This window comes from Calypte anna, chromosome 15, assembly GCF_003957555.1.
Source record: "Calypte anna isolate BGI_N300 chromosome 15, bCalAnn1_v1.p, whole genome shotgun sequence".
Taxonomy (NCBI): domain Eukaryota; kingdom Metazoa; phylum Chordata; class Aves; order Apodiformes; family Trochilidae; genus Calypte; species Calypte anna.
The window spans coordinates 9,592,635-9,713,847 of NC_044261.1; the positions used below are offsets into that span (position 1 = coordinate 9,592,635).

Genomic DNA, 121,213 nt, shown 5'->3' on the forward strand with positions numbered 1-121,213 from the left:
GAAGAAAACTCAGGTTGCAGGACATTCCAACCCCAGTGGGGCTTGAGCCAGAACAGTTTCAGTGATGGGATAAAAGGCTCCCAGTCACAAAGGGATGTAGATGCCTGCATCCTTAACAGGCACTGACCAGAAACACTCACTGCATATTTTGTTTACAAAATACTGATAAACAAATCCTTTCACTAATCAGGCAATCACTTTGTATATTTACAGTACTTTCATCTTAAATCCAATGAAAGTGAAAGGCAAAGAATACAACTTTATCATACCCAACCTTCAGATTTTGTTACATATTCCAGAAAAGCCTCATTCTACCAGAGTTCACCTCACTCACAGATGTTTGCACAATGCCTTGGTTTTCACACAATCACTGTTCTTTACCACACAAAATGTAGTTTTATTTTTTTATCAAGAAGATACATGAATGTCTCTCTGTGGAACAAGGAATAAATCCTTGGAAACATGGAAACATGGAAGAACTGTCTGCCTCCCCATAAAAATAAAATTGTACTAGGCTTCAGCAGGGACTGAAGGTGAGAAATGATGTTGAAAAGGTCACCTTTTGTTTTTTGGTTGGTTTTTTTTTTTTGGTCATGTCCCTGGAAATAAGTAAATGCAATGAACACCATATAAATTCCAGTCTTTGTAATACTATGAAAAACAGCAACAGGTAAAAGGGGGTGGAACACTGAGCATCCAACACAAAGTGCCAGATAATTAGCTTGTTTATACTCTTACACTGTCATTCACAGTATATGAGTACAACCACATGATCAGTAAGCACCTTAAAACACTAATGGACAAGTAATCCACATGTGCTCAGAGCTCAAGGAAGCTGAGAGCCTTTGGCATCAGCAGCAAAGAGCTCTGCAAAGTTAGAGCTAGCTTCTGGCTTCTGCATTCTGCATCTTCACTGACAGCTTCAGACACAATATCAAGACCTTATTAACTAAGGTGAAATTAAGTGTGACTTAACAGTCAGCTTGTACAGACTCTTGTGCTGCTGAGTCTGGTTGTGAGTCAGGAACAGATGAGAGACACAGAAGTGTGCTAAAGAGCTGCTCCATGGAAACATGAGAGTGAGGCTTATTGTACAGGTGTGGACTCTAGAGCTTCTGTGGAAAAGAAACAGATGACATTTTCAGTGCCAAGAGGTGCTCCAAAATCTACACTGTGAGGAGGGAAACAATGATGCAGTTCTGGAGACGTCCAGTTACACAACATAGAGAGACTTGGTGACATAAAAAGAAATTTCCTTTCCTGCTTTGGAAGTTAGTTTTGGTGCTGCAAAACTCTAGAGAGTAAAAGAGGTTCTCTGGATGATGCTGAACACATCTCACTGTTTTTGGAATGTTCCTCAGAGAGCACACCACAGATCCTTCCTTTCCCCTCACCATCTTATCTCTTGGTCTTTGATTTATGTGCCAGGAAGAGAAACTCACCTCTTGTCATTGTTACAATTGGCATTTATCTGTTTGGCTTGTTTATCTAATGCAACTGGAGACTTCAGGAAGGAACAATTCCAAACATATAAAAGAGGTGCTCAGTTGTTCAGTCTGAACCAAGAAACACAATGAAAAGACTATTAATCACATGGATGCAAGATCTGGTAGATAGGAAGGAAAAAAGAAGGTGTAAGCAGCCACAAAATATACAGTGGAACAATTAGTACAAGAGACATCTCTGCAAATCATATTGAACAAAAGTGAAGTTAGTAAATAAGGTGTGCACTAAGCACCACAGGTGGCACAGGGAGGACAGCAAAATTGCTCCATCAGGCAAGCTTCTGTAAACAGAGAACCCTGCTTCATTTCTCTTCTTTGTCCACTCACATCACACCAGGATAGATCACTGTGATCAGGACTCCCCAGCTACTATGGTACCAAGGTGAGCATAACTGACCACAAGGAATGTTAAAATGAAATTGACTGTGCTTCTGACTTCACAAGGTGTAATAGATTGGTACTGAAAACCAACATCAACCCTGTACAAAGGAGCATCACAAAAGTGTAGAGAAGGCAACTTCATAAAGAGTGACTAGTGGTGCACCACTCACAGTTCTACCAGGGAATGTTGCTGTCACTGCATCATCCAACCATTGGAAATAAATCCTTATTTCCAGTTGAACAAAGCAGCCAATACAGAGTAACTTTCTGCTTCAGAACAGAATTGCTCTCTGGTCCATCAGTGACACAAAGGTAGAAAGTATGATGCAGTCATGAATAACCAGTTCCAGTGCTCATTCTCCTGGAACTGAAAAGTAAATTGATTTCCACATGACTCAACTGCTCAAATCAGTACCTTCCCTACCTTCCTCCTGCACACACACAGACACTTTTCTTCCTTAAAAAAAATTATATTATATTCAAATTTAGGGAGGATCATACTGCGATTGCCATGGAATAAATAATATTTTTTTAAAGGAAAACTACCCTGAAACATTTTCTGCCTGTTTCAGCCTGCTAGGGCTCTAGATGATATGTAAGCCATAAAGATACTGACAGCCAGAACACTCTGAGGATGAAAGCACACACATCAGCAGTGGAATGTGCTCCTGCACAGTCATTCAGAGAAAAGCACTTCTTTCACCTTCATGTGACTATATGATATGATGTACTGATAGCTTGTTATTTTTTTTATACCTCCAAGAAAATCCTATGTACTAAATGCCTACCAACAGCAGCTTCAGATGTTGCTGCCCCTACAAATCAAGGAACAACACAAGGAAAATGAGATAAATGCCTCTGATATTGCCTCTAGGCTCCAGGTAATTTCTTAAGCTGCATGTTTGGCTCAGTTAATCCTACTCAAAGTCAGCTTCTGGTGGCTGCTAAGGCAAACAGTAATTAGTTATTTGTCCACATAATTTATGAATTCTGGACATAGGCTCTAGTGTTCCTGCTTTTTAAAAAATTTTTTCCCCACATTCTCAGCACTCAGGGCAGAATATATGCTGCTTAGAAGTACTGAGCTGTTTATTTTCAAGGAAGCAGAGAAATGTCCACACATAGGATCAGTTTGCTGTCAAACATACTGTATAATCAATAGAAGATACCTTGAACTATGCAAATCCAAAGTCTGTACTTCCTACCATTCTCATAATTTAAAAATGATAAATCCCTAAAATTCAGTCCTGTGCCTTGGTTTTTTAACTACTTTCTAACTCCCTGCCCTAAGCCAAAGAGCACTTGGTGTGGTTACTGTATAATTAAGCTAAATACCCAAACACCAGAGCACCTTATCCCTTATCAAGCACAGGTATTTCAAGAAGCTTAATAGTAACATAAAATTCAAAAGTCAATGTATTCTACAGATTTAGTTATTGAAGGCTGACATGAGGAGCATGTCAAGCTTTCACGTGAACAGCAGAAGATTCTTATCTCAGGGTAATAATGATCCCAAAGGGCACAGGATTGCACAGATTGCAGGTAGGCAGGGACAAGGTGATCTGATATTATGTCCTTTTGACAAAGGCACTGTGCTAAGTATTGCTTATTTATGCAAATATAAATATATTTAATAAATATATCTATTTTAAAATAAATATAGCTAAGTATGTTATATTCATACAGGATCTTATTGTATACAAACATTTATATAGTTTGCATACATTTCTGTAAAATCATTTCTTTAGCTAGTTTGTACAGTCCTTTGAATAAGTCAAGGAATTTTATCTATACTCTATAATTCCCTTTATGTATAAACTTATCATTTTAATATAAGCATGTTGTACTCATTTATAATGTATCAAGTCCAAAGGCATTCTGATAGTATTACTTTTAACAACACTGTCATAAATAATAGTAACAGAGAACAAAACCTATTTATTTTCTGTACATGTTATGGGGGGCTTGTGGGCTTTAATTATTATTTTTATTTTTACACTTTTCCTATAAACCCTAAAAATAAAAATAAGGAACAAAAGGACAGAGCAGCCATTCTATCATGTCCTTTCAACAAACAAATGGATTTGCAGTAAGGAATTAGAAGAATCACTCATTAAAGACAGAAAGGCAGGCTAGAAAGTACCCATTAGCTGGGCTACAGGTACATAGCTCTGGAAACAAGAATATACCAAAATTCTCTAATCAAACACTTAAACGTGCTCAAAGATCAGTATAATGCTAACAAGAAAAAATAAAGCCACTATGTGTTCAGTTTCTTCTTAGCCACCAGGGGAGCCTCTCATGCCACTAAAAGCTTTTGGGGTTTTAATAACAGCACTGTGAACCTTAGAGTACAGTACAGAAAGCAAACTGTCAGAACAAAGTCCTCCAGCAGATGGAAGCATCAGCCAGCAGAAGCTGAGCTCCCTGCAGCACTGCCTGCTGCCTTCCATACTTGACACAGAATTGTACCATGTAGTGTCAACCCCAGTGGCACTGATGGACAACAAATCTCTAACTCTTTATCAGTATGAGATGTCCAGTATTGCTAAGTCACAGCATACAATTATTATTCCAGTAGATTCAAAAAACTGATGAAAGATCAGAGGCAGGTAGCTCTGAATATTCATCGTGAACCTACCTGACTCTGGATTCCAGGTAAAGCTTACAAAACAGCTCAGAAGCTCTAGCAAACTTTTCCCACATTTCCCTGGCAGTTAAACAAACACAGCTTCACGTTTTCTTTCTCATATTTACCAGTAAATGTGATCCAAATGTGTTTAAAATGTATTTAAATATGATAAACTCAGGTTGCCAGGTGTAGTGCTAAAATGAACCCAATTTCAGGAATCACTCTGAAGCTCAGTTAAGAGGAAAAGTAATACAAGTGGTAATAGTAAGATCAAATATCCTTTCAACTACAGATGGAACAGTATCCCATACTAGAAACTGTAAGTTTGTTGTAGCCCATTGGAGGCCAGGAAAGCTGCACAATTACTGACAGGTTTCACAGTGAGCAAGACCCTTAGCTCAAAATGCACAATGCAGCTTGATGAGCAAACACCACTGCTGCATGTTGATTAACTAAACACTGAGTTAGAATTTAAGAGTTTACAGCCAGGTCTGAAACACAGGCCAAGAATGATTTACAACTCTCATCTGTCTGTTAAGAACCTCTCAACAATCCCTCAATCCCTGCTGCTTTCCACCTCCATCAGCTGTTCTGCCCCACTTCTATCTGTGTTTCCCACAGCCTTACCCAGTTACAGATGTGAAACACAATTTGCTTTTACAGTTACTTTGGCACAGAGGCCAAGATCACTTTGTGCAGTGCACTGGCCAAATACAGAGTTACACAAATAGTATTTTTAAAATATGAGAAAGGGAATACAAAATAAAACTCTAATTAAAGGTTTTTACTCCCCAAACATAAAAAAGTTCACCTCTACTCCTTTGTTTCCCCCCATAACTAAGTCTCAAAATTCCACTACCCCCTCAATGAGGTTACATTCTCTCTTCCCAGCTCTTCACCTCGTTCTGCAAAAATCCTAATACACAAAATTTCAGGAGGCCTGAATTTCAAACACTAGTTCAGACACTTCCAGACTCCTTAGTTATCTGGCCTGCCACCAGCAGTCTCTGTATCTCCTTTGATAATGTCCTTGTTTTCATCTCCACAGTAACTGCAAGGGTTTAACCCATCTTGAAGATCAACACAGAGAGGAGAGGCAGAGAAGGCCTCATTTCATGGTTAACTAATGGGAAGTTTGTCACTACAGTTTGTAGTGAACTGCTGAGCATCTGCATGTGTACTGAGTAAAGCCACTTCATTTGATGCATGGGGAAAGCCCCACTTACACATGTATCATTTGAGTCACATCCCTTAGACATGTAACTCACTCAAATTGCATTACATCTGGAAAAGCCATTTTCATAGAAGCTTATTTATCCATACAGCAACTATATGTATGTTTATATACATACACAACCTCTGCTAGAGCTACTCATCTGCAACATCACATGCAGACATTATTCACACAGTTGTAACCACTGCTTACATTCCCACATCCTTACACAAACCACAATCAACATCATCCATGTGCTTACACATTGCTCTACACACTCTAATGAATTAGTTCTTGCATAACTTCCTTGGTCTATAATACCTTTTATTTAGACACCTCTATTTAACATCTGCTTCACCCTTCCTATTGGGCATTCCTTGGAAGCCCTGGAATTATTAAAACAAGATAGACAAACCTAATGAAGGCTGAAATAGAAATGGAGAAAGGCAGGAAAGAAGCAGAATGCACATTACAGACAGACAGAGCCTGGTGCAGAGGAAGCAGACTCAAGCATATGACACTCACTGCTAGTGTATCACCTCTGACATCTCCTGGGGTAATAACTGGGATGGGATATTAATCACAGAAACAAAAAGAACCAAACAGGAAAAATCAAACAGCAACAGAAGGCCACTTCTGGGCTGTGTAAGGAGCCCATCTTACATAGCAGCCCAGGACAATGTAGCTTTTCCCCATTTTATTGTGGTGATAGCATTCAACAGTAGAAACGGGTGAGCAAGACCACACAGACCAACAGAAAGCAACCCAAATGGAACACCTGGAATCAGAAAAAGAAATGGGGTCTTGGAACCACAGGCAGCCCTCCTTGGAACATAAAAATATAACTAAAAGCCTCCTTTTTTTTCCCATTAATGGGAACATTTCCTGGCATTTCCTGGCATAAGTCCTAAAGGACTTAGATGACAAGTCCTTTTTTCCTAGTTACCTCAGACAACTCGGTAACCATGGCAACTGTCTCCAGTGCAATGACATCATATGGTTTCCTGGGCAACTGTTCCCAGTGCAATGACATCATGTGGTAACCATGGCAATGCTCCATGAGGCCAGGAAGAAAGTATTTTAAGTGGGAAGATGGGTCAGGGAGGACAAAAGAGGACTCAGGGAGGAGCAGGATAAAAGATAACAGATAAAAATATGAGCTTTGTAAGAAGGACAAAGGTGAGGGGGAGAGGAAAAGTTGGAGAGAGTATAAGGACAGATAAGAAACTGAAAATAAGTGGAGGGGGGGCAAAGAAATCTTGAGATATGTAAACTACTATTTGTTTCCATACATAGAAAGATGCAGATATTAATTTCATTATTGACTTTGATTACATTATTTAGGTCAGAGCTGCTGACCCACAGCATGCATGATAACAGGAAGTTTAGGCACAGCTTCAATGCTGATTGAAAAGTGGGCCAACTTTAGACAATCTATAAAAAACCTTCAGAAATCTCCAGAGAAACACCACCACCAAGCTAAATTACACTATATAGAATATACTAGGTACTTTTTCAAGTGCAATGTACATTTCCTAATATATTTCCATTCTCTGACTGGCTGCAGGGGTTCTGTCACAGCAACACCAGTAACACCAGTAACCAGATGTTACTGTCACACCTGTACAGGACTTCACAAGATTCCCTTGCTGTGCTCTTTCTGTTATTTGTACTTGAAGACAAGATAACAAGAACCTGGCCAGCTGGCCAAATGAAAATGAGTTTTTCCATTGATTGAAAGGTCCTTCAGACCCTCACCTAGATGGAAGAATGTAGAACTTCTTCCAATTCTTTTATTCTTTCAAATATTTCCATTTGCTGAAGGTAAAGATGCATTCTGAATTTGATTGAATTTTAATTCTGTGCAGTCTCAGCCAGAGGACAATGTTACTACCATCTCTATGTTAAACTGCTATAAAACTCTAGCGGAAAAACCTTCTTGGCAATGAAACTCTGGGATTATTGATACACAGTGTTTTACCAGTGTACACAGCTCTGTTGTAAAAAAATGCAAAGCTTTTGAGGACAGCTTGCAGGCTAAAAGCTTAGGATAATGTTTTTTAGGAAGCTTCCAAGTCTACCTATCACACAGTATTTTTCTATCCAGCAGGGCATAAGGGGGGGAAAGGACATCTATGAGATGCTTTAAACTCTGTTCCCTTAAGTTGTAAAGAATAATATGTACAAATGCCTAATTACTTCATTGGCACAGTAAGTGGCTTTCCAGGTGTTCTGCATTCATTAAGAACACAAACCAAAAAGACAACAGATTCTACTCTAATTAACACAAGACAATAAAACCTATAGGTAATAGAAGAAAGGGTAAAATACAGCTCACCACCACAGGCAAAGTAATACAGTGAGAGATAAAAAAACCTTGCAGACAGCCTTCCCAAAAGCTGTCAAATTGTTCAGCTCTGAGCACAGTTTAACTCTAAAAAAATACTTGATTCTTGAAAAAAATTGTTGAAATAATAGAAAGGACCCCAAAATAAGATTTGTTTCTATTTAATAAGAAATAAATTATAAGAGTAGAAAATATCTTTATCAGCTGGAAATTGAATAACTGTTGAGCAAAAGATCTCCTGGGTATTCCTGACTTCATGTTAGCCCATCCACCTGCTAATTAGCACCAAGACATTGTTGTGATTGCACAGGGATAACAGGATGAATAATTCATAATACCTTACCCAGAGTCGTGGCACATTAGTGGTTCTTAATCAGTTCCCAGCCACAGGATTCAGCATAACTCTTATAGAAGAATTAACAACACACTTTAGTAAAAATTTGAAACTATTGTTTTAAACACAATTAACACCAAGCTACTGAGCTCAGCTAAGGTGGGGCTTTACTAAGCTAAAAAACATAGTAAATTCTGTCCACTCTTAGACTAGTCAAAAGTGACACATCATGGCACTAATACTGTGTTGGGACTCTCAGCTGTTGAGTTTTTCATCCTCAGTAAGATGTCAATGTACAGTTTAGTGTAAATACCAAAATTCCTACTCGTCTTCTGAGGACAACCCTGTGCAGGAAAAGCTTATGGGACAAACCAGTTGATGACAGAGTATTGAAGATGAAATTATAACTCTACTTACTGTAAATTAGAGTTTATCCACAAAGACAGATAATTTTTATCAAAATGGATGCTTTGGAATAACTGTTGATTCCATTCACAAGATGGACTATACTACCTTACTCTGGATAATAAGTACACTGAGTAATGTTACCACACATTTCCAAGCATAGAGAAGTTCTCTTAACCTGACTCCATTTACCATCAGAGCTGGCAAACTGGACATCAATGATACAATTGGGCCAGAAACACAAGTTTCTCATTGCAGAGAAACATTCTCCATTTTATTCAGCATGGGAGCCATTACTCAATTACTGTGTTACCACACAGATGACAAGTCTCTGCCCTCTGCAAGTGTCAGATGTCCTTCCATGATGCTGAGGACACCACAAGAGTCAGAAAGCCTGTTAGTAAAATGCTTTTCTTGCCAAGCCCCTACAATTCTTCCTTCCAATGTGTGCAGTACATGCTTGAGAAATAAATCAATGCTTTACTGCAATCCCTCCTTCTTGAGAAAACTGAATAAAGGTCATTCCTCAGACATTCAAATGAGGATGCAGTTCTTCAAATCCCACAGATTTTATATATAATTACTATGAAGACACCTGGGTTTCCAGCACTATGTCACTGGCAGCCATGTGGGCAGAGTGTTTCAACCTGTGTCTTCCCTTAGACATCTTGTTGAACCAGATAATTCCTCAGAGATGGAAGAGTTCAACAGCTAATAGATTAAATCCTAAAATGGAATCAATCACATTGTCAAACTATGTGAAAACAGCTCATACTAATTTAAGTACATAATTATACATAAGTGATTTCTTAATTATTACCTCCACAGAAATGTATTCACTGCTGCAATACTCACAGTGCTTTGCTTTAATGAGCTCTGGGCTCTACAGAAAATACCCAACCAAATGACAGTAATTCATCTGGCTGCTTGAGTTGGGACAGACCAAAGTGATTTGTAATCATTAGTTAAAATAATTTAGAATAAAATATAATGCAGCATGTAAGACTGAAGATTCAGGGAAAAATATGCATATTTGAATTACATATTAAAAGTATTATGTATACTAAATATATATAGTTATATAAGATTAGATCACAGTTGGCATATAGGAGTTACAATAAATGTATTTAATGTTATGATTAATGACAAAATGGAAAAAGGACTTGTAATTACAATACACAGGAAGTTGCCCAGCTCCCTCACAAAGCTTTAGTCTTCACTGCCTGCATTTTAGAATCACAGAAATACAAATTCTAGTGATAAAAAAGAATTATGCTGGCAATAGGCACTAAATACAGATATCCACACTTACCTTAAATTTTAAAAGAGGAAGGTATTGCTTCATTATTCACATATTCTCAGTCCCCAATCATCTTTACTCTACAAGAACAGTGAAAAGCATCCTTTTCCTGCAGTATTTTCAAAAAAATGCTACCTGTTTCTCTCAATCTTCAGTCCTTTTCATCCCACATCTTTTTCTCAACTGATCTGTACAGCTACTGTCCCACAAATTCTTCTCAATGCTTTTATCTGTGGTATAAGAAAAAAACTGATAGCATATACCCCAACTGGGCAGCAACTGCAGAAAAGATCCAGAACACACATAAATAAAAAACACACACACAGTACGTATTTTTTAATACCTAAGTATAAACACTTCATTTCCCCAGGCTATAAATTCTAGGGGGTATATGCTTTACAGTCTAATAAATATTATAGTTTAAAAATGTGCTCACTCTAACAGTACCTTCATGCCACAGAACATTTTTATGAAATGTTTTGTGTTTATCACAGCAGACATGCTGTACTAGATTGCTCCCACCAACTTAAAATATATAGTATAATAACTCTACTTAATTCTATTGCTTCTGGTATGAAGCTTTTATATTTCTAGGAAATATGTAAGCATAGAGTGATCACTGGAAACTCCTGCTGGCCCTCACCCTCCCATGGGACCCTATCCACAGCACCACCAAAACTTGGGCTCCAGCCTCATTTTACCACCTAAAACCTCAAAGCTCATCCCCTGGGTTGCTCTCCCATTCTGGCCAAGTTCAGCTCCAAAATGTCAAACCTCCTGACCTAGTTTCCAAACAGTGCATAACTGCATGATGGAATTGATTTATACTGTACTACCTTGAAGTCAATTTGTACAAAATCCATGTGTAGGAAATATATCACAAACATTCCTGTGTGCATGTCATGCTTTCTAATTGTCTCTATCTGAAGTTTTATTAACAAAAACTAGCAGAAAAAAGAAGCTTCTATGTACTGCCTGATAGGATGGGTTCTGCCAAAAAAAAAAGAAAATCTTAATGATCTCCAGAGACAAAATATTAGCAGATTTACAGAATTTTATTTCAATTATTATAAAAGTATGCTGTCTTCTGCCTCAGCATACAGCAACCAGCTCCAGCAGTTGTGTGACACTAATGATTGGCAATCCCTTTCAACAGCCACAGAGAGCATGTATTTTATAAATTGCCTTATTCACCACCTTTATTACACTAGAGTGGAGCAACAAATACATCACTTGAGGGTATGGGAGGTCAGTGTAGCCAGAAGCCTGGCTTACTTTATTTCTAACAGATAGCTCAAGTGCTGATACATGTAAAAAATCTACCTTGTCTGACCTCAGTATTTGGAATACATCTTTATTTATCTCAGAAATCATTAACACTCAGGAACTAAACTATCTGCATCTAGTAATCCCTACAAAAATATTACTTACCAAAGCACCTGAGGTTCTTCTATGCGTGTTATCCACCAAGATTTCAAACTCATCACTCTTCTGAAGGTTGCTGCTTTCCTAAAAAGTCAAGTTTTCTTCAGTGCTATCCACTTACATCGTGTAATAAGATCCTTACTACATACAGCTTATGCAATTTAGCTTCCCATTTTTGTTTAGTGGGGTTCTAAAGAGGGGGTGTGCATACTCTTAAGAGAGGAATACAAACATTTATATAAAAACTTAACATTTGGGGGCAGATTAGGACATAGACTAGAAGTATCTGTACCTGTAAAGTTCACAATTTAAGGCTATTCCTTAGCTTTTAAGCTCACATAAAACACTGCTTTACTGTTAGCAGTAAATTAAAGCTAACTAAAGATTGGTAAAAATTCAGGGCTACCTCATATACCTTGCTAATGGTGTATCAACAGAGTGACAACCTTTCAAGATTTTGCCTGTGACAGGCATGGAAATCTGCATCAGCAATGCTTAGGTGGATCCTTAAGCAACCAATGTAAATCTCATCATGTCAAGGTTATGCCTGAAATGGAGCAATGTAAAGGGAGTGCTGGTGGGGAAGTGGGGGAAGTCTAAATTTCTGTCTCCATTGGAATTACTCCTGCTTCAAAGAATGCTGTGAGCTTCAACTTAGCACTTCTGGTGAATACATCTAGTTTCTTTAAATAATAAATTTGATTTAGCCTGATTTTATTTGTTTTAGAGAGTGAGGGACAGAAGACATGACTTGAAAGTCATGTAAGAGAAATACCAACTCCAAAAAATCTTTTGAATAAACAAAAATATAAACAGGAAGAAACAGTGATTGCCAGTAATATCAACTAGCCAGAGTGTTTCAACATAAAAAGGCAGCTTTATGCCAAATTCTACCTTGGTTCCATAGATGCAGTTAAGCACATCTGAGGGAAGCAAGCTAGGAACCTAGGAGATAGGTAAATTGCAAACAGATACTACTGGCCAGAAGACTCCTGCAAGGTTTACTTGCAAAAAGGACAGAAAAATAGGGACTTACATTGTTTGATGGCACAGGACCAAGTAAGAAAAAGTGACTTCCCAAATTAACCTGGGCAGACAGCAGTCATCTATATTAAGTACACACTTCCAATTACTTTAGGAGGTCGAGCACCTCAAGAGTTTACAATAACAAAACATCAAGTATCAGTGTTTTAATTTTTTTCAGATGTTGCATTAGTCTTTCAATTGCTGCAAACTTTATTACTAAAGTTACTATTACCTAGATGATAGAATATAAAAATACACATCTACCACTAAAAACTAAAACTCCAGATATTTAAAAAAAATAACCAGTACCACTTTTTTAAAAAGTATGGCAAGCAGTTCTTTTGGGTAGTCAAACCAGTAATACCTATTGTCCAAATAATAAAAAATTTAGATAAATAAGAACTTACATGGCCTTTGAGCTAGCTCAGGTCTGGATTCAGCAACATGTAACAGCTAACTTTTCCTGATTCTGCATCATACCCTTACAGAAGTACAGATGGAACCAATCAATATACACATATACTAACTGTTGGAAGAAAAAAAAAAAACAAACAACTTAGATTAGCTAAAACAGAGAGGCTGTATTTAAGAACACTGCTTCTGTTTGAAGCAGGTTAGTATGAAATAAAGTTACTGAGATTTTCATGTGTAAAGCTAATTTCTTGGTTAGCACTTCAGGGAAAAAAGTTTAGGTGTTAAAGTGGGTGGGAGCAAATACAAGTCTCTATACTGGTATAACAAGTAATGTTACTTCCAACTCTTTAGATTCTGAGCAGAATTGCATTACAACCACTCCACTAAGCAAATAACTAAATATACTGCCTTTGGAAACTCCACTTTAACACAGCTGAGCAGTACCACCTTCTAGATGGATGCAGGTGTCTTTAAGTCTTCGTGGGGTTTAGCTTGTTTGTTTCCTTTCGGCACACTGGTGTGTTTCCCTTTAGGTAACTTTTGATTAAATATGCTTGTAAGAAATCAGTGATGTGTTAGGTAATTCAACCTTCACTCTGAACAAAAGACAGGACAGCTTATGTAGAGATAACACCCCCGAAGCAGCATTTTATTTTATTCATTTAATTCCAAAACATTTAATTTAGAAGTCTGGCATCTCAGTCATCCATCTTAACATGGGCTAATATTGACATAGTGTTGTCAGAATACACAGACAACTAAACAGCCAAAGAGTTTACAAAAAATAAATCCATGATTCTTCAAAACAACTGCAAAAGTTTACAAGTATCAAAACTCTTAGGTAGATGCACTGCATGAAAAGAAACTGTGCACATAAGTTAGAGGCAAAAAAAAATTGCTACTGAAACCTCACATTTCAAACAGTTTATTGTAAACTGATGACCAGGGTTGTCATTTCACATCAGCTTAACTGTTTTCATTGACTGAAAAAAATTTGGGGTGGATAATTTACTTTGCATGCACAAAAAGTACTGCTTAACAGAACTGTCAGCTCGTTTCAAATGGAAAAAAAAATAAACTGGAATCTAATTATCTTCAATCTCTTTCCATTATTCTTTCCCATATTTTCCAATCAACAGGCAAACTGAAAATGCCTCATTTACTGTGCATCTTCCTGCACTGCTCAAGTGCAACTAAGATAACAGGGCAAATAAACCAACTGATCCATCAATGCCCATGAAGACTCACCCAGAACTGCTTCTCGATACAGTGGACAGCAGATCTGAACAGCTGTACAATACAGATATGCTTAGCACTAGATATTTAGTGTGACTGTGGCAAGGAAATATTGGTGATGATGGGGATGGTGAAGTGGATGAAAGGGGGATGAGAGGAAAGCTTTTTAATTATTGCCCTCTCCTGCTTCTTCATCTTGCTGATCACTCGTCCACAGAGTGAGGTTATCTCGGAGTAACTGCATGATGAGAGTGGAGTCCTTATAGGAATCCTCATTTAGTGTGTCCAGCTCTGCTATGGCATCATCAAAGGCTTGTTTGGCTAAAAGGCAGGCCTGCTCAGGAGCATTCTGGATTTCGTAGTAGAACACTGAGAAATTGAGTGCCAGCCCAAGCCTAATTGGGTGAGTGGGCTGCATGTGCTCTTTGCTGATCTCGAAAGCCTCTTTATAGGCAGCTTCTGAGGCTTCCACAACACTGTTCTTCTTCTCTCCAGCAGCAACTTCTGCCAAATAGCGGTAGTAATCCCCTTTCATTTTCAGATAAAAGACCTTACTCTCATACTGGAAGTCATTGCAGTTCTTGATCAGGTATTTATCTAGGAGAGCCAAAACATCATTGCAGACTGTCTCGAGCTCCTTTTCTATCTTCTCCCTATAGGCTTTAACCTTCTCCAGCTTCTTCTCATTCCCATCTGCCATAGTCTTCTGCTCTATGCTACTGATCACACGCCAGGAAGACCGTCTAGCTCCAACTACATTCTTGTAGGCTACAGACAGGAGGTTTCTATCCTCATTTGAGAGAGGCTCATTCAGCTCAGTTACCTGAAAATACAAAGACAAAATTTAAAGGGTTTGTCTTTAAGAAGAGAGTGCAAACTTCCCCCAATACTTGCATCGCGAAGTACAAGCTTCAAAATGCTTTCTAGACAGGAGCCAATTTTTAATTTTGAAAGTTTAAAACAGTTTCTGCAACAAGATTTAAATGAGTGAAAACCCCACTGTTCTGTTGTAATAGAACAGGTATTTAGAAGCCACTGCAATGTACATTCCACTGAATCAAAGTGAGTCAGGCTCTCTCAATGGAGAAGCACTCACAGAAGTAAGGCTCAGATTTTTTAGGAAGTCTGCTATAATTATGCAGACTACACACTTAGTGATAAAATTAACTGTACCTAGAATACCAATTTTAGGAATCTGGAACACAGCACAGACACAGGAAACTGGTGCAGTTCTTGCATTTCTTTCCCCTGCTGCTTTCTTTCATTGGACAGCAGAGATGGAAGCACTGCAGTCATTATGATTAAGCTCTGCATAGTACAACTGGAATTAGTGTTTCACAGTATCTTTTAATCTTAGTGAGCAATTACACAATGTAATACAAAAGTTACCCTGCTTTCTGCTAACTGGTGGCTGCGGAGAGATTTCAGGGATAGAATATAAAGGAAACTATAGAAGTAGAACAGGAGAAAAAAAAAGAAAAAAAGCCAGCTTCAAGCTTCATGATCAGCTTCAAGTTCCTACTACAAAAAGCCAATTTAGAGGAAGGATAACACTTCTAATAATTTATTCAGGCCTACTTCAGCTGCTGTGTTAATTTAGGGAATAAAGTCTACCAAATTTACAGTCACTTCAAGTTGTTCTTTTGCAGATTCACAAACAAGATGAAAAACCCCACTACTTTAAGCATACAGCATTAAAAGACATCAAGAATCAAAAGGATATGGTTCTGTGATGTGAAGGTAAACTTGTCCTTGCTCAGACACTGCTAAAATTACTCTTTACTTAAAAATACATTTATTTATACTGCTTTACAGGCCACAAAATGTTACAACCAAATACCTGTAACAAGTAAGTCACAGATACTTTCAGTTCTAAGACTGATGTAGCCAGCTAACCACCAAAAAAAGTGCATATTACCAAGTTTAAAAAATAATGAGCTATAACTGCTAAAGTCAGACAAAGCTTGCTTTCAAATTTAGGTTTTGTTCTTAACATATTTTATGTCAATTAGTTTTACCTTCAAAAATGCCTTCTACACACAGCTCAGAAATGGAACTTCCAAAAGATACTGCTCTGCCTGGCCTAATGCTATTAAGAAACAACCTGCAGAAGATGAAATCTACAGCAATAAACTTTGCTTCCTAACCACTTCCCCTCAGCATCCTCCCAACAACTCCTCCTTCAACAGTCTCTACTTTGACCCATCTATATCATCTTCTCCAGTAAAGAAATAAACTTCCTTTAAGATGTAAAGGCTCAGCTAAGAGCCTCTTATTCCCTAAAGATTATTAGGAAAGCACTTTTGGAAAAATGAAATCAAGAAATCCAGAGATTTATAATCACTTGGTTATTCCTGCACTGTTGGGACTCTACTTCAAAGTTCATTGCAAGTTCTCAAACACAGTGGGTGATCTAAAGGAGCAAGTAATGTTCTGCTAAAACCTAACCAACTAATTATCTTTACAATATCAAAAAAAACCCTGAAAAAACTAATAATGATCTCTTAATATACTAATGAGCTATATTGCTCTCAAAAATAAGAAACTACACAAGACAGTGGTGTAGTTTATAACTGAGGGTACATCTTAGTAGGACAGGACAACAGTAACAGAAACACCACCTCTTGGTTTTGCAGTACAAACTACACGTGTAAGAATTCAAGCTACAAATAAACTGCAACCACACACCTCTCCTAATTGTTCACCTGATAAATCCTCACCTTTGTTTTTCACCTCATCCTCCACTTAACACATCTGTTCTGTAATCTCAGCTGCTGCTACTTTCATGTTCAACTCTTTCCCTGTGTTGCAAACTAAAATCCTGTTAAATGCTGGTATTTAAGTATTCAGTAACTAATATATATATGTATATACATATATGCACATTCATCCTACACCTTGTTATAAATATTTCTTCTACCCCTTAATTTTCTACACATTAGAATCCAAAATACTATAACTCTTCCCCCAAAAATTTAACAGCAACAATATGTTACATTACTGAGCAGTAGTATCCTGATTTAAGCCACAACTGCTAGTTTCTTATACAAGAAGGAACTGACAGGAAAAATAAAAACTGAAAGAAACATGACTGAAAAATAAGGACTGAATACCAACAGCTGAAAAGGCAGTCCTGTCATTCTTTTTCTTCCCTCAAAGAGTCTTAAAAATCATGCAAATAGTTTTGGTAAAAGTCTGTTTATGTTTTAGAGTAACTATCAGTCTGTTTGTTGTATTGCACGTCATTAAAGTGTGGAGATCAATATCTAGAGCTGAAATAATAGATTTATAGCTACACTTAAACCACAATACACTTTTAAAAACCATCAGATATGCTATATTTAAAGATACAAATTTTTTAAAGTTTTCAGATCATGATACCCTGCATTGAGAATGGATACCCAAGTTGAACACCGACTTCCTGTTGCAGGAAATCTAACACTTCTGGAGTACAAGATTATCTGAATATTTTTCTATAGGACTAAAAAGTTATCTTAATAGTTGTTACTTACAAACACTAAAATAGAAAGAAATTATTAGCTTTGTAAGGACAGCCTATATAATGACATTTTATAGAAGCTTGTGCTTAGACCTACAAAATCAACTTCTAACACTGAAGAGCTTTCTGGAAATTAGAGTGACCACCTGTGAAATCCAAGTAACCAATAGGTGCTACACAACAGACATGTACCTTAACAGCTTAAAATACAGAAATTGTTCTTTTATATTCAGCTTTACTTTCTGTATTTAAAAAAATATCTATAATGTAACATGTCAAATTCTCTAGACTGAGCTCAGCTACAATTGTTCTCAAGCTCCCAATTACAGAAGCTAACAACACACAACTTATTTAAGAGTAGCATTACAGACTAGTGTGACTCAGACTGAATAAAAAATGTATAGTAATGGGACAGTTTAAAGAGAACTATCCATACACACTAGTTATATTTACATTGTTTACACTTTTCCTGAAGCACAGCAACAGTATTCTGTTTGTTTCATGTAGTCCAGTTATGTTTGAAAAAATAAATAAGGCTAGAAACAGCCTTCTACAGCAGCAGTGGATTTTAGTGGTTTATCCATTTCAATCTTTTCAAATTAGCAACTGAAAGACTTGATATACAGAGCTGTTACTACATTACATGTACCAAGAACTCTAGGAATATCATTAAAATACAGCTTATTTTACTGCCTAGTGCCTCTGATATCAAGATATTAAGGACTGCTGCTTTACAGAGAACAAAATATTTATTAAGACACAATTGCAAAAGTGAACATGAGCAGAAAAACAAGTGTCTTTTTACTGTTCTCATTTAAGGGACTCAACATACATAACAGCCCCTGAATGAGACTAAAATGATTCTTGCAACAAAAATATGAGCACTATTTGAAGGTGCTCTTTCAAACTGAAATCATTTGGTGTCTTTGAACAGCAGTATTCTCAAGGGAAATTATTCCTCTTGGGGCCTTTGGTGTTCTAAGAGGACAGATCAGCAAGAACAAACCAATTATAATCAGATACAGCAAAGACAAAGCATTTACTGGCAATTAGAATTACCCTTAAAATTCACATCGTGTGGTTATTTTGCTTTTAAAAAAGGAACCAGACATAGTAAGTTTGAGCATTCTGCAATTTTATTATGTTTCAGTACAGACAGGTCAGTACAAGTGTATTTCATTGCTTGGTTCTGAAAGGAGCAGTTGCAACTGTAACTTATTGTTTAAACACGTCAGTATTCAACTGGGTACGGAATGCACCCTACAAAGAAGAGGCAAAAAAGCAACGTTAAAGTTTGGGATACGCTCTCTTCGTAGTTGAATTTTCATACCCAGATACAACTACTATCTTTGAGTCAGAGCGCTGTTTGTGGGTGAAACCTCTATTGGTGCTTTCTATATCAAGGCAAAAGAAACGTCTAGAAAAGGGGCTCCTCTTGCCGTGCGTGGCCTTCCCAGGCACCCCCCGCCGCAGCACCCACCCAACTGCACCCCCCAGACTCCCCTAGAAGGGAAGACGCACCCCAAGGTCAAACCCGTCATCCCCAAGGTTTGGGGGGAAAGGGGAAAGCAGTATACGAGGATAGACCTCATTTTGAATAGGGGTCAGAGAAAGAATCCACTGCCGTCCCGCCGCGGCGAGGAGAGGCGGGCAGTATTCAAACCGCTGCACAGAGCGCCAGATTGGCGGGGGTGAGGGAGAGAGGCGAGAGGAGGGCATGGGGACAGCCACACCCCCAGGGCAGGGACAGCCAAGGGAGCGGGAGGGCTGCAAGGGGGGTGGCATTAAGAGGGAATAAAGAAAATACATTTTAAAATAAAAGGAAGAGGTCTAGGTGCAGTTATGACTGGTTACGGCTTCTCTCGTCTCCCCTGCGGCAGGTACTAACGGGCACCGCCCACACGGCAGCGAGTCCCAGCGGGATGGTCTGGGTCTGGCTCTTGCTCCCGCCCTTCTTTCTTCACCGCGACGGGTGGGATCTGGCGGCTCGCATCCTCTCCGGGACCCAGCTCCGCCTCGGACCAGCCCGAACTTCCTTTCCCTCCCTCCCCCGCCACTGCCCACCCCACACATACACACACACTCCTCCCCGAGTATGACCCACAGCCGCCACGCTACCAGCCCCACTCACCGACTTCATGGCCGAAGCCATGTCGTCGTATCTCTCCGCCTGCTCGGCCAGGCGGGCTCGCTGCAGCAACTGCTCTCGGTCCCCCATGGCTGCTTCCGTGGTGGCTGCTGGGCTGGGCACTGCGCGCCCCTCAGAGAGAGAGGAAAGGGGGACCGGGGGTCTGCGCCTGGAGACGCGCGGGTGGTGGGAGCAGGAAGCCCGAACGGAGCCGCCGCCGCCTCACGCCCGCCCGCCCGCTCAGCGACCGCCTGGGATCGCCTCAGCCGCCGCTCGCGCCACGCGACGGTTGGCGCCTCGCGCTCCCGGACGGCGGCAAGGCGGGCAGCCCGCGCGCTCCCTGCGTCCCCGCCGAGGCGTGTGCAGCTCGCGCCTCTCCGCCCGGCTCGGAGCCTCGCGCTGCTGCCGGCGGCTGCGCCTGCGCGCTGGGAAGGCAAGGAGGGGGCGGAGCCGAGGGGACTGCAAGGGAGGGGAGGGGGCGCCGCTCCCCCGCGCTCTATTTCTAGGTGACGTCACTTGCTATAAATAGCCATCCCGGGGCGCCGGCCGGGGAAGGCGCCTGCGCCCTGCGAGTGCTGCAGTTCCTGCTGCAAAGGTGGAGGTGGGCGGTGGGCATTGCGGAGCCGGCCCGGGCGGGCAGCGCCTCCATAACACGGCGGCAAGCCGCGTTGGCTGGCAGACCCCCCGAGGGGAGTGCCTCGCCCTGGGGAAGCCGCGGGTCACGGCTGCCGTTTGGCCTGCCCTCGGTGTGGAAGGACAGTGTCCGACCCTGCCCCTGCGCCATCACTCCTTTGTGAGACCACCTGGCCTTCCAGTGCCAGCTCCCTCCAGCAGTCACACAGCCGGGCTTCACTGCGGTGAAATAATGCCAGATGCTTTGAAACATTCCTAATAGTGGGGGTGGTAGGCACGGGCCAGTTCTGCTACCTTGCCTAGGAGATGCAACTACATTCAATTTGTCTAGCTATTTTAATCTGTAATAGTCGAGCTCCTATTTCATAAATTGACAGCCTGCTGGCCTGACATAAAAATCATCTCAAAGGAGAAGCACTGCACAAATGACACTGCTGCTGGTGGTGTCCACGAAAACCCAAACATCCACATTTATTCACCATAAATCACAAGATCAACTTTTCTATTCAGCCCACAGCCAGCATTTCTACATCACTGCACCACTGTACATAAGAGGAGTTGCTGTGCATCCCCGTGGCAGCTTTGCTCACCACCAGACAGCTCAGAACCAGAGCCCGCTATCAGCTTAAGCTCACATCTGTTCTCACCCCCAAAAAGGAGAAACACCCATTGGCACCAGAGACAGGGAACCATATCTGATCTCTCATGACACTACTCTCCCATTGTCCTCAGAACTCCTGCACTTTTATCCTTAACCCTAACACTGCTGGCTTTCGTGCATTAAGCCCTAATGTAATTTAAAATAAATGCTGCAGTTTGGTTTAAAAGTTACTAGGTTATTATTGCTGTTTTTAAAATGACATAAATCTTACAACAAATTTGAATAAATGGTATTTATGTGTAATAAAGCATGAAAGGTAAAAACTACACATAGGCAAGTTATAAACAGATTGCCAGAACATTCAGGAAATAGCTGTCTGCAGCACTGTGAAGCACCCCCTTTTATGTACATATTGGCAAGGTCCATGGGGCCTTCTTCCTAACAGGATTTTATTCTCACTGTTTCTGAGTTGGCAGTGCCATACAAAATCATAGAGTATTGATCCCAAGCATCAGTATAATTCATTAATGCAAATTCCAGTACTTCATTAATGCAAAACTTGTATTGATTTTGCCTAAGGATAAAGTTATAACTATGGACAACAGTACACATTTTTGAAAAGGTGTGATTGAATGTAGAAATACAGATTTTAATGTATCTAACACTTGTGCAAGAATAGTGAGAAATGGGCCAATCCAGAATGACCAGTACACTCCCTTAGTTTGGAAACTTGGTTGTTATAACAGCTTGCTAATAGAGATTAGCAGTGTGTTCCAACAGTTCTGAAAATTTGTCTACCAAAGGCTTTCTAGTCTTGTAGAACAGTTTCAGATTCCCAAGGGAAACAGATTACCAATAATTTTTAAAACAAATTTTTCACCCACTGAACCAGACAATCTGCATCAATCTGCCAAATACATGTGGATATATCTGTACCTGCACAAAAACAGTTCTATAAGATGCCTTTTTTTTAATTAAAGCATCTGTGTAACATCTATTTCTCAGTCTAAAGCATGTCTAACATTCTTAACCTTGAATCCACAAGGTAATGATATGTAACCTCATTGCTCTAAATCCAGATAAATGTCAAAATCCAACAGCTCCAAGGAAAAATGTTGAAATAAGACAACCTTGTATTAGTACAGTCTAAATTTCTACAGTCTGACTGTAACCTAAAGGAAGTTAAGTGACTGCATTTCACATATACAAGGTCTGAGGGAAGGTACCTGTGCATACAGTGGTCAGTGAGTAGCACTCTGGATCTTCAGCCATAACTATGGCTCCAAGGATCTAGGGGTACAAACGAAAACAAATTAGAGCCAGCAATAAGTTTTCACCTGCTACAATATTTATGAGATGAGTTACAATGTCTTAAAACAGAAAGGAAATGGAAATGACAGCAAACTTTGCTGGAGTGCAGGAAGGGTTTCAAAGCACTACCTAAGTGTGGTTGTTCCCTGCCCAGCTCAGATGCCAGGCACCCCACATGACGCTGCAAGAGCTCTGCAATTCCCAGCAAAGCTCAGGCAGGAGCTCAGGAATACTGCTCTCATGAGGCAGAGTTGAGACTTGTTGGCAAAGTGACCACACTCAGCAAGAATTTGTAAATGGAGAAACTTATAGTACTGAAAACTGCACTATGACCTAAGGCAGTGGCTCTGCTCCACACATATCTGATTATTGGGCAGCACCAATGTTTCCACAAATAGCTCCCTTTTTGAAATGCCATTCTAGTTCTCTGTGTGGCTCCACACAGGGGCACTGGGGACACCGGAGCAGCCTCAGAGGGAGTCTCCCTGGAGCTGAAGTTTAGCTGAGGGGACAGAGCTACAAGTTACAGTGGTGAAGAGGAAACAGAATGAGAAAACTATGCCATGCCATTCCCAGCGTTTCCCCACGGTGGACAGCCTGCACCTTTCTGGTAGCAGTGAGGGAGTACACTTCTGCTGAGACACTCAAGACTCACAGAACTAAAGACTACACAGACTACTTCAAAGTCCCTGCCATAAATATCCTCCTCATCCCTGGAGCAAATGACCTTTCCTCTGAAGAAAGGAAATGTTTTATTATAGAATTGTTAAATGACAAAAGTCTTAAGGACAAAGCACAAAAAAAAAAAAAAAAAAAAAAAAAAAAGAGAGAGAGAGAGAAAACAAGCAACTTCTACTTGGAGGGGGTTAATTAACTTCAATATCACAGCAAAGGAAGCAGAGATGGAGAGATGGGTATGGTAGAGAAAGAGGGATGGAGAGTTTGTCAGAAATCTGATCTTGGAAATACTGTGACTGGCACTCTGGCACTTACCTGGGGTATGATGTTAAGATAGTGCTGTAAGGACAGATTGTTTCACAGGTTTAGGACTATCTATACTTTTTACTGTTAGAATTCTAGCAGCACATCCCCCCTAATAACATGACCTATGTGCACATCAGGAAGGAAAGGTGGTATAACCAAAGACAAGATCAGAACATGAGGTAGGAGTGGGTGTAGCTGAAATGTAATGATTCTTTCTCAAACTACAAGGGACTATAGTGTCAACAATATATTTCTAGACAAACCATACACCAGTTTAATGAGCAACAGAATCCTCTAGGTTGTCACAGTGTATGTGAAAATATTCTACTATTTGTCATATATCAATTTCATATTAATATTGAATCATTCTCACAGAACCTCTGTCATAGCTCAAAGGTAAAGCCTAGAATGATGGAAGAAAGATCATGCTTCCTGAGTGCTGCTCAGAAGCAGCAAGGCTTATGTTGTGAACTGTGGTAAAGTCCATTGTGCATCCATTTATACACCAACACGGGAAAATCCTTAAAACAAAACGGGAGTGGTTTGTACAAAACCTACCAAACTCTTGTTCCCTCACAGGAAAGGTTCTGTACACTGAAACCTATTTAGGTTGCGTGTTCAGACACGAGTTGATAAACCCTCAAAACTCTATGGCAAAATGTGCTATTTTCTAAAGCTTGCTCATTTCAGAGTCCAGTAAAGAATAAGCACTATGTCTCAATAAAAGATTATGGCAGTCTTTTTATTGCCAGAATGATTCAGGGATATGCACAGGAGGCTGTGAAGCACACTCAGTTGTGGGGGTTTCTTTAAGTGGCAAGAACACAGTAGCTAATTGAAAGCAGCTTTAACTCTTCACCAGCTGCTTCAGGAGCACAGTGTTTGCTAGTCCTGCCCAGATACAAGAATGTGTTGTTATTCCTTATGTAATCAAGGGAAAGTAAACAGAATTCATAAGCATAAACAGGAAAATATGAAAAAGCCTGCTTATCAGAAGCTGTCATGGGAGTATCATATTGAAAAAGCTCTACATGTAAAAGGGGAAAAAGCCTCTAAGTAAATACTGAAAGTAAAAAACACCAAAACAAAACAAAACCCAAAACAACCAGGCCTAATAAATCATCAGAGGTGCTAAGCATTTGCAGCCTCCAGATAAGATGAGAATTCAGATGCCCAGCATTTCTGGAACCACCCAAAAGACACCTCATGCTGTGTGTACACAAGTAAGGACTCAGCACCAGTAGCCACACTGAAAAAAATAAGCCCAAGTATGTCTTAATTTTACTGCCCTTCAAAGCAAAGTGGATTAGTTTGATTTAGAACTGGATTAAATCCCAGTGAAAATGACTGATCTAAAACAATAACCTTTTACTGTAGAACATAACACGAAAGACCTGGGGATAAGACTAATGAGGTGCAGAGATAAAACAAAATGCCTTTGCCAACATTTTCAAAAGTGGCCTCTTATTCTGGGTGCCCTACTTGAGTTGCTGCATAAGTGTTCATTTCCTCTGAAAATGAGGCCCCAAGCAAGTTGCACCAGGCACCCAGAACAAGAGACTGCCTGAAAATACTGGCCTTGAAGTTTTATCTCCTGACATTTGTCCCTAGTGTGCCTCAGATGTGCCCGTTCAGTAACTGTGATAGCAGGAACTGTCAATGGGACTGAAAGCAGGGGAAGCTGCCTCTCATGTCATTAATCCTCTCTAGCACTTAGTTCAGAGGTTTTTTTCACCAGCAGCTGCCGTTCAGGTCTTTCATACAGCCATTTCTACACCACACTTCTTACTCAGAACTACTGACAGGCAAACCTTGCCAGTCTTGGGAGTAGCTACTGAACTCCCAAGAACGCTGCCTCTCAGAGCAGTGCTGGAAAATATGGATGCCTGCTCATTAAGAAAGTGTCCTTCACCTCAGGGACAGCCAAGTAACAACTTCTGAAAGTACTCCTAGGTTGCCATCTCATTTTTGTGATCCATTAATATATGTAAGTATGTTATTTGGGCCCTTATACGCACAGTAAAATAAAAATGGCTTTATTATCTAGGGCAAGCTCTTTCCTTTGACAGGCCATGTCATGGTGTGGAGGAGGAATGACAACAGCAGGTACAGCCCATTCAGCTCAGGGTAGGTCAGCCACGTGCTCAGAGTGCTTCTAATTACAGCTCCAAGGAAGAACAACAGAAACACATCCAGATTCCTACATATGTTAGGACAAGGAAACCAGAGACACAAATCACATTTAGGAAACAAGAAGGTATGACACAAGCAGACAACTCAAATATTAGTCCAATATGACTACAATGTACAGAACTCCACTGTCCTTCAAAGACCAATTCCACCCAGCAGCACCAGCAGCCAAATGGTATCCATCACTGGCATTCAGCAGGTTCATCTGATCTCTGCTGCATGGCTATGTATCCCATACATCCTAACTCATGTATGGGGAAGTAGCAGCCTACCTCTGAACTGCTCAGCTACCTGTAAGTCAGCATGGTTAAGTCCTTTTGCAGCACACCTTGCAAATTCTTGTCCAAATGCAATTGGTTCCTCTGAAGTGTTTTGTGAAGATTAAACATTCAGGTGGCACAGGACAAAGACACTAGATATACTTGCCTTAACCTCTCTTAAATAATTTTAATTTGCTCAATTTCACACATCATGCTTTGAATCATTTAACATAAATTTCCAGTCATTTCACCTGAAAAATGACCTAGAAAATTAAATTGTCCTCCAGAGGACAATTGTGCCAAATTCGGAAATGAAATTGATCAAGTGAAGCATAAGAGAAAAAAAACTTTAATTCCGCTTTAGCTACAAAGTGTTTTCCAGATTTAAGTTAGAAGAGACTATCACTCCTTAGGAATTCTGGTGAATTGACCCTTTCCTTTTTAATTAAAAAGTAAAAACTTAATTTTTTAACTATTTAAGGAACTCAGAAGGCCTTAGGACACCAGTATTGTTAAGATGGTAGAACAAAGGTCAGTTATTTCCAAGACCAAAATACATGCATTCAGTGGCATGGGCTGTTTTCCTATAAAATAATTTTTAATGACACATACCTCATATTTCTGTACACGTGTAGTAGTCTTAATATAATCTCTATTATCTTCCCTGACACGGAACAGCACTAAATATTTGAAATAAACTTAAAATATGACTGATGGCAAGTGAGGCACCGTTTCTTTTTAATCCAATGCATCAATCTTTAAACAGCAGGGAAATAAAACTACTCTGGTTTTCACCCACACATATTACACACCACTGATTAGCTTAATCATAGTAGTTGTAGAAACATAACATTAGGGGCGAGAATTAAAGTACCTTATTTGGGATCTCATAGGAAAACCTATCAAGATCCAGTGTTAACTTTGCTACCGGGCTGCTGCTTCAGTATGAAAGCCGTTCCACCAGCTGGTGCACGACAGCATCTTGTTTTCTTTTCACCACAGGCCGCGGAGCAGAGCCGCCTCATCACCACCACCGCGCTAATGCCTTCTAAATGGATTTTACGCATCGTGGTGTAACCGCGGTACCTTTCGCCTACGGTCAGCAGCCGCAGTACCGGGAGCAGCCGGCTCCTGCCTCAGGGGACACTTCTTCCCCTCGCAGACCTCCGCGGCTCCCTCAGCCGTGGCGGACGCGCTCCCGCCCCGGCTAACGCCGCGCGAGCCACCAACGGCCGCCCCGCGAGCCACTCCGCTGTTGCTATGGCTCGGCGGGAGGCGGCAGCCAATCAGGAGGCGGCAGGATATATTTGTCGCTGTTGCTACGGGCGCGACGGAGCGGCTGACCAATGGGGGGCGAGCAGGGCGGCGGCCGCAGGTGTCATGGCGGAGGGGACGGAGGGGGAACGCCTCCTGCACGGGTTTCAGGGAGGGCCGCGGTTGCCCGGCACTATAAGTCACTGTGTGGCAGCAGGGGTTCGTCCAAGTTCCCACTGCTGAAGGAAATAAAGCATAAATGTGTGCTCAACGCTCGTGAACACACCACTGGTTTGAACAGAACAAGAAAATGGCATTCCACGTGACAGCCACTAAAAGAAGTATCAGGGGTTAACACACACAAGGGTACCCAGGGCAGCTGGTGCAAGGGCCGTAATATCTAATTAAATCATGTGTGAATAATTATAATCTTGCCTTGAAAAATGAACTCATTGATAACCTTTTATTTGCTAACTTCATTACAAAAGGTACTGGAGGCACGTACACTTTGCATTTCAGGGCTGGCATTTGTCAAGGATTATCTCTTTTGCAATAGAGATTTACAAAATAGCAGTAATACTTTGAAAAAATACCCCAAAGACTGCCCAATGACTTGCAGCATTAATTTTAAGTGTGCATCAAGGTTCTGCTTTGCTGCTCATGCCCTAAGCCTCTATTCACAATTCTGCCTTTCAGACTCCAAGGGAAGGAAAGGAAAGAAGGCTCCTGATCCGTAAGCAGCAGCAGATGGAGTGTAACAAGCTGGGTTAAGGAAAAATACTGGGCAAAAGGGGCAGAGATGCACCCCCAGAGCATGAGCAGCCTTCAGCCAGGTGCAGTGTTACCCCACTTACTACAGTGTGTAGGAAATGGGGTTTGTACAACTCGTGCTGCTCTGCAGGGCACTTGTGCTCTCCTGCTGCTGACCAGCTAAAAGGGTTTCACAATTGCATTGGCAGCTTCAGTCCATCCAGATCTAGGGATTGAAAGTGGATCAAGAATGTTTAGCATCTCCCACCATCTCCATTCATCCTTCTTTCTTGAGCACTCCAAGATACAGGTAGTATTAAATACTGACAACACTGATATGCCTGCCCCCAGTACTGCAAGAAACTTGACTTTAGTACTGAAAATTCTGCCATGGTCCAATTTATGTCATCTGGGGCACTATAGAGTAGGAGACGCTCTAGGACTAATACCCAGCAGTACAAGAGAAATGCAGGGATGAGAAATAGCAGTATTTTACTAGCACTTAACTGAGACCTTATTTTTCAGGCCCGAGAAAAAAGTTATCCAAAAGCTACTGCTGGGTAATGTGAATAAATTTTACTTTTTGCATACAGAGGCTTCACGATGTAATGAAGGATTTGGATCTGACTAGGGCTATGGGTAGAAATATGTAGCTGCCACAAAACCAATAACTTGATATTTTTAGCATATACACTGCAGCCTCAGACTGCTCCAGTAAAAAACTACAATCCACAACACACCTTTGGTTTCTTCTTTCCTTTGCAAAGTTCTTAGTAAAACTGTAACGAGAACAAACTATGTAACCACTAGAAAAAGCTTTCATCCTTCCACCTCACTCTCTCTATTCATACCCATGGCAAACCCCTCATTAATTTGAAAAAACAGAAAAGGATGGGGTGTTCCCTGGCTAAGTGCAGACCATGTTGAGCATCTCTGCAGGCAGGTCACATTCGTCCCCCTGATGAGAACTCAACGAGGAGCCATGCTGCCCAGAATGTGTCACTGGTTAGTGGGTCACCAACTGGATCCTCCAGGACCTGAAACAGACAGGAAGGGATCAAAGCTTCACCACATACCAACATGATGTTGCTCATGATGGAAGAGCTCCTTTGGGCAGACAGAGTAGCACAAGACTGTGCTGTGGGAGGGAATAGCTGTGGTGGGGGCTGTGAGCATGAAGTGACAAACTCCTCTACCCCCTCTAAGTTCAGGATGTGGGTGTAAAAATGACAAGCACCATCAGTTCACAACTAAACTCTTAGTAATCCTGAGAAGAGCAATTCCCTTCCCTTTGCCCAAGGCATTGACTGCTATAAAATGCAAGTAAATGACTGAGGGTAAGATCAGGATGAAATAATTAAGAAGGAAAGGATCACCTGAACAAGAAAGCTCTGTTCAGGGAGGGAGAGCAATCACTCCAGAATTAACTTTTTGCTTGCTTGCTTGTTTTGTTTTACTCTCATTTTGGCTGTCATGGGGTGACTTACAAAAAGCAAACTCAAAGTCACGTGTAGGCAAAAGGAAATGTACATCTGCACCCCTGTAGTTCAGGCACAGCAACCAAATGTGCACAATCCTGCAACAACCCCAGGGCAAGTGGATTCAGCAAGAAACAGTTCCCAGGAAGTCTATAGAATGCTGTAAAATCATTTACCCATTCAAGCTCTTCCTTTTCCTAGAGCACACATTAATATATGCAAAACTTCCTTTTCTGAATTCTAAACTGAGTAATTGTTACAAAGATTTGAAGATGTCCCCCCTCTTGACATCTGCAGGCATCACACAGTATCTTGCTCCCCAGCCCACGCTGCACTGAGTATCATCTTTCTATACCCTTGCAAAATCAGTGCAAGAACACAAAATACCAAGATGAAAACTCTAGCTACAGAGACTGCATGTTCTGGAAATCTTAGAAAAGGCTCATTAATTATTAATGCCCAAAGCTTTCCAACTCATCTGGCTCAAATTATGGCTGGTAAAAAGGCCACTTTCCAAGATACAGATCTTTATATTGATGCTTTCAAAGGCTCAAAAGAGGGTCTATTACTCCCTTAGAGCTACAGCCACTTCCTATAATGAGGCCAGAAGATATGCTCTCCTGCCTTTCAAAATCTCTTTTTAAAAGGTTTTCTCCAGCAGCTTACACTGCAAGAGAAACTGAAATGGATGCTAACTGATCAGTAGACCAACACAAAGACAAAAAATAGCTCAAGGTGCAGTTTAGTTAGGGCTTTCTTGGGTCCTATTTTTAGGTAGTACTTAATTCTGGAGCCCTCATCCCCTGGAAAGCAACAGATATCCAACTTCTATTCTCTACTGCTTGAGCATCACCCTAAGAAAGGATGCAGACTGCATCCAGATCATGGAATTAACTTATTTTATCATGCCCTATAATAATACTTCTCTGTACAATGCTATCAGCCATCTCAGAAATGTACAAAATCCCTTTTCCTCCTCAACCATACAGACTTGGAAATGAAAGTTTCATCAACGACTTTAAGAGGTATAACAAAGCAGAGTAAAATTCTGCAGAGTGCTTCAGAGGAGAGGCCCCTCAGGCAGTTACCTTCCTGTCATGTTCTTTACACAGTGATAGGTGAGCTCTCCATTGCTCAAAACTTAAATGACACTTTGGATCTTCACAGGTTGCTTTGGCCATCATTTCTATAGCACATTTAGTAAAATGAGTGTATGATAAGCAATCCCAGTGGAAAAAACAACCAAAACACCTCTCCTTTCAGTTTCTGATGGATGTTACTGGGAATTCCCAGCTTGCTCTGAACTGGATTCCAGAAGGTATACTTAGATCAATCATGTTTCACACTAAATACAATGTGAGATTCCGCAACTCATGTGTGAGAGCTACAGCTGGAGAGTGTGTACAGGGCTAAGCTCCTTCCTCTGAGCATTGGGTGTGTTCTCTTACCTGGCTTTGTCCCAGGGTTTGGCTTTCTTCCATGCAGGGTGCAGAAACGGGTGGGCACTGAGGCTTGCCAAACACTGTCTGACAGGAACTAGGAGAAAATACAACAGACAAAAGTATTTGTATTTATGAGCAGGACAAGAGGGTTTCAGGCAAGATTATTCACTCAACAGAGTTCTGTTAAGTTCTCCACAAATATGCCTCATTTCTCCACATTATGGCATAAAAATACAGATTCTGCACTGGAGGAACAAGCCTCACCAGAAGCAGGATACGGGAGTGACATCTCCATTTGCAACTCTCCTTATATCCCCAGAACACTCTCCATATACAAGGAAATTGCTACAAAAATGTGTCTCTCCTGGAATGTATTTTAAAAATACAGATCTTAAGAGTCAAAACAGATAAACATGTGGCTTTAGGCATAGTCATAACACTGGCTACCATTCCACTACACCTTTTCAAGGCCAGTCTGGGGACATGGCTTCCCTTGGGGGCTCTGCCAACCCTTTGAAAGAGGTCAAAGTCTGCAGACACCCAGTCCTTGAGGATGGGATGTTCTCTCCCTTCATCACCAACTGAGGAGTACCTGGAGTCCAACAACGTGGCCTGTACCACTCCCAGTAACAGCCTGGGGCATGAGTGGCCATGCAGGCCCAGACCAAAGGTGACAACTAACAGAGAATAGAAAAAAAGCAGAAGAAACAAGGCAAGTGTCAAGTTGCCTTTCCTTGGAATGCCCCCCAGGTTCCAGCAATTAGTCTTGGGACTCCTCTGCTGGAGGCTGCATTCAGGCAATTACATGCACTAATGACAAATGTATTCAACCTTCTGCCCTCCCAGGAATTTGCCTCATCCCTTTTCATAGCCCACTTACACTGACATGCACAATGCCCTAAGCAACAAATTTTGCAATTTAAATACACAACATGCCAAAAAGCAGCCTCCTTTCCTGCATTTTGAACTTGCCACCTGCCAGTTTTGGGGTACTGGATTATACACAGGGGAGAACCTGACAGCAGGAGGATTCCCAGCACTCTAAGCTGGAATCCCAGAAATGCAGGCAAAAGTGGTAAGCTGCAATGAACATCTCAGCATTTATGCTTTCTAAATCAATAAACTGGCTTATAATGCAGTCTGTCTTGCTCCATAGAGATCATCGTAGTCCTATTTGAAATGGGAGGCATGAGGGAGTTATATTCTGCACGAACCATTAGCTGGGCTACGTTCCCCCTCTGTCCCAACTCAGAGTGAAGAGGCTACAACACCACTATCTGTAAAGGCATCTGTCTGATGTCCCACAGGACCTTCCAGTTCAAATGGATTCCTGGATCAAACTCTCCTGTCATGCAGCAGGAGCAGATGGAGACAGTCAGCTTCCAGCCTGGTTCCCCCTCACACTCCCACCTCACAGCCCTGTAGATCATAAGAGGTTTGGATACAGCCCAAGTGTGTAGGACTGACTGTAAAAAGCCCAAGGAAAAAATTGAGAAGAATTTTTCTAATCAGCTTTCAGGCCAAGTCTTTTCCAGGTGAGCACCTTCAAAAATGACACAAGCAGATTAAGGGTCCTTTGGCTGACTTGTAGCTCTACCCCTGCACTTAGAAATCTGGGAGCCATGTTTGCTGCAAGGCAGCAAGAGCATAACCCTAAATCCACTCCAGGTGGGTGACCTTGGCTAAATAATCCCTCCTTTGTGCTTCATCTTATCTGTGCAGAAGGGATAACTTCACTGTCCTGTCTTTCCAGGAGAACAACACATTTGCCTTACATTTTAAGCTGTTGACTCCTTCGTGAGTCCCCATATGAGTACTGCTCATTGCAACAGGATTGCTGAAGATGACTCTGGTGACACAGTACTTGTCCCTCATCCAGTAACTGTTAAGAGGGCTCTGCCTGATAACAGGGTTGATCCTCATTCATTGCCATTCACTGAGCAGTGATCTCCCTCAAGACTACTCATGTGAGGTCTCCTGACTGTAGAGGGAAGTGGCAAATGGGACCAGGTGAAATGAAGCCTCATTTCTAAGGAGATTGATGCTCCATGGCATTAATAGTATTTTGGGGAGTTCAAGGTTTTTGGGGGAGCTGGACCAGGCCATTAAATAGGGTTTATGAATAGAGTTCAAATAACTATATCCTCACCAGAAGGTGTCAATGAAGCAGCAATTCCTGCCTCTGCCAGGAATATGATAAAGGGTGTGTGGATTCCTGGCACAACTGACATACCCCACAAGGAGACATTCACCATAGATTTCTTCTACTGGTGGAACATATTTTAAAAATAAACATGAGCTCACTCTAGAGTCAGAACATGCAATTTTAAATCCAGCCAAAATTATTGCCAGCAAGCCTCACTGATCTTTCATGAGCTTTAGCCACTGTTTAAAACTGCAAATCCTAAACCACAGTCTGAGGAGGGTTTACAATTCCCAGATCTGTGTTCTCCCCAGCATTTCAGAGTGAGGAGTCTGATATGAGTGTGAACAACTGTAGGCAGCAAGTCAGCTGGGAAACAGAGGTAACAAGGCACAAATATTTTTAACAGGGAACCAGAAAGCAAAAAATCAGCGATCTTTATCTCCAGTGAATCACTGCCTGCTCTTGCTGCTTGACAAGCCACAAAGCTGCTCCATGCCTCTGCTTCCTCATCTAAAAGTGGGAATAAAGCTTTCTGCCTACTTCTTTGACATATTATTGACAGTGTCATGCTAGCACAAATGCTGGACAGTGTCAAGCAGAAGGGTTATGAAATGAGGCTACTGTTCCTGCTGTTTTGCAGATCAGTAAGTTAAAGGAACCTTGTAATGTCTGCTTGGCACTGTTTATTTTTATGTAACATTATGGAAGTTGTATAACATGTGGGACATGGCACAGATTTTCATTGTTTTGCATTTTATGAATTTATCTCAAGTCCCAGAGAAAACCTGCAGTCTGAAACATTTGCTACAGGTGGAAAACAAAGACAGAACATTGTCTATCTTTCTGTCTTCCAATTTGGAGAGCTTGCACTATGGAATAATTTTGTCATGAGATTATGAAGCTGCAAACTATTTTAGGATTAAGTTCGGGCCCTACCAACCCAGCCCACTGGATCAGCATAGATTATGATTTATCTGCCAAAAAGAAAAACAGGAAAATAGCTTAGAAGCTAAACCTGCTTTAAAGAAAGGGGTTCATGTTTTTTCTGATGAGGCTGGTTCTGAAACTTCTTTGTGCTACACTGCAGAATACAGATACTTATACAGCATTTCCCATTTCCAGTGCATAGATATAAATATCTGCAAAGTATTATGGACAGAAGGAGACAACAGTCAGGCTCCTGGAACAAGGTGCATCACCACACTTCTTCTACAGCCCTCTTCAACAAGAGGATCAAGACAAGGCTAATTCTACAGCACCATTGTTACTCCTGCCTTTAAGAGTGCTTTCCACTCCCTTTACCTGTGGGGAGGATCAGATCCCAGGGTCCCTAGCTGTCCTTCACTAAAGATGAAGCTTTCAACATCTAAATCTGACTGCTGAATGATTCTTCCTGAACTGGCCCCAATACAGCCACCTTGAGGGACTCTCACCAAGGGAGCTCTGAGACCTGCTGAAATAAATACTCGTTAAAGACAATTACAGATAACATGACCCAAACCTCTGACCCACCTATTCCTCCCCTCCTTGCTCAACAACCACCAAAGGCTGGGTAAGTGGCAGTCACACCACTTTCTACTCTAGAAGTACAGCAAAAGCAGGGGATATCACTTATGTATCCCATCATGGCTATTCTGAAGAACAGATTGAAGAAAAGAGATGGTGGAAATACAAAAATGCTGAACATAAGTGGACAGGAAGGAAGCAGAGGAAGAAAGAAAGAATAGCAGGAAAGAGAAGGGAAGTGAGAACCATGTCACAGTTAAGAAGAAGTTACAGTCACAGTCACAGAAGTTACAGTCACAGAACCATGTCACAGTTAAGAAGTTCCCAGACTGTGTTGAGGCAATCTATTAAGAACAACAAGCATTTAAAAACCCAGAAGCTTGCAAACTGACAGGTGAGCAGACAACACCTGAAGGGGCTTTTGCAATGGAAAAGCTAAAAAGAATCCACACTGCTGGCAAAGTACTCTTACGGAAGGAGTTACATTTTATGCAAAAGAGTAGGCAAAAATGTCTTAGTCCACACCTTAAATCAACAGGTTTTCTCACTGAGCTTACTATGGAGAACAGAACTCCAGAACTCAAGTTAAGTCCTGCTTCCATTTGTCATGACATCAAAAAGCCACATAAGTGAGCAAGAGTGTTTACAGCACAGGGGAAAGAAGCCTGAATACTCTTAAAGTCAACAACTGGGGTGCAGTTTTACTAACCTTCTACACTTGGAGTCCACATGGAACCAGACGGTCCCCTGAGGATAGAAGGGGCATGCCACATGGCCAGCTGTTCATCTGGGATGGTAAAGGACCCACAAGAGCACAGGACAAAGTTATCCAGCTGGGGGCTGGCATCAGAGCTGCTTGTTCCTGCCCAGGGCTGCAGGACAGCAGGGTTAAAGCAGGTTCTTGGTTCCAGCATAGCCTCAGTGCAAAAAGCTACAGGTTGGTTGGTGTTGTGAGGGGTGAACAAAGCCTTGCTTGTCCTCACTTCATACAGCTCACTGCTCTGCATAAAGCTGTAATGATGGAGAAAATGTATTTGCCAGACATATTGCTTTGCAAAGAGGGGGGACTCCCCAGCTGAACTTTTGAATCCTGCCCTTGACAGCTGGGAGATTTTCATGCTCTGATTGCATGATGATGCCAGGCATGGGTCATTCCCATCTATGGAGTCATGACTCCTAATTGATATCCCCTGGGAACTGACATGAAAATCAGTTCCATTAATTAAATGTAAAGGTTGCTCCATCTCTGAACTGTCACTGTAAAGACTTCTTCCTACATCACCTGGATTCCAACATCTTTAAATAAGTTCCTTCAGGAGTCTTATCCAGATCTGCAGCTGACTGCTCCCATCCTGGGTCACAGGGCAGGTGGGTTATCTCCATCTGCTCAGAGCTGATGCCTACACAAAATCCATCTGAAAGGTGCAGTCCAGGCAGGTGAATGAAGACTAATAGTTAGTCCAAAAAGCAATGAAACAAATCTACTTTGCCAAATGCAGCAAGTCCCTCAGATTCCCTGTGACTAAAGCTAGAACAAACAAGACACTATGAAGGAGCATGGAAATACTGGGGTTTACTGGAGTATTGTCCCGATCTCAGATTCTGAGAGCTAAAACATGATGCCTCCCATGTATTTGCTTTCATTTGTGCTCCTTCTGAGGCATCTCTTTTCACGTGTCCTTGCACAGGCTTATGTGCTCCTTATACAGTGACAGCCTCTAGCAAAACAAAGAGGCACTATACTGAAGTGGAGTCCTCCAGTGTTCATTTGATCTATCAGCACATAGAAGCTCTTCTAGAGAAGGAATATCCTTTCCTTCCAAAACGAATTTTAAATTGGATTTCAGCTTTCTCAACCACATCTTAAGCCCATTAGGAAGAGACAAACCTGCAGTTTGTGGAGTGTAGGATCCCTTCTCCTGCTGCACCTGTGTGTGGTAAGTCAAATCCCTCTCAGGACAGGAGTTGCTGAGCTTCTTCGTATGAGCAAGGCAGGATTTGTGACGTCGCCGATAATTTGCAAACCAGTTATAGACCTGAGTTGGCTGCAGGTTCAAGTTCCTGGCCAATCCCTCCTGCAAACCCAGGTGTAGGGAGAGGATCAAGGAAAAAAAAATACAAAACCAAACACATCCAAATAACCAAGTTTTTTTCCTTGAGTTCCAAAATCAGCCCAGCAAAGGAGCTTTCAAAACAGAGCTTTCTTCCCACAGAGTGACAGCTTCACATCACTGACAGGATAAACAGTAATGTGTTTACCACATTAGAAAGTTTTCACAGACTGTAAACAGTATAAACATTTTTATCACGTTCACAGAAAAATTTCTGCTGTATTAAAAAACGAGATCACATAAGTGAAGAATGTACTGGGAAATTAATGCATAAGTAATCCTCGTATCCTGACCTTTTAGGACTTAAGTAGGCAATTTCATTATGGTCCCAATTCAGATTGGGTTTTTTAAATGAATATTTGGAAGTCGTTGTTGCTTTGTGATAAGGGTAAAGAAATAAACCATCACATTGCAGAACTATTCACCAGGCCTGCCTCATATGTGAAAGATGGTGGAAAAATTGAGCACAACAGAGGCAGACTTTAGAGGCAGACACAAAACCTTCACTTTGCAAGGTGGTAATCAACAAGGATTATGGAGTTAATTCACATGTCACTTTCCTTGCAAATTTGTCCCTGTCCAAATAAGGCAGACACATGCATACATCAACACAGCCTATTCATGTTTTTAAATTCTGACTTTAATGTGACAAATCAGTACAAAATATATTCTGGTAAGCAAAATGCAATTTTATATAGGCCATAACTCAGTCAAGTGAGACCTACTTATCACTGCAATATAGCTCCTGTGAGTGATGGCTGCTTTGCTGCCTATGTTTAATCACTACAAAATCAGAACTGTTAAAAGCCCCACGAGGAACTTGTTTTCCTTGATATTTTCGTCCAAAGTAAGTGAAATTATTTAGCATAACCTTGATGATTTTTTTTTAAGGAAACCTTTAGGAAAAGATTGAATATGTGGAATCCCAGCCCCACTGGGGCTTCTGAAACAAAGATTTCTAATTAAATGAGTTATAGACTCCTGATTGCAGGGTTCTGCTTTTCCACGACCAGGAGACTTGATTGGAAGTAGCATATCCCTACCCTCTGCTCCTTATTGGGATTTGCTGTCACCTCTGCAGCAAACCTGTGCAGTTGCTGTCGGACTTCATCCGAATAGTTCCGACTCTTCAAACCTTCAGGGCAAAGGGAATTAGGTGGTGGATTCCTGTACACAGGCCAAGACAGGATTAAAAAGGACCCAAAAAAGAGTTATTCACATTCACTGGAATTTTCTCACATTGCCACAAGTGGTTGAAACACTACGAAAAATCTAGCTCCAAGCAGCAGCCATCCTGAGATGCCCCTGCATCTTTATCCTGCATCTTTATCCCCCTGCACCTGATAACTCCAACAGAGAAAAATAAAAATTCTTCCCCACACCATGGTACCTCTTCCTGCAACGGAATTTCTGCAGAGGTGTCAGAAAATCTGTGTGGTGTTCCTCCATAAACCTCTGGTAGTGAATCTCATGCCAAAGTTGCACCAGCTCCTCCTTCTCTTTTGCCTCACAACACTATAAGAAAACAATATGTGAGCAAATCCTTTCCAGTTAGTCAGACAAGCTTCTTATAAAGGAGAAAATCCTCAATAACTAGAAACTTATTCAGAGATTTCTACTAGTCTGATGAAGCTGATAGCATTATTCAAATACACATCTTGCTGTACCTTCCTCTAATAAACACTGAGCTGTCTGCCTAATTCCTTCTTTTCCTCTAGTGAGGAGGGTTACATTTCCAGATCTAGAGACCAAAATCCCTCACCTTGAGCGCTGCCATCCAGACTTCCTCATGTCTTTCCATCCTGACAAGCCCTCTAAAGTTGACATCCCCAAGGCTTCTATGTCCTGAGCCCCAAGTTTGTGAAAAGCTCCAAGAACCACCACACTAAACAAAAACCTTGCCTTCCCAAATTACAATCAACCCCATAATCACTCAATTACCTTCTTCCCCTGTGCTGATTAACAATAACTGCAAATGCTTTACCCTGTGTTTCAGGTCAAATAACACACACATATCACTTTCCACTGCTGTGCACCAGCTGGAAGCACTCCATGTGCTGCAGTTTGGGTGCCTCTGCACTAACAGCTCTGACTACTACTACTACTACTACTGCTGCTTTTTGCATCCACTGAGAAACAAAGAACACATCCCTACCTCCAGGAGTCTGCAGGCTGTGTCATACTGCCCATTATGGGTATGAACAAACACACAAGCTCGAACAACGTGGATGTTAGTGAGAAAATACATCTTGTGTTTGCATCCCATCATGGCCCCAACCAGCTTCTCCAGACTAGGAGATGAGTTTTGGAGGTCTTGGCAAAGCTGTTCTGCAAATTCCAGCAGTTTGGTGGGTGGGGGATCCTTGGTTTTATTCCTGTTTAACATGGCCATGAACCACTTCATCCTTATGTCATGTTGGAAGCCCTTCTATGCAATGCACAAAGTTGTGGTTAGATAAAAACTATTATCTCCTATTTTTAGCTTCTATGGTATGCTTTTCTTTTTTTTTTTTTTCTTTTTTTTTCCTTTTAAAGGAAATAAACTCTTTATTCTGTTAAAAGCAGCTTGAAGACCTCAAAAAATTTAAAATAAAAGTAGACCTAAAGCTGTCCTGAAAGGCTAAAGCCACAGCAGGTTTATAGCTGAGAAAGTAAATCTCACAAAGACTGATTAAACTCGCCCCAAAACTCAAGAGGCTGAAGGAGGAGGCCAAACCAGGAGGGGTGCTGTGGGAAGCCATATGCTGGGCTAGTCCCAGTCTTCCCCAGTTCAGTCTGTGCATATCTGGGGACACTGGGGTACAGCAGGGCTGCCAGCACCCCTCAGCCACATGCCTCCAGACCCTCCTCTCATTTTCAGATCAGGTACCCGGCCATACAAATCCAAATATGAAGCTTTCATTCACTTCTTACAGTTTAAAAAACGATCAGAAAAATTAAGCCCAGACACAGGCGAAATTCATGAGGTTTTTTTCTCGAATATGGCATGGGTGAGGCAAGGGACAGACAGCAGTTACACCGAAGTCTAACTCAAATGACCACCGGGGATAGGTTTTGCCCCTTTTGCCAGGGAAAGGAGGCCGGCACGATGGCCTGTGTCCGATGGGTCCATTCGGGGATACTCCACCCCTGGGCCAGCTCCAGCCCCGTTCAGATACCTGCGAGCTGGAGGAGTGGGCAGACGCCGGGCTCCGCAGCCCTCCAACCCTTCTTCCCGCGGCAAAGCCCACACAGTACCCCGGTACCTGTCCCCCGGACCCAGCTGACACCTCACCCTTGTCCACAGCCTCCCGTGGGGGTTACCCAAGCTCTTGGAAGCCTCCGGAGCGCTGCCGGGGGGCAGATGCGGAGCAGCGGCGGCCTCCGGGCGTCTGCAGGGGAGGGTGCTCAGGACTGCCCCGGCACCCCGCCCCCGACACCGCTGGGACAAAGGAACTGCTGCCCACACCGCCACTTTCGTTGTAAAACTGTGAAGAGGAGACAGCAGCAAGTTGGCTTCTCAGTAGAAAATATTTAAGATGTTAATGGGGATCAGCCACGCACTGATTATTTTGACAGGCTCAGGTGAACTGAAGGAAGAGACACGCAGCACGAACCCCCTTGTCTGGGTGGGTTGTGTCTAGGAACAGTTGAGTCATCCAGACTCAGCTGAGGGGGTAAGACTGAAGTAGCTATTATTTTCCTTGAATCAGGTCTCAACATCACTGTGAATGTCAGCTCTCAGCTGACTTGGACCCAGCATGGGCAGATACTGACCTCACAGCCCCCATGCACAGCACTGCTGGGTGCTGTCATGAGCCCACCTTGATATCAAAACTTCAGTAATCAGGTCATGGCAAGTCCATGTGTCATATGCAAGTTTTTCTGCAAGGACAAAGGGTACACACTTGAGTGAAGGCATCTTCATTTTGCTGCAAGCATATATTAAAAACCTGCTCATAATCCTCCTTGGTCCCCCAACCAGCAGCATCTTGCCTTCAGGTGCCCTCGATTTCCCCCCTTAGGCTTGCAGGACAGTGACTGGTTTCTTGCTCCTGCTGCATGGCTCTTCTAGATCCAGAGATGGAGATACAAAGCCCCACCACTGAACTCTGAATGTTCATCATCCTGATGGATATAAGCAGAATTTACTTTTGGCAGTTATTCTTCTTTACTCCCCAATTCTGTATTGCTGTCTGGAATGACAAGAAAATATCAGGTCACTTGATTTTTTGCATTTTTACTTATTTACATGTATGAAATTTAACAAGTCTCTCTCAGATTTTATTTTACATATTCACACAATCAGATACACCTCAAAAGGGAAAGAGGCCGCTGTCAGGCACATCAGACACAAACAACACCACTGCTTCCAGTGAGGGTAAGCTGCTATCACCAAGCTGTGCTGAATCTATCTAACTGCCCTTGAAAACCACTTGTACTCTCCCTCCTTTACCTCTGCTCTGACAAAAGTTTTGGCAATCAAGAACTGCAGCTACTTGAAACCAAGCTGAGGTCAGGTGATAGATACTGGCAAGCCAAGAGCTCAGATTCTTTTTCCAAGGTCTTAATCAAATTCTGTTGAATATCAACAGCTATATTGATCAGGTCCTCTTGGAGCCTCAAGATGAATCCAACTGAGAGGCTCTTTTCCAGTCACCATTCACCTCTATTTCCTTGCCACAAGGTAAAGTTCCTAGCTGTCTCCCTAAGGGACACAACCCTATGTCATGGAGCACTGGCATGCATCTTATCCAGACAATCAGTCCAGAACAGAACAAGCCGGCTATCTTTGTTCCAACAAAAGTCTGTGAAGTCTTTTAGCAAGCGATCAGCAAACTTCTCATCCCCAGTGGCACTGGACCTCCAGGTTTTTGTCAGCATGGTGTTGTAGGCCCAGTTGTAGCCGATGCGCTCCTCACAAAACATGTTCTGGTTGGTGGAGCTGGTGGAGTTGCGCCGGCGCCGCTGCTGCCCACAAGAGAATTTCCGCTTGGAGTATGGTAGCTGCAAAAACACTGTCCCTGGAGGAAACAGACAGGACTTCAGTCTTGAGCAGACCCAAGTCCCTACAACTGGTAGCTGACTCACTAAAATCTGCAAGTGGAACTGGACTAAGTTTCACTCAGTTGCTTTTCAGCGAGATAAAATGGGATATGCTTTTCCTCCATTTTCAGATGCTACTTCTTCCTGCAAATTACAGCGCTGGGAGCAAGCATACTTAGCTTTGCCTTTCTCTTGGTAGAAGAGCACGAAGCAAAGACATTGGCTTTGATTCATCTTTCTAACTACATAAATTTCCATTCTCTTCTTCAATTTTCTCAAATCTCTCATGTCACTGCCTTCATATCTCAGCAACTTCTTGGAACATACAAAGTTATTTCACTGTAATACACCATGCATGGAGCTTAGTTCAAAGTGCTGATAGATCAACATTTATGAAGAACAATAATGACAGCAAGTGAATTCTAAGTGTTCTGTCTCCCACACAGAGTGTACAGGTGGAGGTGTATCTACAATTGACCATAAGCATGAGAACAGAGCACTGATGAGTCCCAGCACTTTCCCTCCTCATAATTTTAGACATACATTTATTTATACTGCACTTGGAATGAGCTGTCTTTCAAAATTGCTTCATCTCCTGGAAATAATAGTTTCAGAGACACTGCAAAGCAAGATTTCAAGCCAATGTCATTGATTAGTAACAATACTTTCTGCTTTCCATACTGCCTCTCCAGTTTTCTGGTTTGTGTTGGCTGATAGACCTACCTGTCACCTGACTAGGGACCTGTTGAGGACCAACATCACTGACACAAAACACAAACTGCATGTAAAATGGTTATTTTGTTTATAATAGCCACCTCCCTTCCCCAGTGCCTGCCAAATATTGCTCACCTGTGACATGGATATACTGGGGCTTGTTCTCAGCTGGGAAGTTGAATGCAGAGGCTGAGTATTTATCTTGCACAAATCCGAATCTGGAGAAACAAATACGCAGGAAATGAAAAAACATATATATAAAGAAGCACTTCAGCTGGGATTCTTTCAGCCCAAGGCAGGGGCACCAGGGAAAACCTTCCATTGTCACAAAGATTCCCTTTTCTTATGGCCTGAAGGCAAGAGGAAAAGGGATGAAGAGAGCTGAGATTCTCCAAGTATTCCCCACTCATGATAGGCACAGTATGAAAGCTTGTAAAGCCACACTGGTCTCTGTCCTAACTCATGCTGGAAACAAAAGCACTGGTAGCTCAGTTTGGGAGGGCACTGAGCAGTCTGACAAAATGGGGCAGCTGCACATGAATGAGTAGTAAGTCAAGACAGACATTCCTTGGGTACGTTTCAAGCTGTAACACCATTTTTTTCATGCTGGGCAATATTCCACACAGAACTTTAAGCAGCTCTCCTGACCATTCTTTTCCTGTTAATAGAGTATTTGTTCCTCACCTGTTTCTAAGCTAACAAAAGTTTATTTCCAAGCTGAAGTCTATTACACAAGCCAGTCTACCTGTCACGAAGATTACTTTAGCAGCAAAACCATGACCCAAACTGGCAGCTCAAGCACACAAGGAGGGAAGGCTAGATAAAAACTTCCAACGACTCCTTCTTAAAGCTGGGCCCAACCTCCTATGTACAGCCCACATGCCAGTCTCCTGCCTACTGTCAATAATTGGCTGTCATCCAGTTCAAGACTGTGTTAAGTATACATGTAGGAAATAACTGTCCCTTCTCAGAAAGGCATTTACTCACAGTCTTACCTGCTTCTAAATTAAACAGCAGGGCACCTTCCAAAGGCAATGCTCTCCCTAGGAGAAGAGTATGGTTTGCTCATGAGTGACAGGCTGAAGGACTATCTACCTGCCCCTTGCACCCACAGAACCACCTCCAGGCATTGTAGTTGTATTTTAGTCTAATAATCTGCAAACAGACTTCAGAGAGGCAGACAGCACAAAACCCAGAAGATTCAGGAGGGACTGTTCAGCCAAAGTCTTCATCCTACATTACCTGAACCTTTCAGCCATTTTGCTCTGTACATACCTGTATGCTATAGCTTCCTGGAGAAGATGCATACGGTCCCAGTATGTTTCTGGTTCAAAGCCTAGAACAAACAAAAAGGTAACAAATACCTTGTAAAGCCACTTTATTTCCTTTGCTTTCAAGGCTTCAGCTTCCCCTCAGAAGTCCTTTGTGCACTTAGTTTTTTCTAGCCATTTCTTTTAGTCACACTGTTTCTGTCACCTATCACTTGACTGCCATCTTACTACAGATGTCTTTTGAGCACTCAAGTAGCAGACTGATCCCTGGATTCAGCTTGTGTCTCTTAAGAGGAAGGAGAGGAACACAGTGGGGTGTGGGAGGAGCAGGCTGTTGTGTATCACCACAGCATGCTCTGAAAATACCAAGTTCAAAATCAGCAGGGGTATGGTAACCTCAAAGCATATGGATTTATCATGATTGTTTTACATTTACACCTGGACACTGCATCAAGGCTTAATGAAAATAAAGAAAACTATAATGGTTACTATTTTAGAATAGAACCTTTTGTTCCCTGTCCTGATGCAGTTTTGCCTTTCTTTGCATAGGGACTGAGTTCTCTAACCTTTGAGCTTGCACCTGAGACCACAACATCGTCACTCAAGAAGGTGAGATCACATTGCAGAAAAGCAGACTGCAGTTTCTAGCTCTTAATCTCATGAGCAAAGACTTTTACTGTGAATGTAACCATGGCAACAACAACAGCAAAAAAAAAAAAAAAGAGGATGGCAGTCATGAAATCCAAATCTCACTGAGGGGGAGAACAAACAAATGCAGGATACAAGTGCAGAGCAGCTGTGGGCAGGGTCTCCCAGCAAAACACACTCAGTCAAACTGAGTAACTACTTAATGGAGGCTCTATATAGGTACATAGCATTAGGGCAACAAAGATCACTGGGGAGACCTTTCCTGTGCTTTTTGCTGCCAACTTCATGCACTGTGGCATACTGACTAGCCTGCCAGCACAGCCCCCTCCAAGCACCACCTTCCTGGAGGATGTCTGCTGAAATGTGAACCCTGGATCTTTGGCCAGCTAATGCATGTCTAGTAAATGAGGTTCCTCATGTCAGCTACACATCAGAAGGGACTGGCTTGCAGAAAAGTACAGCAAGGGGTAAACAAAAGAACACATCTCACCATCAAACAAATGCTCACTCCCCTCCTTCAACAAGCAGTTGACATTGAGTGGGATGAACAACTGAGCTCGAAGTGGGTCTCCATACAGGTAACTGGGCAAAGCAAATGGGCCTTCCAAGACTGGAACTAGCAAGAAACCACAGGATGTGGCTTTCCGATGCCAACCTTGAACCTGAAAAAAAAGGAGTCAAAGAGTGAATCATACAACACATGTCAAACTCAAAAAGAGCACCTATGTGCATAGGAGCAACTCATTCCCCAAGAATAGATCAGACACTCTCAGTTCTCCACAGGCTCAGCTTGCTTTGCATGGCAAGCACACAAGCATCTTTGCAAGCAAAGCAGTACAAGCACAAGACACCAGGCTTTCCTTTTTTAAGTGCCACATCAATCAGAAAGCACTTTAAAATAGGGCATTTTTCAGGAACTGATTCAGCCTACTTGTTATCAGTGGCTAAGCACTGCTGTTTTACTGGAACAGTGCAATAGATTTTAAATAAAAGCAAAACAAATCACCTATGGCTATTTGGCCAGGTGAGGTAAACTCTGATGTTAAATAATTTGAGTTTTACAGAAGGTACAAAAGTGGAAAAATTAAAAACTAAAAAACAACACAAACTTCTTAAATTTTTCAATTCAGAATGCTTTCAACAAGATTTTATTTTAAAAGCACTAAAAAGCACTGCTGAACAAACAAGAAGAACACATTGCCTGGAAAAGCTGTCATGAAAGCAATTCCAGTGATATTTAAAGTTTTCAGGTTTGGGGAGAAAAGGAATGTAAAATGCAAGAGATTCCTTTCCAAGGACCTCCAGCTCATGGCTTCAGATTTGCCTAAGGATGACTTAAATGTGACTCGGACCCATATTAATCTCTGTATAGTGTGCACAAAACCCACTAAAAGCAGAAGCCTATCCTGCATACAGAATGACTACAGGTAGCATGATGAATGATGACAGGATGCAGCAATGATAACAACCATCAGAAAAGAATACTTACAGAAATAAGTAACCAGCTTTGGGCTGATCCAGCCCACAGTCTCTCCCCTAATACTTCCCATCAACTTCCCACAACAACCTTCCCCCTGTAGCGTAAGGGACACAGAGGCCAAAAGGGCATTGCTGTGGTCATCCAGAATGCAAAGAACTCTCACCATCTCAAAGAGAACAGCTGCTGTCACTGCCATCCAGTGTAACTTGATTTCAAAGGCAGCATTCAGGGAGAAATTGCCATGATAATAACAACTGCACCACTCCAGCCGGTCGGTGCGGTTGTTCACATCCACATCCAGCGTCACCGTCCTCTGTTCAGGCACTGTGGCAGCTACACAGCCAAGGAGTAGGGGGATTTTTTAAAAAGATATATTAAAGAGATGGAGGAGAAACAAGATTAAAATAACAGAAGAAACAAGACAAGCTATTTGAAACTAATTTGTCCTCCCACTCCTCCCCAAATATTTTTGGGCTATCAGAATAGTCCCAGAATGCTGCTCATCCAGATCACAGAAGACAAAAAATCTAAAGTATTCCTCATATTAGGGGTCTGTGCCACAGAATTACCTCCTCAAGCAGTCAGGAAACCTTCCAGCTGCAATAAAGCAACAGAACCAAGAGTCAAATAGCTAATCAATAGGTGACTGGTGCCATAATTAGCTATGGCTAGACAACATCAGCTCCTTCACATACAGGATATTCCAAAATGGTTGTAATATTTTTATGTGCCCACACTAGAGATCACTACAGGGTCCTGTTACACTGGACAGGAGCATTCCAGGACTTTCCACAGCTAAAGGAGATTAGAAATTAAAATTCTTGTTTCTTTAACTCCATATCAACATCCCACATTACCACATTGCTAAAATTGCACATCCAACACTTTTTGTAAAAGCATGAAAAGTCAGCCAAGACTCATGCAGCAGCATTCCAGTCACTGCAACACCTTACCCTGCTTTGCAGTAAGTGCTGGGACAGTGCCCAAGATCCAGATCTGTGCTCCCACCCCCTCAGTGAAAGGAAACCTCAGACATCAGGCAAGAGAAAGAGAAGCACAGAAAGTGGAAGTGACCTGGCTGGTGTCACAGCAGAGTGTGAGGCCAGGGATGGAACCCAGATTTCCTGTCTTTAAGACCAAAGTCCTGCTATGAACCACATTGTCACTTTCAACTCCTCTTCAGGAAAACATGTAATTTCACATTTCTATCACAAAACAAAAAGCTGCAATACTAATGTTGAAAAGCCTTTGCTCTCCTTTGATTGCATGCATGAAGATGAATACTGTTATTTCTTGCTTAAGTAGAGGTATAGATGTGTACCTTTTCATGTGGTTAGCTTTTAAATGACTTTATAATTTAATGCTTTAATGGAGTTTAAAAAAAAAATAATGGTTCAAGTTCTTCTTCAAGGCAGATGGAAAGCTACCATCTTCACTTCTATTGCAAATTAGCTCAAGATAGGTTTTCAAGGTTGAAAGAAAATCCTTTATTACTATAGCTTAGGGAAAAAAAAAGAAAAAAAATCCAATAAAAATGGAAGAATATCACCCAGTTTTGTTTTATAAATAAGACAAGTTTTTGTCCTTGAGAAATGTATCATTTGCAATTTCTGAGTCAGTCTGGTATTGGCTGACCAACATCATGCAATTCTCTTTTTCTTGCTGCTTTTCAGTGGAATATCACTGTGAATGCAACACGTGTGGTTAGAAGGTTACAATGCCAGTTTTGTAACAAAAGGTGATGGAAACCAACATTCCAAAAGCTGTAAAGCAAAAGCAGCTCAGTCAGGTAGGCATTGGTCACTAGCTATGAGGTCAGTGATAACACAGTCCAGTGTGCCAAAGCCAGCACACTGTGAAGAATGAACTCCCTGCTCCCTTAAGACACTTGCTTTTTCCAGAGAATGCAGACTCCCCTTTAGGGCTGGAGGTCATCTCTCCACCTTGCCTGCAGCTGCATCAGGAACACTGTCCAGCCAGGTGAGGCAGTCAAAAGGACCTTAAAAACCGATGAGAAATATCCACGTGTCTGAAGTCAGACACTTCCAATTAAAACCAACTAATTTTACTAGAATAAACTCTGGCATCCATAGAGCTGATCTTCAGAGAACTCACCTCTTCCCAATTATCTTGTGCCATTTAACTAATGATTTATTGAGTAAATCAGAGAGGAGCAGGCAGGTTATTCTCCAGTCACAGACTACACTACACACATTGCTGCTGCATGCATTGCTACAAATCAAAAGCAACAAGATAAGTTTTTATCACAGGTCAAACTTCCACTGGGAAGGGAAAGGGAACAACCACTGGGCAGGTGAGGGGGGGACTGGGAGGGATTAAGATTTTACAGATACAGGGAGCTTGTTCCAGAGCTCCCAATGCTTGCATGCAATTTATGGCACAGCCTGACATTTAGGGAAGGTGGGGAGGGGAAGAAAAAAAACCACAACCAAATCAAAGCCAAGAGAGGAACAAATGAAGTCACGTGGACCAGGGGTCATCTGGGTTTAGTAAAGCTCATTGCCTCAGATGAACTGGTAAAGTTCTTTTGGAATACTGTTTATAAGAACAGCACAGAAACATCAGTTAAACCAGTTTCTTTGTGAGAAAAAAGTTCTACACTAGATTTTTCTCCAAGAAACTATTATCCCTGGGAAAAACAAACTGCACATGAGTAATCTGGAGGCATTTTTCATTCATCCAAGGACTGCAAAATAGTTAAACAGCAGGATAGATGTAATTCCAACTGAAATGAAAAAGGAAGGCTATGCTGTCACATACTAAGGGAATACACTCTCTCCTGGCTGGTGACAGGGGCACTAAAGCATCCTTCTTTTTTTGCCCATTTCCCCATCTTCAAGCTCACTGAGTCCAGTCTTCTCATCTCACAGAAGAGGGTAGACACAGTACAGTGAAGTGGTTTTCTTCGGATAAATAGTGACTGAGGTATCAAAGCAGAACAGGACCTGGCCCAAGCACCTCCAGCCTTCACTAGTTTCATGCCAGCCCACGTTCAGGTTTCAGCTCTGGCCAATCACTGAGCTAATGAGGTTGGATACAAGCCAAGGCAACAGATTATTTATTGTGTGCCAGGGAAAAATATCCTGCATATGTTGGCTTCAGGGAATTAACCATTAGTTCAGACTTCCCATCCTTAATGCTTTCCCATTTCTGATGCTGTTCCTCTTCAAAGAAGACTGTCAGAAATACACAAGGATTACTGTAACTTCAGGTTTAAGAGATACTGCATTTGCAGGAAGTCACTTCCCTTCAGTAGGTCACATACACAGAACAGAATTTTTTTTTTTGGTCCTTAATTTATAGGCCTGTAAAAGATGCACCTAAGTAAATCTGAAGTTGCAGTTCCAGAGCAATGATTTTTCTTGTCATTTTCAACAGGGAAAGAAGAACTAAAGCAAGTCACTCAGGCTGGCCTGGAAATCCAACAGAAAGCTGACGAAGCAACACAGTCAATCACACAGTATGTTTCACAGGCTGGTAGTGGTAGTCAGTGTTATACTTCACACATTACAAAACCTTAGATATTGTAATGGCATCTTGCCCTGCAGAAAGATCTCCCCCACACAACCCCTACTGCTTAGACACTGCAGGGATCACTTGTCACTGGGCTTCCCAGACTTCAGTGTAAGGAGTGTGGCCATACATAGTTCAGATTAGATGAGAAGACAGAAAACTAAACACATCTGGATCTCACTGTGGGTTTTGCCATTAAGCAGCAATTAGATGTGTCATTTTAGATACGGTTTGGCTGTTCTGCTGTTCTCACAACTTATCTCTCCAGATGCTCACCACAGGTTATGAGGAGTCTCTGGATTTGCAAGGAGACAAGGTCAGCATTTTCCTCTCTGAATAGAGGAATAATAATAATAATAATAAATAATAATAATAAATAGAGCTATTCTAGTCTCAAATTTGCCAGCTTTCTCCTGATACTGACAAATACACCTTTGGATGAACAGGAGTAAAATGATGCTTCTACCAAATATTTTGTCTTTTCATACTCATCCTGCTTGCTTGGGTATAGCTTCCCTCTCCACTCAAGTGCCCAGAGCTTTATAGCCCACAGAGCAAGTCATTAACAGTAACTTTGCAAGAGAACTGGCAACTCATTTGTTCTCTTACTGTCCAGTTCTAGTGTGAGTTCGGCAAGGCAGAACCCTATGGAGTGAAATAGGTATTGTCCAGATGCTCTGTGAAGGAGATGGCACAAGGGGGAGGTCTGAGAAGATGGCATATTTAAAGAATACTTTTTACTGTATTCCAGTACTCAAGAAGGAAAACCTGCCTGCTCAGCCACTGAAACAAACCTCCAGCATATTAGAACAAGTCCACAGACAAGACACATATAAAGCCAGCATGAAATTTGCAGCTTTACTGCTGGTCCACGTGAGATCATACCCTTGGCTGGCCGCTCTTCCCCTTTCAAGCTATCCCCTTGAACTTCCCCAGCTGTCACCTGTGCTGAGCATCTACCTAATAGTGCAGCTGCCTGGCTCCGTCCTCCGAAACTGCGGCTAAAGGAACTGTGCCTACTTGCATAGGAGGCTGGGCGGCTGGGCAGCCAGGGCAGGAAGAACGCTGGGATTTCCGAGTGCAGGAGCTCTTCTGCCACAAATGCCACCTCAAACCATTTCCTCTGGAAGGCAGAGAAGTCATCCATGGCAGCTGTGTGCCACATGGCAGGCTGCTGCACGCCTACTGAGCAAAAAGCAAGGGGAGGGACAGATGGCTGTTAGAAACAAGTGCTCAGTATCAAGAGATGGAGTTCTGTCTGAAACAGAGGAAGGAAAAAAATTAGGTTATGATGTCTACAACCCCCTTTTTTTTTTTTTTTAAACCAAAAAGGCTTTGTCTCTCTTTAGAGTGATGGTTTTGGTTGCTCCCAAAATGCATTTCTGCCACACTAACCTTAAGAATCAAATACAATTAGTGATTATGTAAAGTATTAATGGGGAAAGTCTTGTAATAACACAATGCTGACCTCGATCTGGTTCTTTGTCCACAACAATCTTGTAAAAATAAAAGCCATAAATAAAGGTTCGTAAAGCTTCTCCAGATGCATGGACAATAAGCTGTTCTTCAAGCATTTTCTGAACAAAAAAAAGAACAGAGCAAACATGATAAAAAAGAGAAGTCACTCTTCCAGTTACATAAGGTTGCTAGAGAACATTAGGAAATAATTTTCTTTTTCTTGACATCTTTTTGTCTAGGTATGTACCTAAGAAGATTATCAGCAATGTTATCTCTTGATATTCAGTAAATATAGCAAGTCCTTCTTACCCTGAGAAATTGTTTGACCTTTCCACAGATGTCTGCCTTCCTGCCTTAGCCTGCTCTGGTTTCATAGATGGATTTATAGGAAGGTAAGAAGTTGGAAACATTCTAGGTTCTCTGTTAATTGATATGGGATCTCAGCAGAGGAATAAACTCCAAAACACTTCCAACCTTCTGCCCCTGACACAGTTCAACAGGGGAGAAAATAATTTCATGAATAATTTCATGAATATGTCTTTCATAAAGTCTGTATATTTTAGCATCCTTAAAAGAGAGATCACATGCTGGTTTTGATATAGTTTCATTAACTAATTATGAGAAGAAAAAAACAACACAAAACCAAAGCCAAATCACACTTCAGTGACTTATACTTCTAACATAATGGAGAGTTCTTGGTAATTACTAGCTAAATGGACATTATTCAGGGGACTGTCATCAAATACAAGGAGAAAAAATAATACATAATAATAGAAAAATAATACATATTACTACAGAAGATTGTTGCTGTTTTGTGATAGAGAATCCAAAAATGTCATAATGACCTCATATTTTGTTAAACACTGTTTTCAGTACTTATCAGTAAAAGGATTTTAGATAGATATTATTGCTTTCCTCTGTAATTCTACTTCCTGCACAAAGTGAGGCATTTCTGACCCCTGGATAATTCTCTTACCTGCATTATGTCAATTGCCATGGCTTGGGTTTGCACACCCTCCACATTGTTCACCAGCCAGTGCACAACTTCTGCACTAATGAAACAGTATGGAGAGAGGCCCTTTTGTTCAGAGAGCAGTTGGATCCCTGTGCTGAATCACAGCAAGGCACACATGTTAACATGGACTGATTGATAGCTATTTTCTGTTATAAAGACAAAAATCACTGCTGGGAAAATAAAAGGAGAATAAAGATGCAGGATAAGAAGTATACAATGCCCCCAGAATGACCTGTCATAAGCTTCTGATAACAAGATGGAGAGCTGACAGTGACAACACTTCATTATTTTAGTGCAAATTTTTGCTTTGACCAGATTCTGGAATTCTAATATCAAATCTCTGCAGCAATACTATAAATTTCTATAAAACTCCTCCTTGGAGATTGGAGTCAAATAACAATAGGAAGTTCTTTCACAGCTGAGATGGGGCTCCCCCTGGAGTGATCCCATGCCTCGTGTCCTCTTACAAAATATCTGACACATGTTGTACATATTGATATTTTAACAACTTACGTGGGGTGTTTCATGGCTTCAAGAATCTCTATCAAGGTGGAGGAGGAAGTCAGAGTGCTTGCTGAACACTGAGAGCTGGAAAGTAAAGAGAAGGACATTCAAAAATCAATGAAGCTGCCAGATTTGTTGAAACATGTACATTTAAGAAAAATGCTCTCTCTTTCCAACATTTATTTATTTTTGTCTCAAGGACAACTAAAAGCATCAGACCTGTATTCTTCCCCGAGGTCAGGTCACTGCTATAGGGACCAATGCACACTATATTACATATGGCTGTATTCTGGAGCAATTGATAGCAAATGAGGTTGGCTTTTTAATTTTTTCCTTAACTGTAATATACAAGTGCAGGAAGCAGGTGCTGATATAGTTTATTTTTAACATTGCTTCCTCCCTGGTGTCTCACCTTCAGGTTTGAACCGCTTGGATTTCATCAACCTACTTGATCCAACCAGATGTACAGGGCCCTCCCCTTTGCTAGAACAGACAGGAGTCAATTCAAAGCCTGAGTTTCTGCTAATAGGTTTCAGAAATGGAGTTTTTTCATTCTTCACTTCTTGAAGAATGAAGCTCTTTTTTGTGGGTGGGGAAAATTAGGCCCTGTGTTCATTTAATTCTAGAAAACTGGGTTGCAAGGCTCATTTTACTAGCACTCTTTCTGCATGGGGAAATGCTACAGAGTAAGGCCCTGTGACAAGAGCCTTTGAGTGCTGACAGACACAGCACATCTGGTTCTCAGGTTCCTGTTTAAGTGTCCATTCCCTGACACCAGAAAGGGGAATACAACTGAGCAGCACTGCAGTATAGCACTGCTGTGCTTTTCTTACCTTCCCTCTGCAGCACCAGCTGTGATATATCCTTGGTCTGCAACATTCTGGGAACTTCCAAAGGTCTGTGAATTGCCCCTATCAGGTAACTGCCCTGTGTTTATCAAGGTGTTGCCATCTGAGGTTGCAGGAACTGACTGATCTATGGAGACCTGCAAGCAGTTAACAGAGCAATATCTCAGAATTTAGCAGAAGTTTATGATGTAATCAGTTTCCCATTTTTTCCCCTCTCCACATCAGCTGTACCTCAGCTCAAGTTAGTTAACATTAAGCAGTACTATAAGGCAAGCACAAGCATACACAAGAAGAAGAAATACAACCTTACTTCTGTCATCACTACAGAGCTACTGACAAACATGAAATTCAAACCCCAATAAAGATGATTATTGTCAACCCAGCAACAACTCTGTTAAGAGAACTACTGGCAAACCAGCAGCACCAGTCCCAACCTGACATTCTCAACTGGAGTGTAAAGCTGTGACTATAAACATGCAATGGACAGAAAAGGAAATTTAATTACTATGGAAAAGTAGTAAGCAGTTAGAAAAAAATAGTTTCAGTTCTAACTATCAGACAAGAATATGCAAATCTATCACATGGAATTCAAGTTTCATAATGCACACAATCAGTTCATCTTCCTTCCTTTCTTAGGGTAGTATCAGGAGGCTGGTTGGCACCCACCCACACCTATGTTGCCAAGACAACAAGAACACTTTCCTCCAGCAGGAACACTTGCTGCACTATTCCAATGGTAGACTGAATAGTTCACAAAATTAACATGAAAATCATTTCAGAAAGAGCACAAATGCTGAAAGATTCAGCAAAGTACAGGCTGTAATTGCCATCTGTCATTAACACGTATGGTTTAGGAAAGGCATATTATATAAAAAGCCAGAGAGGTGGGGGAGAAGAACACGAACAGCAGAGTAACTCAGTAACTCAAGCTGGTGTAAACACGAGGGCTGATCTGCCATAATGAATACACAGCACATGCACATCTAAAAATCACAAAGCTGGTAGTTTGACTAAAGTTTGATGGCCAGACTGGAGTCCTTTATTTATGCCCTTTCTCACATCCCAAAGATCTCCCTCCCAGTCTGCAATGGCAGATGTCCCTTTTAGGGCAGCCAAAACCAGCAGATGCTCCAACATGGAAGCTACAGCACCACAGCCAGCTAAATCCACTCTCCCTCCTCACAGCTCCCTTCAGCCAGCAGCATTTTCTCTGGACACAGAGTTATTGCTAACTCCTAACTGGCATTAAGCATATAAACAACTTCTGTCATGATGACTCTTTTAAACCTAGATGACACCAATATTTTCAGCCCTTAGTTGTTTAGGAGTCCAAGGACACAACTTGACTTGGATGTCAGCTGTCAGTGAAATACTACAGAAGAAATTTAGCCAAGAATGAGATGAGTAAGCTGTTGCCATTTTGTTTAGCAAGGGAAGATGGAAAACAAGCTCTTACTGAAACATAAAAAGAGAAGCTTCAGTAGTTGACAAGACACTAGTGCAAAGGACAGTAAGGCAGGCCATGTGAACATCCAAAGCACATCACAAACACTGAATGGTGGGGAAAGCAATGGCCTCATCCACCACAACCAGGCAGTTTGTCCTGCTAGTATTTTACACCTCCCTCTCATTCAGCAGATTTGGAAACGAACACAGGTTCCCCATGTGGTAAGCTCAGGACAACAAATGCTCTCCATCACCTCAGTCCAAAAGCCAGAGAGGACAAGACCCCATTCAAAACTAACCTGTGAGTAGAAGGCTGAAGCTGTACGTGGGCTGCGAACAAAATCCATAAAGAAGGCCCCATCCTGAAGGCATCAGAGGAAGTAGGCCCATTAATGGCAACAGCAACAGGACCAAGGAGTTGAAGAAAAGCAAATACAAGGTTGTGCAAGTAGGAAATGACCACAGAGAGAAAACATGAGGAGAATGCAAATACCAAACAGACCCAGCATGTCAGATGCAGCAGAATGTAGAGCATCAGGAGTTACTCACACACATACCCTTACTTTCTCTTTGTAACAAGACATTGCTCTTCCTTAGCACAACTGCTTTTCCAAAGTTTTGAAAAGCACATAGATGAGAAGTCAATTGAAAATACAGACTTCCCTCCATACAAGAAAGACTTCAGCCCTACAGTATGCAGGCTTCCATCCCAAACGCAAAGCTGAATAGTGATACAGAAACCTGTAGCACTTGAGGTGTAATGACAAATGTTCAAAGAATGACAGGGTTTTTTTCTACTCTGTCATTCATTCAGATGATAAAGAGGGTGAGGCAAAGAAACACTTTTCAGGAACCGCACTCTTCCTCTCAAATACAGGTTTGGTATGTTGCAGAGGAAAGGAAAGAAAAATTCATCAGAAAGATCCTTCCAACAGTGTGTCTAGTGCTTCATGCAATGTTGAACAGATACTGCCTGTGTTACGTTCCCCACCTACTTAAAACCCTGGATGAATTTATCCCTGCCTGCTATTCACAGATGTATCAAGACTCTCTTAACTCATAAGACAATGCAGTGGGATTTTCATTCCCTATTTGCAATTCTTTATTCTGTTCCCTAGGCAAAATATTTTGTCTAGCCTGCAGTTAACACGACACTTACCCTGGTATTATCACATAAACCATTTCTGGAAAGAACCATGGCCAGAGTTATATGGCTGCAATTTACACAGCACAAAAGCAGAGCCAAGCACTCTGTATCCACAAGGGCAAAGACTACCCAAACAGATCATGCATTAAGCTAACTCACTGTGTTAAAACCACACTGTACTGCCCAGTAAGTGGCTGAAGTGACTTGCCAGGTCTCCTCTGAAACAGAGTAAAGGTGGAGCCAGTGGCTCAGTTTTGTTTTGGAGTAACTCCAGCACTGAATGGCATCCTAGCAAAGCACTCACTCCCTTGGCTTCTGACAGAGCACACAGCTGTGACAATCTGTCAGTACTTTGGCTGCAGGTCTTCAGACAACCAAGTCATACCCATGTTGGTGAGCCCTAAAGGGTCTGTGTTGTCCTGGAAACATGAGGCACACACTTACTGATGTTTCCAAGTGAGCACAAAGTTGCCTGATAAGGCTACCTCTCCACAGGCACCTTTCCAACAAGCATTTGGAGATCCCAACTGCTCCTCTCCCAGCCCCTGTGTGTGAATATTTATAGGACTGAAAGGCTTTTAATCACTAACACATTCTTCAGGATTCTCCAGGAAGCCCTACAGAGGCTTTTGAATATAGTTACTTTTACAGCCTAATAAGACACAATTACTTATTAGCATTTCCTGGTAGAAACAAATCTGCTACTTTGTTTCCAACACACTCCTGTACCATTGTTAAGAAGTCAAATTTTCCCTCTTCTGGGCAGAACACAACTAATTCTATCCTGTGTTTTATGTAGAATTTTGACCATTCTTACTGGTAGAAAGAGATATGCACAATTTCTGTATTTAAAGAGGGAAGTATGACTTTGATTTTTCCAAATGGTAGCAGAGGAGAATGCAAAGCTTGAATCACAATCTGGCAGTTCACAAACGTGCCTCAAGTCAATTTCTGCAGCTCCTTTTCCCAAGCCTTGCATGGCCTACTCCTGAATCTCATTTATGTTTTGGAACACTTTCATTCTACAAATAGGTGTCTATCACTAGGGTAATTGTAGTTACTCTGCCTCTTCAACTAGCAGTATCCAGGTCTTCAGAGTAACACAACAGATCTCTGCTGGTGGCAGAAAAGGGTGGATATTGAAACACTAGATGCTATGAGGAAAATACTAAAAGAGATGGTTAAGTTGATAGTGGGCAATCTGAGAACTTTTTCCTTGTAACATTTTAACTGTTGAACCCAAAGACAGGTCACTCTTCAGTGCTTATCTTCATTCAGCTCTTTGTTCTGTTGAAAGACCTTGACATCAGAACACAGAAAAAAAATCCAGTATTTCTGGTTGTACTTGGAGTTGGAATTTCTGCTCTCCTGAGACTCACAGGACAGTTGGCAGAAATGCTCAAGTGATAGCAGTCTTTTATTTAAGTGTCTGAAGAGAGCTGCAGGAAAAGAGTTTTCTCCAGTCTGGAGTCCGGCCAGTGATGGAATGACATCTAAATCACTAGTCAGGAACACATTCTCTCCTAAGCAGATGCAAGTGACTGGAGTTCCTGATATTAAAATGCCACTGAAGCTTCACACAGTGACAGCCTAGTGCTTGATTTTGGTTTTAAAGTCAGCTTGCATATAGATGCAGGCAGCACTGTACTACTAAATCTGAAAATCAAACCCTGACTGAAATGTGCTACCAAAAAAGTAAATGGACTGATTAACAAATTCCACTTCAATTAGCACAACACACTGAGATAGCATCCCAGGGATTCCATCCCATTGTCACAGTGTCACAGAACTGAAGGATGATTGTACCCCAACCTCCTCTTAAGCCCAGCACAGGACTAGTCCTTGTTGGAATAGAGTAATCTGTGGTATGATGTAGCAATCTGAAGAAATAATCTTCTATTATTTGAGAAATTATTATGTAAAAATAGTAGCTATAGAAAGACCAGGAAGTCTTTACCTTACGAGGGCTGTCCATATAGGTGGGTGTGATAGCAATGCTACTGCTCTCTGAAGGTTGCCCAGAGCTCTTCCCAGACAGCATTGCTGCTTGCTGTTCCCCCAGTGTCCTAAAACAAAAGGAAGGAATTGAGAGTTTGTCCAGACATGCTGTGTGACAGCTTCCATCTGAAGGCAACCACTGGGGAGGGGCACTACTGTATTTTCAGATACTTGATTTTCTACCTTATTAAAAAATACAAAAAAATCTTCTGTCTTTAACAGCAACAATGTTTTAAATTGTGTTTACAGAGTATCTGCTATTAGCATTCCGAGTTTCTTTAAACCACTACAGATCAATGCTGAAAAAGAACTTCAAAAGTTTTACAAATATTTTAATAGATTATCAGTGGAACCAAGTTATTTTTTTAGGCTGTATTTCTTACCTAATGTTTATATTGAGACCACTCAACTTGTATACACATAAGTCACAGTTAAGCTTTTCTTGTGTGGAAACAACTGTACTGGCAAAATCACAAATAGGTGACAAATCTGATGTGTAGTGGACTGAGACACTTCTTAAAAAGATGCTCCTTCTAAATTACTGGACATTCACTTATCTAGTCCTGTTCCTTTTTATTCTTTAGTATTCATTCTATCAAAACATAATAAAAGGAAGTCACTGGAAAAGCTCAGAACTTCTCCAGTCCTGCCCCGAGGCTACTGAAGAAGCAGGACCTCACATCCCTTTTTTATTTTGAGGCAAAGCTCCCCAAATCTGCTTTAGCCAGCCCAGGGGAATACTTTGGAAGGATGTTCTTCACAAAGCCCAAATGCAGAGGCTCACTTCTGACTGGCTTCCATCTGCAGCAGAGCTGAGAGTGCTGAGGTTCCTTTCTTCCCAATGGGAGGTCCAGACTGCTCCAGGGAGTGGGTGGGAATTGGACCAGAAATCTGCAAGCCTTTCATGGCAGACCCTTTCTGACAACAAAAGAATTAAAGCACAGGCTTAGTTACTGCAAGTTTAACAGGTAACCATGAACACAGCACTTCACATGAGCAGGGCTTTACTAGGTACACTTCAAGAAGAAAGTTAATCCACAAGTACACAAGCAATGGAACAGCTATAGATGGTATTCTCAAAACAAAACAGATGTTATTTTAGAAAAGGTAGATTTGTTCTGAAATAACTTACCCCATTTAAGTGTGTGAATTGGAAGAGAATTTGATGGACATTAACCAGTTCCTCACCACTCTTGAAATAACAGTTCACAAAGAATTCACCCACATGATTCTCTTTTGACATTCCTTTCCCTAGGTCTGCAGCACACAGCCAATCCAGCTAGAAGTCACCAGCCCAACTACCTCACAGACCCCTTTTTATCAATACTGTGTATCACAAGGTACAGTAACATGTCCAGGCTAACCAGCACAAAGCAATGCACATTGGCTAAGAGGTGCTATCAGACTTCTGGCAAAAGAAGACCAGCTGAGGGAAAAACAGGGCACCAGCAGGCTCAGGCATGGCTATGCTGTGCAGAAGATCTTGTCTTCTCACTGAGTGAGCAAACTGTTCTGAGCCTGGTTCCAGCCACAGCAGCATGGGAGACTCATTCCAGGTAAAATTAATTAGTTCAAGAAGAGTAAGGTGCTAACAAGGCCATACTAATTGCACTCTGAAATAATACATCACCAACACACATGTACAGCCCCCAGCTTGCTTGGGATTGTCTGAGCATCTCTACTAATGCTTCATTAGATGGTTTAATCTCAGATCTCCTCAGTAAAACCTGACTCACTCGAATCATCCGGTCAGAGCGATGCCGCCGCCGGATGCGGTTCAGCCCCTCCACAAAGCGGATGAACCCGTCCAGGAGCTGCCACTCCTCCTCATCCGAGCGGGGTTTGTCCCCGTACACATCACAGTGCACCTCTCCTTCCATAATCCTCTTCGTGGCACTGATGCAGGCAGGCAGGAGCAGGAAACGGGTCCTCCAGAACTTCAGTGATTCAATGAGGCTGAAGGAACATGGGAGACAAGCCACAGTTCAGCACAGCTTGCTGTGAAGGGTTTTACTGCATGTAATTGTGTATTTATCTGCTGTAAATTTCAGTAAGTATATTAAAAACCTCATTCTGCTGTTCTTGCATCACAACAAGCAGATAAGCAAAGGAATGGTCTGCAGTATGACTGGGAAGTATTAAAGCGTTGGTATGCAGAAGAGAAAAAGCTGTCTTCAGAGTAATTATATCAGAGAGACATATTCTGTAAAATACAAGCTGCAGGCTTTTTGTCTAAAAATAAGCAAAAAACCAGAATTTTTAAAGGTACACATTAGAGTTAGAGGCGTTTTGATTGAGACTTGAAAAGAAACAAAGATAAAGAAAGACTAGTTTTGTAGAGAAGGTATCAGATACCCACTGGATATCAGATACTACTGGAGCTATTCCACATTGCTGCTCAGAAGCCCTGCTCTACACAGCTTAGGAGTAGGACTACAGTCAAGCTAAAAAATGGACATAAGCAAGCCTCCAACAGGTTCAAGCTAAATGGAATTTTTGAGTCAGATCCAGAAATGAGTAAGAAGCCAAGAACAGCATCTGTGTGGTACAAAATGCCATCGTATTTCTTTGCATTTGTAGCAGAGGGGGGAAAAAAACATTCATGCTGAATTTTGTGATCAAGTCTTTGTATCAAAGATCAGTTAATGCAACAGCAGCACAGAGTAAGACTCCTATAAGGCAACAGCTTCTAGCACCATACAAGTAAAAGCAGGGCACTTACTCTCCCTGGAGTACTGAGCACTTGTGGGTTGAACTTGAAGAAATTTTAGGTCACAAAGAAAAAAAAGGCAATTAGGACACAGAACAGTCTGGATGGAAAAGGAGATCTGACCTGAAATCCTCAGAGCCAGCAGAGCAGATATACTGATCCAAGTAATTCCACTTGTACTCTTCTAGTCTCTCATGGGAAAATTCTACCCAGCAAGAGACAAATTCAGAGTCAGAGTGTGAGGGGCACAAGCTGTAAGTGTAATTGATCTGAGCAGACTCATATGGATACCTAAAAACAAACACAAACATTACTTTCAGTATCATCAATAGCAATGCTCTCTTTCTTCTCTTAAAGAAGGTTCTACAGAATGTTCTTTCAAGCAATTACAGCCAGATGGAAAGGCATGTTCATCTAACATTGAAAGCAAGCTGCCCAACCAGACAGATACTCACTTTGGCAGGTACCGAGTCACAGTAATTATTTTATCTTTTAATGTTACTTTGTGGAAAGTACGGCCCATACTCAGCCAGTACTGATCTTCTTCCTCAGGTCGATTTCTTGACACAAGACCTAACAGTAAAAAGCAAAATAACTCCTTTTAGCTTTTTGCAATAGTCAGAACCTTGTCAACAAACTACCTATGGAAAGAGACACCAGAATGGGGCTGCTGAGCTCAAGACAAACTAAACCTATCTTTCAAGCCACCTTTTCAAAGAACACATGCACAACAAGCCTTCTGTCCTTACAGTTAAGATTTGCTTGGATGATAACTGAAGGACATTCACAGTTCCTACACCAATGTCACAGACTTGACAACTAGAGAAGAGACAATATGAAGTCTTGAGAAAGCACTGGGTGAGATGGTAAATCTGAGCTTCACTTTAACTTCCTCTCTATGTTTCATTCCTGGAACTAACCACTTCAGATCAACTTCACTGCTGAAGTAACCACTTCATTCAGTACTCCCTGCTCTATGAACACTGCATGGTGCTGACTTGTCTAGAGAAAATCCAGAAAAAAAAGCCAAAGTCAATCAATCAGTCATATTCTCTCAAGGGAATATAATACCCTGTTAACCCACTCCAGTCCTACCAGGTTTAACTGACTCACGGTTTCAAGGCAATGTAGATTTACTGGTCTACCTGGAACCTTCACAGCTATTTCAGAGTTAGGAAGCTGCTTCTAGAAACATACATTTCGAAGCTTTGGAGCTGTCATCTTATAGAGTTGTGCCTGCCCTGCAGGGATCATGTGAATTGTGTTTAATATATATTCACCTGAATGGCACTCAAACCTATTTCATTTGTGTTCACCATCATGAAGATGAGGCCAGTTTCTTATTACAGCTCAAAAATCCTGCACCTGTCACTCCATGCTTCAGCTTTTTGAGCTGCCCCAGATCAGGCTCTCTGGCACCAAAAATACTCATGTAACAGCAACAAAGAAGAAAGCAGAAAAAGAAGGTCTCAATGCACATCTCTGCCCAGTTCACAGAGGTTGCAGGGACTGGCAGAAGGAGAGAAAGACAAAAGACTGACTTCTCAATAGAAAGTCACTCACCTCGACTGTAAAGGGGACTGCTGCTGAGCGGAGGTGGCACAGTTGGGGCTGGTTTCTGTGGCTTGGATTGCACAATAATTTGATAGCCTTGCATGAGACGCTGACAAATAAACTCCTCAAACACCTGCTGGGCTGTCATCTGCACCCCTTCCTCATCTCTCCTGAACACAAAGGTTAAGGAGACCAGAGTAAGGAAACTGACCACACACCTATTCTTAGCCCTGCACTTCCTAATTGAGCGTTTATGCTTGCACTGGGCTCTGGGCAAGTGGAGCCCTCTGCCTGTGAAAACCACCATGCAAGAACAGGACTGGAAAATGAGCACCCATCCACTGCAAACAGGTGATGATTAGCCACCTGGCCATACTCATCAATGCCTTTGCAAGCAGTTCTGCAAGTAGTAAAAATTTGCTTACAATAGTTGTTCAACTTGGAATAAATTCACCAATGATCACTTTTACAGCATTTTGCAGATATTTTCAGAGCAGATTGCAAACGTTGAGCAGAGCTCTGAATAGCAAATGTGCAGGCAATGCTCCATCCTCTCCTGCAGCAGGAAGTCTAGAGCAGAGAGGGATTAAAAGACATCACTATAGCATCTTATTACAAGTACTTCTACTCTGATCTTTGCCCTCCTGCTATAAAGAGATATTTAACACCTCTAAGGTGTTTCTTCATTAATCCTGCTAGTTCTTATGTATTTCAATCACCCTGATATTTCTGGTTTGTTTTCACAAAACAGCAACATGAACAGATGCTTCTGATGTCTTACAAGTTGTGCAAAATTTGAAAAATGTTTAAGATGATGAGACAACTTCAGAAAAATATCAAACCAACCCTATTACAGAATAGTTACCAGAGACCCGAGACAAGCCAAGAAGTTCTATTTATCCTATTTCCCACCATGATTCTTTAAACTAAGTATCTCTGAAAGTGAGGACAAGCACCTTAAATACATGTGCCTTTGCTCATGTAGTGCTTTCAAAATACCTGCTAGAAAACAGATTAACAAAGATGGCTTGAGGTTGATTATTTTTTTTTGGACTGAAGCAAGAAAAAAGAGAGTTGTAAAATTTGGTACACAAACAGTTTCTAACATAAAATCTACATAACACAATACTGTCAGATGGTAACATCAGAAAAGGTGCAAAGTTACCACTGCAAAGAGAAAAATGGAAGTACTCTTCTGCTATGTTGGCAATTCATCCGTCTCTTGTACAGTCTCCAAAGTGTTCCTCTTCCATCAACTGTGCCTTAAGCACTTTGGATAAATGCAAGTGATTTTACAGAGAAGATGCTGGCCAAACCTGTCAATGTCAGCTTCTGGGAGGAGATCATAGCAACCCTCAGTGTAATCATTCTGTAGACTCTGACGGTCGGGGAAGTAGTCGGTGGTGAGAGGCAGACATGCCGGAGTAGTGAGGGATTTCCAGTCCACTCCAACTGTACAACAGAAGCCTGGCACTACGGGGGGAGCAGACAGTGTCAGAACTGCCTCGTTGTGTTATTGGGGACAGACAACAGGGCCAAATATGGTCACCCATGAAAAAAAAGAAGGAGGGTGCAGAGGAAGATGAAAGAAATGTGAGAAGGGGAAAGTAAGAAAAAATGAGGAACAAAACCAGGGTTGGCATAAAGTCAACAGGAGCAAAAAAAGGAAGTGGGATGGGAAGGGAAAAGGAAAGTAGGACGGGAAGAAGGGAGAGAGAAAGAGACAGAGTTTGTTAAACAATGCAGTGCACATGCTAAGTCAATCCCGTCATGCAAATGGCATTCAAAGTTAATACTTTAATTTTCTGTTGATTGAAAGCTAGAGCTGACAAAGCCACCACTCTCCCAAAGCTTACAGCAAGTCAGGTGCAGTTACTCATCATTAATAAAAAAAGATCAACATTCCAAGTCTGCACAAGAACATCAGACCAGCTTTGCATCCCAGACAACTGAAAAAACAGACGGGGATGAGGAGAGAAAGAATGACAGACCAGCCTCTTTCTGGAAGAGTACAACAGCATAAAAGGCAGTATTTTTTTTTCCAGTTATAAAACCAGAAGTCAGATCCAGAGAGGTGGGAAGACAAGAAAAATATTAACTTGGAAAGCAATCCTTCCCCCCACACCCTTTCCTAGAGTTATCTGGATTTACAGATACCTAAAACTAGGCATGGAAAAGCAAAAGCTAACTAAATGATATCAAATAATTAATTCACTCCTGCACTACAGTCTAACCTGCCTCAAATCATCTATGTCAAGGCACTTGGCCAACTACTAATTCTTAACTTCTTGTCATAGAGATTTTACAGACAGAGAATTATTTTACTATAAAAACCTTAGCATTAATAGCAGGACCACAGTACAATAAGAGGACAGATGGCTATAAAGAAAATGTTTTCTTCAGCAGTCACACACTTTTTTGTGTATTAGCTGAAGACTTTCTCAGCAAACAGTACCAAACTCAGAAACTGGCTGTACTACTTCAATTATCTGCTGCCAAACAAACTGTTCATATTGAAAGGTAGGTAAGAGATCAGCTGGTTTAGGTTTTTGCATAAAAGTGCCTAGTAAAAGAATTTCAGATGTAATACATCAACCAGGTTCACATATTCCTAAGAGATACAGAAATGCAATCACAGTGAGACACACAGTACAAATTATAGCAGGGCAAAATAAACTACTGCCAAAAACCAAGAAGGCTCCTCAGCTTCTTGCCTACCACCCTCCTGAAGCCTATATATATATATATATGTACATGCCCTTTTCCTCCCTGTCTTCCCACCTATCTAACACTCCTTTCCAAAGCTTTCTACTGCTTACTTGGATCTGGAGAGTTAGAGACAGCATCTTCCAAGGTATCCTTGTTCTGAGTTTTGAGATTCATCCCTACAAGAAAGAAATAAGTATTTTAGGCAATTATGCACTTCACTTTCATTTCAAATTAAAATTTAAAGAAACCCATAAAATCAAAACCATGACAATGTTTTAAGAATATGGCATTCCTCTCTTTGGAAAGAACTTAAGGCTCTGCACAACAGAAAAATATACAAAGCCAACTAATGAGAAAATCAAGGCAATTTGGATGAAATTCAAGCACCTCATTAGAGGTGTTCCATAGCTAAAACCCAAGCAAAATCAACCACCCCAAAATGATGAAAAAAATTTGTAATCATAGAACTTGCTAATCTCTTGGCAACCAAGTCCTTTTAAATACATTCAGTACCCAAACCCAGACTTTTTTAAAATGGGCTTTCTTGTTTTATGAACAAGGAATAATTTATGAGAAAGCATTTCATAAAACACAGGAGCAGCAAGAAATTAAAACATTTTCACCCAGTGGGAGAAGAGAACATATAATAATACAATAATACTAAATTGTGTTCATAATACAATATTCTAACTAACATTCATACATTATATCCATGTAGTGTATCAAAGCTGCAATACAGATTTACTCCAATTCCAACATTTTTAGACAAACAACCAGCACATCAACTCTCTGCCAGGGGGCAGAAAGGAAACAAAACATACAGCTGATCTCACTGATTCAGCAAATACAAACTACCTTTTACCCCTTGCCAGACTCAAAAAAACTTGACAAGTGTCCCTAAATAGGTCCAATATATTAATTATAGACAGTTTAAAATTCACATGCTCTGGCAAGGCTCCATTACATTTCACTCTAAGATATAACTTGGTCCACAGTTCACTCTGGAAGAATACCAAGGAAGTTTTTATTTTGTGAGGAGGTAAAATGATAGCTATCAGAGAGATGCTAATTTTCTGAGCAAAATTCAGTTTATTACATGTAAGCACCAGCCTAAAGAAAGACTAATAAGGGACTTAAGACTAATAAAAATATATATTTACATATATATCCATATAAATTTATATTAAAGTTTTGATTAGGACTTAAGACACTGATTTTTCTCAGTGTCCAATGGATTTGCCTGTAATCATAGCCTAATAAATAATTAGTCTACTAACCTGGAAAACAGATCCTAAAACAATAGCTCAGTGAATATTAAGCCAACATGACACTATGGTAACAAGTCCCTGTTTCACACCTGTCTGTTAGACAAGCAACAGAATTTGTGTAGTTCCAGTAAGAAAATCCATGCAGCAAGGAAACCCCCCAGTTACTCTTGATTTGTTTCCCTGAGCTGGTTCACCATAGAGCTGCATAAAGAGCTGCTGTGGCTTGTAGAGAAAACAAGCAGCTAAGGAGACAAGAAAAATTGCTGACTTAAAAGTCATTTATCAAAATACAAATTTCAGGAAGCTTCCAAACAGGAAAAGCACTGGTTTTTATAAAACCAGCTTATGTAGATCTATCCAGGAAACCAAAACTGATATCCCAGTTGTTACCCTAAATAGCTCTTCCTAACAGAAAGGCTGGTAGTCTGCTTCCATGATGATGGCAGTGGAACAGTAAAGGAGCCACAAATTGGCATTTGTGTTTCATCAACTCCGCTGATGCCACCTGCCATCGAGTTAGGGAATTACAACTAAATTTATTTGCTCTGAACCATCACCTACCACCCGCTGAACAAGAGACCACATACTGAATGTCAGTGTAAGTAGATGGGGTGATTTTTCACTGTGAAGCTCCATCTCCCAGCAAAACATCTCCCTCTGCTCCATGGGCAGCAGAGGAGAACCAGACTCAATGAGAAATTGTATTTTTATAAATTAAAAAAAAAAAGGAACCAACAACTAGAGACTTGTTTCATTTCCTAGGTGGCTCAGACCATAAGGGAAAAACATAAGTCAAATGACTGAGTCACAGTGTGGCAGCTACAGATGGCTTGAGGGTGTTTAGTCAGGGAAGGAGCTCATAACAACTTTCATAAAGACACAGCTTCACTTCCACCACATTTCTATCTAATCTAAAGCCACAAATTTACAGCCAGATTCATATCCAAACTACAGACACAAAAGACTTCTATCAAATGCAAGCATGTTTCTTGCCACAGTATGCCCTGCATCTGTGTAGGGCAAATTGGATGCAGCAGCTGAAATGCAGTTTAGCAACTGCAAGAACAAGGAAAGTCTGGAGGGCAGAAAAAGAAAATGAAGAAAAAAACTGAAGTGCATTCAGATGAAATTCACAGAAGGAAACAACCTTTCACAGAAGGAAAGAACACCTTTAATCAATTACTGAACACAAGGGAAGAAAAAAAAAATAAAGTCTGATAAGTTCTTTATGGGTCTTTAGAGTATGAGCATAGGAAAAAAACAATTGTTTCATCCAAATGCAAATCAGAAAGTTGTATATATTTTTTTAAAATAATCTTTAAATTGGTTTTGAAAAAAGAACAGAACTCTTGAATGCTTTACTCCAACAGGTACTTTTTTCCATGTGCCTAACTAAAAAGCAAGTTCATAAAACAAACAACAGAATACTTAAGTGTTGCATGTTGTTCCACTTAAAGGATTCAAAAGAAATGCTGGGAATTCCCACTAAGTCAAGTGCATAGGTAAACTAAGACAGACAGTGCTAACCCCCAGCTGAAAGTACAGATATGCATCTTCTCTCAAAAATGTAATAAACACAGCAGGACATACTTTGAGTAGAGACACACTGTAAAGAACAAACCCAAAACAACAAATCAACCCAAAAAACCACCATACACCAAGAAATGCAAGGAAGAGCATTAACAGATGACTCAGTTGAAAACTGGTTTTCCATTATGGAGTCTTCCTACTTTGTAATACCTGGCCCATGCACCTTCCCTGACTTCTGGCCCTGTAACTTTGTCTCAGCTAACAAAGAGGAGCATTCTCTGCCAATCCACACTCTGTCACTGCTGTTACCTGCACCGTTGCTGCCAGCCAGACCATTAGAGTACTCTTCTGTTCCACTGAAGCTCAGGAAAGAGGCACTGTCACCTGGATGCCGAGAGCTGCTATGTCTGGAGAAAAAAATAACCTCTATTATAAAAACTTTCCTCACTGATGCCATTCCTTGGTTTTAACAAGAAATGATAGAACAAATAACAAGTGATCAGCCTGCTGTCTCAGCTGAGGCACTGGTGAACCCATGCTGTTAATGATGTTTGCAGAGATGATAACAGGCACAAAAGCAGCACAGAGAAGGCCACAGCAGTAATATCCCATCCCTGCCACACTGCCTGTTCCTTGCCTCTAGCAACAACCTGTCTTTGCAGGACAGTGGAGAACCTGCTAAACATACACACCCAGGAGAGAAATGCAACTTAGATGGGTATCTAAAAAAGTAGTTCACAACACAGGTACTTCTATTTGCAATCCATCCTTGATGCTTGTATTTCTTACCAGCCTGGGGAAGACAAGATTGAGTAGCACTGAAATGTACTGAAATGGCTCAGCAGTTACTGGGAGGCAAAGCCATGCTCTGTTCTAAAAAATGTTCTAGTCTGGAATGAAGGCCACAGGTCTTGGAGTAATAAATCAAGCATTAAAGACAGGCTTTTACACTGCAATTTTGAACAATTCCTGGAATGATGCACTGCATTGCTTGAGCACAGCTAGCTGTGATAAACTACCACCTTTCCCAAATTAGGGGAACTAAACCACCTCTACCCTTTGCCAAAAGAGCTATGTATCTCAAAACAGAAATATATAAAGTAGATGTGGCACTGACACAACAAATTATTCAGCTTACAGCTCACAATCTTTAACTGCCTTACTGTAACACACAATATTTAAGGAAAAGGGGTTTTCATGCAAAGTCAACACAGATTCACCCTAAGCACCTCACCTGCCAGTGGCCTCATGGTAAGCCAGCTCCAGCAGCTCAGCAGAGGAATGTGTCAAATCCTGCTGCCCATTGCCCTGCATTTCTGCCATATTCTGACGGGTTTGATGATGAATCTGGATAGCTTCTCCTGATGGACCTGGTTACAGTTTGAACATTAATCACATTTGCATTGATTCCCTCAGTTTGTCAACAACACAGGCAATACTAACTAACAGAAATTAAGACAGCATGTTTATGAAATCTTCAGACTTTAATCTCTGGCATCCTCTCTAAAGCCCACAAAGATTATTTTTTAAAATGTGTTGCAGAGCCTGCTTACAAAGGACTAAACATGACAGCAATGCAGCATCTGAAACTCAACCCAAATTACAGCTATGATTCACTTCAACAGCCACCATCTACTTTAAGACTGTTCCTCAGCACCTGACACTGCAAGCTTGCCAGCAGCTGGCAATGTTTTCAAGAAGAGGATCACTGATTTATGAAGCCAAAACACTTAGCTGCACCTCTGCTGCAGTGCAGAGCACTTCAAGAAGCCAGAGCTCACGCTGCTTCTCCTGTGACAGCAACTCAGTGTGGTGTGAAAGAGGCTTACCCACAGGGAATGTGTGCATCCAGCGCCTCCTGTTGGATGTCAGCTTCATGGGCATGCGGGATGGGGCAAAGGGATTTATCAGAGCCCGCTGGGGGGTGTATCCCCCAGGCCGAACGTGCAGCAGGGACTCTGCGCTGCCAACATGGAACCTCCCGGGGGCACTGGAGTCCCGCTGCTGGGGCTCCAGCATGTTCTCAAGGACATCTGAAAAAAACCCACGAAGTCAGTGTGAGATCACGCAGAAGCCAAGCAAAAGAAAATTAATTGCTCAGGGATATAAGGATTGCCCAAGATAAGTGGCAATAAGGAGAGCTGAGGAGTAGGCAGGGGAAGATGCTGAAAGAAATTTCAGTTCTACCTGCAGTTTAGAACATAAAGAACCCAGACAGAAAAAATTATTTCATCTGCCATTAGAGAATTGATGTGTATACTGTGTCACTTTAGACTAAATGAAGCCATAAAGAAACCATTTGGTAAGTCGACTATGAAGAATCACTTGAAGCTTTCAGAATTCCTGAGAAATCAAGATTGACACACCAGAAACTTCAGGGTGAGTACCAAAGACACAACTGAAGCTACAACTGAGCAATGTCTGCTTTTTTTGTAACATTCAGATTTTACCAGAGAAATAAGGGATTTCTTCCAGAAGATATGGGGCATGAACTCAAGCTAGCAGCTAGTCACTGCTACTCAACATAGAACAGAAATAGTTATTTAGGAACAGGAGAGAGAAATATACCAGATGACTAAGTAGCAACTTTGAACAACAAACAAAAATGCTACAGAGAAGGAAGGTTTTAATTTACTACTCTATACTACCAACTAGAACATGTGAAACCCCCCAATCATTCTGACTCTTCCCTCCCCACCAGTCCTATTCCACACACATCCCCATCCAGTTGCACAGTTCAGCTGGGTCATGGGACTACCCTTCAGTCTAAGGGAGTAAGAAACATACAAAAAGAAATTGTGTACATTCACTGACAGAAGAAGACCTGAAAGGTAAATGTAATGTGAAGTACAATGTGTGACAGCGGTTCCATTCTGGTAAATCAAATTCCTGTTAACCAGATAAATATGGTATCAGGTGTCCTGCAGTGTGGTGCAAACAAAACAAAACAAAGGGCCTCCAGGGTTAGAAATTGACAGCAGATCAAATGGTTGAAGGAGAAATACAATTTAACCAGAAATGACCTGGATTTGTGGAAGATACTGCATACTGCCAGAGAACAAAATTAAACTGGAAGGAATAAAAAGTAGACTGCCAGCACTGCTAACACAGCAAGACAGCTCAGTAGTATGTTGTCAAAAGGAAGGATCCAGAAAGTGACTCTTAATGACAATAAATCCCCACAGAGAGAAGTTATAAGAAGAGTCCCTAGAGCTGACTACTAAGATGAATTCTCATTTGACAGATTATAGGTGACCTGGATAATAAGAAGTTACTTGTATATGTCCACATTTGCAGGCAGGCACAAGGGAATAGTCAAATATTAAAGAAGGCAATAGACAAGGGAAAAGAGCAAATCAATGTCAGGACATTTCTATTTAGGACAACTCAATAAAAAAGCAATGGAATTGGACAAGGATAACAATGGGAGAATGCACACCCAGCCAGAGCAGGAGCTGCAGAAAAGATGTACCATGAATGCTAATAAACAGCACCTCCTCTGTGCTGGCCTCACAGTGGCCAACACAAACTTCCATCTTCTCTCTCCCCTCTGACCACCAAAAGTATTTTTTCATTTGCCTTAGGCTGACCTCTGGTGCTGGTATAGCCCAAAGAGCTGCTGACTTCACACTGATGCAGATGAGGCCGTGGGATCATCAAGATGTTGGAGATCTTGCCCAGGGAGCTGTCATCAGAAGCCTGGCTCCTCACCTCCTCGGGGGGCAACGTGCGGCTCTGCAGGGAGGGGCTGCAGGACACGTCGTAGGAGCTCGAGCTCTTCCTGGTACGAGTTTCTCTCTCCCTCACAGACCTGCTGAAAATAAACAGGTATGTTTAGTAATATAAAAAAAGAGGATAATCTCTGGGTTATCAAGTGGCTTGAACAGTCCCAAGTCATGTAAGAGACTGATTACTCAATAGGTGATCTCAAGTAGTTGACTATAAGGAAGCTATCGCTATTTTTTTTCCTATGTGGTTACTATATATATTCTGTGCATCATACAATAGAAGAATAAAATACTAAAATACTGTCTTGCACAGCTTGCAAAACCTGCTCAAACTCAGCAAGAGAGACTAGCTTCATTCTACTTCAGATAAAATTTAAAATTTAAGGAAAAAGTATGCTTATGCTTTTTCCTAGATCCCACATACTATCTTAGAAGTAAAAGAGTCAACCAATCATAAATACCACCTATAAATAAAGCTCTTTGTTCAGTTGTAAGCATGTGGAGCTTATTTCTCCTTATATTACTCAAAGCATTTGATGCATCAAAACCCACAATACAGCATGGCCACTCCAGATCCAGTACAGTCACAAGCCTCTTACCTGAAAGGGGTACAGCGCTGAGCTCTGGATGGGCCTGGCAGTCTGAACACCTGGGCATCATAGCCATCATAATCCACCTGGATGGGCAGGGCATTCTCAGCATCTTTTGGAGTGCCTAATGCTGAAATAAGAATCATAGAGCATTGGAACCTCTTTCAAGAATGTCCAAGATCTACCTGCAAGTTAAAAGATCTCAACACTAACAAAAGCATCTATTCCAAAACAAATAACCTGCAAAAGTAACATGAGCAGAACAGCTGGAGTAGCTCAGCTATCAAAATTGGTGCCTCTGAATCAGGGTTGCTTAGACCCTGATGTCTTTCCAAGACATTAAACTAACAATCAGCAAATCAATCCTTGTATGAACATATGCCTCAAGTTCCCTTGTGAGATACACCCTGAGTAATGACTGTGTGGTTTTAGTGCTTTTCTGCAACAATTGTTTCTTCACAGATCTCATCAATAGTGTTTTTGCTGAAGTGCTATTGTCTTAATTACAGCTGTTTTTTAATTTGGGAGTCAGTTGCATAGTTTGTTCCAAAACAGAAGCACTCACAGGCATCTCGGTTATTTTTCGCTTTCTCAGTCAGTGGCTGCAGGGTCCAAGGGAAGTGTGAAGTGACCAAACAAGACAAAAAAGAAAAAAAGAGAGAAGACAGAGATGGTAGACAGTCAGCATGTTCTAAGTAAATATCTCCAGTGTGATCAAGCACCAGACTTAAAAGTTTATCCTACTGACTCAGCAAGGCAGTGAGATCACCTTAGAAGTGTTAAACATTGATACTCAGCCACAAACGTGTGTAAAAAACACACCTTAGTCAACACCTTTGTTTGCCTCCACAGAGTTCTTCATTGCAGAATGAAGCTCTAACTTTCCTGGTAGCTAAAACATTCCTCACCTAGCTTCATCACAGAAAGAAATTGCCTACAAGCTAGTCCCTCATTCATAATCCCTACCATAATCATTTCATCTTTGCTTTCACTGTCTTTTAACACAAACTTAGTTGCAGTGGTTGGAATACTCGCTAGAAAGATTCTGATGGTTGGCTGAGAAAAGGCATCATAGTTAAAAAAAGCAGAATCAGGAAGATCCTTACTTTCCTTCCAGCCAGCTTGATCCGTGGAGTGAAGCTGTTACACAGGAGCTGGCTTTTGGATGTGTAGAAACTGCAAGAACAAACAGGGTGGTTCAGCTGTCTTGTAAGAACCAAACAATTGGTCAGCTACACAGAAGCAACCCAAGTTAGATGGAAAAAAGGGGATACCTTTATCTGCATCAGACAGCACATGGAAAACATAGATGGACAGTTAACTTGAGAGAAGTTAATACTTTCACAGAATCATTTGAGTTGGAAAAGACCTTTCAGATCAAGTCCAACCATTAACCTAACTCTACCAAGTCCAGTGCTTAAACCATCTCCCCAAGCACAACATCTATGCCTTTTCAACACCTCCAGGGATGGCAGTGTAACAGCTCTTTTTAGGCCAGCCTATTTAATTACATTTTCAGTGAAGAAATTTCTTCTAGTATCTAATTCAAACCTTCCCTGGTGCAACTTGAGATTATTTCCTTTTGTGTTGTTGCTTGTTACTAGACCCCCAACTTACTACAACCTCTTTTAAGATAGTTGCAAAGAGCAACAGGGTCTCCCCTCAGCCTCCTTTTCTCCAGACTAAAGCAAAAGTATTAAGCAAAGGCTGATAGAGTTCTCTTACCTATGGTTTATCCAGTGTGGAATATTGTAGTCATCACCCAATCTGGAGTCACCAGGACCACAGCGATTGTGGAGCTGTAAGAGCAATTCAGAAGCACAGCAACTCTGAAGTTGTGCCTAGCTGGCCACAAAATGTAACATTTCTAGTAGAAGAGAGGAAAGAATAATACATTACCTTAAAGAGTGGTACAGCATGTAATGGTTGTTCTCCCATGCATACCAAGTCCACACCTATCCCTGTAAACAATGAACAGTAAAGTTGAGCTATCTACCAAGCAGGACTGATACACTTAGCCAAAACAGATCAACAACTTGAGCTAAAGACCCAGTTTGCATTCAAATGATTTTAAGATATAATTATACTGAAAATGATAGTTAACATGTATGGTAACAAACCAACAGTTTGGACACAAGAAATGTTTCTTCTAAACTAATGCAAGTCATACAATACCATCCTTAAGGGAAAGGTCTGCATATATGGATGTTTTCATCACAAACAACATAAATAAAATGCCTGTAATTTCTTTGAAAATCTGATCATTTCAGTATAAACCATGGAGAAGTCTACCAGCTGTAACCCCGCTTCCCAAGGTATACAAGTTACAATAGATACTTATTCATAGCAAGAAAAGGCCAGAGCTTTTCCAAAAGCATCTGCCTTCATGAAGTATTGCTGGTTATTTACCATTGTCTATCATCCTCTGCTTGGTTAGAATCATCAGCAGTCGATCAACTTCAAACACCCCCACCCCAGGTGTGATAACCACAGACATCTGGCCGGTCCGGTCAAAGTTCCGGTTTATGTAGTGCTTGTCAAACACTAGGAGAAAGAATTAGGAATACTCTAAAATCCAAGAAGATGCTGGATGATTTGGTTGTTTCATGGTTTTGTCAGAGCACGGGAGGTGACTCTTTAACAGTGGTAATAAACAAGTTTCCACAAAGCACATGCAAGCATGAGGGGGATTGTATATGGCCTTGTCCAACCAAAAAATGTTAAAGCTACAGAAGAGAGAGAAGTTAGGGCAGAAGACAAGATGGGAACCAGACACACAGAAGGAATATTTTTCTAATATATGCTTTATAAAAATTACAAAAAACAACCCCAAACAAACCCAAAAAACTCCAACAAGGTAAAGTCCATTCCTAATAATTTTAGATAAGATCCTGTGCTCCTTCCTCCCATGTGAGCAACAAGACAGTCATTAAGGTGACAGAACAACATCTGATGTACAGAATCACAAAAAGAAGACCTTAAGAAAGCCTTTCCAGTCCAAAGCCTACTCTTCTAAAAAGAATGGATCAGTTTTACCTAAATCACATTTGATCTAACCTGATTTTTTAAATACTTCCCTAGTTTAAAAATTCAACTTCTATTCCAAGAAGTTCTCATCAATATACACAGCCAGAAGAAAAAAAAAAAGTTTCATCCTAGCAAGGCCCTGTAAATGGTTTCTGAAGCTTGAAATACCCACTACTCAGTTATTTGAGAGCCACTGGTTTCCCAGAGACACAAAAGACAACATCTACAGAGGCTGAAAATTATTTGAAAATAATAACTCAACCATCTAATATTCCCCTTCTCTTCACATTGTTAAGGAAAAAGCAGCAGAAGTGTACATCCATTTATAAACAGCTGCTTTAATGGCTCTTTAATGCTTTTAATGGCTCTTTCCCTCCCAGTTTTTATCCATTGTTCAGAACTTACCATTGAATGAAAGATTTATGGCCTCCAGGTAGTTCCCTTGTGCCGAGGTAGAATTGTAACCTTGAGGAAAGCCCTCTGGACAGAAGGAAAAAAAAATTTAAAAATAATAAAAAAAAGTCATTCTGTATAGACTGGCTTGTAAACAAAACCAAACACACCGAAACAGAACAAAACACACAAAAAAACTGCATTCCAACAAAGTACAGGCAAAACTGGTATTGGTACAAGAGGATTCTTGTACCTGCTTGCTCAAGTCGTACCAACACAGGATACTGGATGAAAAGCTTTTTAATGGTCACAAGCAATGAGGTCCACTCTTCACGTCTCTCATTCTGAACTACAACTCTAGAAAGAGCATAACATAATGAGGATCACAAGAAGAAGCTATGAAGAGAAAAGGGAGAAGGGATGAACGAACTGTAGAAAAAGGAATGAAGGTAAAGGTGAGTTTCTTCATCTGCCAGGCAGCACATTAGAACCACTGCGTAGCTGCAGTCACCAAGGTGTAGATGCACACACAAAGCTGGGCACAATCCCAGCCAGAAAAATCTCTTGCTTCTACATGAGTGATCAAAATTTTATGTCCAAGAGCATCACTGCTCTGCAAAGCAGTACGACCCTTAAAAAGCCCAAGTCAGAGTCAAATGACAGCTTCACCAGCTGCATCTGTTGTGTCTGTCAGCCAAAGAGCTCCAGTACCTAAAATGGAATCACTTGTGGATTCAGCAATGCTTCCCTCTGTTCTTCAACTACTCAAGAATATAAAAATCTTAAAAACAGCCAAGTCTTAGGCAAAAACTATTCCCAACTCTACTATTCCCAACTTTAAAGTTTATTGGCAATTCCAGAGGAGCACAGACAACACAATGTTCACATGTACCTGGAAAACTCACTTAGCAAATATAGGTGTGTGCCCACAGATGGCAGAGGGACTACTCAGTTTGTTGCCAGTTTCAGACATGGATGTTTTTCACTACCTGAATCCCTTGCAGGGCCCTGCAGTTAATGGCATTATATTCTCCACATGGAGTGCACATACACCATAAGAGGAGATGAAAGAACTGGGAGGAAAACATACTTGTAAAAATCTTCATAAAATCTTCCCTCATGATCCTGCCGGATTGATGCACGATGTGTTTCAGGAAACTCATCTGAAACAGAAGCAGGAGCATGTGTCATCTTGTGCTCTTCTCTAGAAATGACTCACCTTTTCTAGCAAGGAGATGGTATTTCCATTTTTTAACAAATGACCTTGAGAAATATCCTACACAATAGGAGATTGCACAATCTCCTACACAATATTAAAATTGCTTTTAAAACAACGTGACAGCTTGAGGACAATGAGGAAAATCTGCCACATATTTTTCTACATAAGGTTTTCACTGCAGTACTTTTGTAAGAATGTCTGTGTGACCACTGGGCCTGGTAAGAAATACCTTGGACATGGGCAGTAAAAAATAGAGAAAAAAGTCACTGGCAGCCTGTGAGCAACTTTCAAGAGCAGAGAAGGTAGTTTTTAAAATAGATACATGAAAATACTAAAATTTACCTACCTATAGATTTTGCTTCATAAAATGTTCTGGAAAATAGAACAACTGTCACTTCATGGCTGCAATTCTTCTCCTGTCCAGGAAAAACAGAATAGCAAAAGAAAACCTTAAGGGTCACAATAAGTAGGAAATTGTGTATAATACACATAGTAACATCCTAGTCACTACTATAGTGACTTTAGTCCAGTAACAAATTGTATTATACGAACACAGCAGATACACTAGATCAGTTCTGAGGTCACTCAGCACATACATAGGTTGATGCAGACCTGCTGTAACCATTCTTAGATGCCCAGAAGTAACTCCTCACAGTCCTACAAATCTTAGCACTGCCTGACACAGCCTGGGTCTTCCTCAAACTGGCACATCAATGGGTTCATTAAGATGGCATAGACTTCTTTCAGAACAGGATGAACTCAATCAGCTATTTACCTTCCATTTTGTGAAGAGGTCAGCAAGGAAACCATTCACAGCTTTCTCAAAATACAGGTCCCCTGCAAAGTAAATATCTCCAAAACATCAAATAACAGCATTTACTTCAACTATAAGGTATATTTAATCCCAAGACCCTAGGACAATTATTTTTGTGAGAATCAGAGCAGTGTGTGTACAATGAACATTAATATCACTAAAGCAAAGATGATAAAAAGATTAAAAGCATTACTATGTTTCACAGAATGTTAACAAGACTCTTGCTGTCAAAAGGATCTGACCTTTAAATTCATTTTTCCAACATATTTGCAGCATGCTGGGAAAGCATCTGTACTATCTTTTAGGCATAGTATGTTCAACAGATCCCCTGCTCAGTTTTGAATAGTTGCCCAGTTACATACACCTAAACACATGGCCAAAGGAAGTGGTAAGAGGTTTGTTAAAGAATTAAGCCAGAAAAAAAAAATAGCACAATGACACAGATAAGTGACTCAGTGTCTAAAGTTTTACTATTGCTAGCTGATTCTACCTGGGCCAAACGGGGTTTTTGCTTCCTCAGTAAGCCAAAGTCAAGAGAAACCTAAACCACTGATGTCCTCTTTGCACAGGACTTCCATGTATTTATTTCTAGATTCAGGATGTGCACCTCATCACCTGCCCTCATCACCACATACATTCACACATAAAGAAAACCTTTCCAAGGTTCATTGCTTGTTTGTCCTCTTGATTTCATCACTGAGATAAAGGTACTCAGGCTCTACAGCTAGGGACAGGAAAGTTATGGGCACAGAACAGAAAAGTGTGGCACTGTAAGGATTTAAGAGGGTACCACAGGGCACCTGATAGGACTGCCTAGGCAAAAGGCAGGGTATTTTAGTTCTGTAGTGGTGGCAGAAAAGAAGAGCAGTGGTGGTTTTCTAGTAGGGGCAGAAAGAATAGCTCCACATTGACAATCAGGCAAGGCAGTTACCTACATACCATAAATATCAAAATCCCACATTTCACAGCTCATCTGGATGAAAATATAAACCATGGCAGAAGTGGAGCGGAACACCACCTGCAAAGGCATGAAATGTCTTATTTAAAACAAGGGCCAAATGCAGAAGCTGGATAAAGAGCAACTTGAGTTATAAAGAGCAATGAGTGTGTGCATTATTGCAGAGGGAATTTTCCCTCCTAGTGAGCTGCCATTTCATCTCCCTACTGCTGTTAACACAGAAGAGTTGAAGTTCACTCATCATTCTCCTGAATTCATTGTCATTCTAAACCTTACAAGACAGAAAATTAAAGTGATTCATGCACCTCTGCAAGCAGCATAGAAATACAAGAAAAGCAGCAAGAAGAGGAAGGGAAAAACTTCCCTTTCCCTGCTCCCTGAAACCTTACCCGGGTGTCCTCACTGATGTATCCACAAGTGACTTTCTCACTCTTAACCCACAGTTCACCTGCCTGTGCCCTGTAAGAAAAAAAGTGCAGAATATCTGACAACCCACGTGGATAGAAAGAATAGAGAATCAACATTTGAGCAAACAAAGAGATGCACCAAAAATCTAAACTGAAGGATGACTGAACAAAGAGTGGAAGTTTTTTTGGTTAAAATATGATCTTTAATCCAAAAGATATCAAATAGCTGTTTCCCTCTGCATCTGCTCATTTTCCCTTGTCCCTTTGTCACCCCAAAAGCAAGTGAAGTAACCTTCATCTGAACTGAATACATTTTGGGAAGAGGGGGAAATATTATAAGAGGCAAAAGGAAAATTATTTGGCACTCAGAGGTAACAAGTGTGTCTGGCTGTGCTAACATTACATTCTTCTACCCCATATTGAACAGAAGCCTTCCCTCACCCCATGGTTCAGACAGAAATCTGTGGAAGAGTTGGAGAACAGTAAAACATTAAGGATTTTTCAAAGATTCTCAAGCTGGATACCCTGGATTAATTAATCTAAAGCCATAAGTAACAGTAAGTCCTCAGAGGAGGTACTGACCTGATACCTGCAAATTCAACTTTCTGGGTGACATATGCACATGTGCTGACCTAAGAAAGAACAGTTGCAGTTGTTAAAAGAACAACAGGCTCTGAGCAAGCAGACCAACTCTAAAATAAAACATTCATGCTTAAACACTTGACTTCTGCCATAAAATCATGAAAAGTACTAAGCACATTCACTGCTGATACAGCAGGCTACAGAATCTCTGCAATAGACTAGGGAAAAACATAAGAACTTTTATCAGGTTAATTTGTTATACTTCCTGCCCTTACAAGAGCCAAAGATTGTACTTTAGAGATGCAGAAACAAAGACATTTGAATAGTTGCTTATTATAGATACCATTGAAGAGGAGATACTTTAGCATACTTCTATTTGAAAAACATTTGGATTCAATTCCTTTCCAAAAGTAATAAATAACTAAAATTCCAAACATAAGATAAAACCTCTAAACAGCACTTTCAGTGCCCTACGCAGTAATTAACATTAGTGCAATGGAGCTGGAAATGAGGGGACTCCTTTTTGCAACACTTCTACATTAATTTCCCCAGATGAGATGGCATAAATGCCTCAACAACTGCTGACACTGGTCTTACTCTCAGTTTCTCTATTTTGTGAAATGCTCTTTTCCTTTAGAGCAAGCAAAGAAAAAGCATTGTAACCCCCTCCAGCCACCACATGATGACAGCAGAGGCCTTACCAAACTCTTCTTCAGTCGCCACATATCCCCACGCCCAATGTACTGATCTTTAAAAGTCAGCTCCACCAGGTCCAAAGTCACCTCCTGAGAAAAGGAGGAAAAATAGTGAAAGGAACAGTTGAAAGGAAGAAAAGCAAATTGCACTGCAGGTTAAGCAGTGCTTGGTTATCCTGAATTTCTGGAACTTAAAGCTATATTTGAAATGTAGAAATTTCTCCCAAGCTGTGCTGAAGCTAGTCCATAAACTGCAAAAAGAGAAGAGAGATGGGAGGGAAAGAAGAAAGACACAAAAAACTCTTCAATTGCCTAAGCCTCACTTTCTGAGGGAAGATGGCTAAATAGCTTTCAATAAGAGAAGAAATGTTTTCCAACACTACTGTAGATAGAAATTCACAGCATTCTGATTTGAGTAAAGCAAAGGGACAGATGGAAAAAAAGGTACAAAATCACACACACCTTTGGGTCAACAACATTCACGTGGACATCCTGGTACGGCCGCAGTCGGAACACCTGAGCAACTGTCTGATCCACACTTATGGTTTCTGCCACAAAAATGAGAGAGGACAACAGAGAAGAAAACAAAAGGGTTCAAGTGTATAAGCAATACAGTGAGATTGTAATTAAACACTTAGGGCCTCAGCAAAAGACAACAGCTTCTTTCAGCTATGGCCTAGTTAAAGAGCCATTAAAATCAAAGCAGGTGAAATAAACTCAACTTCTAGGCTGAATTAACTCCTGAAGGAAAAAGAGTCAGAGCTGTTCAGAGAATGCAGAAATAATTTAAAAAATAAAATAATATCAAGGTTAAGAAGCTATTTTTGTTTAAAACAAAGGCAGAATTAAAATTAGCTATCCATTTTCTAGCAAACCTGTAATTGTTCCATTCTTAAGTAGACAAAGCATTGATTTTCTTACAAAGTTAAAATAGGTACATTTGTCAACCACAGGGACAGCCCAGTCATATAATATTTATCTATTATTTTAGTATGCATATTCTGAGTCTAGAGTTTTACCTTTCTGCAAGTCTTCCTTAAGTGACTTCACTTGTAGAAGCAGGGGACTAACACACAAAAAAGAAAAAAGGTTGTTCAGTTGAGATACCAACAGTTCACTCTGGTAAATCACATTATTAAAATCACATGATTAAAAGCTAAAGAGAAACATTAGGAGGAATTAGGAAACATTAAAGGAATTTAGTATTTCCTAGATCCTCTCTGTCTGTCACCTTGTCTTGTTCTTTATTTGTATTATAAGGTACTCTTGAGGTAATGATAATACTCTAATTGAGAAATAAGTCACACAGGAAATTCTCAGAACCTGAAACAAGTACCCTGTTTCTTTGCAGATACAAGCTACAGGATGAAGAGCTTCATATAAGAATTTTTATGGTTTTTTTACAGCATAACAGGAAGTTTTAACATTGCCTAGGATATACTCTAGGATGGAAAAATAATCATTAGCTAACAGCAGCTTTGTGAAGAGGATAAAGACACACAGACCTTAAGGGGCTACTTGCCCTGTGAAAGGTCAACAAACAAAAGCCACACACTAAGAATCCCATAAACTCTAAGGAAGAGCTACTGCTGACTTTTCTTCAGGCAGAAAAGAGCTGTGGCAGCATTCTGAAGCAAAATCATATCAGTCTTAAGAGCTCTCACTCTAGAAGCTGCTGCATGTGAGCATCATACACTTTCAGTGCTTTAGCCACACCTGACTGATGTCAGCAAAAAGAGGATTCACCTGTATTCATCATTGGGATGTGCAATTTCCACAACATCTCCCAGCTTGATTTGAAGAAATACTTTAGGATTCACCACCAGTTCATCATCTACAAGACACGAATTAACAAGGAGAACTGCAATGAACAGACACATGCCAAACAGAGATGCCTGCATGTTTGTATGCAGGAGGTTACTCTGCTTAAATGCCCCAGATGCACACATCAGCAGTGAACTGTACTCCCATGGCAGTGCCCTGACCCAGCCACCTCAGCCTGGCCACTCTTTTCTTTCAAACCCCAGAATTTTGTAGAGCAAAAGAGCACCCTTAATCAGGCAAGCAGAATCCTCTGTTTTTCATATAAAAAGCATCAGCAAGGAGGTAGATAGCTATAGACTCTTAACAAGATATATTAGCATGCTATGATTTGAAGTTAGAGGTAGGAAAAAATAAAATAAACAACATTTTCTTCATAGACACATCTACACCCAGGGGAAAGCCATTAATTGGTCTGTCACAAGAGAGACTGAAACACGGAGTTACAATACAAATACCACAACAAAAGGGAAAGTGTAGAATAAAGCCATTTTGCTTTTTAGGTTCCCTCTCATTCCATTCTGAAAAATACAGTTTTACTTTGCTCTATCTTGCTATTAAACTACACTATCAGCTACTCCAAACTCTGCCTGAAAATACTACTTGTTACATCCAAGATTTTTGTTCACTGTTTTGTTTAAAAAACCCAGGTCATTGCTTTCAAATAAGAGAGAACATGCAGGGCTCACTGTTAGGAACCAGGAGATACTGACCACTGCCTCCAAAACCCTTCTTGTGTATGACGAGCTTGTAGACCTTGTTGGTTCTCATCTTGAATCCCAGTTTTTAGCTGCTTTGAGTAAAAATTGTTGAAGACATCTTGCATAGCTAAGATGGAAATGAAGGCAAACACAGATCACATGTTACAAAACCATTCTCTATACGCTGTGTATAAACAAAAGGACATTGTAACACCACACAGCCAAGAATGCCCCCCCTGGAAGGCGGGGATGTTACTAAGTTTAATGAACATCAGGCTAAAAGTTTAGCAACAACCTCCAGGATCAGCACTCCTGTCAGAGGCAGTTCTAAAATTGTATCTTTCCTATTTCTGCAAAAAGAGAACGGGGATGGTAGGAAAAGAAGAGATAGATAAACTCTGAACCTTGTGTTAAATGCACTAAAATGAATACCCAGACTTCTGCCCACTGTCAGCTTTATCTTCCGGCTCTGTCATTCCCTCTCTCCCACACTTCTTCCCGTCCTTTCCAAGATGCTACAATTCACAACCGGAGGATTTCACCCCAGCCCCCAGAGGGCAGCGTTACAGACATTAAAGGCCGAGCAAACCTTTAAGTTGGACGCACTGGTTTTAACTGCTTTAACCACGGTATTTTTAATTCCTTACACTGTCCTTTAAAATAAAGCATATTTCAAAGAAGAACCTTTGCTTTTACAGCTTACTTCTTTTAGAAGTGCATTTAAACTGGAAATTTTCAGTAGGAATAAAGTTTTCTTCGTAAAACTATAGCCATGCTATTAAAAAAATATATATGCTCTTCTGCTTACAAGTGCCCTCAAATCAAAGGGAAGGAAAAGCCTTTCACCCCGGACTGCGGCACTGAGCTTGCAGAAAAACAACCGAATAACCGAGCTACAAAAGCACGATGGGAAAAAACCCGGAACATCCGGAGTTTGTTAAAGTCAACACTTCAAAACCTTCAAGCTTGGAACAGGAGCCCGGCAGCAACAGCCCCGCGGCTGCACCGTGTGTCTGCGGGGCCGGCAGCGAACCGGCCCGCACGGTGAGAGGGGGAGCGGGTAAAGCCCAGGCATTCACCGCCAGCTCTCTCAGTCCCGGTCGGGACGGGAAGGCCCCGCGGTTCCCCCGCTGCAGGCTTACAGAAGCCGGGGGCGCAGCACACACCAGGACACCCGGGATTCCCCCCGGGGCAGCAGCGGGGACTGGCGGGGCTCACTACCCTCCAGGAAACTGCAGCGTAGAGCGAGCAGCGCGGCGGCCCGGACCAGAACCCCAAGGGAAGGACGGAAAGGGAGCGGGGGGCACCGCGGAGCCCCGGGGAGCGGAGGGAGCCCGGGACGCTCTAAGGCTGCGGGCCCTTCACCGGCCGACGCGGGACGAGCCAGACCCGTAGCCACCCTAAGCCCATCCCGAGCCCTTCCCACAGCCGCGGGGCGAGTCCGGAGCCCTGACCTGCCGGTCCCGTGTCCCCCCGCAGCTGCAGCTCCGTCCCGCCTCGGCCCCACGGGCAGCCCTCGACACTTCCGCATCCGGGGCCACCGGGAGCGCGTCACATGACACCGACCAGCAAGACACCGGCGGAGAGGAGCGGTCCGGGCACACCCTCGGTGGGCGGGGCCCGACGTGGGCGGGGTCTGTTTGGGGGGGGCGATGTGGGCGGGGCCTCACGTCCGTTTGCGGGGTGGAGCCATAGCAACAGCCACGGGTCCCGACCCGCGTCCCGCGAGCAGGAGCGGCGCTCGGTCCCGGATGAGGAAGTGATGTGAGCGGGAAGGGGGCGGGCAAGCGGCGCGGCGGGGCGAGCAGGAGCGGGGCAGGCGCGGGGAAGGCGGCCGCTGCCGCCGAGGTAATGGGAGCGGAGCCTGGGGGGCGACGCGGGGGCGGGCTGGGGAGTCTCCGGAGCGGACCCGCCTCTTCCGCCACCCCGGAGCGGGCAGCGGCGCTCCTGGCGCGGCTGGGGGCGAGGGGCTGCTGGCAGGGAGTCGGCCCTACTCTGCCCGGGCGCGGTGGGGGCTCTGCGGGGCTGAGCCCGCTCTCTGCCGGTACCGGCGGTTGCATAAGTACCGGGTGTGGCGGTCTCCTCCGGTGCGCTGTCTCGGGGAGCGGGCAGACCACCGCGGACGGGCGTAGCGGATCTCTCCTCGGGTCGGGCCGCCGGTGCTCGGAGTGGATGCGGGGGCTGCTGCCTTCGTTGTAAAAAGGACCCGGGCTGGGTCTGTTCGCGCTGCCGCCGCGCTTCGAACAAAGGAGCGGTCCCGGCTCTCCCGCGGGGCGGCCCGCATCGCTGCCCGCATTGTCGATGTCACCGGAGAGGCGATCGCTTCCTGTAGACAGGCAGTCACAGTTCTCCGGTGCTCCCACTGGGCCGGTTCAGGTGATGCCGGTTTCTTCACAGGTGGTTTTTGGTGACGGAGCGGGGAGCGGAGCGCCCGGCCGGTGAGCCCTGTGGGTACCCGATGCTGCTGGGGAACCCGCCTCAGCCCCGTCCTCTGACCGGGGCTCTTGGGGAACCATTCGATCGGGGCGTTCTCACGTCGGGATTTTCGTGATGTGTGGGCTCAGCGGGAGCTCCTCCCACCGTGTTGCTGCCGGGACTCTGTAGGGTTCCGGGCCGGAGAGGGTCCCGGTCCCGGGGCTCGGTGGCATGGAGCAGCCCATGTGCAGCGTGGCAGGTGTTTATGTGAGCCAAGCCATGAGGTACCGTGGATGGTGGCTCAGAAAGTGTTCTTTCGAGGCAGAAAACACGTGAAGAAAAGTTGGCTTTTTTCCCTTAGGTATTAGAAACTTTAGAAAATCACAGGAAACAAACGATGCTTTAGTTTTAGCTAAGGAGTAGGTCACACAATGCGAGGCCCAGTGATTTGCTTTATAGTCTTTTTTCCAGGTGTTCCAGGTGAGGGTGTATCTGCTATGAGATGTCTAGGTGTCAAAATAAAGACTGGGAATATCTATTTGTATTTCCTTTGTTAGTGACACATTTGCTTAGCTACTCAAACGTTTCTTAGTTACTTTCTCTAATAATTACTGGGAAGTTTCTTTCTTAAACATACATGCTTGAATCTTGAAGAATGAAGCTTTTCCTTTTAATGTGGTGATTGCTCCTACATATGTTGATTTAACATTGCTTGTATTTTTAAGGAAAAGGTGTGAAAACTTAGGACAACCAATCTTCAGCTGCCCTGATGCTATCATCTGGGGTGGAATCTCCCCTTGATTCTTCTGCCTCTGATGTAATTGAGTTGTACACTGGACTGCCAGGTAGTATCTCCACTGAACTTATGGCTGTATCAGAGCCTACAGGGGGGTTAGATGCCAAATCTGATGTATCCACCCCTGTGCTGGCACACAGTGACAGTCTGTCAGCCAGACAGCGAGGGACTTGTGCAGCAGAAAACTTATGCCAGAAGACAGAGGAGTTGGGTGATATGGGCAAGGTGTTTTCTCGTGGGCCAGCAGAATCCCTCGTTGAAGACCTTGGAGACCTTGAAAAGGATGAGAAAAACAAGAAAAGAAACTTCATGCAACTTGACTGTTCTGTTGATGGATACCAGAAAAGAGACAAGGAGGCACGAGGTGCTGAGGAGTATCCTGCTGAATGCTGTGCTTTAACTTCGAGGGAAAGTTGGTCAAAAGTAAGCACATGCAAAAGTTTATCCTTGCATGATATTTTGAATTTAGGCTTAGAGTAATTAGGCAGAGGGCTTTATCCATGTCCTGTTTCTTATCTGTGTCTTCTGGCATCTGTGTTGTTATTTGGATTATCATGCATTTGGTGAAAAAATGAGACTGTGCTTCAGTAGACCAGCAGGATTTTAAAATATCAAGCTTTTCACTTTTTCAAATCCTGTCAGCATGGTGTAAGCCAGGCATGTAACAAAGCTGTTTGGAGATTAAAAAGGAGAAGAAAAACAGATTAAAAAGCTCCTTAGCCAGTACCTATGTTGTGTGGGTGCAGTGTATTCTGCTGGTACCATCACCCCCAGTCAAGGTACTGATCACTCAGTAATAGCTGTTTCACTCTGGTCATACTCTTATATTGCTACAGGGGGCTCTGGATAAGTATTTCAGGTTTTAATCTAAAAATAAAAATTCCATCTAAAAATAGATTAGTCTTCATTTTAAGAATTATTATTTGTATCTAGAGAGGAAATCTGTGTCAGTTGCCTCTTTCAAAACCAGACTTGCATGGTAATGGCACCTCCCCCACCCCAACTCTGGCAAACACTGGTGATAATAATGTGCCAAGCAATAGTCTGTTAAAAACTGAAGAGCTACAAAGCTATTTTAAAACTGAGATTTTTAGTGACTCTCTTGATCAGTTTTCTTTAGTTTGCAAATAGTTTTCACACACGTAAGAAAATATAGAGGAGAAAAAAAGTGTTGTGAATGAACACCTTCCAACCAGGAAACACCTGGGTGAAGCACACAGGTGTGTTTTACACTAATTACTGAATGGTGCTTAACATTAAAATACTTTGTGGGTTTTTACATGTCTGATTTATTTGAAAGTGTGAAATTAAAACTAATTAAATTTGCTGTAGTCATTTAGTGTATTCCAAGATTAATATTCACATATAAAACAGATGTGGTTGTGGGAGGTTGTTTTCATTTGACTTGGGTTTTTTGGTTTTGGTTTTTTTTTTGCAAATAGACCCAGATCATCTCTTCCTGGGTTTATGCTTTTGAGACAAAGGAATGAGTAGTAGAAGGCAAGTTCTAATAAAGGTCTAATAAAGATGCATGCATCTTACCAGAGGCATGTTTGGGAATGTGAGACATCCTTGGAGACTGGGTTACTCTCCTGATTCAACATTGCAACAACTTGCATTGTAAGCCACTTGTATTTTAGCTGCTTGTGTTGCAAGACGTTGCTGCTAAATACAAATCTCTTCTGGATGCATCATTATGTCACAGTGAGGTTATGGTCACTGATAGGATGAGAAAGGAATGAGAAGTTCTTGTGTGAACCACTGGCAATGCAAAGCTGCTCTGTGCAAGGGCTGAGATGTTCTGAGGTTTCCTGAGAGTTTTCTCATTCAGAACTAACCTCAGTGAGCAAGTGCAATCCCTTGAAACATGCTAAGCATTTCAGGAAATTGCCAGTCTCCACTGATGCTTCTGTCTTATTTCAGGAGGACCCTCACTTAAACCAGCATGAGGTGAAGTCTCTGAGAACGTTTTGCACTGAAACAGGGGGATCTCTGAAGAACACAGGTGCATGTTCCAGTTGTACATCCCTACCTAACCCTGCTGCTCTCCCAGGTTAAGTTTTGTTGATCTAAAACAGATGAGTGGTTGTAGGGTAGCTGGTGTATTTTGCTTTCCATAGCTAGAACAATATGAAGATTCAATCCTTGGCTTTTTCCTGACACATTTCTGAAGGCCTTTTATGTTCAAGGCATTTTAGTTATTGAATTCAAATACTTTTTTGCCCCAAAGCAGAAGATGTTATCAATAGCAGATGTTTTACATTTCTTTCTGTTTCAAAGCTGTGGATTATATGAAAGCAGTTACAGGAAAGATGTGGAAAAGTATGACTTGTTCATTTTGTAAATTTTTTTTAAAAAAAGGAAGTGCAGAATCTAAAGGTAGAGAACAAAACTAATTCTTAATTTAGTTATAATTTCTAGTCTCCTAGATCCAGATTCTTTGGAAATTTTGTCTGTGTTTAGTAATTTTTTCCTTCTCTCTCTGTGCTGTCACAACCAAAATTTCTACTGAGTTTTGTATTAAAGTTTTTAATATTGAAGATATTTAAATATTTAATATTTTACAGTAACTATCATTTTTATTAGGCCTTTTATGATTTTACATAGAGGTTTATTAATAATTTTAATTACTTGGATAGAGCAAGATATGGATTGTGTTCTTATGGATGAGTTATTGACAAAAAATCCTTCAAGGATGAAGAAATGGAAATGGCCACTCAATGCACAGTCGTATTTCTAGGGTACCACAGATCAAGTACCCATCCATGTTGAGCTTTGGTGTTGCAAATAAGCTTTGTGATGAAGCCGTGACTTCATATGTATTAACTTACAGGACCTGCATTGCATCTAGCTTGGTATCAGGAAAATCTGAAAAACACAAGTTTTTGGGTGCCTGCTTCTCTTGAGGAATGTCTGTATTGAGAAGTATTGCATCTCTGGGGTACTTTGGCTTTTTTTGGAAAGGCTTGCGCTAGAATTGCTTGCCTCAATCCTCACTTCTAAAACCTTTTGGCAATCAACACTGTACTGAGTAGTGAGTACAATGCTAAAAGGAACATAGTAAGCTGCATGCCTTCTAAATTTAGTATGTGGTTCTGATTTGCTTTCTTTTTTCCTGTGCAGAAGGAAACCAATCAAATGTTCAGGTGACAGCTGAAACTCTGCGAAAGCTCACTGAAGAAGTACAAGGTATGAAGGCCAATGGGACTAGGAAATTTAGTAAAGCAGGACACAGAAATGACAGAATGAGTGAAGCTCTTCCAGCTGAGAGCAGTGAATGCCCAGACATAGGCACGGTCATGGCCAGAGCTGGGGTTTCAGGAACCAGTATGTTAGATTTTTTAGAGCCTCTGAAAGTCACAAATGTTGAATCAGCCACAGAGCATCCACAAGAAAAAAATGAATATGGGCTGGAAGCCCATACTGCCATGCCATCCAGGACAGGGAGTAATGTTGTATCTATTTTGGAAACTAGAGAAGAAAAGTTACCCAGTCAAAATCCTGTTAATGAACTTGGTACATCAGTTGCTAATTGCCAAACTGATCAGCAGGCTGAAGAAAACAGTGCCCATGACTTCTGTACTGGCCCTGTAGCTAAAGATAATGAACCTCATAGGTTGACATCAGTAGAAAGCTGTAGAATATTCTCCATAAAAAGTTCTGAAGTTTTATGTTCAGTTCTGGAAAACACCTGTTATCTGGACTTTAGAAATATGCCACTAGGGAACAATAGTACTGCAGTCCATGGAATTATCAATGAAACCCCCCAAAAGTATCTTCCCCAAAACATCAAAAGCCAGGCTCTTTATGATCATGGAACTGAGTTTGTAGAAAATGGGACCTCCACATCTGTATCAGTAGAGCAGATCTCAGTGTTAAGGAGCATAGGATTATCTACTGGTAAAACTGATCAAAGGGATGTAAGTGCTGGTGTAGGTAAATTGAACAGCTCTGAACTTGAAGAGGCTGCTGAAGTCTGGAGAAAACTTTCTGTGGGAGAGAACACTGACATTCGTAGCTATCCCAAAGCTCAAGAGGGTGCTAATTCTGAGCATTGTCATTCTTCAGATTTTAGTTGCATTGCTTCATTCCCTGAGGAGTTCTCAAAAGCAAACTTTAAAACAGTCTCATCAGAGGGTAATAAATTGAAAAAGGACCAGAGGCAGTTCCCTGTCAGTGATTTATGCAAGAATGATATGAAAGGAAGTAGTCTGGAAACGAGGAGCATTGCTTCCCATGAAACTGGTCAGACAGACATATGCTTTTATAACACCTGCAGTAAAAGTTCTCCTCCCAGTAGCCACAGCTGGCTGGACCTTAGTACCAAGCAAGGAAAAAACTCACCTGAGGCACAACTGCTTGAAAAGGAGTCTGAGAGTAACACAAAATCAGAAGAGTTGTCTGGCAGTTTAGTTGAAGCTACAGAAACTAACAGTAATGACAGTTTGTCCACTGGCAAAGAAACTAATTTGATTTATACACTAAATGTAACTCTACCTCCCATTGCTGAAAAATCAAGAGAACCTCATGTTATTGAGTGTCCTCCTTGTACTGCTAATGAAGTTTCAAGCAGGGACAAGGCTCAGGATAATCTATCTGGAAAAGAATCAATTGGAGCTTCTGGAACTACAGGGGAACAAGTTCCTGATGTTGTGCTTCATAAAGATGAACTCAAGTCTTTAGTAAGTTCCAGGACTTTTGAAAACACCAGTATGACAAGCAAAATATCACAAAATAATGTGAAATCTTCAGAGGGAAATAGAGAGAATGTGGTCACTGATTTAGGAAAGGAAGATAGTGATACATGGAATTGTTATAATCGGAATATAAGAGACCATTGTACAGCTGCCAGTACTTCCTGTGTGTTATCAGGGAGTACATGTGTAGATGATGTTCTCCCAAACAGACAGTCTTTTGATGGGGAGGATGATAAGAAGACTGAAGAAAATGGTAATTTGGAAGGAGAAGCTTCAGCTGGATATGATAGTAAAAAGGTTATCATCTTTCCAGAAGCAGACTTCCCTTTGGCATGTGGATCTCTTGCTTGTGAAGGTGACTGGGGCAACAAAGGTGCAGATCTCCATGGGATAAATGGCAGTGAAATTCTTTGTGGCACAGATGAGGCAAAAGAACAAATTGGGATGTGTGCTCTCCAGACAGACGAATCTGATAAAATACAAACTCTGGATTCTCCAAAGGCTTCTGAAGGCAATCAGAAAAATCAGACTAGTGAACAACTAGTAGTCAGATATTTGAGTAGAAAATACTGTGTTCATAATTTTGGATTTTGCAACTCTCCTTTAGGCCCAGAGAAGAGAGAACTAGACACATGTGAGAAGAAAGAAGCATCATCAGTGGCAGCTGATCCCTACTCCAAGTGCAGTGCTTCAACCTGTGAGACACGGCTGTTACTCAAAACCATCAATATTCCAACACAACATGGGAGCCAAACAGACAAGGCCCTTCAAGCAATGGAGAATCAGTGTCTGGCATGTCAGAATGAGTTTGTTGGGTCTGTTCCATTAAGCAGGCAACACTTAGGAAGTTTAAACAACCAACCAAACACTGGCTTACAAACTGTGGCTACTTCTGTGGAAGGAACCAAAATATCAATTGGTTCCAGTCAAAGTGAAGAGAAACTGTTAAAGCCAGATAGCAACTTGCCTCCATTAGTTCATAAACATCCAAGAGAAGACAGTTTTCAAGGGACTCTAAATGAGAATGTAGTGGATTTGGACTCTCCAAGTCATGTAAGAAATGAAGACCAGTCAGGATACGTGGGCTTTGTCAGTGATCTAATTGGAGAGCAGACAGTCAAACTAAAAGAACATGAGAACCAATTGGAAAGAGAAACTAAAGGAACTTGTGGAGAAAGTTTTTCTGATAATAAATCATACTGCTCTCAGCATGCTTGCTTTATCAAATGTGCAAAAGAGAAAACAGAACTAGTATGTGCAGGAAACAAAATGCAGCAATCTTCACTGAAGACAAAATGGCTGGTGGAGAACCAGGAAAATACAGTTAGTGCCCAATTTCTCCCCTCCTCATCAATCCATGGGAGTCTGTCCTATAAGCCAGAAAATATGAATGTGCTTTCAAAGAAAGAAAACAAAAGTCTGAGAACAAAATCTGTCTCAAACAGCTCTTGCCCGCACTTAACATTTGAGCCTCATAAAGAAAAAGGTGTTCAAAAGGGAGTTACTACATCCCAGTTCAGAATGTCTGATAACCAAGAATCTTCTAATGAGACTCGGGGGGATTCAGAAGCATCAGCTCTTAGCTGGGGAATCTCTCTGCCTGAGAAGAAGCAGCTGTGCACGTCACCTGAGGATACACAAATAGAGCACTGTGATTCCTCTTCAGCTGAAGTTTCTAGCAAAGAGTCTTCACTGACAAAACCTGTTTCTGTAACAATGTCTGTTAAGAGAGAAGGCAGCAATACTGAGGTGCCATCTGCAATGAGGTGTCTGAATGCTGCAGAAACCTCAAGAGTTTGTGCATGCAGCAAAGGAAGTCTGAGAGATGAGGGCCATAGCATGCTAAGTGTGAAAGACATGGATGTGACCTCACTAAAAAGTACTCACTGTGGAGAGGAGTTAAAGGATACATATGGGGAAGAGAAGATGGGAAGAGAAGTAGCCCCTAGAAAAACCTTGCCCATAGATCCTTTTTGTGATGGAGAAGATTGTTCTGGGGCCTTGTTAGAAGATTCCAAAGAGTCTGGTAGCAAAACAGTCTCTCTCAATACTGAGAATTATGTAAAGGTTGTGGAAGAAAGCTCAGGATCTAACCTAAATAATATTTCAAAAGAAAGAAAAAATGAGACAAAGCTCACAAACTCAGCAGGTACCAGCCTACTTTCAGAAACTGTGCATGGCTGTGAAGATGTGTCTGATGCAGAAACTTCACCAGAATCACAGTATAATACAACACCCACGTTTCACCCACATCCAAGTACACTATCAAACAGTTGCAAAGAAATATCCCCAAACTGTGTGGTTTGCAGTGAAGCATGTGTGCCTTACAAATTAAATGCACAGAGCAAAGATAATGTAAAGGAGGTTACAGAAGGCCAAGACACTAAACCAGCTCACTCAGTTTGCAAGGAAAATGAGGCTTTAGGTTCAGAGAGATTTGATCAAATAGAGAAATGTCAGTTACTTAAACAAAAAAAAAGTGTGAGAAGATAAAAGTAAATCTGTCAGACCAGGCACAACAAGAACAGAAGTCAAATTATCAAGAGAAAGTAAAAATCCCACTGCAACCAAGCATGTTGCAGGGTTCTGACCTCTTGCCCAGTTCTTCGAATGAGTTGGTGATACCAACAGATAAGTGTCAAGGTCCTTCAGAGGATGATTTTGTTGTCAGAAGCAGTGAAAATACACTATGTAGCACTTTACAAGAAGTCAAAAGGCCAAAGATTACCACAGATATTATTAATTCACAGTTTTTGAAGACTCAGGATTCAGAAATGGAAAACCTGAACCTTAATTTAGGGTATGATGGAATCCCTGGTGCCTTTGGAACTACAAATAAACTAAGAGGACCTCTTCCATTAAAAAGACAGCCTGGAAGGACATGCAAAAAAGTTCCCACATCGTATCAGCCAAAAACTACAAGAAAAAGCAAACAAATTAAAAGTACATCTCTTTTTGAGAATTCTCCAGAAATGTTCCCCAAGCAGGAAAACACACTTCTCAAATCTTTGTACTCTTCATGTAAACCACCAACAATGGAAACGGAAACAGCCATGGAATCTGTGCATATGCCAAGGCAGAAGGCCAAGAGGTGCAGTTGGTTGAGCAGCTTGAAATTCAGAAAATGTACCAAAGAACCAGCATTGTTGAGCAAGCTGTCTGCAATAGCTAGCAAACTCCTGACACCTGCCAAAAGCATCCATAACTTAAAACCTCAGCCATATCCTTCTGAAATTCTTCCTGTGGGTGAGAGGTACAGCCAACGTATAGCTAAAAATCTATTAGAAGCCTTTTCTTGGATTAACAGGAACTTACACTCACGCTGGGCTGACAGTTGGTGCACCAAGATGTTCAGCTTTCGGCCTTTGGCACTTTATCCTGTAGAATCTACCAAAATACTTTTTTCAGAATTGAGCTGCAAGCCTCCAATGTCTTTCCTGGATACCCCAGTGTTCCCAATTTATTTTCACATCAAATTAGACTCCAGTCCTGTGACAGACCTCACAGGGATTACACCCCAGCATCTCGGACCGGTTTTGGGAGAGATGGAAACGCCGCCTTCAGAGTGGACTTTCTCTTTCCTCCTGTCTCAGAGCTGTTTAGATACAACAGCTTTCAAGGAAGATGATCAAGACAATGAGCTGCATTCCTCTCTCCCTGTAACAACCCAAGGGGCTGTTGCCCTTCATCATGACCGTGGAAGAAATGCCACAGCTGAAAGAAGAGGAGGCTGCTCCATGCTTGGCCTTCACACAGTGTTAGCACTTTCTTCTCCTGGATGTTACAGGATTTGGACGAGAAGAAGAAGCTTAACCAGTCACATTCCTACCGTCCAGAGACTGTTTATATCCCAATTCGCACAGGGTTTGAAAGGGACAAGGTATCCAACTTCTGTATCAGGTGACCTCGTCTCTTCATTACCATACTCCTTGGGCAGGGTACTCTCCATATGGAGCCAGCATGGTCCTTCTGCCCCTCCTTCCAGAATCACTCCTCTCCATTCCAGTCACTGCAGGTGGCAGCCAAGTGTGGGCATCGAGAACAGGTAAAATCCATCAACTTGTTTCTGAGATGCAATATGTATAGGGTAAATACTTGCTTCCTTCTGGGAGGGAGAGGGTAATTGCAGCTTGCATTGGAGGGTCAGTTTCCCCTGTTCCAGATCTACACATTCTGCTAAAAAATGGCTAAACATGGAAAAGTCTTCCCTATGGAACTGTCTGTTAGAATTTAAATACATTTGCCTTCGCTTTTGAAATGCTGTCCTGTTTTGGCAGAATGGCTAACTCTATTTTCTTCTCCCTCAAAATATACACACCATGCATCAGAATATATAATGCAGAAAGGTGAGCTACTTCGTTAGGTCTATTCAGAGTGACTGCAGAACAACTGGATTGCTGAGGTAGGAAAGTTTTTTTCAGAGGTCTGAGCCACAAGTGCCACTTGGAATAAAATAACAGATTAGGAGGAATCTTAAGGTGTGGGGAGTGGCATTCAGTCACATTTTTAATTGTATTCCATGACTGTTCTATGCTGTGAAACCTCTTTATGTACATTATGCCTTTTGATAATATGTGTTCAATGTATTGTTGGCAAGTGGAGTTCCAGTTCAGGTTGGTCATGAACTTTTGTATGTGTGTAATTGTTCTTATGAATGGGAAAAGGACTGAAATCTACTCTGCATTTTTAATTTAACTTTGCTATTGACATTTAGAATTGTTTACTAAAAATCAGACTGAGAGAAGAGGTGATTCCTAGCTGTGCTACACGATTTTGCATGCTCTTGAGCAAAGATTTTACCCTTTATTCCTCAGTGACATGGAGCAATTCAGTCCCTGATTTTATGGTCTTGAGATTACTGGATGGAGTATAGGCTTATGAGCTCTATAGAAAATCAGTTTGATCATTTATTTTCTTTAATAATGTCAGTCTCCAGAGAATGGCTGAATTTGTCTTATAGCTTGACATGATTACCAAAAATCTTTCCAGATAGCTAATGCTGCATTTTATATACATGGATAACATACCTAAAAAAATAAGTATATCACTTGTTAGTATAAATTGTAATGTCTACTGAAGGTGTGAATGAGCTCATGAAAGGAATGCTCCATTCTGGGAGCTGTCTGCTGTAAAAGAATGATGTTCAATAATGGCATAGAGACAACTTCACAGCACATTGTACTGGGCCCACATCCTTTTTCATTCCAGAAGAGCCAATATATCACACTGAATTTTCTAGAGCACAGATTAATACTCTGGAAGTAATCGTATCAGTAAACTACACTTTGAGGACTAAACTTTAAAATAATCCATTGCTGCCATTCTTTAAAAATAAAACAAGCACCTTTTAAAAATGTGCCTCTGTGTATGTGAATTTATTGTGGTGCTCAGGTATGTTACCCTGGGACTTGTGCTCTTGTGTTTCCTCCCATACTTAAGTCTTACAGACTCCTGAGGGGGAGCTTGTTACAGCACATCCAGTTAGCTACAGTATAAGAGGATTTAATTCCTTGATGTAAAGGGTAATTTAAAAACCAAATGTTTAGCTATGAATGATCTTTATCACAAAGGGGGAGAAGTCAAATCAAACTCTGTCACTTAACCTATCAAATACAAATAAAAAAAAAAACCCTGAGTTTAAAGAGTCTAAAGCTCAGGTTGTTTTTTGTCTAAAATACCTTACAGGTACTTGAATGAGGTAACCTTAATGCCTCTGCTCTACTCAGATTTTCTTTTAAGTGAAGTTATTGTAGCATGTGGTGAGTTGAAAACAATGTTTACAGAAGCCTGAAGTGCAGCAAGTAAATCCTAGTCCTAAAACACTTAAACAAAAATGTAATATTAAAGATTTGGCCCTAGAACAACATAAAGAACATAAACCTAAAATTTTAAATACTTAACTCAGTTTTAGATTTTGTCTTGGTGAAGGTTCACAGCCTGTTCTTAAGAACTTATTTCCTTTTTGAAAAAGTATTAGCAAGAACAGTAACAAAAAATAATTCAGTAACCTTGCAAAGTTGTGTAACTCAAAAATAATCTCTGACATAAAAGTTTGGTATGTAAACACCAGAACACATGAAGTATGTTTGATGCAGTATAAAACCATTTTCAGATCTCTGTATGACAAAAATATTTGCTTGTTTTGATTAAGACAGTTAAAAATCAGAAGGATTAAATAGTGGCTCCAAGTTCTCTGCAGGCCATTTTCTTCTGAAACACATTTGTCATCTTCAAATTATTCATTGTTAGTTTCTTGAACAACCAGGAAAACAAGGAAATGGTAGATTTCCTGTAGATCTCCTGCCTAAAAACCTACCTCTGTCACTTCCACTGCCAGCAATTAAGCATTCTTTAAATGGAATCTTTTCTCTAATTAATGCTCATTTGGATTAAAATTTCTACAGTGTTACTTTTTTCTCTGCAAGTTTGTTTTTTTTTTTTAATTTGAATAGTGCATAAAACAGTGTGCTCTGCCTGTAGTATGGAGGACTCTGATGCACTAATGATGCAGGTTGGGATAGTGAGTAGAACACTGAGAGAAACAAAACGTTTCATTTGTCATATAAATGACAAACACAAGAAATGGGCCATTCTGATTTCCATCCACATATAAATGTGGATTTATCTGTGTTACCATAATGGTTGATTCTCATTTCTTTCATAGCATTACAGTCTGGCTGTAACTTCTTTGCTTAAGAACAGTGAAGTGCATTTAGCTGTTCGTTTGGGGAAATAGGACAGGATTTGCTGTTTAATGTAATAAAAGCTGTCCTAATTGATCTTTTTTTTTTATTTCTATGCCTTATAATAATGGTAATAACCAGCCCTTATGGAAAGGCCTTTGGTTATTCCAATCTGTTAATAATATTTAAGTAAAGCTGTGGAAGTTTGAGACAACAGGGTGTTAAACTTAAAGAAATCCTTGCTTTCACACTTTTTTTTTTTAGTAGCCAAATCCTTCAAGGTTTTGTTTACTTTCATTTTAAAAAACTGGAGTGAGGAACATAGATTTTCATAGAAATTATTACAACTTTCAGACTTATACTGTCTCCCTCTCTTTCTGTACTTTTATTTCCTTTTCTCATCACCACTATTTTTAATTACCAGTAGAACTATTTGTCTTACAAGCTGGCAGTGAAATTTAGGAGACCAAATGGCAGATGTGGCTTCCTCTCATATCGTTTTAGTCTTTAATTCTCATTCTTGATATGCCCATTCTTCATATGGGCATTTTTTGTCTTGTAATCTAGTTTATCCTAATAATTTTTTCCTCATCTTTTTAAAGTGTAGATCTAATTTTTATCTGTCTTTTTTTGTTTGTTTTTTCTTCATTCTTCCTCTGAACCAGCTATGCCATGTTACCACACTTCCCTGTACAGTGTGTGGGAGCACTACAGACTGCAGGTCGTGAGATATGGTGAGGCTCTTGGACTTTGATATTTATTCTGAGTAGTGGGATCATAAGTTTTCTCAGAAAGGCATTGTGTATGTCATTTTGGCTTTCAGCTTTTGAAAGTTCATTACAGGAATAGCTTTCTGATTAAAATGTTTATACAGAAAACTGACTGGGTCATGTGCTGGAAAGTGTGGAGCATCATTAATGACTGCACAGAACAATTCTGTTACTTTCAGCCACTTCTTATGAAATTACTATTTGTAACTGTAAAAGTTTATTTCCTTACTTGGATGCATGTTCTTTCTGCCTGAGCAACTGGACGTTAGGTGCTGATGCTTCCTTCTATTCATTGGCAGTGTTGGGATGGCAGGTATAAAAGCTATCTTTAAAATGCATCTGTAAACAAGAGTATTAAATTAATAGTTGTGTCAAATTTGCTGGCAGAAAAGGATAAATCACTTTCTATCAGTAGTTACTAAACAGAGGTGTAAACTGTTTAACTATGTGGAAAGGAAAAGGGTGAGTTTTAAATTACATGTTCAAATACACTGGCATTTTAGTTTGTTTCAGTATCCATGTAGGCTGCAGCAGGTTTTGGCTGGATGTATGTCACAGAGAAAGTGTTTACTTATTTGGGCAGTTTCTGTGAACTGCATTGGCTTTTGTGCCCATACTGCAATTTAGGAACATCATCTGAGAGCATTAAATGCTGTTGCAGCATAAATTTGGCATTAATCTACATATGTTCCCTTCCTTTCTACAGCCTGGAAACTTCATTCCCTCTCCCATTACCAAAGCCTTGCTCACTCCCAGAACCATCACCATCTCCCCCCAGGGTTTCAGCATCTGAGCTCCAGGTCCATGGCCTTGATGAAGCTGATGCTTCTGTTCCAGCCTGTCTTAGATCCCAAGATGACCCAGAACTGAAAAAAGTGAGTTCATTTTAGATACCTTTGATTCTGGGTTCCTCAGAACTTGAAGCTGCTGTTGCTGAGTATTACCTAGTAACTGTTATTACCTAGTAACTGTAGAGAAAATGGGCTGCTGGTCCTATTCTGTGCTGCTGCTTTATTCAAGCAGAAAGGAGGTGGCAAAACAAAGAGGAATGTTTCTTCTATAGATAATGTATATTCAACATAAAAGGGAATTCTCTTGAATATCATGGTCATTTCCTTCATTTTAACTTGTTTTTTTCTTTTTTTCTTTCTTAAGATTGAGACAGAAAGGAGGCCAAAGAAAGTCTCTCAGATCCGAATCAGAAAAACTGTTCCTAAGCCAGACCCTAATCTTACTCCAATGGGATTACCCAAACCAAAAAGGTGAGCACTATCTTCTAAATGGATTTATGCCAGCTTCTCTTGTTTATATTTTCTGCATACTAATGCAATCATTTCAATAAATTCTTCTCTTACCACCAATATTATGTACTCATAAGATTAACACAGCTGTATTGACTGGATAAAAGGCTGAAGAAAGAACACAACATTTTTCAAGTGAGAAAGGATAAATAAAGGACTATGGGGTACAAATGGGTTTTAGGCAAAATGTGAAAAACTAAGCTGCAATGGAATGATTTTCCTAAGGAAGAAAATTTCATGACAATAAAAAATAATCAAAATAAGTCATTCTACAGTGCACAGTCAAATGTGGTGATCTGTTAAGAAGTTCTGTTGATGCAAATTATGTCGGGAGTCCTTAACAGTCCCTTCTTTGTTTGTGTTCCATGATCTTAGGGAAAAAATGAGTTCAGTGTAAATGTGGGTAATCACAGTGCCTGGCACTGATAAAGCTTTTCCAGTCATCTACTATTTTGTTCACTTCTGTCTTAAGCAGAAATACCAGCTTTGACAAAGGAATGTGTTTCTTCAGAGATCAGCTTGCTAATTAAGTGTTGGTAACTGACTTTTAAAATTATCTCAAGAGCTGAAATGTTAACTTGCTAAACTGTAAGTCCTAGCTTCTACAACAGAAGTGTGAAGGGACTTCTCTCCTTTTGAGCATAATCATTTCAAAACATTGTAGAATGCTAGAAAGAGCATTGATCTCTGCAGAAATAACAGTCTTGCTCCAGACCTTATGAAAAACACTGTATGACATTAGGTACTTAACAACTCATTTTTCATTCCTCCCTTTCCCCAGTTAGTTAAAGCATTTAGACAGAGAATGCAAACCATATCTGTGCCTTGTAAATCTGCTTGTTGTGAAGAGAGGTAGTTTTGAAATTCTTTCTTGGTTGATTTGTTCATTATTTTCCAGGCTTAAGAAGAAAGAATTTAGTTTAGAAGAAATTTACACAAACAAGAACTATAAGTCCCCTCCTCCAGCCAGGTTGGTTCTGCTTCCTAATGAGAAAACTAAGATAAATGTGACTTAGTTAAGAAGGGAGAGAGGGAAGATATAAAAAGCTAAGGAGATTTTTAGTTGCTCTATTTTATAGTTGAGAAAGATAACTCAGTGGTATCTTTTGCTGTTTGGATAGAAAATAGTGAAATATGAACTAAGAATTTACAGCTGTTCAAGTGTGGTTTTGTTCATTCCAGCCTCCAACCAAGAACAGTACTTTTTCAAAATTGAAAGGCAACTAAATATTCTTTAAAATGCTAAAACTAATTTCCTGTCATCAAGCATAGCACAATTATCAAGACTCCTGTATGTTCTTTGATGTTCATGTCTATTTATTCTATCCAATCAAGATGCTGGAATTGTGCTTTTGAACTGAAATATGGATAAAAAGAGATTCAACCCAAATGCCCATGTACCAATAACAAATTATTTGGCCAGCAGTAATGTGCAGTTGTAGGAAGTGGAAGCTTTCAGTAAGGATACATTACAAGAGACACAGAGAGGCAGTAAAAACATAGAAGTTAGAAATGTGTTTACATGGGTTCTGAAATCCATCTCTCTCCCTGTCCTGGTAATAGCTGCTTGAGTAATCGTGAGTTCTGTTTTTTGCTTTTACCAGGAGCTTGGAAACAATCTTTGAAGAGCCCAAGGAGAAAAATGGGTGCTTGATCTCTGTCAGTCAGCAGAAGAGAAAGAGGATTCTGGAGTTTCAGGACTTCACCCTTCCACGGAAAAGGAAGGCACGAGGCAAAGCCAAGGCAGGGGGTAGTTTCACCCGAGGAAAAAAAGCTGCACTGCAGAGTGCAGAGTTAGATGCTCTTCTGAGTCAGAAGCTAATGGACCTTGAAGCCTTTTTTGCAGAAGAGGCTGAGCAGGAGCAGGCCTCTAGCATCTGAGGGAGCCATTTAGCTAAAAATGGTCCAATCATAGAATCATAGAATCCTAGGGGTTGGAAGGGACCTCGAAAGATCATCTAGTCCAACCCCCCCTGCCAGAGCAGGGCCACCTAGAGTACATCGCGCAGGAACGTGTCCAAGCGGGTTTTGAATGTCTCCAGTGAAGGAGACTCCACAACCTCCCTGGGCAGCCTGTTCCAGGGCTCTGTCACCCTTACAGTAAAAAAATTTTTTCGAATATTCAACTTGAACCTCCTATGCTCCAATTTACACCCATTACCCCTTGTCCTATCACTGGTAATCACTGAGAAAAGCCTAACTCCATCTCCCTGACACTCGCTCCTTACATATTTGAAAACATTGATGAGGTCACCCCTCAGTCTCTCTTTATTATTTTAGTCCTGTTGGGATAAATCTACTGACTTCTTCATACATTACTCTGCCACTTTGTTCTAATATCTGATGATCAGTTTTTGGCTGTGACCCTCTTTAAGGTGCTATTTTAATATTTTTTTTTTTAATATTATTAGAGGGATGCTTCTAGGTCCCTGTTTGAGTGTAGCACAGCCACATACAATTTACCATTCCTTCCTCAACCTCTGGAAATTACTGTTAATGTTTAATTATGTTTAAACACCTTTTGGGGGTAGAGTAGGAGTGTAAAGGAGGAAGTAGTGCACCTTCAGTGATGCTAGAACTCTGTACTCCAGATCATTTGCACATTTGAGTCTGCTGTTGTTACTGTAATGGCTATTTTTCAACAACGTGACAGAAGAGATATGGTTTTTGATAAAGATGAATTCTAGCAAGCACATTCTTGATATACCACTAATTTTTTAGTAATTAAAAGCAGCTGCCTGGATTTGCTTTCAGTTGTTTCTTCCTTCTGTTTACTTAGAAGATTCCTTCTGAGTTCCTGTGCCCTTCCTGGCTTCAAGCAGCAGAAGCCCCACATGACTAAACTTTAAATAACTTGCACTTTGTATATGTTTCTTTATTTGCTGCATGAGGACACATTTTAATGTGGCTGAGCTCAAAAAAGGTAATATTTTAAGAAAAAATTGTGCCCAGTACCGATTTTTCCCAAATAGTGGAAGTTTTTTCCTCCTTGGCTGATGCCAACCTGTTCTTCAGAGGAAATGGTAATTAGCCCATGAGGATATTAAGCTGCAGGATAGGTAAGTAGAGGCTTTTATTTAACTGAGATGAGCTCCTGCATGCAGGGAACACCAACGAAATCTTTGAGACTAACTTTTAATTCCATTCAAGTTACCAACTTGTTTTTAATGCCAAGAAGAAAATAATTATTTTTCATTGTGAGAGTTTGGGCTTTTTTTACCATTTTAGATTTACAGTTCATGTAGCTTATAATTAGATATTCCCTGTACAGCACTGTAGTAATAGCTAGTGTTGTACAAAGTCTTAGAGTATGTGGAATATTTTCTTTAATTACTGTTATGTAAGGCCATTTGTAATTATCTGGTGTGCAGCACTGGGCAATTTCTCAGCTATACCTTTTGAGGGAAGAGAGCTCCCTTCTGGAATAACTTCTGTTAAACTTACTTGAAGCATAATTCAAAATGAATGCTAGCTGCAGTTCAGGTAATTTCTGCCCTTTTGTGCCTATGGAAGTTATTCAGGCAAAGCTGTCATTGCTGGGATGCTCAAATTTAATTAGTCTGTTCTTTCTTTCACTTGAAACTTGCACTTTCTGAGCTACCTACCCATGTAATAGAGTCTCTATTTAGCTTCAAAATGAGGAAATATCTTGTGGGTGGGTATTTTTAACAGAGTCCCAATAAATGCAGGACTGAAAATACCATAGACTGTTGCTCTGCCACTTCTGTTACTGACTGAACAGAAAACTAAAAATCAGCAAGCAACCTGTTGAATTCCAGAGCTTTGAAAGTATAGAAATGGAAGAGGGTTATTACACTGTGTGTGCACGAGTCCTGAAAGAAATGCAAACTGGGCTTGTTTTTCTCCCAGCTTATGTGCTGGGATTCCTAGGAGTTTACATACTTGTTTTGGAGACTAATTATCTTTAATCAGGAATACTGAAGGAGAGGAGTGTGCACTTGAAGTTCTGGTGTTTGGGTTTTGAGGGTAAAATAACAAGGCAGGCAAACTTTGAACAGATTGACTTCAGCAGCAAGGTCTGGCTGCTGTAGAATATTTTAATTGATCTGTATTTTTATAAAAAGAAATCTCTAAAAAATAAAGGTCGACTGCCTTTTAAAAAATGTTTGAGGCTTTCCCTACACTGGTTTATCAGCCCAGTTTATTGACTGGCTGGAAGCTGTAGCAAGAGTGAGATATATATTTTTACGGGTTTATGCTACAGAACGGGATTGTTACATGGTATTCATTTCCCTTCAGTTAACATGGGAGGCTTCTAGTGCTGTGACAACTGAGCTGTAACCTTACTGGAGCTCTTAAGAAAATAAGGATGTGGGTGGGGAGGGAGGAAATTTGGGCCCAGGCACAGTTCAAATCTCTAATGTGCTTCAAGACATGGAATATGTTGGGTTTTTTCTTTGGGTTGTGGGATTTTTTTGGTCTGCTTTCCTGCTCTGTCCTGTTTCTGTTTGAAATAACATTTCTTAAGTTTTCTTTTCAGCAGCTGCAGCAGAGAGAGCAAAGAAAACACTCCATTCTGTTTTGTTACAATAATTGGAGGAGTCACAAAACAACATTGCAGTTACTTAGCTTATCCCAGACCTTAGTGGAAACCCAAACACGCAGCATTATTCTGGTTTGGTTTGGTATTTGTAGGACAGAGATGTAAACTAATCCAGACAAAGCATCTCCTCCCTCTGCCCTCATGCTTGTGCACTTTTTCTTTTTTCCTTTCCCACCTCTGTTCCTATTTACAGCTCTTGCATAACAGCTTTGTTCCTTGTGGCTGCTGCTTGTACTCTGGGAGTGATGACTGTCCAAAAGCTAAGTATTGCCACTCCAAGCTGGTCTGTCCAAGATAATTGAAAGAAAAAAGTACAGAGTATGCATCTTTTGGTGTCTTGCATACTTCCTAGCAGAAGGATATGTACACTTGCCTTTTCATAGAGTGAATCCACTCCAGTGAGGTATTTTTTAATATCATGGAAAGACAGTGTACAAATAGCTCAGAGAATGATGACTAGAGCAGCTTGAGAAGAACTGCAAAGCTTTTGTCATGTACTGTCTCTTAGTAGTAAGTTTTGCAGAGCCAGGCAGCTCTGTGCTACATTTGATGTTAATGGGGGGTAGAAAAATCACTTTAAAAATAATAAAAAAGGCTCATTCTCATCGTGCTACAACTGGAGCAGCTAAGGCTACCTAATGTATATTACAGCATTTGCCTGGTGGCCTTGTGATTGCATACATTTTGAGTTCTGTTGCTTGCTGGATATGATTTTCTGCAAGCAGTTCTCATTTGTTGTGTTTGATTTTGAGGTGGGCCTTTGGTATGTTATGTTCCAGGTGCTCTTCTAGAATATGAATGGTAACTGTGGATTAAAAGTCATTATGATGCTATCAAGTTAACAAATAGCTCAATGAGAACTTGTACACTTGTGCCATTAGCCTCCATCATGCTCTTGGCATTCTGTTTTTGTTCAATATTGTGTGAATCTAAAATTTTACTGTTTCTTTTGTGTGTATTTTTAATTTATGGAAATAAATTTTTCTGAGAACCTTTCTGTTTAAGGCCTTCTTCAGGCTTGTATCAATAAATTTCTATATTGCATAGATGTGGGGAAGAGGTCAGATCTCCAAGGAGCTGAACACTGTTCAGTGACTGGGTAGGCTATTAGCAAGGCAGGGAGCACCAATTCTTGTGTTCCTTCATCCATAGCTGTAACTTAACAGGAACACAAGCAGACCTGGGGGGTTTTAGGCATGATCCTAACATCTCTTAAGGTAGGAATGGCAGGAGCCACACAGTTCCTGCAAGGTTCAAAGCTGTGCTCAGCTGCCTGATGCTTTGAAACTGAAGCTGAAGCACAACAGCTCCAAAAAAGGCTTATTAAGCATCTGGAATTTCTATGGCAGACAAAAATTGCCCATAAAATATTGTGTATTACCAGATTTTCATTTCATTGCTATTCATCTGCATGCTGCTTTTGGCCAGGCTCAGCTGGCAGATGCATTTCATAAAACTCTCTTCTCTGGCTGAAGTGCAGTGTGAGGTGGGGCCTGCAGATGGCAGGTGAGCACCAGAGAAGAAGAGAAGGGAGCACCTCAGAGAACTAAATCAGCATCCTGCTTCCACCTGCAGTTTTTGACAAGGACTAAGAGGCTTTGCTTACCTCCACCCTAAGGCTGCAGGCATCCAGTTCTGGCTATTAGATGTCTTATACATTTACAAATACATTAATTTGTGAGAGATAAATATTTTGATTCACTAGTATAAATCCTTGGTTTAAGAAGCAAACACACTCCTCACAGTTAAAAGCAGAAAAGACTACAGAATCTGATAGCAATCACAACCTATAGCATCCATGTGTATTCAGCAAGGACTGTCTAACTGCACCCAAACCACAGACAGAGGACAACAATGTCCAAACCAAGTGGCCCACCAAAATGTCAGCTCTTGGTTGCTTTTTATTTTTGCATGGAAAGGTTATAAGAGAAGCAAGGCAAACTGCTGCCAACTAACCTGTGCCACACATGCCAGTCTGTACTTAGTCCGTGGTATTGGCCCTGCTCTTTCCACAAAAATGCCATTTTCTCCAGGGTGCTTGTATGGAATTGCTGATCTGTGCTGTGGGTCATGCAGACTGGGCTGTGCTGTTCCACTGATGCCATGCTCCAAACAAGAAAGGGGTGATAGATGAGTAGTATTATGCTATCATAAACATAAAATCTACTTAAAAAACCATATTCAGCATACATTTCTCTTCTGGTATGGACAGGTCAGACTTGAATACTTCCTTGTTTTCAACACTGATGGTGATACTTGTGCCTTGCCAAGCCCCTGTCAGGTCAATGAGGATGTGCAGATATTCTGTTTGCAGAAGTCTAAGATGCCTACAAACCAGTAAGAAAGTATACACTTACAGATGGTATCAGCTTGAAAAATAACAAATAATTCAGATACTAGTGACAAAACAGCAGAATAGAGGTAAAATTAATCTTTTGAATTCCAGCTCTTCAATAAAGTAGACTCACTGAAGTCTAACTAACCATATAATCTTAATTTACTTCAACACAAATTTTCACATCCTAGAAGAGCTTGACTGTCTCATAGACAGTTTTGGGTTTAGTAACAGCTAAATGCATACTTCATACAGCTTTCAGTTAAAAATAATGAAAAAATTATTCCTTAAGTTCATAAAGGTTTTGATCTTGAGTTCTTTAGTGCACTCTTTTTAAAAATGAAATTATTTATTGAATTAACCTCAAAAAGACAATTAAATATAGAATTTCTTATCTTTTTCCCAAGTTTGGCATATCCAGATTAACATTATATTCCCTTTTCACAGAACTGATCTTTGGAATTGATGGGGAAAATTTCAGAGTGGGAATAAAGCAGTTCTATTTCAGTAAGTTCATATTTGCTCTAAAATGTTTTGTTTATTCTGTTCCTGCAGAGCTCCAGTTTCAACACTTTTGGACTGGAGTTGCAAGAGGCTGTAAGGGAGCTCCAAACTCAATACTCTTTAAAAAATTGTTACTAACAGGATTTAGAACAGTCTAAACAAAAGGCTAGCACTGCACACAAGGCTTCCTTCTTTGCATTCTTCTATCAAAAATTAAGAACTTTACCTGCAGGTGTACAATTAAACACTGATTCTGCCAGCTGAAAGAAAGGCACTCCAAGAATTTCTTGATAGCTCATGTGACTTGCATGAACAAGGTACTGAGTACTATCTTTGAAAAGCAGATCACTTTCACCATACTTCCATGACTGAAAGAGATGGAATTCAGAATCCAGTTTGCTTCCCAGAGACTCCTAAACAGAAAAGAAATAAATTCCACAGCATGGTTCATGAATAGCAAGGTTAAGCTGGTGAGTCTCAGTATCAAGATACAAGCAGAAAAATAATGGTTCCACTTTTACCTAGCACTGTCCTTATTGTATAAAAAGAAGCAGTTTTGGCAGTGGCTTTATTCCCAGTGAAAGTATGACCACTGCAGAATGGCAATTGGTGCCAAAATGTCCCTTTAGAGAATTCACATAATTACTTTCTCAATCTCCTGTGAAAAGCAGATTTCATACTGGACCTGAAGGTACTTTCTGCATTTAGTATCTTAAGCTTTTGATTTTGACAGGGTGTTCAGCAGTTGTAGATCCCAAGTGATAACATGCTAACTTTTTCCCTGTCACCTGTCTTACCTGGGATTTCATTAGAAAGTCATGGATTTTAGTGACAGTGACTGGTCGAGTCATGACTGTGCTTGGGGGAATGGGACCAAGGTTACAGCCCACCCATTCTGTGACTGCTGCACGTGTTCCATCCGGACACAGGAGTTCAAAGTCAGTAGGGCTATAACCTTTTGCCCAACCAGAACTATCCAGATCTGAAAGAGAATGAAGTAAAAGCAAATCCTTCTAAAAAAATTAAAGCAGAAGACAGGGTGAATCTCATGGGAAATGACAAAAATTGAGAGGAAGACATTTAGTTAATGTGTTCAAAATAAATGCCATGTGCTTTGTGGTCTTTCATTAGGAACACAGCAGAGTAGTGTTTTCACTGAGGAAACAGGCCAGTGACCTTAAGCTTCACCTATTAACTAAAAACTAAAGTAATATCAAGGCACACAGCTTATCATTCCTTATCATAATCACATTGCTTTCTGCAAAGAAAGCAATTCAGCCTGCATGTCATCTGCCTCCCCAAACAAACTGCTCCTTGCTGAGTAAATTCCTGTGGGTTTCCAGGCCCTTATACCTCCACTTGATTTTAGAGAGATTCCCCTTTTAGAAAAATCTCTTCTGTTATTGAAATTGTCTAAATTGAATTTCAGCATGTTTTATCAGGCTAAACAAAATGGGGGGGTTCCCTCTCTACAAAAAGCATATTTTGGCTGCTAGAGCAGTAGGCATGATTTAAGAAATTAAAGAGATTTAAGATTCTGTAAACAAACCATTTTTATGAAGGAAATCCAATTGCTAGACTGTATCAAAGATCAGCATTTCCCTGAAGAACTTAAATATTTCACAGTGTAGTAACACTTGGTTTAGAAACTGCAAAAGGCAGAATAAATTGCAGTATTTTTACCTATTAAGCTGTTTGGACTGTTTATTCCATAAGTGCCTGTGAAACTGCATAAGGAAGCTGCTGAATCATAAGGAAGTCATAGAACATCTCCCAGCACTAACAGCCTGTGGCATCACCTTTAGCTGCCATTTTCATTCTTGAAACTCTGATTATAAAAACAGGTACATGTACTGTGGCTGCCTATGGGAGAAAGTATGGGACAAGTCACTTGCTTTTTAAAGCTTTGGAGTCCCCAAAAATAAGTGCCATGTCCAAGGATGATTACCCCCCCCCCAACACACACCCTTATCTTTGCACTCAGCAGTTCTTCCTCTTTCCTCTCTAAAGCCAAACAGTATCTGAATTTTGAGCTTTACTGTAATGTCTACATCCAGGAAGATTCTTGCAATTTTTCAGTCACAACTACACATTCCTTGACTTAGATTAAAACTGTAAAAGCTGATCCTTGTGAGTGATGGTCACTGTGTGTAACTGACACTAACAAACATTCTCAAAGGAAAAGAGAATATCTGCATCTCACTCTTTATGTTCTGAAGCAGGTTAGAATGTTCCAGAAAAGCAACATCTCCAAAGCTTCTTCCACTGGGATTGCCAACGAGGCACCTATTGCAGGGAAAAAAACAAGAGGTTATCAGAGACAGACACAAATACTGATGTTTTGGACAGTCATCTGAAGCTAAAACAGGAGTAGCTGGAAGTGTTCCCCTCATCTGTAATTACATGGGTGGTTATATGGAACAAGTTAGTGATGTCAGTACAGACCTTGGTGGACAGTGTTCCCATATTTGATAAAACAAGCCCTCCTATCCCTTAAAGCAGCTCCCAAGACAAAGTTCTGGCACCACATCCATGCAGCCTCAACCTGTGCCTATCCAGGAATGAGAATGCAATTCAACTAAGTATATTATATAGAATATATAACAGCTTTTACCTTTAAACTCTGCCTCTTCTTCAAGTATGCTCTTTAATATCTCCAGTCTACTTAATTACCTCCTGTACCCTGCACTGGCTCTTACTGCACCACCTCTGCTCTCTGACCTTGTAACTATCTTTCATCCCTTCTCTTTCATGTGTTAGCACCAATGCCCCAAAGCCTTACATGTACAGAATCCCTGTTTTGCTCTGGAGATGTTTTCCTGAGAAATCACCAACCAGCTGAACATCTCATAGCAACAGCAATCAAAACAAAATATTTGCTAGCAAAAGTTATATACAGTTTATACACAGTTGCTCAACAAAATAAAGGAAAACCAAAGCCAAAGCCAAAGCCAAACCAAACCAAACCAACAAAAACAATCCAAGGAAAAATATCAGCAAAATAATACACCAATTCTGGCTATTGATTTGCATTTCTGACTCTGACAAAAGGCTTACCTGAGTGCTCCCATATTGCCATAGTAACGTTCATTGTGACTTGCCACACATCTGCTAGAGACTCGAGCCCCTTCCACCTCACTGTCTCCAATGCACACCTTGCACAGGCTTCCATCTGCTCCTGGCATGCAGCCCTTCCAAAAGTAGTTCTGATAAACTGAGTAGAGAAAACTGTGGTGAGACTGAAGCAAAGTATTCCAAGGCTCCTTCACACATGGGAAAACCATCTCCACTTCACTCCCAAATTTGGGGTTTCAGATTTCCATGACCTAGTCAACAAATAAACCCAAGCAGTCCTTACCAGAGCCAATGTTGCAGTTCTCAGTATCATTCTCCAGAGCTCCCACTGTGTATCTGGAAGGCAGTAGCCATCCTGCAGGACTATACAGGTGACTGTGGCAGGATCGCCTTCCTCTAAGGTTATGGATGTTGATTTGTTTAGCATTTCTCTTAGCTAGGGCAATAGCATAAACAGGTGGCAGTGCTGTAAAACGATGACAAGAACCAGTTATACCAAGTCAATTAGGTATTCCAGACAGGTACAGCCCCCTCTTCCCTCCCTCCCTCATCCTGGCATGATATCCTCAGTTACAGTAGAGGATCTGCATTCTTTGTTTAGCCACAAAGCTCCTGCCCTAACTGCATTACCTGTAAAGCTCCTACTGAATATGTACAGTATATTCTTTCCCAAACCAACATGCAAATACATTCTTACATAAATCCTAGAAGCAGTCTCAGAATAACCTGAACTTTTTGCCTTCTCAAAGTTGTTCTGTTACCTTTGTACTTGAGATTAATTAGTTTCCCAGTCTCTTCTCTGTTCTCAACAGCTGGGGCACAATCTCCCCCTGGAGAGAAAAAACAACCATTAAGCATCTTGTGACTGCTGTCATTCCTATTACATGGCAGCACCCCATCAAAATACTTGCAATCCTCTTGAGCTATGTCAGCATCTCTGAGATATAATAAACAGCCAGACCAGGTGCCAGGGCCACTCAGTGGAAAAGTGGGAAAGAGTACTTGGACATACATATTGATTCCTGCTTCCACCATGAAACATCACAAACTGTGGAAATTTAGTTATACTTTTAATTATTCTTTTTTGATTCCCTCCCTTCTTGCTCAGTTTACATGAGAACTTACCATAACACTCTGCAGCCACAGGCACCAATCCACACCTCCCTGCAATGTAGACATGTGTTGCATCCAGGGTGACTGCATCAGCCTCACTACTCTGTCAACAAAATTATAGAGAAAAACAAAAACAGGAATTGTGTAACCAACCAGCTGCACTACCCCGCTGGCTGGAAATTCCTCTGCATAAATTTCCTCTCATTCCCACTGGTTCCTCTGGTGTAGCTCTAGTGTACAAGCTATTTTTCCTCTTATTCAGCTCTAACAGCGACATACACACCCTGTGTGGTCTTATACACTGATCAGAGGGAGTTCTCATACCTTGATCATTTCAATGCATTTGGTCATGGAATTTGCTTGGACACAGACCAGTGGGTCGGATTTGATGCTCAGTGCCCATTCCTCACACTTGTGAAGCTCAGCATCACTGATGCAGCACCAGCGCACAACGCTGTTGTCCAAAGAGCTCCCTGCATCAGAAGGGAAGAGCACAGTGCCAGATCATGTCACCTTGGCACCAACCTGTTCTTTTCTAAGGGCATGTTTAGGTCTATGCATTAATGCCTGGCAGGGAGGAATAACATGGAAAGAGGATTTCTTCTTCCCTTTCCTTAGCTATAGTCTTCTGAAAGGCTTCTCACCTTCATGGCCAAGCCCCTTAAGAAGAGCCACATAATCCAGACCAAGGACATAGGCAATTTCGAGCTGTTCCTCCAGAAGCTGCAGGTGCTGAGTGGCATCCCGGAACAGCAGATTCTTTCCCCCGTAGGGTGCTGAAGTGAAGAGCTCAAACCTGGCTCTTTCCCTTCCTCTTCGCCCAAAGAGGCGCTAGGACAAGAACAACATTTTTAATTGCAACAAATTCAGTCACAAGCTGCCTCATCTTCCCCTCCATTCATATTAGTGGTTTGATATGAAGAAGAATGCTTTAGAGAGAAACAAAACTTTCCTCCAAAAGCCAATTGGAAGGAAGGAGGTTGGAAGGAGGTTGTCCTTCCAACAAACAAAGTTGTCCCTCTCGGAACAACCAATTTTTTAGTCCTTTTTCACAATAACTACACATTTCTCAAGAAAAAAAGCCCACTGGGTGACAATCTCCACACAAAGATGGAATAAAAGCTTGTGTCTAGACATATCTGGCTTACAATATCCACTTACTTGGATCATGGTAAGAAATTTGTTTGTGATCTTCTGGAAGTTGTGTCGGGTGATGATGGCATGGCCAGGCCCCCTGCCCAAGTTACAGGTGCTGTATTCAGTCAGTTGAGCTGTAGTCCCATCAGGACATAAGAGTTCATATTCCTGTAGTTCTGCCTCTGAAACAACAGGACACTCCTGGCTCTGTGAAGTGAGACATGACTTGGCAGCAGGCACAGAGATGATAGGTAAAAAATTTTTCAGAGGAGATGATGCAAGCAGCACAGTGTACCAAGCACATCTGGGAATGTTGTCTTTGCTCTTCTCTTAACAAAGAGAGGAACTTCAGCCAGAGGTACTCCAAAATACTCTTTAAGCTGTACCCCCGTAAATATGTATATTAAGAAATACTTAACTGCAAATACTACTGCAAATCACCTTAAAAATTGGCTACAAAGCTCAACTGAGTTTAAAAACACAAAACAGATGTGCAAGAACTTCACATTTTAGCAGTTCAAAACAAAAAATTTTAAAAGGAATCTTATAACTCAGGCAATGCAACACTGACAGCTGCATCAGGGACTTCAGGTTAAGGAATCATCTGCATAAAAACATCTGTCTGCTCCTATTCTGAGAATCTGCTGTGAGCAATTACTGCTCACTTACTCTTGAACCTTCTGTTTCCTTCTGACTTGTGTGGAGAGCCAAGAAGTATCACTGAACTGCTTGCAGAGATTGAATTTTCCTCAGAAATAACAAAAACATAGGCATATCCCCCAAAGTCCGATGCAGAAAAGAGCACTGAGAGAAGTTAAAAGAAATCTGAGTTTTTAGGATTATTACCTGTGGCACTCAGAATTGTCAGATGATCTAAAAAAGCAACATCTGCCACTCCGTTCTTCAAGCAACTGCAGAGACAAATGCCATCCTGTTAAGATATTACCTGGCTTTTCCTCCCTCACAAATTCTTTTTCAGTACCAGTGTCACAGAGCTCACCTGAAGGCTCCCTCAGAGTCATAGAAGGGTTCATTCCCACTTGTCTCACAGAAGTGGTTCTTGTCTCTGACAAAGGATTTTTGTCCTTGGCAGAGAGCACACAGTCGAGGAGCAGAAACACCAACCCCAGGGATGCAGCTGGCATTGAAATACTCACTGATCACTGGAGATGTTGGGGGGGGGGGAAAAAAAAGGAAGAAAAATTAAAATGGGAAAAAATGGAAGAAGGAAAAGGGCCAAACATATAATGGGCATAACTAGGACTATGGTGCTTCAAAAAGAGAAAACAAAACTTTGTGCTGGCTAGATGCTGCAAAGATTTGTTCCTTGTTGCATACAGAACACAAAGATTTCTTGCTTGGTAACAGTTTTGCTGCTTTGAGATCCCTAGAAAAGTTCTGAAAAGAGCTAAGAGCCACCATCAAAAACACTCCCAAGACAATACCTCATCAAAAAAGCTTTCCAGTTTCCACATAGCTCATCTCATTCTACATCTTTTGCAGTTCACTCACTTCTTCTGTGGGCAGAGACATAGCCCTATGGCTCCTATCACCTACCTTGGCTCAGAGGTTGTGCTTTATCCCAGGAAAGATCATTTCTTGCAAGGAGAAATCCCAGTGGAATATTCCAGCCTGAGGTCCATCTGGCTCCACTGTGGCAGCTGCGTGTACCTCGTAGCCTCTGGATATCCAGAGTTCCTTGTTTGGCAATGGCCACAGCAAACACACAATTTCCTGTGACAGGACAAAATACATAATAGAAATAATTAAGTTTTGATTCTGCAGCTTCCATCTGTATACAGGAGTTCAACTACTTCTGTGAACATAGCTAGGGAAAAAAAAACCTTAGCCATGTAAAATGGAGGTACTCATCCCAGGAACCTTACCATACACTGGCCACGTGGCACCCTGTCAAACTGAGTGATACAAGTGATGTGCAAACCAAGGATGTAAAAATCTCATGGAAAAGGTTTACAAGATCATTCAGCTCCATCATCTGTTGCAAATGCTAAACTGCTTCTCAGGAATTTTGAGCATTTGTATCACTCTGTTTAGGTATTGTAATGGAACAAACTTAGGTCTTATCCTCAGAATATAGTTACCACTTGAAATATATTAATTCCATTACAATTTCATGGTTCTTCAGCCAAAAAAGAATTCACTTCTGTTATCACACTCTCCCCTTGCTAGCCTCCTCCCACCTTCATCTGCTAATTTGGCTTCATTCTCGGATTCATGTCCCACAAGTGTTTTCCACTACATGCTTGATTTAACCTCAGACTTATTTATTCTTGCCTTATAAAGCATACAATGCACAGACTGTTCAGGTCTGCCAGGAATAAATAGGAACCTTACCATAACAAGATTCTCTACATTATATTCTTGTCTTTTGATGAAGGAGGTAATTAATTAATGAGAGAAGCTGATCTCCTAAAGACTTAATAGAGAGGGTGGTATAAGAACTGACACAGATGGAATAAAACCCCTCCATGCCCTCCAAGGTGTAGAACCCCAGTACACTGGTGCTGCAGATAGGGGCAGAGAGGGACAATTTGTCCTAGTGACAGTCCTGCAGATAGAAAGGCTGCTTGATCCAAAGCACCTCTGGTACTTGATTCATTGGCACTAAGTGTTTTAGAAACAGTTGATAGTCACCTCAATGCTCCTATACAGGAATGAAAACACAGACTTTTTTTCCCAGAATTCTTGAGCTGTGTTTTTACAGCTAAACCAGAAGTACAGGTTATTCTTTTGCTTTATAAACCTACCTTGCTCATAGATCTCCTTTGCCACCACTGTCAAACCATACACTTTCACAGCAGAGTAAACATCTCCAGCATCCAAGGAGGCAGCATCTGCTTTATTCACCTTAAAAACAACAGCAAAGCCATCAAAACAAGTGTGTTTATAGGGAAAAAAACAGAGCAGCTTCAAGAGCAGATTTTCTGCTCCTGTGACTTTTACAAACATTGGCTTTTGTTTTAATTCTATCTCTGCAACTAAGCATGGTGAAAGGCTAGCAACAGAAGCTGAGTTATGTTCAAGAAACACCTGTTCTTTGCCTTTTCTCACCTTTTCTTTAGTCCTTCAATTCCAAAACCACAATTCTCTTGCCAATTGAAGACAAAGGCAACACATATCTCCTCCTACTGCCTCCCCAAGACCCTAAATCTTTCTGAGAGTTCTCCTGGCTGTAACCTTTCCATAGCCAGCTGGAAAATGAAAATGAAGTCTATTAACAGAAATTGCAGGAATTAATAAAAGCACAAAATAAATTAATCCCTTAACCAACAAGAAAGGTTTTCCTCGTTTAATTTTCCAGGTTAGATTCAGACTCCATTGAAGAATAAAAATGAAAACTGAAATTCTCTATTTCAATCAAGTTTTAGGTATGTTACTGCAATTATTATACTGGAAATGTTTATCTTCTTTTTCCATTGTGATCTTACTCATACCATACAGCATTATGAAAATATCATTTCAGAACTGGTATAGAGCTCAGACTTACAAATAGCCTGATGTCTGATTTTATTCAAATTAAGGATGTTTATATGAAATAAGGCTTTGTTCTTTACTTCAGAAAAGATTGGCCAGGGGCTAAAAATAGCAGGAAAGAAAGGGAAGAGGAAATATTCATTATACACAGAGTAGAATCAAAACCCACAACCAAAGGGAACACTCACAGCACATTTTAATTTAGTAGTTTGGTTTTGTCCATTTATTTCCAAGCAGCTTTTTATTTATTTCCTGGAGATTGCAAGGACATTAGGTGGGGTAAAATAGTACATCTAGAAGAATGCTAACTAGTTTTAATTCTTGCCTCTCAAGATACCATGTACTTTTTCATTTATGCAATGCCATCATTTCAGTACCTTTTCTCCAGTGGATTCTGTTCACCAGTTATTTCTTCAAAAGAAGATTTGGACTCAAAATCAGTTTTTATCTCTGTGCACTCACCCTGATTTTATCAATGCAGTCATAGGTATTGTGAGCTCTGATGCAAGAAATCCTGGCAAATGAATTGGCAGTAGCAAGGGGCACCACAACCATAAGTGCTTTGGACAGCTCAGCACATTTCCTCTGCTCTAGGTCAGAGAGAGTGCACCACCGGAATTTCTTCCCTGTAGGATCAAAAAAGTCAATATTTGTAGGTGTAGTGGGTAAAAAACATCCCTCAGCTTAAGACCTTGTGGAAAAGAGAAGTTATTTTCTTTTATTGAACTTCACAAGCAAGTTGATTTGGCTCACTCACACATACATATCCACAAACTTCCAGGCACCCAAGAGCTGTGCCCAAGCAGCCTGACCAAGGTCACTTTTGTCCAGCATAGTGGACAACTGATGTTGGCTACTGAGTCTTTACTGTATCTCTTTGCTTCCTCTTGACTGGCAGCAACAAACTAGTTTTAAGGTTATTTTTCAAGATTCAACAGTTATTATGGTGTGATCTTTTGCCTCAGAATCTTCCTTGCTTCCTCTTCTGTGAATCTTAGGCAAAGCTGCCACCCAAAATGAGAAAACAAAGGTAAGAACATCTTTAGGGCTATGTGTTTTCCTGGTGGGACAGCAAGAAGAGGAATGGCACTTAGAGTAGGGTGACCTTGTTACCATCTTCCTGTTTTCAGACCAAAGTTTTTCTCCTAAAAAGTCAACTCTGATATGACCTTATCAGAGCACAGACCTTTCAGTCTTGATGTAAACAATGCATTCCCCTGGGTTTTACTGCTGTCAGTTGTGTCCTTGGTTATCAACACAGGCTGTTCTTTTAACCTTTGATCTGCTGTTTCCTCTGGTGCTTTCACACACACATTCCCATGCACAATTTATCCATCCCAATCTTAATATTTGATACAAAGTTCTAGAGAGTCAGCAGTAAGTCTGCAAGAGAACAAACTGTATGGAAGGAGGACGTTGGGTGGGGATCAAGTTGCTTTAGCTGTTTTGAATTTAATCTTTAGAGAGGGGACTGTTATCTTTTAAACAATGACTGGTGCTCCAAGTCCCAGCTGTCTCACAGCAGTGAGCTACATGCTCTGTTAGAACAGCATTTCCCACTGAGCACAATGCTTTATTAAAATAGTATTTCCTCCCAACCTTCTTACCAGACAAGGACTACCTGATTTTAAAAAGTAAGACCCACATCAGAGCTCCAGGGTCGGAAAACCTTAAATTAGAAGAGAAGGAGGAAAAATTTAAGTTGGAAGAGGTTCACAATTAAATGCTAGTTTATAACAGTAGAAACCAAATCTCTTAATCCAGGAAATGAGGATCTGGGAATATTTGAAATTATGATGGCAATTCTGTGTCTTGGATCTTCTTTTGGTTTTAAACAATCTGCTATCTAAATGTTTCCTCAGCAATGAAAACTAACTTGCTGGATTTCCCTCAAGACTGACAGGTTTATCTACCATGACAATACTCACTATAAAGACAAAAACTAAGGGCAGTTTAGTTACTGACAATGAAGAATTATGTACTGTGATGAACAGAGTATGGAACATACAGTAACAATGAGAGCCTCTGTATCTTACATCTTCCAAGAAGGAAGTTAGTAATTATTACCTTAATTTCTGGATGCCAAACAAAGGCATTAAACAATCTGAACACGGTGCACTGCAGCAAAACTGAACTATTCATTTGTCAGATCTTTTTCCAGCTGAAAACTAAGTAACCAATTAAAAAAAGACTATCAAAACAGTCCCCACAGAGATAAAGTGTTAGGAAGATGCAATTAGAGTGGAGGAGAAGGTGAAACCTCCCTTTCCAGGAGGAGTTAGGAGGTTGGTTGGTTTAAACTGATAATGAAGCTACACCCCAAGGGAGTCCAAACATGCCAACAAAATTTCCTCTTGTGCTCTAGGCTCCAATTATTCATTCTTGTGTGTACTATGACTTATTATGTACTCTTCTTATTAAATGCCTTCTACTCTGAAATATGTCAGATACATCTCAAGAAGATGCACATTTAAGGAGAAAAATGCAATGATTACTATTACTACATAGAGAAATTCCATGTATTTGTGTAACTTGAGAGAATCTTGTACCATGTAATGAAAACTGAGACTGGATGGATAGAAAACACTACAACATCTCTAGCACTGTCATTTCCAGATGTTCAAGCTTTCAGCTCTCTGATGATCTATTAGTATTAAAAAAACACTGTCCCAAATAAATGTTTACAGTTAAAACACATTTTTTCTTTCTCTGAGCATAGCATCAGACATTTGCACTCCACCTGTTTTCGACACTAATACAGCACAATTCCAAAAAGAATCTGTTGTAGTTTTAGAGGGGAGTAGCTTGAAATACACAGATTCATTTTGACAGTGTTAATGAGTACACAGAGCTCAATAATTTAAAGGAAACAAACCTTCACTGAATTTCTAAGAAACCAGTATATCAAGCAGCTTCAAAACTCACATCTGCCAATGATCAGACAGAAAAATACAGGAAAATGGAAATCACAGGCACAACTCTAGCTCCAATTTCTGTGCACAGAAGAAAACAAATCAAAAGCCTGTATTAGGGCTTGTATCCTAGTAACCCTTCTAGAGGTCACCTTTCTTCTTCCCTCTCTGCACCAGCCTTACCTGAAGACAGCAAAGTGATGTTGATTAGGACAATTAAAATCACTGCCTTCATGATTGCAGAAGTTCAGCAAGGATCCTCTGTCTGTCCTGAAGTTCCGCGTTCTCATACCAGGAATTCCACAGTGATGAGCAGAGTGAGCTTCTGGAAGATATCAAAGGAGTTTCAGGCATCAACAAGGATAAAGCAAAATTTAAGAAAAAACCCAGAATGTCAGAGGATGGCTGTATGCTGGTATGCAAAGGAGCAAGGGACAGTGTACTATTCCTACCCACAGGTGGCAAATATCCATGCATTTCCTGCTTTGTTATGAACAGACATGGGAAGAGTGGTAAGCCTCTGCTTTTGAAATAAATTGTCCATCTCCTGTTTCAAAAGGCACCAAAATGCCTCTGGGAGACAGGAAAGACCCACATCCATCTTACAAAAGATACCTAAGGCTAAGTGAATTGTCCAAACTACTGAACTCTCTACAGAATATTCAAGGGTCCTTCTTACTGTACCTTTTCACCAGATAACAATCTAAGTAATTGTATGAAAAAACCAATCTTGTTCCTCTCTAAGAATTCAGAGCAGACCTGTGATGCTGTTGGCTTTCTCAACTCTCTTCATTACATTCTAGCATAGCAGTCTCACCCAAACTGGTTTATTTCCCTGTTTTCTAACACTTAGCCTGGAATATTACCACGTAACTACAGCTGCCATGAATAACACCATTTATTCGACAGCAGGGAGAGCAAAACACAAGACAAAATGTACATACTGAGCTGGGCTGAAATACTACTAATATGGCTTCATCTTTCCTGTTCAGGAAAGAGCTGAATATTCCTAGAGTCCTGGAGAAATAAAGTATTTTTCCTAGTTACATTTTCCTTCTTCATTGTTATGGGGTTTCTTAGTACTTTCTCTGATTAATGCATTTTTGTGAACACTCTTCCCAGATTTCTTTTGTTTCCTTAGTACTCTTTCCTAGTGATTCACAGTCATCACTTGCTTCTTTGGTATTCATGTACATGGATTCCACTGCTTACCTCTGTTTTCCTAAGTTCCCTCACTAGAATTGCAACATTTGTTGTTAAGTCTCCCACTAATCTGGTCACAGGAGTTAAATCTCTCAGTACTTCCTGTACTCCCTCAACAAATGTTCTCAAGACTTAAGATCTCTGCTCATCTACTAAGAGAACAACTATGATATTAATACACTCTTTGACTTGGCTTACCTGCACAGGTCTAGCACAGCTCAGTATCCTTTGAAAAGTATGTTTTATTTCTCAGTGAGTGGTTTGTATAATCTTTTGATAAAATATATTATCAGATTTAAAAACAAACAAACAAGAAAACCCAAATGTAAGAACAAAAACACACAACAGAAGTAATTTTAAAACAGTTAGAGGTCCACATTATTTACTTTTAACTCCAGTGAGAAAAATTAATCAAGACATAGCATTAATCAGTTCAGTCAATGTCAGTTAATGTATGCTATAAACAAGTGTGCTTCATTTAACTATACCTTAACCTCTGAATCACTCCTGAATCAATTGTGGGGAAACTTGTCCATCAGGCCCACCAGCAGGGTGAAGTTAAGACATCAAAGCTAATGGTTTCTGCAATGCTTATAGCAAAGCACCTAATAGGATTAAATCACACCTTCTTTGAGGTTTTACTTCCTACCATTACCTTAGCTCAGAATATGTGTACATCCCAAAAACCCAGTCAGCTAATAATACTCCTATTACATGAGAACTGCATCTACAGCTCTGCACAAATTTTACATATTTAATTATGAATGGCTTTACAACCCAAATTATTCTATGATTCTCTGATATAGGAAAGCCATCTAGTCCAACCCCCCTGCAATAAGCAGGGACAACCTCAACTAGATCAGGTTGCTCAAAGCCTCACCAAGCCTCACCTTGAATATCTCCAGGGAGGAGGCCTCAAACACCTCAAACACCTGGGCAACCTGTTCCATTCTTCCACTACCCTCATAGTAAATAACTTTTTCCTAACATCCAATCTAAATCTACTCTTTTAAAGGTTAAGACCATTGCCCTTCATTCTATCACTACAGGCCCTTGCAAACAGTCCCTCTCTAGTAGGCCCCATTCAGATACTGGAAGGTTGCTATTATATGTTTATTACACACGTCTAAGGTACTTATGCAGATATTATGCTGCTGACGTGGTGATGTGAAATAAAGCAGAATGACATGAAGATGACATAGACTTCATTTAGGCTGAGTCAGGAAAACAAGCAAACATTACTCAAAAATGTAATTAAGGCTGCTGGGAGGACCAAGTCCTAAAGCACTTGAAAATGCGGAAACATAGCGCAGGACTCAATAAATTCTTTTCCAACTGATTCACCCTATGAAACTACTCTCTACCACCATCAGAAAATGGTAATTAGCTACTTCCTAATAATGTAGCACCTATGTATCAATCTAAGGATGTATCTAAAAGGACTGAACCCAAATAATCGCTGTAAAATCATAGAATGGCTAGGGTTGGAAGGGACTTTAGAGATCATCGAGTTCCGATCCTCATACTAGGGGAGGGACACCATAAACTGTGCTGCCAGGATCTGGGCAAGGGACACCACAGGAGGAACAAATGTTACAGCACTACCGTGCCCAACATCTCACTTCCAAGAAAAGCCCTGTGTCTCTCCCCAGTAAAATCGCTGTCCTAACACCCCTGCTGCTCGCGTATCTGTAGTCAAGGCCTTACCTGCCCCTCAACAGCAACACTGGGAAGAAGCTGCACTCCAACTGCCTCATCCTCAACTCCCCAAGATGGATTCCTCCCCTCAAACCAAACCTCCCTTTGGGGAACAGCTTTGTCCTAATACCATACTCGCTTTATGGAGCAGCCTTGTCCCCACACCACAAACCCTCAGACAAAAACTGTCCTCACAGAACATGCCCCGGG

General features: G+C 41.1%; 5 protein-coding genes across 12 annotated transcripts; 1 reads left to right on the forward strand and 4 right to left on the reverse strand.

Moving 5' to 3' along the window:
- Window positions 1–13,604: 13,604 nt before the first annotated feature.
- On the reverse strand, window positions 13,605–20,287 carry YWHAH (tyrosine 3-monooxygenase/tryptophan 5-monooxygenase activation protein eta). Its single transcript, XM_030460324.1, has 2 exons — window positions 19,849–20,287; window positions 13,605–15,041 (listed from the first exon to the last, which is right to left on the reverse strand). The coding sequence occupies exons 1-2, from the start codon at window positions 19,933–19,935 to the stop codon at window positions 14,385–14,387; spliced, it is 744 nt and encodes a 247-aa protein (XP_030316184.1). The 5' UTR covers window positions 19,936–20,287; the 3' UTR covers window positions 13,605–14,384.
- An 8,485-nt stretch (window positions 20,288–28,772) lies between these two features.
- Window positions 28,773–39,413, reverse strand: ANHX (anomalous homeobox). Its single transcript, XM_030460699.1, has 10 exons — window positions 39,381–39,413; window positions 38,667–38,939; window positions 37,902–38,026; window positions 37,555–37,678; window positions 36,289–36,475; window positions 35,683–35,815; window positions 35,110–35,411; window positions 34,197–34,347; window positions 30,755–30,842; window positions 28,773–28,865 (listed from the first exon to the last, which is right to left on the reverse strand). Exons 1-10 carry the CDS (start codon window positions 39,411–39,413, stop codon window positions 28,773–28,775), a joined length of 1,509 nt encoding a protein of 502 aa, XP_030316559.1.
- Window positions 39,414–40,724: 1,311 nt separating this feature from the next.
- DEPDC5 (DEP domain containing 5) lies at window positions 40,725–84,462 on the reverse strand. Of its 8 annotated transcripts, none has more exons than XM_030460849.1 (43): window positions 84,372–84,462; window positions 82,318–82,432; window positions 81,530–81,617; window positions 80,803–80,849; window positions 80,246–80,331; window positions 79,790–79,873; window positions 79,089–79,138; window positions 78,489–78,558; window positions 78,081–78,159; window positions 77,103–77,164; window positions 76,674–76,743; window positions 76,199–76,271; window positions 75,362–75,465; window positions 75,121–75,195; window positions 74,098–74,232; window positions 73,588–73,649; window positions 73,414–73,487; window positions 72,795–72,864; window positions 72,254–72,290; window positions 71,698–71,818; window positions 70,961–71,184; window positions 69,200–69,403; window positions 68,605–68,740; window positions 67,680–67,777; window positions 64,683–64,748; window positions 63,180–63,336; window positions 61,873–62,033; window positions 60,765–60,882; window positions 60,433–60,600; window positions 59,336–59,555; window positions 58,384–58,517; window positions 57,559–57,667; window positions 54,754–54,816; window positions 52,994–53,145; window positions 52,170–52,244; window positions 51,618–51,750; window positions 50,652–50,760; window positions 50,144–50,368; window positions 45,813–45,982; window positions 44,660–44,831; window positions 43,526–43,586; window positions 42,386–42,468; window positions 40,725–41,514 (listed from the first exon to the last, which is right to left on the reverse strand). In XM_030460849.1, the coding sequence occupies exons 2-43, from the start codon at window positions 82,373–82,375 to the stop codon at window positions 41,219–41,221; spliced, it is 4,779 nt and encodes a 1,592-aa protein (XP_030316709.1). In that variant the 5' UTR covers window positions 82,376–82,432; window positions 84,372–84,462; the 3' UTR covers window positions 40,725–41,218. The 8 variants fall into 8 exon arrangements, with proteins under 8 accessions (XP_030316709.1, XP_030316711.1, XP_030316712.1 ...); XM_030460851.1 differs by lacking the exon at window positions 84,372–84,462 and adding an exon at window positions 83,760–83,849 and having other exon boundaries at window positions 50,144–50,365; XM_030460852.1 differs by lacking the exon at window positions 84,372–84,462 and adding an exon at window positions 83,760–83,849 and having other exon boundaries at window positions 50,204–50,368.
- On the forward strand, window positions 84,101–102,165 carry PRR14L (proline rich 14 like). Its single transcript, XM_030460856.1, is given in 13 exon segments — window positions 84,101–84,153; window positions 85,446–85,939; window positions 87,364–87,366; window positions 87,440–87,569; window positions 88,640–88,705; window positions 90,821–92,705; window positions 92,708–94,258; window positions 97,562–97,630; window positions 98,373–98,541; window positions 98,822–98,928; window positions 99,866–99,937; window positions 100,572–100,880; window positions 101,232–102,165. Coding segments are annotated over 11 exon segments (4,779 nt in total). The 5' UTR covers window positions 84,101–84,153; window positions 85,446–85,489; the 3' UTR covers window positions 100,849–100,880; window positions 101,232–102,165.
- A 3,285-nt stretch (window positions 102,166–105,450) lies between these two features.
- LOC103536677 (melanotransferrin) lies at window positions 105,451–118,421 on the reverse strand. Its single transcript, XM_008502872.2, has 17 exons — window positions 118,286–118,421; window positions 115,653–115,816; window positions 114,464–114,563; window positions 113,253–113,429; window positions 112,696–112,858; window positions 112,542–112,606; window positions 111,720–111,877; window positions 111,203–111,389; window positions 110,883–111,031; window positions 110,571–110,661; window positions 110,207–110,275; window positions 109,729–109,911; window positions 109,428–109,584; window positions 108,574–108,656; window positions 107,168–107,352; window positions 106,597–106,783; window positions 105,451–105,858 (listed from the first exon to the last, which is right to left on the reverse strand). The coding sequence occupies exons 1-17, from the start codon at window positions 118,335–118,337 to the stop codon at window positions 105,809–105,811; spliced, it is 2,220 nt and encodes a 739-aa protein (XP_008501094.2). The 5' UTR covers window positions 118,338–118,421; the 3' UTR covers window positions 105,451–105,808.
- Between the last annotated feature and the right edge of the window lie 2,792 nt (window positions 118,422–121,213).

Coding starts and splice junctions, on each gene's coding strand:
- ANHX (XM_030460699.1), bottom strand. CDS start 39,413: ATGAAAGCTTCATATTTGGATTTGTATGGCCGG. Junction 35,816..36,288: donor CTACACTCCACAAACTGCAG/GTTTGTCTCTTC, acceptor TGCACCTTTCAG/ATGGATTTTGTGTAGGCATC. Junction 30,843..34,196: donor GGATCTGATCCTCCCCACAG/GTAAAGGGAGTG, acceptor ATTTTCTCCTAG/TTCCTGTCAGACAGTGTTTG.
- LOC103536677 (XM_008502872.2), bottom strand. CDS start 118,337: ATGAAGGCAGTGATTTTAATTGTCCTAATCAACATCACTTTGCTGTCT. Junction 112,607..112,695: donor GACTCTGAGGGAGCCTTCAG/GTGAGCTCTGTG, acceptor TTGTCTCTGCAG/TTGCTTGAAGAACGGAGTGG. Junction 106,784..107,167: donor ACTTTCTAATGAAATCCCAG/GTAAGACAGGTG, acceptor TTTTCTGTTTAG/GAGTCTCTGGGAAGCAAACT.
- DEPDC5 (XM_030460849.1), bottom strand. CDS start 82,375: ATGAGAACCAACAAGGTCTACAAGCTCGTCATACACAAGAAGGGTTTT. Junction 73,488..73,587: donor ATGCTGTACCACTCTTTAAG/GTAATGTATTAT, acceptor TTGCTCTTACAG/CTCCACAATCGCTGTGGTCC. Junction 57,668..58,383: donor CAGATGGAAGCCAGTCAGAA/GTGAGCCTCTGC, acceptor CTTTTGTTTTAG/GACACTGGGGGAACAGCAAG.
- YWHAH (XM_030460324.1), bottom strand. CDS start 19,935: ATGGGGGACCGAGAGCAGTTGCTGCAGCGAGCCCGCCTGGCCGAGCAG. Junction 15,042..19,848: donor TGGCTTCGGCCATGAAGTCG/GTGAGTGGGGCT, acceptor TTGTATTTTCAG/GTAACTGAGCTGAATGAGCC.